The sequence below is a fragment of the Clytia hemisphaerica genome, unplaced genomic scaffold, assembly GCF_902728285.1.
Source record: "Clytia hemisphaerica strain Z4C2 unplaced genomic scaffold, Clytia hemisphaerica genome assembly, whole genome shotgun sequence".
Taxonomy (NCBI): domain Eukaryota; kingdom Metazoa; phylum Cnidaria; class Hydrozoa; order Leptothecata; family Clytiidae; genus Clytia; species Clytia hemisphaerica.
The window spans coordinates 2,638,640-2,762,998 of record NW_027103551.1 but is presented as its reverse complement, the minus strand read 5'-3'; the positions used below and the strand labels follow the sequence as shown (position 1 = coordinate 2,762,998).

The 124,359-nt window shown below is 34.9% G+C and overlaps 15 protein-coding genes across 15 annotated transcripts; 13 read left to right on the top strand and 2 right to left on the bottom strand.

The window, feature by feature from the left end:
- The first annotated feature begins 8,085 nt into the window (after positions 1 to 8,085).
- LOC136800278 (trafficking protein particle complex subunit 1-like) lies at positions 8,086 to 15,979 on the top strand. Its single transcript, XM_067056898.1, has 4 exons — positions 8,086 to 8,270; positions 12,667 to 12,737; positions 13,350 to 13,485; positions 14,940 to 15,979. The coding sequence occupies exons 1-4, from the start codon at positions 8,172 to 8,174 to the stop codon at positions 15,054 to 15,056; spliced, it is 423 nt and encodes a 140-aa protein (XP_066912999.1). The 5' UTR covers positions 8,086 to 8,171; the 3' UTR covers positions 15,057 to 15,979.
- A 6,498-nt stretch (positions 15,980 to 22,477) lies between these two features.
- Positions 22,478 to 31,283, bottom strand: LOC136800276 (nucleoside diphosphate kinase homolog 7-like). Its single transcript, XM_067056897.1, has 6 exons — positions 31,194 to 31,283; positions 30,732 to 30,784; positions 26,592 to 26,822; positions 25,453 to 25,557; positions 23,575 to 23,682; positions 22,478 to 22,726 (listed from the first exon to the last, which is right to left on the bottom strand). Exons 3-6 carry the CDS (start codon positions 26,706 to 26,708, stop codon positions 22,694 to 22,696), a joined length of 363 nt encoding a protein of 120 aa, XP_066912998.1. The 5' UTR covers positions 26,709 to 26,822; positions 30,732 to 30,784; positions 31,194 to 31,283; the 3' UTR covers positions 22,478 to 22,693.
- LOC136800113 (nucleoside diphosphate kinase homolog 7-like) lies at positions 30,032 to 117,334 on the bottom strand. Its single transcript, XM_067056724.1, has 10 exons — positions 117,209 to 117,334; positions 109,873 to 109,989; positions 109,367 to 109,471; positions 108,648 to 108,709; positions 107,953 to 108,063; positions 31,758 to 31,808; positions 31,467 to 31,555; positions 31,194 to 31,259; positions 30,732 to 30,784; positions 30,032 to 30,055 (listed from the first exon to the last, which is right to left on the bottom strand). Exons 1-10 carry the CDS (start codon positions 117,209 to 117,211, stop codon positions 30,032 to 30,034), a joined length of 681 nt encoding a protein of 226 aa, XP_066912825.1. The 5' UTR covers positions 117,212 to 117,334.
- On the top strand, positions 38,405 to 42,257 carry LOC136800268 (uncharacterized). Its single transcript, XM_067056888.1, has 6 exons — positions 38,405 to 39,310; positions 39,465 to 39,556; positions 39,929 to 40,076; positions 40,686 to 40,752; positions 40,911 to 41,182; positions 41,631 to 42,257. Exons 1-6 carry the CDS (start codon positions 38,750 to 38,752, stop codon positions 41,979 to 41,981), a joined length of 1,491 nt encoding a protein of 496 aa, XP_066912989.1. The 5' UTR covers positions 38,405 to 38,749; the 3' UTR covers positions 41,982 to 42,257.
- Positions 43,481 to 47,919, top strand: LOC136800271 (uncharacterized). The gene is made up of 6 exons (XM_067056892.1): positions 43,481 to 44,147; positions 44,906 to 44,994; positions 45,251 to 45,398; positions 45,879 to 45,945; positions 46,111 to 46,391; positions 46,953 to 47,919. The coding sequence occupies exons 1-6, from the start codon at positions 43,611 to 43,613 to the stop codon at positions 47,280 to 47,282; spliced, it is 1,452 nt and encodes a 483-aa protein (XP_066912993.1). The 5' UTR covers positions 43,481 to 43,610; the 3' UTR covers positions 47,283 to 47,919.
- Positions 49,277 to 54,977, top strand: LOC136800272 (uncharacterized). The gene is made up of 6 exons (XM_067056893.1): positions 49,277 to 50,468; positions 50,823 to 50,914; positions 51,945 to 52,095; positions 52,892 to 52,973; positions 53,431 to 53,693; positions 54,101 to 54,977. The coding sequence occupies exons 1-6, from the start codon at positions 49,950 to 49,952 to the stop codon at positions 54,425 to 54,427; spliced, it is 1,434 nt and encodes a 477-aa protein (XP_066912994.1). The 5' UTR covers positions 49,277 to 49,949; the 3' UTR covers positions 54,428 to 54,977.
- LOC136800269 (uncharacterized) lies at positions 55,430 to 61,625 on the top strand. The gene is made up of 6 exons (XM_067056889.1): positions 55,430 to 56,236; positions 56,723 to 56,814; positions 58,020 to 58,164; positions 58,605 to 58,671; positions 59,072 to 59,346; positions 61,225 to 61,625. The coding sequence occupies exons 1-6, from the start codon at positions 55,685 to 55,687 to the stop codon at positions 61,567 to 61,569; spliced, it is 1,476 nt and encodes a 491-aa protein (XP_066912990.1). The 5' UTR covers positions 55,430 to 55,684; the 3' UTR covers positions 61,570 to 61,625.
- LOC136800273 (uncharacterized) lies at positions 62,932 to 65,918 on the top strand. The gene is made up of 3 exons (XM_067056894.1): positions 62,932 to 63,496; positions 64,187 to 64,275; positions 65,318 to 65,918. The coding sequence occupies exons 1-3, from the start codon at positions 62,996 to 62,998 to the stop codon at positions 65,496 to 65,498; spliced, it is 771 nt and encodes a 256-aa protein (XP_066912995.1). The 5' UTR covers positions 62,932 to 62,995; the 3' UTR covers positions 65,499 to 65,918.
- On the top strand, positions 66,067 to 67,600 carry LOC136800274 (uncharacterized). Its single transcript, XM_067056895.1, has 3 exons — positions 66,067 to 66,236; positions 66,441 to 66,727; positions 67,230 to 67,600. The coding sequence occupies exons 2-3, from the start codon at positions 66,461 to 66,463 to the stop codon at positions 67,557 to 67,559; spliced, it is 597 nt and encodes a 198-aa protein (XP_066912996.1). The 5' UTR covers positions 66,067 to 66,236; positions 66,441 to 66,460; the 3' UTR covers positions 67,560 to 67,600.
- On the top strand, positions 68,306 to 76,203 carry LOC136800085 (uncharacterized). The gene is made up of 5 exons (XM_067056696.1): positions 68,306 to 68,926; positions 69,501 to 69,589; positions 69,977 to 70,124; positions 75,939 to 76,014; positions 76,166 to 76,203. Exons 1-5 carry the CDS (start codon positions 68,414 to 68,416, stop codon positions 76,201 to 76,203), a joined length of 864 nt encoding a protein of 287 aa, XP_066912797.1. The 5' UTR covers positions 68,306 to 68,413.
- On the top strand, positions 76,581 to 77,823 carry LOC136800275 (uncharacterized). Its single transcript, XM_067056896.1, has 2 exons — positions 76,581 to 76,854; positions 77,120 to 77,823. Exons 1-2 carry the CDS (start codon positions 76,597 to 76,599, stop codon positions 77,438 to 77,440), a joined length of 579 nt encoding a protein of 192 aa, XP_066912997.1. The 5' UTR covers positions 76,581 to 76,596; the 3' UTR covers positions 77,441 to 77,823.
- Positions 78,842 to 81,465, top strand: LOC136800084 (uncharacterized). The gene is made up of 4 exons (XM_067056695.1): positions 78,842 to 79,473; positions 79,960 to 80,048; positions 80,183 to 80,330; positions 81,352 to 81,465. The coding sequence occupies exons 1-4, from the start codon at positions 78,982 to 78,984 to the stop codon at positions 81,463 to 81,465; spliced, it is 843 nt and encodes a 280-aa protein (XP_066912796.1). The 5' UTR covers positions 78,842 to 78,981.
- On the top strand, positions 86,959 to 92,207 carry LOC136800270 (uncharacterized). Its single transcript, XM_067056891.1, has 6 exons — positions 86,959 to 87,730; positions 88,101 to 88,189; positions 88,966 to 89,113; positions 89,849 to 89,918; positions 90,955 to 91,247; positions 91,714 to 92,207. The coding sequence occupies exons 1-6, from the start codon at positions 87,185 to 87,187 to the stop codon at positions 92,035 to 92,037; spliced, it is 1,470 nt and encodes a 489-aa protein (XP_066912992.1). The 5' UTR covers positions 86,959 to 87,184; the 3' UTR covers positions 92,038 to 92,207.
- On the top strand, positions 96,596 to 100,576 carry LOC136800267 (uncharacterized). Its single transcript, XM_067056887.1, has 6 exons — positions 96,596 to 97,283; positions 97,778 to 97,937; positions 98,245 to 98,314; positions 98,491 to 98,664; positions 99,027 to 99,136; positions 99,988 to 100,576. Exons 1-6 carry the CDS (start codon positions 96,658 to 96,660, stop codon positions 100,384 to 100,386), a joined length of 1,539 nt encoding a protein of 512 aa, XP_066912988.1. The 5' UTR covers positions 96,596 to 96,657; the 3' UTR covers positions 100,387 to 100,576.
- Positions 101,142 to 107,638, top strand: LOC136800265 (uncharacterized). The gene is made up of 6 exons (XM_067056886.1): positions 101,142 to 102,110; positions 102,883 to 102,977; positions 103,335 to 103,479; positions 103,988 to 104,057; positions 104,649 to 104,929; positions 106,420 to 107,638. The coding sequence occupies exons 1-6, from the start codon at positions 101,568 to 101,570 to the stop codon at positions 107,467 to 107,469; spliced, it is 2,184 nt and encodes a 727-aa protein (XP_066912987.1). The 5' UTR covers positions 101,142 to 101,567; the 3' UTR covers positions 107,470 to 107,638.
- Positions 117,335 to 124,359: the final 7,025 nt, after the last annotated feature.

Here is a 124,359-nt window from a genome sequence, read left to right as displayed (position 1 = left end):
TTTTTGGGTACTTTTAGCGTGCGTTGTTTTTACAGATCATAGTGTTTCAAGATGGCGGCTCAAGCGATAAAGTCAGATGTGATATATAAGTCAGTGTTGTATCAAAGTATTTCCAGTGTAAATCTGTTGCAAGCTTCAATTTCTGTCATTTATTTTTTTAACTCGGCAAATCAAACACATGATTTTCATCAAGGGGATTCTTTTTCTACATCTTTTGAAGGTTTAAAGCCGTTTGCTCAAGTTTTTGTTTATGTTGAATTTTCTGATACTTTCTACAGTTCTATTGCTGCTTTTTGATAGTTTTTGCAATAAAAACATATTTTTCTTGTTTGCCTCTAGGGGGATTGATGGTGTTATAATGTTATTGGAATTTGATAAAGTTTACAAAAGTACAGCTACTGTATAAATTTGATAAAGACTGGATGCAATCGTTTTGGACTTGGACGTGTTTGTGACAAATGAAAATGATATAAAGGCGAATCTCAAAAAATTGTTTGGTTCCCGTCATTTCCACTTTAAAAAGTGGGAGTCGTTCGGTCGGTCGGTCGAAAATATTTTTCTGTTAAGAAGCAGCTACATCTTGTTGATAGGGAATCCGTGTGGACTGATCCGAATTTTAAAATTGAGAAACCGTGGATAAACTGGTGTTTTCGCTCGGTTTACTCTCCATAAGCATGCGGCTCTCTACTTCGATTTGAAAACTTGTAAACACAGAGTGGAAATCCAGCAAAGCAGCGGAAAAGCTTTCCGACCCTCCAACTCTACCTGCTGACCGTAAATCAGGGTCGGTCAGAATACGGGAACCAAATGATGACATCACATCTCCTATTATTAGAGTTTTGACAAAATTATGATAAATGGTCTTTGGAATTTGATCATTTATATTAATATTAATATATACAGTTCTTGTTGAAATTGATCAAACTATTTTTCACGCAGTTCCGGACGCAGATTGTGTTTTTCTAACATTTTCTAACCTTGGCGCACGTTTTGACTGAATGATGGAATGGAATGAATGGCGATAACAGTTTATAGATATCTCTTATCAGACTTGCAGAAAGCGGGCTGCCGTCAAGTTACACAACATGCACACTCTCGTCACAACTTGCACAGCCATAACAAACAGCTCAAGCTGGTCTTCATTTAAGATTGTTTTAAAGTTTAAAAACACTGCCAGTGCTTGGTACAGAAGAGAGGACTCCCAGTTGAAATTAATTGCTACACCGCTGCCCTGTTGAATTTATTTATTATGGTCGTGTGTTTATTCCGCCAAGGCGGTAAATAAATGGTCCAAATTCATAGACCAATCAAAAGCGAGTTTAAAGCAAAACGGGGGAAAAATGAGCTAGTTATGAATTTTAAGTTTTGCTTTCGATTATCATTTGCGACCAGCAAAGTCTTCAAGATGGTTGTGTGCATGTTGTGTAACTTGACGGTACTAAACTACAAAATTTATTTACGCAGACTGCTGACGTTTTGGCAATTTTCTTATTTATTTCTAGTATACAACACTTTGGTCAGATATGGATATTGTCTACATCCAACAGAAAAAATGTATCATAACTGACTGGAATGAAATTAGCAAAAAGTTTAATTACACTATGTTTCTCTTTTATTTTGTAGTAATAAACTATAGCTTAATTGTTTGATGTCATAGAAACAGTGCTACAATGCTAAAGAGAAGTATACTTTGAGCTTCTCGTGGGGAGGGGGGGGGTTGGAGGAGCTCTCAGGCTTGTTTTAAATAATTTTAAATCAAGTTATCAAATGTTTCACATTTTGTACATTATTCAACATTTTTAGTCTACTCTGTTTCAGTACATCTCTTACATCTGTTTAACCACTTATTAAAGCTATCTAGCTAAGCTCTATTGGCTGACCTTCCAGCCTCGGATGGTTTTTTTACTTTGTAAGAACCAAAAATCAATATAAGTCAAAACAAAATAGATAAAACAATAATGTACTCGGGAACATTTTTTACCCGCGACGGCCCGCTCAGAATCGGAAGAGACATCAACGGCACGAATGTCTTTCTGGCAAATAAGCCCGCTACGTGAAGCAAAGCCCATCCGGGGCAATAAAACTGTGTCAAGGTAGCTATTCCATATTATTAGATCAATACGTCTAATTTATACTTAATTATGTACATTTTTTAATGATGATATGCAGGCAAATAAATAAGTTTTTATTTGATAAGAAAGAAGCATAATAATAGTTACAACGTAATTATAAGAAAGAAGCATAATAATAGTTACAATGTAATTATATGACATAGATAAATTAACAACACTACCCTTTCTAATGCAAAGCATTTTCATACCAAAAGATCACCAGCCTATTTAAGAAGAAAGGCTGAAAAAAAAATCTGAAAATGGCGTTTTTTTAGCTGCACTGAAAAACACCTGAGATTTCTGGAGCGCCGGGAGGGTCCTTTTTTGACCTGCTCTATCTATTGCGCTCATAGTTAGAATTTGCAGATTTTGTTTGTTGGTGAAGAATCTGAATTTTAAAAATCAAAATTCTTAATGGTTGACAGACGATATCATACTCCAGGATGCAAGTGAAATTTTTCAATCCGCGGACCTAGACGGGAGTTCGGTTATTATCAGTCAGGGTTAGGGTTGGAGCTCGAGAGTCACAGTATAAGGCCGAAGGCCTTCTTAGGGGCATTCGTACCCTGTGACTTAACTTGGGATCCCGTAGGGATCCTTGTAGGTCCTTGCAGGTCCTTGTAGTCCCTGTAAATTACACGCTATAAGTATTTGTGAATGACAACTTCTTTGTATTTTGATTCCTCCTAGGGCATCATACTTTAATCGCATCTGAGACGTGGGAATTAACCAAGGTTGCTTGCATTTGGTGGTTCGAGCCGGGGTCAGAGACCTGTTTCACCGGTACAGGCAAATTTCAGAAAAATACTTAGAAAACAGTTAGAAACACTTGAAAAAGACAGAAAATCAGGATAGTAGATAGGAAAGTAGAAAATAGGGGGAAAATAAGAGACGATGCATCCTGGAGTATGATATCGTTTGCCAACCATTCTTAATTAGGTAAGTAAGTAAGTAACTATTTATTTACCATTTGAACACTTAGGATACATGAGATGGTATCCACAAAATAAAAAGGAAGGAGACCCCCTTATAGCCTGGACTAATCATAAAGATGCGGCCACCTAAGTGCAAATAACAATTGTAAAATACATAAATTATTTCAGTAGATTAATTTGAAAAATTTTTGTTTAGGTACGGTTTAAAGATAAGCTGTGGGTAGGGGGTGTGCTCAGTATTCCCCAAGACAGTGAGTAAAGGCAAGAGATTTGACAAAGCTAGAATCAGATGAGCTCAGAGTAATATTTGGATAAGATCGCTGAATACTATTCCATTGTATTATGCAGATTTTAGAAAAAGATTTGTTACCAAAAGTAATGGTATTGTAGGAAGGAACAAAAAGGAGCTTCAATCTTGCTCCTCTGGTACCTTGATTATCTTCACCTTCAGCTTCAAGCTGGACAAATTCAAAAAAATTAAGAAGATCTTGGGGTAATCTATAAGTCGTTCATCGAAAAAATACTCTGTTTGCGTTGCAAAGGGTGTTAAAAATGCATGCGGGCAGACGGGCGGTCAAAAACATTCCCGTTTTTTTTTAATCACGCCAGTAACTCAGGGGCGGGTGGTAACGCGAGCAAAACAATTTTTTCGATGGTCGTCAGAGCAATTGAGAAAAAGCTATACTTTAAAAGAACGAATTGTTCTTCCCAGATTTTTTTCCACATCTCCGCACCGGAAAATCAGTGGAAAATTTGATGCAGGCGGGTGACGCCAAAAAGAACAATTTTTCGATGACCGCCTAATAGAACAATTTGTTCAGGAATTTGTGAACAAATTAAATATTAAGAGATTTGACTAGGTCAAAGATTTTAAGAATTTTAAGATCAGAAAAGAGTGGAGAAGAAGGACATTGCATTGAAAGGAATTAAAGTCTTTCTTTTGAAGAATAAATATAGGTTTAGATGTGGTGTTTTCAGTGATAGGGTGGACAGGCCAAAATTTTCCCCTTAATTTTTAGAAACCAAACTAATTTTATTTGAAAGTCCTTACCTTTGTGAAAAAGATGAGGGGTCATTTATTAGGATTGGTTAAGTATTCCCAAAGTTATTCCATTTTCAAAACACAAAAAATCACCTTTTCAAAGAATCAACTCCTTACACCACGCCAGCAAGAAATAATTTTCGGAAGCACCAAAATCACGCCAAAAATGGCGGATGAAATCTAGTCTTCCGTGTGGCAGAGTGTGGGGAGTTTTGCCGGTACGGTCTGAAAATCGGCCCGATGACTGTTAAACTTTAGCTTATCGCTAATGAGCTGGAAATGATAGCTAAAAACAAATTTCACCACTAGAAAGCTGACATCCTCAGCTTTCAGATGGTGTATGCTGCTTACACTAAAAAATCCGCAATCTTGTTGAAAAATTGCAATTCCTCCTATTTTTTCAAAATTCCAGACAGCCTTTAGGTTTTCAAATAAAGCAGCATGTGATAGATTGTAGCCTAATCTTACCCTGGGTTTACTAAAAAAACTGCGATTGAAAAGATGAACCAGCTCAATAGCGACAGCCATTTGTTTCAATTTTCAATGTAGGTCGAGAATTTTCCGGTGCCGTAGTCAGCACTAAATCGTGTTTTCACCTTGACATCGAAAAACATGAATATCTTTGGAAAGAAAATAGATACCTGGATGCAGTTTTTTTTACTTGTTTCCCTGATAATACACCGTTTAGGAGTCTCGCCATTTCACGGTACTCCATTGCAGAGGCCCGGTAAAAATGGTAGGTAAAAATGCGCACTTTGGTACTGTGAAAGGTTAGAGGAATGTAAACATTGTGAATTTTTGTCTCTCCTTTAAAGAGAATGATTTAGATATTTGAACATGATATCAATATGATAATTTTATAAGTCTCTCCTGAAAATTTCACAAAAATTCATCAAGAGGAAAAGAAGTTATGATTAAAAGGAGTTCTTTACCTACCGTTTTTCTGCTATGTTTCCTTATGAGAACCAGATGTTTACCTACCGTTTTTTTACGGAGGAGAGTGAATTTTCCGTGATCGCTAAAATCTAAACAATGGAAAATTGGATTGGCGCGTGCGCAGTCGACACTCCTAAACGGTGTATTCCTGATTGATTTAAAAAAAAGAATGAACAGATTTGGATGATTCAAAGGTAAGTACTAATGCATTGAAGTTCATTTTTGTAAATTCTTCCTCGTTCCGCGCAAAAAATCCCGACGAGTGCGCACCCTATCTGTGAGGCCCCAGAGCTGACAACCATATTGGAGATGAGAGTGAAATAGAGCGAAGTAGATGTTAACTAGAGTTTTTGTTGGAACGTAGTGCCTGAGCTTAGATAAGATACCATTTCCTCGAGCAAGTTTGGCCGGTTAGTGTAAAACGCAGGTCACAGGTCACAGGTCACAGGTCGCAGGTCACAGGTCAACAAAGTGCAGACCGGAAGAAAAAAATAAGATCATATAACATCAATACATAGCGCATTAAATTACAAAAAAGTAATACATGCTATTTAGATATTATAAAATGACAATTGAATAGAATAACAGCCCATTTTGACATAGTGACACTTATTTACAAAAATAATGACAAAATCATAAAATATGATGCCTAGCAAGACAAAAGCACGAAAAATATATATTATACAAAATGTGATGTGGATGATGTGAATGGATATAAAATGGCACGAAACAGAAGCTTGCAAGGACCCTAAGAGAGTGGTTTTAGAAGGATGGAACTAATTAATTATTCAGTTATTATTTTAATGACTTAATGACAATTTTTGACAAAAATATTGACAGAATTACAAAATATCATGTCTTACAAGAGAAAAACACCAAAAATATTCAGCATGCCGAATGTGATGATAACAATATGGCTGGATATAAAATTACACCAATCAGAAGCTCGTGAGTTCTCTGAGAAGGTAGTTTTAGAGCGATCATATAACATTACAAACATTACAATATGTAATGGTTTCAAATATTTTCTGGTCTGCGTTATACACGGCGCAAACAGCGAAAGATCGATAAAAGCACATGGTTAAATTTTGATGTTTGAAATGGTTTTATATGGATGAAATTGCTTGAGAATTATGTTTTTGATAATTCTTTGTGTTTTCCAAACATTTTCCTCTGCAATGACATTGATTAGAGTTAACCTGTCATCACTGACCTGTGACCTGTGACCTGCGACCTGTGACCTGTGACCTGCGTTTTACACTAACCGAAGTTTGGCTGACAAAAAAGTGGTGTGAGCTTTTTCCAATTGAAATGCGAGCGAATCAATCAAAATACCAAGATATTTGATATGGGAGCTTTGAAAGATTTTCTTACCTTCGATTTTAAGAAAAAGGATGAAAGGAAGAGGTTTGCGACAATGTCTAAAGATTAAAAATTCTGTTTTCCCTGCATTAAAGGACATTTTATTCGCTTTCAACCATCATGTTTGGAGGGATCTCAAGTCACGATTGACTCTGTTGTATAATGGAGGTTATATTTGGATTGAAAAACAAAGGGATAATCCTAATTAAGAAAGTCCGTGCGATCGAAAAAAATATGCTTAATTAGGATAGAACTCCTGACTGAAAATATAACAATATTTTACCCAAAAATCAAAATCTTCATCGCACGTGAAACTCGCCACCATCTTTAATTTGTGTTTACGTTGATTTGGTCCATGGAATTTAGTGTTACCAAGAAGGCCTATCTACACCGTAGGTAAAAGAATAAAATAACAAAGGGCCTGTCTACACCACAACGTAAACAAACGCTGCTGGCTGAGCCTGGACTGGATGCTCTTATATCGGATGGCCAATAGTCACTTTCATTTTTTAATTTTATTTTTTTATCCACGGATCGCTGATAGTCACTTTTCCAGGGGTTAGGTAGGGTCAGGGTTGCTAGTAACGGCTTGTCACTGTGCCGGGTGCATACTCGGCGCCTTGGGCCCCGCAGGGTTGCTAGTAACGGCTCGAATTTCAGTCAGGTTTAAAAAAGGGGTACTGTTACCCATATTATAATAATATTACCCCCGTCTTTTGCCAGTTCGGTATAATATGTTATGAATTGCGTGGATTTGCTGTGCGGCGATGCGTATTTTTTTTCCGTCAGCGGTCTAAACCCAACTTCAGCGGTCGAAACCCAGCTTAGCGGTCGAAGCCCAACCTAACGGCCGAAACCCATTTTACCGGTCGAAACCCATGTTGGAAATGGAAGGGGGATTTTTTAGCGACCGAAACCCAACGCAGGTGAGTAAACAAACTCACAGTTGAATGATTCTTTTGTTTTGATAGCCCACGAACGAAACAAGATATCCTAGCGGTCGAAACCCAAGAATTTTCTCTTTTATTTGCTTGAAAAACTTTCGCGTATGGAACATTAAACTTGAGAGAAGTTTTGGGTTGATACCATGAGTTTGAGTTTGATTTTTTTACTTGAAAACTTGGATAATATATATTATTTAAAAGTAATTATCAATCTAATTATCACCTAGCCTATTTGTCAGAATATTCCTATAGATAAATCCCGACGAAAAAGCTTGAGATTGACTTCTTTCACTCGTGGGCTATCAAAACAAAAGAATCATTCAACTGTGAGTTTGTTTACTCACCTGCGTTGGGTTTCGGTCGCTAAAAAATCCCCCTTCCATTTCCAACATGGGTTTCGACCGGTAAAATGGGTTTCGGCCGTTAGGTTGGGCTTCGACCGCTAAGCTGGGTTTCGACCGCTGAAGTTGGGTTTAGACCGCTGACGGAAAAAAAATACGCTGCGGCGATGGCTCAACGGATAGAGCGCTGGCTTCCGAATGCGAATCTGAAGGTCTTTCTTTGGTGGTGGTTCGAATCCCACTCGGTGCGAAAATTAGACAGGTCGAAATTGATGGACAAATGATTGACAGGTATGAAAACTCAGTCAGAAATGAGAAACTAAGTCTCAGAAACTCAGACAGTCAGAAAAGAGATAAATAGGATAAGAGATAGGAAAGAAAAGAAAAGAAGGTGAGGTGACTTTTGGCCATCCGATATAACATTTTCCGCCTGGACTCTGCTGCTCTGACAGTCTCTGACATTCTTAATTTTTAACTCAAGAATCAAAGCTTGCACCAAGATGACAATCTACAACCTCTACATCTTTGATAGAAATGGAATTTGCCTATATTATCATGACTGGCAGCGAAAAAAATCTTCAAATTTACCCAGAGATGAGGTTTGTGGAAACAATTTATGTTTGCTTTCTTTTTTAGATTTCCCTCTTGTGACTTGTGTCAATCAAAAATGTGTGCAGTGTTTTTATTTTCGACTACAACTTTCCAAGCGTTTGTGGTATAGTAAAAAATATGGTATTGGGCTCTTCCAGTCCTCCATTACAGAACAGAGAGGGGGTGCTGGACGACGGCGGAATTCCGAGGCAAAATGTTTTTTTGAAATTCCTGGATTTCCAATACAAAATCAATATTTTGGTGGAAAAATCTGGAATTTCCAATACTTTTTTCAAAATTTTGACAAATTAGCCCTCAAATGAAAGACTAGGCTGGTCATTAAAATACAAAGCTAAATCAAAACAAAAATGGTAGAGTACAGTCTCCAGACGATGTCAATCGAACGGAATCGAACGAAAATTCCAATCGAATCAATCGAACGCAATCGAACGCAATCGATTGATGTTCGATTACGTTCGACTGCATTCGACGGGTGGTCGATTAAATTAGATTCCAATTTACCTCAATTCCTTTCAATTTCGAGCGCCTCTTATTAGGGAGGTTAAGTATCGCGATACGATAGATAAATCAACACAACGAACGGGCTTTGACACACAGCTTGCAGTAAACATGTGGGCCTGCATGATCTGCATTTTCTGGGTCAAGTTGAACATTTTATAAGAATTTTTGTCATTGGATTGGTCGTTAACTATTCAAACAAAAACTTTCATTATATTTTTCTAAAGAACGCGTTATCTCTATTGTTTTGAATAACCAATTATGTGAGCATCTTATAAAAACTTCAACGCAACTGCATTTTCTAGAATCCAGGCTAAAATGATTCATATCATCTCGTTTAACTATTCAAATGTTGAACGAGAATCAATGTTAATCAACAGAATCAATTAGACGAACCAGTCGAATGCATAAGCCAACCGAACGTAGTTGAATCAATCAAATCAATCGAATACATTAGTCAATCGAACGCAATCGAATCAGTCGAATCAATCGAATCCAGGCACTAATCGAACGCAATCGAATCAATCGAGAAAATCGCGGTAATATTCGATTGGCATTCGATTGCGTTCGGCAATCGAATTTCAATCATTCGATTGCGTTCGATTGCGTTCAATTGATTCGGCGTTCGATTCGTTCGATTGACATCGTCTGGCAGTCTGGGAAATCCTCTCAATTGCACGCTATCAAAGCGCGCCGTAAGCGCGCGCAATTGCACGCTTTATCAAAATGGCAGAATTTTTATAAACGCTTATCGAAATTGTTCTGAAACGGGCGGTAAGCGTTAAGCAAGCTTGCTAGGTGACGGCTTTTGCGGTAAGCAAGCGGAGCTGCGTAGTTGTATTTTTTAATGACCAGACAGGTCATTCATTTGAGGGCTATGCATGTTAGCCTCCACTGATGCAAGTTACCCCATCTCACGGTATGTGGAATAAGGACCCTTCCAGCGCTCTGGAAACGTCTCAAACAAAAAGTGCCCCTTTTTTTCGTTCTCCGGAGCTTCGGAAGATTCCAGAGCACTTACGGCGTTCTGGAGCACGATTTTCTGCAATTGGCAGTTACATCAATATGCCTTCTTACCTGTCCTTAAAAATATAAATAAAAGTAATCACGGAAAAGGACGCGAAAAAAAAGACATAAGTGTGAGAACAGAGTAATCAAACTCGTTAGAAAAAGTACCATTAGAAGTCATAAAAAATCAACCTGAATAAATGCAATCGGAATCCCAGAGAACTTCATAATTCCCCAAACAACATTACATTACTATGTCAAACTCCCATTACATAAATTTTACAATTACGTCAGAGTAGACTACGCTCGCCACCGAAGAGGTTTATTTGGAAAGGGTAATTACATTTTATTGTTCGCTTCTTTTTTAAAGATTGGCCGGGTTGGAAAAGTATGAATTAAGTAACGAATCGTCAAGTTGAAACGATAAATGTATCAAGGTCTGTTTTATTTACCCCCTGGTGACTTAACAAAAGAAACTTAACTCGATGTTACAATCCAATTATTGAAAGTTTGTCTCTGCCTTTTTATAATGAGCGAGACATACGTTCTCTGATTACGCAATTTTCATATTGACATTTTCGAGGCATTTTGTATAACTGATTGGTCTGCACCGAAACTCTGGAATGTTTCAGTGCACTTCCGGTGTTCAGGAGCAAGATATCCGCGATATAATTACGATAGCGCTCGCTGTGCTATTAATGTGAAAACTTACTTCACACTCGCATATTTTTAAAAGATCACCCAACTCATGGAAGTGAAACCTCATGTTTTTTATTTTTTTTCGATATTTCCACCAGTGATGCTTTCAAACATAAGTGACAAATTCAATTTCACTAATGGCTGAGCCATCATATCAATATTTATTGAAGGTTCCGGAGCGTCGGGAGGCTGGGAGGGTCCTGTGGAATTTCCAAGGGTTCAAATCAAAAAATTGAGTGGAATTCCCAAAGCACTATATGAAAAATTGACTGGATTTCTGAGTGCTTTTTTTATCTGAAAAATCATGTCGTCCACCCCCTATATCAATTTTTTTCTGGAAGAGCCCATTGTTGGAAAGATATTCAAAACAAATGGATTGTGCTTATACAGTATAACTCTCATTAGTAGAAATACCTCCATTTAAAGCATATTAAAGTTCACAATAATGACTTTCTTTTTATAATGGATTTTATAATGAATAAGAGCAATTCATTAAAATTAAAAGTCAGCGCTCAGTGGTTGTGACATAGGTAATTATGGTAATTTTCACAGTTTCTTGTTTCTACGTCATTTTTTAAACCTCTTAGTAGGAGAACGTGTTATTCTGTAAGGAATTATAATACATCATGGCGGATCAAAAGAGATTTAGAAAACAAAAGTTTCTTTGTTTTTCATTTTCGCATATGGGGAAGAATGAAATTTTCAGAAGATACTTTATTCGATATAAGGATTCCCATTTCTGTAAAATTGCGATTCCCCACGGCTGCAAAATGTAGCTATTGGTAATTCCTTTGTTCTTTTGCTATTTTCTTTTGTTCTATGTGACGTAAAGACGGTTCGCATATCAAAGTACTTAATAACTGACTCTAATTATAAAAGCCCTAAGAGAGCATCTACAATCATGGTCGAAATATATTGAGATTTTAGTGTATTTTATTAATGTTTTTTAGGATTTAAAGTTCGGACGAGAATTGCTATTTTAGCACTACCACTTTCTTTCATTGAATATTTCGATTTTAGAGGGGTTTGGTGGCTTCTAGGCTATATTCCAAGCCTTATTCGAACAAATTTAAGCTTTTAAATCCTGAGATCCTAAGGTCCTAAGTCTTAAGTCTCATTTTAAAACTCAGAGTTAAAAATCTACTTTCCAACTGTAGTTTCAGGCGCTTAAAAATCATTTTTGGTGTTTAAAATTTTTCCGGGAACTCCCCTTTGTCTCAAATATTTTGTCCATGATTGTAGTAACATAAAGGCCAGAATATGATCTTCAATTGGAATCAAAATTATAAAGTGCACCCACAAACATTAATTTGTCAGATGTAACAAAATCAATAAAGGCACTGTCATCAAATTGACAACCAAACAAAGGATTTTCTGTCAAGAACCTGTAAACATTCCAACAACTTCCATACCATATGATATGCCATGACAAGTCGTATGCCACGTCTACCATTATAAAATTTTTTAAAACAACACGCACAGTTTGAGGATTTGGCCTAAGTTGAAAAAGCCACCCGCAGCAGTGAAACAATAACACATTGTAGTAAATGTGACTGTCATTTTTTGTGCGTGAGTATTAGAATTTATTTGACATGGCATCTTCTTGAAGAAAATACTTCTGAATTGTGAATTTTTTTACTTTATGCTGTTATATACATGTTTTTTGATACTCTTTTGTGCTTATGTTAGGGGGGTCATTTTGCAATTTTTGGGAAAAGAATCACCCCATAGCATTTTAAAATGAGCCTGCTCCAGCCCCATTTTGCAGTACCCACCCCCTGCTTATTAATAGACTAAATGCCTGTCTTGATCAGTTATATAAAAGAAAAATTTAGCAATTTTTGTGCGTCAAGCTTCTTTTTACTAAGGATAAAGGAATGTTAGTCGTAATAATAAAGTAACATAATATAAGAATAAGCTCAAAAATGAAACTTCACCCCCTATAGCATTTTGTAATGACCCCCCCCCCACTTAATGATTTTTTTCCAGAATACCCACCCCCTGCTTATTCTACCTACTACAATTAAGTACAAAAGAGTAGGTATACAAAAATCCCTAAAACTGGCCAGGAGATGCTTAGATTTAAGAATTGCTAAAATTTTTGCCTCACCTGAGCCTCGCTATGCTTATAAAAAACATGTACGCTGTTTAATTTTTTAATTGTCCTCTCATTTTCAGGAGCAAAAATTGATGTATGGAATGATTTTTTCTTTGAAATCTTTCGTCACAAGAATGTCTCCTATGGATACGTATCTTTTCAATTGTTCAATATATATTTTATTTTTCCTTGAGAATAGCGTTTTTACTCCTTGGACTGGCTGGACAAAATGTTGGTTTGCCGTCATTCGACAGACCCTACGTCAAAAGCTGCCAACCCATTGTCATTTAAAAAAAAAAAAATTTTTCCTTCAACAGTCTCGTTCTATCTTAATTTTCTAAATCATGAATTTCCTTCAAGCTCTTTTGCTCTCATTTCAAAATCACACAAATGTAAGCTGAATCATCAAAATCGTCATTTTCTTCCCGACTGACTGACCCACCTTTAAAATCTAGGGTCGGGTGATGGCAAAACAACATTTTCTAAAGTCTAGCCTTGGTCAATTTAAAAAAAAAGGCTGTATGTGTGGTCCCAATATGCTGTTAAATTTTGTTCTTAATTCGCCTAGTATATAATTTTCTCAGCATTTTTTTTTCTTGTTTTCTGGTTCAGTTGTTAAACATTTTCTATTTGAAAGATGGAGTTCAGTCTTCATCAACAGAACAACTGTGTCGCTTCTTCACAAATTAGAAATTAGTTGAAATTAATTGTTCCGTCTCCTATCTTATTTACTTTAACTTTATCAATGAAAATTAAACGCCAGTAAGGATGCATTTGGTAGCTACCGAACAAGTACATACAAACTGAATTATTTAGAAGTACCGACTGGTTTGAAAATCGTTCTAAACACAGATTTGAATATTGGCAAAATTGATGATGTTTTACATGAGATATATAAGGTATATAATATGTTCAATTTCGTTCCCTGCGTATTTTATCGACCTTTTGACGCTTACTAAAAATGGCATGAAACTGCCAGTAGTAGAATAAAAAAGTGTCTTTTCTTTCTGACTGACATCGCTCTACTTATGTATCGAGCACTGTAAAAGACTGATGAATTACTTACTACTATCCAGGGGGGGGGGTTGGTACTAAAATCCAAGACATATATGAGTACTACAAGGTTTTTTGACGATTTTTGACATACCCCCACCTAATTTTTTAAAAGAGACGTACTAAAATTTATTTTGACATTTTAGCATAGTGACCACCTAAATTAATAAGGCTTATTTTGGAATTCGGTTCGAAGAATGCGGGTCTTTGGACTTTCAACAAAATGCCAACTCTGGTTATTTAAGCTGTCAATGAACCTGATCTATCTCTATCTATTCTAGATTAAGACTCAGAAACAGTCAAGACACTTTTGCTCTGCTCTACTTTAGTTATTGCAAAGATTGATTGGTTATTTTTCACCTCTAATTTACAGCTTGCTATTTCTTTTTTATCCAGTTATCCACGGTTCTTTACAAAAAACAAAGCATTCAACTTCGAAAAAAATTTTTATTCCATAATACATAAAAGCAGAACAATTAAATTGAAACATGGGTGTTTCACATCCCCAGAGGAACCTTTTTCCTCAGTTGAGATAAAATTTCCTATTGAAATGCTAATGGGGATTGAAATTCTATTGTTCCAAGGTTAAAAACCCAGTGGGGATATGGTTTTGGAGTGCAATTTTTAAAAATGGAATTTTGAGTGTGGATGAAATCAAAGTCAATTTCCCAGTGGGGCTGAAATTCAAGGGTATTTTACCACCGGGGACGTATTTAAGTCTTATATCGAGTTTTTATTTTTTCATTTTGCCTAAAATGCTCAGTCATTAGTTAAATTTCCTAAAATTTGGTGGTTTTTAGTACTCGTGTACTAAAATTTTTCTTAGATTTCTTGAAGACCCCACCTAATTTGGGATTTTAGTACACATGGTACTAAAATGCTTTTAGGCTTTTTTTGTAATACCACCACGTCACTAAAAGTCATGATGTCTGAAATTTTAGTACCGACCCCCCCCCCTGTACTATCCAGACTTTGACAGAATTTTTTTTTAATTTTTGCTCGAAATTTGTTTATACAATTTAAATTTATGTTGGGTTTGTATCTTAACCTAGGATTACCGTTAAAAGAATATTAGGATGATTTTCTTCAAAAGGTTAAGAATATACAGTATACATCATGAAATGAGAAAAAGCATGTACCTGTTTGGTTTTTAACAGGTTCATAACAGGGATAGAAGTAAATTTTATTGATTTGTTATCAGCAAAGGCATAATAAACATGTAATGTATATTCAATCCAACTATTGTTGAACTTCACGTCAAGTTAATCTTTTCAATATTTGTTTGCTTTTCATTTTTTAGATTTATGTTGACTACGTCGTAAAGAATCCATTAACTGAAATGGGCGAACCAATCGAAAGTGATCTTTTTGTCAGCAAGCTGAATAATTATGTGCAGAATCAATCAATTTATTTCTAAAGTGATGAAATAAATGCAAACTGATGAAGACGCTTACAGTTTCAGTGTAGTATTCGTGATATTCACGATGTCATGTTTTGTACGGAAGTATCCAAAATATCTCGGGCGTTTGCCACTTATTTTAAATTCAAACAATAAACCGTACTTACCTTTAACAATCCAAAAGTCCCCCTAACAATCAAATGCGCCAGAATCGTGAAAACTCGGATATTGCTGCGGTATAGCCACTTTTTTGCGATTTTGGCGCTTTTGATTGTTATGGGAGCGTTTGGATTTGGCAAGTACAGAAATTAGTGGCAAATGCCCAAGCTACTTCTGGTGCTCCCAATGAAGTATAAGCCCGAAAGGCTAGAATCGAATCTCCTTAGTAGGATTTGAGGCCTACCAAATCCTACCAAAGTTGCGCGGCCTAGCGCGGTCCGCCTGGTTTTTACACATATAACAGGTTGAAACTAAAATTCACACCTAAATTTCGAAAAAGATAATCACTCGAAAACAAAGGAATCGCTAGATTCAATCCGTCGTCAAAAATACGGCGCATGTTTCAAGGCTTCACTTTTTCTTGCCTGGGAAAGGTTAAAGATTGGATTCTATACTGCTTCCGTATAAAACATTTCGTTTACGTTAGAATATCAAGAATTTCTAAGGATGTTTAGAATGAACAGGGAAGCACCATTATGTGTGAAAGCACGACCGAATGATTTAAAGTGGATTGGATATATAATAGAATTGGAACTCGAATTGAACAAAAAGTTGTTTAACTGGACAATAGATGGAGACATCTTCTATAATGGGTATGCACAAAAAGTATTATTTGAACATTTTTAATTAAATGGTTTAAAAGGAAAATGACTTTTTTTTATGTAATACTATGTATTTTATTTAGTACACTATTCGAAACAAATTTGATACTTTATACCACAGGTCTCGCAATTTGGTTTAGTTTGAATCATATATTGAACTTTTTGCAAATATTGTATTGGAGGAAAGATAGAATGAAATTAATTAAGGGAGCTAATTTTAGTGGATTTGACAAAATTCACCAAAATTAAAAGAAATTGTGCGCCCCTAATTTTTGCCAACTCGCTCATTTTTAAACAACAGTTTATCCTACCATTCCACAAAATTAGTTCTACACAGATTAGATTTTTTTTTACGGTTTTTGCTCCTCTCTCTAAAGGTATATTCGCGTCATTGAAATAATGCAAAGCATTAGTTCACAATAGCAGTTTACCATCGAGTACTAAAAGTTTATGATAAAATATTCTATTTACAATCATGATCAAATTATTTGAGACAAAGAGGAACTCTTGGAAAATTTTAAACATCACAAATGATTTTAAGTGCTTTAAACTACGTTTGGAAAGTAGAGATTTAACTCTGAGTTTTAAAATGAGACTTAGGATCTCAGGATTCAAAAGCTCAAAATTGTTCCAAAAAGGCTGGGAATATAGCCTAGAAACCACTAAACTTCTCCAAAATCGAAATATCCGATAGAATAAAGTTGAATTACTAAAACCAGAGATCTTTCTCTAACTTTACATTCTGAAAAACGTTAAAATACACTAAAATCTCAATATATTTCGGCCATGGTTGTACATTATTAGAAATATGTTACACTTATAAGATAAAATTTAATTTTTTATTTTAGTTTTATATTTTGAAATATGATGATCATGGGTAAATGTCCATACAAGAATCTATTCAAATTTATGTTTCATTTTTGTGTCATATCCTTCAAAGCAATAACCAATATTTCAATTTTTCCATATACAGTTGACGCCCTCTAAATCGACGTTCTACTATTCGATAGGCTCCCTTATTCGATGAAATTTAAAGTCCCCGTCAACAAGAAACTCTGATAAACGACGCTCCCTTATTCAATGAAAATCCGATTCCCCTTGAAGATAGAATTAGAGAGCGTCAACTGTAATTTAACAAACAAGACAAAGCTTGTGACTGAAACCACTTAATATGGATGGTGTTCATTTGAATGTATTTTCAAAGCCACATAACCTCCGATTGCTCTTCAAATCTTAAGATGTATTAAGGGGTTGTTTATATGGAGGCGGGCTGCCCCAGCTAGGCGAGGTGGAATGGATTTTCGAACGTTAAGTCACAGTTTTTGACAAATCGAATGGCTAAAAATAGATGACGTGACGTTCGAAAATCTATCCCACCTCACCTAGCCGTGCCAACCCGCCTCCAATGAACAGCCATTCTTTCCCTTGCAGTTCTCTCTCCTCGGATTCATGATTTCAAGATGTGTTAGTCATGATTTTAGCCATACATAATAAGTCCGCCATTATCCTTTTCGCTTTCTCTTCTCTTCTTCTCTTGATCAAGGAAAGCGACTCTAGATTGGCCGCGCGTACGCATGGGTTTCAATAAGTAGCGATAGTAGGATGCCATTAGACCGACGAACAACATTGACATCAGTGTTCCGATGATTAAAATACAGACCAGAATAATGACAGTCGAGTTGACAATTTTTGTTGTGAAGATGTACGCGATGATGACAATGTTGACGAAAACATCAATCGCAGTCCATATGATGTATGGTAACAAGTAGTTTCTGTTTTCATAATTTACCTCAGGAAGTCGATTAAAACATTTGAGAATTAAAATTGAGGTAATGACACGTGCAATTTGTGACACGATAAAAAAGTTGTGAATTTGCTGACCGGAATGGTCTTGGAAATAAACGTCGATCTTTGCGTATAGGTGAATAAGGAGTAGAAGTGTGAGAGCATAAAGCATGGAAAAAATGCTGACCAGAATCGTGCTAATTCTGTTATTGTTTATCATCTTGAACGAAATCGTGGTTTTCGGTGTATATGGTTTTGATTGAATTTCGTGTCTCTACAAATAATAAATTTCTCTTGTCGGAGGTTACTTGCAATGAACGATTTTTCAAAAAAATGTAAATTTCTTTCACTTTAGAAGGGTTCTTGGTCTGAACCCCAGCTTTTAAAATCTTTTGAATTTCACTTTCTCAATGCCAATGAAAGTGACCTCAACGTTTTTATTTCCAGTTGTTTTCCTTATTGTATGTTTCCAATTTCCACTTTCCTTTCTTAATCTTTCTTCAAATCTAAATGAAAAACTTTTTGCAAAAGGAACGCCTCATTTAAAACCATGAAAACGAATCGTTGCTAAACATTGCAATTTTTAAAACCGGGGGTAAGAATAAACAATAGGTTAAATCGGTTAAATATAATCGCTAAAAATTTGACCTTGACCTTGACTAGTCCACGAGGTTTTGTATTTATAGTCGCCATGCAACGACCTTAATTAGGTAGATTTAAACTCGCAGTTCTTAATTGAGCTTACTGTGATAAGATTTTCTAAATCTTATTTGTGGATTTCGTAAAAATTACGAAATTACTATCTATTAGAGTTGGTCACCCAGTTAGGGTATGTTACATCTGTAACATGGACAACTAATAGCTTCAATCTCATACATGTTTACTCTTATCAGAGTCGGTCGTCCATTTTGCGATTTGTAGCTTCAAAATTATAAACTGCAAAAGGAAACTCTTTTTTCCCACCTACTCGTTAAAAACTTTTTATTGGCTCTAAGAGGCATCTCAAGCGTGTCTATGATAATCGGCATTCACGCTCTAAAATTAGCAATCTTTTTATTACGCCGAAAATATACTCTCATCACCTTTTTGAGATCATAGATCACGTCCAAAAAAGGTGAAATCACCACCCTCGCGAGCCAGGGCCGTTAAACGATTTTGCGACGTAAAAAGGCCAGTGAAGTAAAATTGACGAATAGTCAATGGCGTAGGATATCAAGAAACATATGTCATATATTTCTTGAGGATATTTACTCGAAAAATATTTTTTAAGAGGAAATTGAATTAAAATCCAGTTTGGCTAAAATTTATTGGTACAAGACAAGTTTAGAAAGTCATTCTGCACATCTTGAAAAACAAATTTCTTTCTCATGAAATACATATTTTGAATATGTACAGCTTAACCCCCCTGTAAATTCAAGTTTTTTGTTTGTCATAGCCATTAGAAACATCTACAAATATGTAAATGTGGTATCCAACAGTAACATGAATTGTTTTATTAGTTTTACGTTTTTCGTGCTCCTTAGATGCGGTATATTTACAGAGATTCGATCAACGTAAATACCAGTAAACTATACGAACAATGATTTAACACTGGCTTGTTTTTATTTTCGCTGACTTGATTCTTTGTTTATTTATGTCAATTTATTAAAGCACGTCAAATTTCACAGTTCCAGGACCCTTGTAAGACTTATTGGGGAAATCGGCAAAAAATCTACCCCGGATAGAAAAATACCCTGAAATTTCATCCCAATTTGAAAGATTGGGCATTTTCAGGGCTACACGTTGAGTTGACCAATGTTTTCATTTATCCCGCTTAAAAAAGTGCTAAGGTCATCAAAATTCTATCCACCAACTTTTTGGGGAGTAAAACACGTACTGATTAATCAAATTTTCGGTATTTTATTCATATTTTTTAACAATATGTCATTTGAGAGAAAGTCCTTGTTTTGAGCAAACGAAGTTTAGTTTGTTTTGCATATTTATACGTCACTAAATCAGTTTCTCCATGACGTCGGCAGTTTTGAATGAAATTGAGTGGTGACTATGCAAAATACAATTTATAAACAACACCTGGCATTAATGCCCCTACCAGGGTTTGCCCCTACAGCTAATCCTAATGCTGAATAGATCCCAAAATGAGGGACAGTTTTTTTGATTTTTTTCCTAAGAAAGTTTTTTCGAAAAATTAACAAGCGGGGGGGGGCGTTTATTTGGAACCTAAGAGTACTTTGAAAATTAATTTATATTTTGTACAAATATGAAAAATTCACTTTCGTCAGAGTCAAGGGCAAGAGCGTATGTGTTTAGACTATACAAGCATTTCCAGATTTGCTGGTCTTTGTAAATTCGTAAAAATTTGTAAAATTATCAAAACTGAAAAAAGTCTTGGAGTGTTTTACGCGACATTAGTACGATATTCATGCGGTTTTTCAGCAAAACAGCGAAAATTAGAACTCGCAAATTACGAATTTGACCATCTATCATAAAAAGACTTGTAAAATTCCTAGGAAAATGTAAGAAAAGTGTCTAAAATAGTGCAAAAATAAATAATTCCCCGCGAAATGCGATTTTACTGAATTTTTTTTTTCGACAACGAAAATCAAAAATTAGTTCACGCTTAAATTAGTTCCTGATAGAAAAAAAGAAAATTTTGGAAATGAAAATGAAGAAGAAAAATATCAACATCTTGTAGAATTTTGCCATGATAATAATTTTTTTATATTAAGTATAAAAAAAAATTCAAAAGATATCTACTGAGTCAAAAAATACAGCTCAAAACTGCTCTCTTGGTTGATTAAAAACATGCTTCTTTTTTTGTTTTTGATGATTTCTAAAGCCAATCTTTCGATTGAATCAAGATTGAATCAATTTTTTGAATCATTTTTTCGCAGTGATAATGTTTGGAAGATTAAGAAATGGAATTTCTTCTTCTTTTACTTTCCAGTTGTTTTTGAATTTTTTTCCACTCTTAAATATCTTTACAACAAGTACTCTTGTCTCCCGAATAGACGTCCCCCCGCTAATTGTTAAGAGAAAAAAATCCGTCCCCCGCTCTTATTAAGGCCCTTAAGGATTATAATGAGACAGACTTCAATAGAGATTCACAATTTCTTAAAAAAGGGCACACTTATGAAGCACTTATGGCTTACAACCCAGATTCTATTTTATCAAAAAGTAGTTTTCTGATAAGGCTATCCATCTATCATATGTAAAAATAGAGAAAAATATAGAGATCCTTTTAAAATCCTTATTTATAGGCCATTTCACAGTCGAAAGGGATCATGGGTAATCAGGAATGATTGCGCCCTGATAACGACACAAAAATCTTCAAAATTTTTCAAAACTTTCGACCAATAGTAAGTCGTTATTAGCGCGCAGTGGTCCTGATTACCCATTACGCTTTGCGACTGTGAAATGGCCTATACATCAATCGGGATGCTTTTCTTTTTTTCCTTTCCGTCTCCTACCACTGTGTTTCGACATAGTTTAAAGAGTGATACTCACGCCAAACAGTTCGTTCTTTAAGCTTTATAAGAATATCATTTATTAGATCAGTTTTTTAGACTTCAAAATTCACGTCGCATAAAAACTCAATTCTATTATGAGTTGAGGTGTAATTTTTTCCCCACAGAGGGAAAATGGATATATTTACTTCATTACTTATATTATCTCGTACTTTTTCAATCATTCAACCGAGGCGAGGTGCAAGCCTGTTGGCTATTTTGCTGAATATAGCGTACAATTGCATAGCTTTCCCAACTGAAGCTATGTGTAGTACATATAGTCTACCATTGATCAAATGCTAGTAGCTAGAAATTCGGCTATGTACTGATAAAACTAGATTAGCAGCAATTTAATTCATGATATGCACCACTGCAATGTCTTCTGACATTACGTCACAGAACCAATAGCTCATTGGTTGGATGTGACGTAAAATCAGTTAATACGTCACTTTCAACCAATCAGCTATTGGGTGGAACGGAAGACATTGCAATGGTGCATATCATGAATACACGAAAGAACCAATGGAGTTATCAGAAAGTTCTTATTGAAAAGTGAAAACTGTGACGGGATTAGAAAAGGAGATGAAAATAATATCACTGTTGCACCCTGGGTAGAACTATATAATCTTCCAATTAAGGCTTTTAAATAAAATGGGTCGTCGAAGAATATTTCAAAAAAAAAGAAGAAGGGAATTTGGAAACAAGATTGTTGTTAAACCACATTTTAAAAAAAGAAATAGAATATAATTTGGATTTGGATATTTTAAGAAATTAGAATATCATTTGAAACGATTGATTCTTATTTGAAGATTTAAAGATTATATTTACTGGGTCATTTTTTTTTCTGATAATTTTAATTGGTTGTGGTTGTGGTTTGAAAATTCTCTGACGGAAGCCATTTTACTGTAGACTGTTGTTTTTAAATCCCAAATTCGTAAATATTTCAAGATTTTCATTTTCGCATTCCTTGGCACTAAAATAAATATTTTGTAGATGAAATAAGATATCATATCAAATACTCGGCTTAATAAATCTAGATTATTCTACAAAAAAGCACGGACGAAGCTGCAACAACCATGGACAAAATATTTGATAAAAAGGGGATTTCCCTGCAAAAATTTTAACATCACAAATGGTTTTCAGGTGCTCTAAGTCACTTCTGTAATTTCGGGAGTTTTTTAAAATTTCAAAGGTGGAAATAGCAACCTTTTTACAAAAATACTGACAAAACATAACTAAACAAAATATTTCCTTCTTTGGATGGGATTTTTCATTCTAGGCTAAAGATCAAAGGGGAGGGGGTTCAAAACATCATTAATGAGACGTTTCCTTTCAGTTATGCCACAATTTAAAAATATATTTACAAACTAAAATAGGGAGAATCATTTTATACCAAAAAAAAAAATAATTAATACAATATTCACAAACAAACACAAATTAAATAAACATACTTGCTGATGATGTCTTCTGATGACATTTTTATTTTGATACTTTAATCCTTCACCGTGTGTATTTTACTGACCCCGTGATAACTCGTCATTGCTTCTTATGATGATAGGATTTGGAAGAAATATTCAACCTGAAAAATAAAAGTCAATTGATCTACTATACCCTGAAAATATTTTGGAATAAAGAGGTGGCAATTGACTTAGACTGGAGTCGTTTACAACCCATGTAATATAGTAATATAGTTGTTATATGATAATATGATAATTATTGCGGAGTAATATGAGGTTGAAAACTCCATTTTGCCCCCTCCATTATTTTTTGCTTATTTCATATTTTGTCCAAATTAGTGGTCTTGTATGCTTGACGACTACAAGTCACATATAGGGGAGATCAGATTTCTTTGGTAGTGAAACCCGGGGGGGGGGCAGCTGGGCAAAAAGACCGACGGGTATGTGCGGGTCCTAAGGGTACCTTTTCCAATATGTTTAAAATGCGCTGTAAGGGTCGGAAAAACTAGAGATGCACTGTAAGGGTAGAAATTTCAGAAAATTTTTGAAAAATCTAGATATTTTGACCAAAAATGCTAGAATTTTGACCATCTTTTGCACGAAAAGGATCGAAAATTTTGGGGAAAATGCACTCTAAGGGTATGATTTTCACTGATTTTTGCTGCACTGTAAGGGTGCAATTTTAAAAGCCAATTTTTGGTCCGCACATACCGTCAGTCCACAAACCCAGTGCCCCCTCCCCCCGGGTAGTGAAAGCACTTTAAGAAGGACAGCTCGTGATTCAAAATTTGGTTGAATGCAGCAAGCTGAAATTCTTGCAATCCAGAAAAGTTTAAAAACATTATAACCTTTAAAATAGCGAAAGCAACCAGACTTTCAAAGGTGAACTTTCAAAAGATTTATGACTCAAATCTCTAAAATATCTCAAATGAACAGATATTGGGGTTACTAAGGTAGATGTAATATTTACCTCCAAGAGAGCATCATCAGGGAGATCTGTGCAATGGATTGAATTCTTAATTTTATCAACACCAAATTTCGCTCTCAATGTGTGACTTCGAAGATAACGGGCTATTTCCTATAATGAAAGAAAAAAAAGAATCTGGTTGACAGGCCATGTCAGAAATTAAAGCCGTATGCTGGCGGTAGTTTTAAAAGAGCATCGATTTTTGCTTGGATTCGAAGAAAAAGAGTTGTGCGTGTCGACCTAGAAATTCGGCGTATGTAAAGTACTCTAAAAGTGTACAATATCCTAGTATGGTAGTCCAAAGGATTGACAAAAGTCTTAATTCAAAGGTTTTACTTTAACTTTTAATCGTCGCACGCCGGTTTAGCTGTTGCTGAACGCATTTTAAAGTCCTTTGGATGTTGGGAAGCTGGCTTAAAATACGATGAAGTCAAAATTAAAGGGAAAAATGATCTTCAAAGTTTGACTCTGTCCCTCCCAGGTCACGTATCTTTTAACCATATTTTGAAAAAGATTTTTAAATTGTTGCAAAAATGATCAGAAAGGGCGTTATTCAAACAAACTATACCATTTAGACCATTGCAATTAGATTTTTTTCTCGCTTCGCTCGCTTTACATTTGCCGTACTTGTTGATGATTAGGAAAACTTTGATGTCAAGATAAGAGGAGTGAAATTATAGACATGACACGAGATTCGTCGAAAAAAGGCAGCCCGTGGGTACTTAGGCAAGAGAAGGATACGGGCATGAGCCGTTCTTAAGGATGCCTTTTTAAAAATGGCAGTCCCTGTAAGGGTTGGAAAAATCAGAAAATCAAACTTCAGTCCCACTAAGAGTCGGTAAAAATAGGGAAAAAAATTCAACTTTTTACCCCCAGAAATATAGAAATTTAATCAAATTAGTCCCAATAAGGGAAGTAAACTTCACAAAATTTCGCTTGTTTCTTCTTCTCTCTAGTCTCCAAGGGCCAAAAGTCAAGCAGCTAGGCACCTTCGTCATAACTTTTCGAATTCAACAATGAATGACTTAGATTTACAGCAATATAATTATCGACATAGATGTTTATAAGTCCCTTTTTACGAAGAAAGATCTCTTGTTTTACCGCCTTTCGAATGTATTGTTAATGTTGCTGTTTAGTTGTTCCAACAAACTTGTCTTGTGATTCTTATGTTTTAAATGTTTTAAATTTGTTCTTTTCTAAAACAGATTTTGTTTGAAAGATTTTCTTTTGTTTTGTTTTGAAACGAATTCGAATGTCTCAAATCAAATAAGGTCGTTAATTACATTCGAAAACATAAAACAAAAGAATAGAGAGAAAAAAAGAAAAAAACATAAGAGGCGGGCTCGGGCACGTCTGGGCAGATATTATAATCTATCAATCAAAACAAACTTATCGAACAACTCAAAGTCTTTATAAAACGGCGCGAATCTGATTTAACACATTTGTGGAGCAAGAAGCAAAAGTCATCTTTTAAAAGAACAAAACATTGCTTGCGAAAACGAAAGTGACACACAAAAAACAAACAAAATGACATACAGACTACGGCTATTAATATATAGATACCTCAAAGGGGATTGATTTCGAATTCATCAAGATCAAATGACACCAAGAATTCTGTATCTGTGAACGCTCAAAAAAGCTCGAACCCAGCCAACCCTGCTCTTATTAAACAAAGAAACTGATTGGCGTATAGCTGTACCTTGGTAACACATGAAAAACCTTTATAAAGGTTTTAATATAGCTTTGGCAAGAAACATTCATATTTGAATACGGGATTCCGTATGCCAATCGAGTGTTTTCTTCCATAATGGCGGAAATAATGTAGCTAAACATAAAAACCTTAGCTAAAACCTAAAAAATCTCCATCTAGTAAAGACTTACAGGATCTGAGGGTCCAACAAAATCTCGAAACGTGGTAGCCACATCGTCTCCTTTTGTTATCTCCATAGCAACACATGCACCGTTACATAACTCTTCAACCATTGCCTGTAGAGATGGGAGAATATAATCCTTAGTAGTTACTTATCATTGTTGACGGTGACACTCTTGTTAACTCTTGGTCAAATTATATTGGGAATTCTTTGTTATTAAGCCGTTATTTCGAAATTTCAACTTCGGGCGATTTCAACCTTTCTACTTCATTTCATTGCCTATTTACGGTTTGGAAAAGTTTATAGACGCTATATATTATAAAGGCTTCGAAAAGTTTTTCTCGCGTTGGTGCAATGCAACATTCTGCATCCTCCCAACCTGAAACGCTTTCTAATGTCTCCACTCCTTTTTTCTTTCTACCAATAAAAGTGAAATCTCACTTTTGTGTCTTTTAGGTATTTCTCTCACTTTTTGTCCCATGAAACAAAAAAAGGAACCATGGGACACACACTTTTTTCTTGAGTTGGTGGGATGGAGCATGTTGCATTGCATTTTGCGAAGGGAGTTTTCTGCTAAGGCTTAGCAAAAAAATTTAGGACCCAAAAACTGACGTCACAGGCAAAACCCCTTACTCCTAAAATTTTACGAAATTTCAAAGTCAATAAAAACACAACCACTTAAAGGGACATAACAGTAGTAAAATGTAAACATTGCGCGAACCACGTGTCATTAAAGAGAACAATTAAAATCACGTGTCCAAAACAAGCTTGTAAAACAATTGAACAATCAAAATTAGCCATATTTGGTTTTATTTTTTATTTTGACATGTGACATTTGTTTTGATTTTGTATTCGCTGCATACAGTTTTTTTCCAAATTTTGCAAGTACTGTTATGTCCCTTTAAACAAATCGAAAACTATACGTGGTATAAGTGGTTTCGTATTTTATTTACATTGAAATTTTTAGGGTAAATAATTGTAATAATTACAATAAAAATTTAAAGAATAATTAAGAAATACACAAAAAAAATTGAAATATAATGATTGATATAAATATTAGTATTGCACTTATGTATAACCACCTAAGGTTTTGCGGTAGCCTGCAACTTTGCGACAATCAGACTACAAGATTGGCGAGAGTTTACTTACACTATATTCATTGACAACTCCTTTGTAGATCTCATAAAATTCTTCAGTGTTCGTCTTTTCCAAACGAAACATTTTGAAAGTGGAAATATTGAATCCTTCTTTCTCAATGGCGGTCATAATGGGTCCAATTTGACCAGCATTGACAGCGTGTGGTTTGATAATGGCCAGCGTGCAATCACGGAAAGTAGCGCTGACGTTAGGTGAGGATGGGCCGAAGAAAAGATTCAGCTCCTGGAGATAACAACAAAATGCATGTTTGATTTATAATTCAAAGAAAGCTGAGAAGGCTATGACGTGTTTATCGCTCCAAAAGGCGAGAAACCTATGGTGTAAAAATGCAATATCTGGCCTACTAACCCCTACAATGGGGTCGAGTCTATTAGGACGTCATTTAAATATGCGTTGTAAATTTCACATCATAAATATCTTTATGCTTATAAATATGGTAAAACTATTTTTACAAGAATTATGCTGTAGTGGGAGACACTAATAGTACTGAGAAGCAAGGAAACTTCATGAATGAGTACTTAACTTGATGTTTAGTAAACTAAAAGTTCAAAAATAAAAAGTAGGTGTTCGAAAATCGTGTAGGATTTGTGGATGGTGACGTTGTAAACAAAAAGAAAATTTTACAGTATAATTATAATAACTTTGAAGGTTTATTTCGATGTGAGGGAATGAGTAACAGAATGTTGTTCTGGAGTAGTGTAGTATTGAACTATTGGAAATATTGGGAAAATTTTGACGGTTGTTAGAAAACACGCACCTACCGAACTATACAATAATTTATTTAGTATATTTAGCATCAGTCTCAGTGTCCCGATGAGAATTCTTTTACCAATGAAATTAAGTAGAGGAGGGATGGGAAAACTGTTGTTCTATAAGTATATGGTACTTTACAGCCCTGAAAATACACCCAAACACCCTACCCGAACCCAGGATTTACTGGACGATTTTTCAATAAACCGATACATATTGATCATCTAAGGTAGTTTGCGAAAATTTCGTAGATGCAAAACAAGGAGGGGATGGAAATCTCTATTTTCTAATGATAATGGGTGGAGATTTCGAGTTCCATTATTGTTTGCAGCTGAAAAATAATGAGGGGTCAAAGTTTCAAAGTTATTTTAGTATTTCTTTTCAGGGGTGATGAAAATTCAGTGTTTTTCTTTAGCCTGCATGGTCGCCCGTTTGAATTGACTTTCCACCAATCCAAAAAGTGTGGTATTGATTCATTAATATGGAATATTATCTCTTTTGCCAAATAATCCACCGTGAAAAGTCTTTTGAGTGTAATGAAGTCAACGAGTTCACAAGTGAAAGAAAGGCATGGCCATATTGTTATCGGAAATGATAATGCTACATATTTTTAACACGCGCTTTTTATAAGGACAAGTAAATTAGGATTAGTCCTGTCAATTGTTTTAATTTTTTTCGAAAGTGTATTAGGCTTTATATTCTATTGTTATGGTCTTAAAAAAAGCATTAAGGCAGCCACTTTGGTAGTTCCAGCCTCAGATTGATCTAAATTTGGTCTTATTTTGGGTTTTGACCGAAATAATGTCTCGTGTTCTTATGAAAATCGAACTGTAGGACAAGAGAAAAGTTTAAAAGTTCTTTTTCTCTAAATCGGATTCATAATTTAATCAGATGCGGTAAAGTACGAACTGAAAATCCCTTCTCAGTAGGACTGATCCTAAAGTTTTTATTTCAACTTCAAGAGTATGTTGTTTTGGGATTTTCAATTCTCTTTGTTTTTCTTCTCACATTTTTATTGTTTATAACGTTTCTCCATTCTAAGGAGAGAGTACATTTGTGGAATTTTTGTATATGGCTTTCTTTTCGTACTGCTGTTAATATCGCTGTTAGGGTAATTTTTTAGCAGCGAAGGGGTCCATAATATTTAATTTTTCATATGGAACAAACAACTAAAAAACTTTCTGCAAAGTATTTGAAGAGCTAAATTTTGGAATATGCTCACGTATGTTTCAGTGGTTTTCACTAAGTTTGAATTTAAAGAATAAAGTGGCAAATGTAATTTCTCATTTTTCCGAATCGTAAAGAATGAGTTATCCGATCTTTGTTGTGCGCCACGGTGTTGTTAAAATTTAACGTTTTCCTTCCTCAAATCCGCACTCCATGGTGAGGAAATCACGTCTCACTTTACTGGCGATTTTTTTGGCAAAAACCCAACAGTGTGCCTGAACTAATCTGAGACTGTCGAGTTATTTAAAGTCCGTCTGAATTTCTCCTTGATTCTTTTCGAAAATTTTTAGGCTTAAAATTGCTCATAACTGCACTTATGTTCTTCATAATAAAGTGCAAGCCATTGCATTCTTATGAAAATCTTCTAATAAAAACCACGCAAGGCTATCCAGTGAGCAATTGTTCTTTCATCCATATACACGTTCGGATGTTCTTAACTTTTTATGTTTAAAAATGTTATTAACATGTTCTTATTTTGACCGTTTTTGAGTATTTTTGTCCATTCTCCTAAGAAATTTGGTGTTTTAGAGTCTTGAAATGTTCTTTTTAAACTTGTTCTTAGAATTTTGGCCATCGAAGCCTTATGTCTTATATAGTTTTTCTTCTTATGTCGAATCTATCCAAGAAAAATTCATGGAAAAGCGACACAGAAATAATCTAATCATGGATTGAAAAATCTTTAAAAAATTTTTCATGTCATCAAACCTCAAAATTATAAAAAAAGTCAATTTTTTAATATCTGGAAAAGAACAATCCTTGTTCGTGTGTTTTATCAAAAGATAAAACATGAAAATGCGGTCATAAAATCCAAGAGAATTATAATTTATTGGAATAGGAAAGTCAGTCTCCTTTCTCTTCAGAAAAAACTTTGAAATTCAAAATAAATTACGAAAATCTGTCACGTAAGGGGATGATGGAAGAACGATTTGTGGTAAGTATGAAATAATTTCGGATTGTAGCTCCCATACCACTCTGGGATATACCAGCCTCCTTGCCCCCCCACAAGATACTCGAAGGGTTAAGAACAATCTTTTACAATGGTGATAGAATCCAAGAAGCTAAAATTACCCATGGTAAAATCATATGGTTCTTATAACAAAAGGTACACTCTCTCTGGTAATTGGAACCTCTATAATTCGAACTTAAACTTTTGGTCCCCTCAGCATGAAAGTGGTCTAAATACTTTGGTGTGAATACTCTCTTTATTTCGAATTTTTCTCTAATTCCAAGAATATTTTTAGTCCCTTCAAAGTCGAATCAGAGAAAGTCAAATGTACTCAAAAACAAAAATTGACAACTCGAAGGTTGGTCAGATTTCAACCCGCTGATAAAAAAGGGACTAGACTTCTTTTCAACCTTTTCCCTGCAAACCCAACAACGTGATCCATTACAAGGCTTTAGACACTTAACGTCAAAATGATGTCCTTTGAACGTCCATGACGGCCTTTATAACGTTAAATGAATGTTGGAACGACATCCTGTATCAGGGGGAGAAAGATTATATAACACTTGAAGTAAAAAAACGCTTTTTGTAGACCACAATTTTTTAGGGAGCTTAACAAGATATTTTGATTCTGACGTGCCCTCATTTTTGATGTTTTTCGATTCATCATTTTCACTTTGTTTGAGATACGAAAGTTTGTTTTTTGTGATAAACTTCTTATCGATGACCAAAATCATGAGAGGTTGTCTTATAGTTAAAAATTTAAAGTAAAATTCATTGACATCGAGTTTTATGGGACTAACGCTATCTGCAATCACTGCCGGAATATATTAACATTTTTTGGTATTTTAAGGAGATTGTAATTTCAGTACTTCCCCTTTGTTCCATTGAATTTTAGAATTGGAAGGAGTCTGGTGGCTCCCTGGCATCTTTCTGACACCCATGTATAACGTTAGGTGAACGTTGCGTGTGCCCATTGGGTGAATTAGAAAGACAATCAATAAGCAGGTATCTTTTTTAATTTGAAGATAGACAGACGGATGAATAGAGAAGTGAATATATCTTCTTGAGTATTCAAATGACTCTTACCAAGGACCTCGAATAAGTTTAAACTTTTAAATTTCAATCTTTGGAATCCTCGAAAGGTTTTTGGATCAAGAATAACTAATGCCGTGGAAAGAATAAACTACACAAAGAAAAGGTTCACATACCCTTTCAGCAGATTCGTCAGAGTCAGATCCATGGCAGGCGTTTCGGGTGGCATCTAAAGATAGAAGTATAACATTATCTGAAACTTTTTAATTATATGTAGTACCTTATCAACCTTTTAACCCTTGCAAAGTTCCTTGCTCCATTAAATCCTTACCAAGCTTTTACTTATTTAACATTAAATTACACAAAATAGGTATCACAATAATATTGCCCTTTATTACTTTTCCCTTTTTAACTTTCGAAATTCCCGAGAAGAAAAAAACGTTCGATCGGAAAGTATTTGGCGCTTAACTTATATCTTTCACAAGTAGTTGAAAATGAAAAATAGCTATAAGGTAGGTGAAATTCAAACTCGAGTAGTTGACGGAAGGGGTATTGGGAAATGAAAGTCTAAAATGCTTTTTTTATTTTGGAACTCTTTGAATATGGAAGAAAAGATGAATTTCAACACGAGATCTTACCAGTTCCGAACAAAGCACGAAGTGAGTTTGGAGCCTCTTCCTTGGCTTTTTGTGTGTTGGTTGGGCCTGTTTATTTTGTGATAAACATAAAATTGATTGTGAAAATTAACAATAGGCCAGCTACTTAGGACACTACTTGGATAATCTCAATTTAGAGTTTAATCAATTTTAAGATTTAAATTTCAGAGAAAAGATATCGATAGAATTTATTTTGAAGGTCTTGCGATTGCTTTACGGGGTAATAAATTAGACTATAGGATAGCTAAATTTTACCAATCAACTGTCTCCATCGTTTCACGCAGTCCACTCCTACCAACTCCATGGCAACCACGGGTCCACTTGTCACAAACGACATCAATTTCCTGGAAAAAGGGAAAAGATTAGTAACTAGAAAGATGCCTCATAATGAATTACCAATAAGATCCTAATGTGTCAAAAGATCAGGAATATTTTGTATAGGAAGTCAACCAAGCCATATTTATAGTTTCGATGCCCAGAGTACATCCAGTTTTTAAGCTTTTACATAACAAGTTTCGCCACGAAAGGCGAAGTTAAAATACTTACTCGAAAAATGGTTTTCCTTCATGCTCAGCGTAAAACTTCATTGCAAACGATCTGTAAATTAGAAAAGGGAGTAAAATGGCTAAGATTTCTTGCTGATGCAAAAATACGTCAATGACTGTTAAGTAAAGTTCGAATTTTACTTTACTTATTTGAGTCATGCAACCAGTAAAAGACAGGCCAGTTACTCTATAGCGAGTGCTTCACCAAAAACCGGGATTTTTCATTCCGTTTCATTGGCAATATTCCGTTTCTTGGTGTTTCTTGGTGACTTACACAATACTGTTCAGAAAAAATCCGTGCAATCTAGTATAGGCTAGTAACTCTAATGTCGTTGGAAAGTCAAGACCGTGACCGTGTAATTAGCTATATCACTGAGTCATTGATACAAATGGAAGAGTTGTTAGAGCTGGAGTAAAATCATTAACAAAACTCAATATTCTACCTTATCGTTCTTTTTTACGCCTGTCTCTTTTACAATAAAGCTCAATTCAAATCCCTTACACCGGCCTTTATTACCAGCGACGAAAAGCCAATAAGGACCGGCGTAAAAAAGTCCGATGAGGTAACTGGAAAGCATAAAGTAAGGAATAATTGATTTTTCCAAGGGTCCTGAAGATTCACTTAAGAGACAAAATCAAAGCAACTGGTTGACACCGTTGCAATATGCGAAGGGGTTAAATTCATAATAGCATATTACAGTTATCCTATTCTATTTACTGTGGGGGAGGGGGTGGTGGTTCAAGTACGCTTCAATGATTAATCAGAACACCTGAAGATCTTATACTGACCATTTTCCGGAAAGAAAATATTTCGATATGTTTAGTAAATGAAATATCGGAGTTATTCTTGTGGCTGCTGTATATTAACACGATTACTAAACACAACCCCGAGCCGAACATAAAGGGAGGAGTTTATATCGCTTAAGGGGGAAGGACTAGCGAATAATCTCTAGGTCAGTTTATTGTTGGAATAACAATTCATAGGTTACAGGTTTTTCGTAATTTGTAATACAGTGGAGATTCCATAACTCGAACCCACACGGGGAACACAAATTTGTTCGAGTTATGGAAAATTGAGTTTTATAAAGTAAGGTTTATAAGGCATTGTTAACAGAAAGGACAAGGAAAGTTGTTCGAGTTGAGGAGACATTCGAGTTATAGAGGTTTCAAGTTAAAGAGTCTCACTGTTCTGTCAGGAAATATTTCAAATTTTGATTCTTCCGATTCTGTTGCTCTAGTTTTCTTTTTTGGGTCGGGTTTTTGTCGTCAAGTTTCTTTTTTGCCTTCGTGATCCTTTAAAGAAGCTTGTAGATACGATATCATAAATATCGATGTATGTAAAATCATTGACTTCAAAACCCCGAATGGGACTGGATACGGACTCCTGGATGGGAAATACAGCCACTTATTTCCAATCCAAAACACATGACCCGCGTGGTTTTCACACAAACGCCAGATTGAAAGTAAAATCCATCGCCAGATTTTGAAAAAAATGTCGCGCGAAAACAAAGATAATGCTAGATTCAATCTGTCGTTTAAAATGCAGCGCAAAGCAAGGTTTCACTTTTTCTTGTTTGAGAAAGGTTAAAGATTCATCTCTAGCCCCTTCAGGGCTTCAAACTTAATGGGTAAAATACTTAAACATAGGAAAGAAATATATGATCTCTTTAATAGGATTATCTCCTTAACTTTTGATAGAAATGAACCTCTGAGAATACGCAAATAATTTCAATATATACATGGTAGAAATTTTATAGAAATAAAGATTGAAAAACAAAAAAGATCGTTATATTAGCGATTAGTAAAAGATTAACATTAATCAACTTGAACTTGCAAAAAACTTCTTCATTTTTTCATCAGTATTTTCTTCATTTTTATTTCTTCAAAAAACTGTGATTTTTTGTAAATAAACTGCGGTAAAGAAAGTATAACTTTTCTTGGTAAAGATGTTCCTGAGATATAACATTTTGATAGTTTATTTTTTTGGTGTTTCTGATTGAAAGGAAAATGAAGATGAAAAGTTTTTTTGATATTTTAGAGCAGGATAAACTATTTTGATTGAGAGTTTATCCCCCGACATGAGATGATTTCTTTATCTTGAGAGTGTAATTCCCTGAAAAGTTTCCATACTGTATAAAAATGTCTCTTTTTGGTTTAGTTTCAAAACAATATCTGATATTATCATCTATAGATCAGGCTAAATCATTTTGAAAAACATAAGACGTCTAAAACTTCCAACAAGTTTCTATATCGTAATTCATTTAGTCTATTCGCCTATTTCAAAGAAAAATGATTGATCTTTGAACTGATTACAACATAACTTTCTCTCATCATCTGTAAAATAACAAAAACTCACTACACAACTTGTTGTAGTAGAGTACTTACATATAACAATCCAATAGTTCCCTTAACAATCCAACCCGCCAAAATCGCAAAAAAGTGGCTTTACCGCAGCAATATCCGAATTTTTGCCATTTTGGCGCCTTTGGATTGTCAAGATAACTACTGGATTGTTATAGGTAAGTACGGTATGCAGAAATACATCCAGAAAATATCCGTAGTCAGATCATTCGCGGAAACCGTGAAAATCTTGGACATTTAATTTAAGTATTTGACAGACATTGCGAATTCTATAGGTTACTTAGTCAGGAAGAAAAGACACCTTTTTTATTCTGCTACTGGCAGTTTCATGCTACTTTGGTGACAATCTTCAGGCAAGGTTACTAGGTAACTTAAGGTTACTTAGTAAGTAAAGAAAGTATACTGAGTGACAGTAATACAGTGTGTCCAGCAAAAACGTAACATGAAATAAAAACCAATGGGGTAAAGATTGATTTAAGTTCGTCCACTATCCCGGGGGGGGGGGTACTAGGGTTGGTGAATGAGGGGTATGTGCGGACGGGACCTCCGAAAACCGACCCTTAGAGAGATCAAATTTTAGTGAAAAAGTAACCTTAGAGAGACTTTTTCGAAAAATTTTCCCTGATTTTCAAAAATTTCCTACCCTTAGTGAGACTTTTTTGTAATTTTTTCTCTCAAAATCAAATTTTTTTTCTAAAAATCGTGATTATTACTTTGAAATTTCCTGATTTTTGTAACCCTTAGAGAGACTTTGAAAGGTGAAAAACCCGACCCTTACCGTCCGCACATACCCAGCACCTATTTTTGCCTAAGTACCCCCCCCCCCGGGTCCACTATACTCATGGGAGTGTAGTATGAAATGTATAAGTCGTCGCTTGTTACGCTTTGTATAGCACGAAGTAGATAGGGAAAAACACCTGTCATTATTCGTGACATATGTAACATTACTTGAATCATTTGTATAAGTAACGTATTTTTCGAATTGTTTTTCAGTCCACCATAGATTGTAAAATTGCCAAATGTTTCTTCTGAAATTTAATAAATTTTAATTATCTGATTTTCGTAATAAACTTGTGCCTTTTTACAATTAGCTTTGAAAGTGTTTGCAGAATCTTGCAGGAGAATGTTAGTTAATATTCTTCTGTAGATTAAGTTTTATTTTTCTTATTTACGATACGCTAGCTTAGTCATATATTGATGCGGTATGGTTGAGGTTTGAAAAATATCAGTTTATCGGAGAGTAGCTCGAATACAAATTAAGGATACGAAAAATCATCTTTACAGTTTCTTCAAAAGTACCAGTTGAATTTGTAAGAAAATGAATGTTAATTTTTTGGCACTTTGACCCTCAAATTGTTCTTATCCTGTCCTTATTTTTAAGAAAAAACTGAGATATGTATTTTCAAGGTTTTGTTTTTAAATAAGAGTGATAACGTTTGCTTACTCGTCACTTTTAACTCACAAGCTTTTTCACATTGGATTGACACGGATGTGGAGCAAGATTGGTCAGAAAAAGGAAAAGAAAAACATTTTTTGCATATATCAGCATAATATAACAATAGGCAGATACCGTCCTGATATGAAATATGTGTCTGATATGAAACGGTGACACTTAAACGCTTTTTTTTAAAATAAGAATACACTTTATAAGAATGTCCATGATGAAAATGGCCAAAAAATTAAGAATATGCTAAGAATATCACCATCGTGGAATTTTGCTACTCGAGCTAAGAATGCCACTTTTAGAGCATTTTCAATTATAAGTTGTCAATTACCCCCAAGTAAGGCTCACTCCTTTAACAAAAATATCATTTTATGCTTGAGACGTATGTACTAAATGTTAAATCTAGTCTGAATCAGGATCCTAACCTAAGAAAACTATAAGAATATTTTCGGATGATTTTTCCCAAAAAGTTAAGAATATCCATGATGAAATGGATTTACACCATTCTTATAAAAAAAGCGTGTATGTAAAAATAAAACCTTAAAGTTAAAAACATCTCAAGGCTAAATTTGAAAGATTGAAAATAATAAAATTTCATGCAAATGAATGTAAAAATATTGCACTTAATTTTTGAAGCTTTTTATGAAACAAGTGGAGCCGGTATTTAATACGAACTGATTGAAAAATGTTTTCAAAATTTCAGAAAATATTTCAATTCGATTCAGCAGGGAAGGGAACCCATAACAAAGTTGAATAGGCAGAGGGAAATCAGAAATAATTCATAAAAAGAACACATTCAGTTTGATAAAAAATTGGTCAATAAAATCGGAGTAAAAACATATAAAAAAGATTGTATATTGAAAAGATTTTTCAAGATTTTTTTTCTCAAATTATTGTATAGATTGATTAAATTATTTAAAACTAAAAAAAAAAGATATACTTTTTTTTTACAAAAAAATTGAGTACTGCAATTAATAAAAGGGGATACTTTTTGACTTATACTTCTTGAATTTTATGCAAAATTCGATGGAGTTTGATGTGAGGTTGAATGAGATCGAATTAGAAACCTTTCCGCTTAGTGGTTTTTTGTTTTGAAAAATCGAAGAAAAGTTTGCAAAGTATAAGTGATACTGTTATTAGGGGTGTAAAATTTCAAAGATTATGAAATATTTGAAAAAGGAAGGGTGTGAAAAAACCTTTTTTTTTGCGATGGAGGCAGGTAGCTTCTAGTCTAGCAAGCTAGACGACTAATTCAGACATATTAGAAATAAAGCAAAAAAGTAAATTTTAGTCGTCTAGAAACCTTTGTGCACTAACTCCAAACAAAAAAAAAAAGTCAATATCGCAATTAAAATTTTTTCCCGCTCAAAAAAAGTTCTTGAAAATAAAATGTGTGTGGATTTGTGTGTTAAAAATGTTTCATTTGAGTTGATTTTATTTTGAGAGTTTGTTGTTGCTTGATAAATTGTTTTCTCGCTACGCAAGTTTCTGCGTAGCTAGCCCCTGTATCTATAAGGCTGGAACACCGGATTCTTCCAGTCGTTTATACAAACTAAATCCCGTATCATTATTTGTGTTTATTATTAGTATTACATGCATTATAAACGACTCCAGTCTAGGTAGCTTCAAATTTGTCTAGATCCGAAGATCCCGATCAACTGAGAACGTCGGTAAACAAATACTTTTACCGTCTTCAATTTTACGGGTTAAAATTGCGGGTTATTTCAAATCGCTTCAGTCACGTCACAAAAGCGCAAATACATAAACTCGCTAATATCTTTAGACATTGGGAAGAGAAAAGGAAGGAAAATCCTGAATTTAGGCAAAACGAAAAACCCGATTGTGGCAAATTACTGATTTTAAGTCAAGAACAGAGCATTTACCCTGATTTGAGGTTGAGCACAAGTTTCCTGGTTCTTATAAAAACGTGCGTACAGAGCAGGTTTCTAATTAGGAAAAAATTTAAGACTAAGTTCAGACGTTACGGCTCCGGTATAGCATTTGTTACGGATAAAAAGTGTCTTACAGACTTCGGAACGTTTCGTGGCAACGAAATGGAGTAATTTCGTTCCGATGAAAAAAGTAGAGTGAAACCGCATTGATCTGTTTTGCTTTGTAACGTCTTCTTTTTTGGGACAAGGTGGAGTTTTTACAAGCTCTTATTTGATTTGGTTGGTCGTTAAGATGTAATAAAAAAATCTTATTACTTTTTCTAAAGAACGCGTCATCTCCATCACTTTAAATGACCAATTAGTGAAGTATCTTGTAAAAACTCCAGCACATCCCTCTTTTTTGACGTTTCCAATTTTGACGTTCATACAGTGTTTCGGAACCGTTTGGTTTCGGAACGATACAAAACCGAAACGTCTGAACATGGTCTAAAGTTTAAAGGCAGTGATTTCATTGTTGGTGATCTTAAGAGCGCGTGATTTGATGAGATTCAATTAGATTTGCAATATTCAATTTTCTGAGTGGATTAATAAATTTTGATGGGCAAATTTAGATTTCTTTTTAATAAAATCTTCTTTTTTTGGTGAAAAAAATGTTGTTTTGAAATATGCACAATAAAAGATCTCGTCTGAGAGGAAAGAAAAATGCTCATCGGGAATAAAAGAGCCATGGAGCTCGAGCCTTTTCTATCGAAATTAAAACCTATGGGAAACTTTTAATATTTAAGAAAGAGAGTTTTATAGAAATGTATAATCAAATTTAATGACTTGAAAAAGGGTGAATAACAACAAGAAATGAAAATTAGCGTACCAAAAATAAAATGTATCAAATTTTGAAATAAGAATATTTCCCATTAGTATTTTATACTAATTTGATGTCTTTTTCTTTTCAGGAAAAATAGAAGATTGATTTAATAAAGAAAATATCTAGCAGGATAAAAAAGAAATTGGGAAAAAAACTCGATAGTAAAAAATCTAAAGGGAAAAATAAAGATTTGGTTGAAAGTTCTTCTTAAAAAAAGGGTAAAAGAGTATTTTGTGGTTCGAGAATATAAAACGTTATTAAAAGTAAATTTTTCACATCTGGCATATTATTGGATATTTTCCAAAAAATAAATTGTGTACTGTGTACTAATTGAAAAAAACGGACGCGTGAGAATATTAAAATTTTCGCAATTCTGTTCCAATATCATTAAAACAGAAAGTGTTAACAAAAAATATGGTAAAGGTGTTAGAAACATGAAAACAATGGATAGCCGACAGACCATATACGCGTTATCTATCACCATCCTTTTGTTGGCAAACTATAGTATTGCACAACAAGATATTGGTATCTCAACTGGCATCATTTGGAAAGTGAAACCCTACTATTACAAAGAAGGCAATGAAACAAAAGGCATAATTGCTGAATCTTTTAAACTTATTAAAAGCGGTTGTAAAGTCAACAAAACAAAAAATGTCGAGAATTTAAATGAAACTGTCATGTTGGATTCGCTGAAACAATTTTACGACATTTTTCGTGATAACCAAGGTTATCCTTACGAGGAAGGTATACTTAAAGATGTGACGTCATTGTCAGCAAAATGGCTACCAGTCATTCAGGAATTTGACAAGAATTTCTATGACAATCGATCAATGACTGAGAAAACACTATTTACGGAACCCAAAACGGCAGTTGTTGTTAAACGCGATAAAATTTCATTGTTTTATAAATTGAGTTTGGGTATTTTACAGACCAAACATATTTTGGTACTTTCGTTCCTTAGTGCTATCATCTTCGCTATTTTGGTTTGGTTTGCAGTAAGTTTGAATTTTATTATTTTTAAAAGTTCGGATCTGTCCATTCCATTCATAAGTCTTATCGAAATCATACTTTCGTTTGCTGACCTGCAATCAAAACTGATTCTTTTAATGAACTTTCGTTTCATTTCAGAGTCTGTTTTTTTCTTCATAGGAGCGATGGAACAATCCAGAATTTGGGAAATCCTTCACATTTGGTTTTGGAACTGGTTTATGGTGGGCTTTTGTTACCATGACTACTGTTGGGTGAGTATAAAAGTAGCCAACATCTCGATCTACACGTTTTTCTTATAAGAAATAACTATATAAGAACATAAGGCTTCGATAGCCAAAATGTTAAGAACAAGTTAAGAACATTTCAAGGCTTTGCGGAATCTAAAGCACAGGGTTTCTTACTAAAATGGCCAAAAATACTCAGAAAATGGTTTAATGAGGCTTAAAACTCAAAAAGTTAAGAACATCCGAAGGCTTTTTGGTTGTTTCAACTTACAAGCTTTCATGCTAGTTTAAAGTTTTAGATTTAAAAAAGAGTTGCAAACTTTCACATTTAAGAAAAATTGTTCACACTGAAAAGGTTTAGTGAATTCTTCTTATAAATTGTTTACTATTTTTCCATAGATACGGTGACGTCGTACCACGATCATTTATTGGACGTTTTCTGACCATCATCTGGATGATCCTAGGACTGGCGGCAGCTTCATTAATGACGGCGGCAGTATCGGATGTCGTTCTTGGTGTTGACTATATTGACCTCTCTCAAGACAAGGTAAAGGGTTTTTACCATTAGGGAACACTAGAGTAACATTTGACTGAGACCTAAGAGCTACCATAAGTTGCTCTAATGTCGACACCTCTCATCTTCAGGGATAGGAAAAGTAGGAAGGTCTGAATCACTCAAGCAAAAAAAAAATTTCAATCAGGGAGTCCGACCTTTTTATTAATCCCAGCTTAGTTGGGTGTCGGAATTAGAAGAGAGATGGCAACATTAGACAAACTTACGGCAATCAAGATAAAACACAGGTTTCGTGAAGCTGAGCAGAATTAATCGAAAAGGGAAAGATTTAGCAAGCAATAATTCCAATTGTCTCGCTACAAACAAAACGGGAAAAAAACTTAGCAAAATACAATAGCAAATAGCTCCTCGGGATCTCGTTCAAAGATAGTACAGTGGAGTCTAACTCGAATAACTCGAGTAACTCGAATGTCTCCTTAACTCGAGCGAGTTTGTTGATCCCTTCAGATAACAATACCTTATACTCTAATCTCCTTAACTCAAAATGTCCCTAACTCGAATAAATTTGTGTTCCCCGTGCGTTCGATTGGAGACTCTATTGCAGTTTTCTGAAGCTTCCTTTGACGTATGTTCTTTCATCAGGTTGCAACAATTCGAGATTCATACGAAGCTAATGCCATTGTTCGCGACTACAACAGCACATTGTATTGTAAGAAAGTTTTTTTGACTTTATTTTACTAAGACCAGACCAGGCCAGGCCAGAAATCTCTACGCCTCTAGGCAGGACTTTTCTTGCATTATTTTAAAGTTACCAAATCAAATAAACGGCTAGCCTTAAAACTGATCTTTAAAACTCTAACACTTTAGTATGTGATTCGTACGACGAGGTAGTGGAAGCAGTATCGAATGGGGAAGCACAAGCAGGTGTTCTCCCAGCATTCATTGCAGGCTCCATGATGATGAAAATTTATTACGAATTACAATTGAGAGTACCATTTCAATTGGATTTGAAATCACCGGTCAAAATGTTGTACAATCCCAAACTATTTGCTGCGTACCCAGGTTATGTGGAGTGCGTGAATACTTACTTTAATATTGTTTTCGACATGCACATCAGAAAGTATAAAGTGTTCGTTCAGGTAAGTTGGAACTTAAATTTATCATCAAAACTTTTAATATTCTAAGGAAATATTTATGGGTTTTATAATTCACAGTTTGGCAAGAAAATATGATTTTGATTTTTCTATAAGGTGTATAAAATTACATGTTCTTTTTATGAGAACAAGTTATATAAGAACATAAAGCTTCAATGGCCATAATATTAATAGCAAGTTAAGAACATTTTAAGGCTTCACAGACTCTAAAACACCTGATTTCTTTGGAAAGCGAACAAAAATACTCAGAAAACAGTGAAAATAAGAACATGTTAAGAACAATTTTATGCTTAAAACTGAAAAAGTTGAGAACATCTGAAGGCAAAATTTTGGATGTGCTCATAAAAAAACGTGTACGAATCTAACATAACATCTCTTATTTCTGAGCGTAAGATATTCTAAAATCATTTTTTTTTTCTCACAAAACGTATAGGAAGAGACGCTTTACGTTGAGAGCATTGCTGATTTCTACAAGAAAACCAAATTCATCTCATACTCGACCATCGCCATCGGGGCTCTAATCGCGGCTGGATTGCTTTACGATCTGATCTATTGGTTTTGGGCAAGGCAAAAGAAAAAGCAAGAAAAACGGTCAGATTCCGTCATCATTCATAATCACACAAATTTCAATAACTTCAAAGAAAATCATTTCAAGAATAAAAATTTTGATAATGGCAATTGGAGGAATGACGAACTAAACAAAATGAGACAAGACATTATGGGGATAAAAGAAAACATTATGAAAATCAATACATTGGCTAAATACAAAAACCCGTGGTATTGAAGTTTTTTGATATTAGAGCGATAACACCTGATGCTGAAAATTTGTAAACGTAAAGATAGAAAGGGCGGACGGATGAATAATGGAGAGATGAGAGATGAAACGGGCGTTTCACATTGCAGCAAATATTACAGAGATAATAAAACAAAATATATTGTGTTGCATTATATTATCAGCCTATTGTTGTTGTTCTTACAATATGAAAAAGCTGGTTTCACTTACATTGCAAAGAAAAGAATTCGTAACATTAAAATGCTGAAAAATCTGATAATCTGATACGCTTTGATATAAGGTATACTCGTCAGTAGCGTTCTCAGGGGTGGGGGTCGGAAAATTAGTGTAAGAGAGCGCAATTTTGTTACGAAGTTGTCATAAAACTCTGCTCTCCTACAGAAATTTTCCGACACCCCTGAGAACGCTACTGCTCGTCTTGTATAAAATTCCCGTCCGAGAGTTACCCCCACCTTTGAGTTTTTTAGTTTTAGAAATTTGATTAGCTTGATAAGTAAGTTTTATTATATGAGAGATCTTTAAATTTCATTAAAATTGAATTAAAGATTTCAATGGCCAGAGGTTATAATAAAATCATTGGACTTCAAAACCCTTCATAAGAAAATTGAAACAGGTTACCGCGAATTTGGGTAACTCTTGGACGGGAACTTTATACACAATTAGTATCCCCTACATATCAGAGGGGATGCGTGCCGCCGAGCTGGGAAGCCACATGAAAAAAAAAAGATGAACACGTCAGCTGAACAATTATAAATCAAACCATATATTGAGAATAAATCAACGCGCCGACTGTATATAAATAGTTGCAACCATGATGTAAACGTTGCTGTATCAATTTTTATTAAAAAGCAAAACGAGAATTTTATACTATGTTTTATTATAAATTAAGCATTTTCATTGTTTATTTTTAAGCATTTTAATTAAGCACTTATTTATTGTATTTATCATTAAAAATTGTGTATAATTTCTAACATTTTATTTTGTGAGGGTTTTAGTAGAAATAAATGATAGCCTTTTGTTGAAGGTTAAGAAACATAAAAGGGGGTGGGGTTTTCACTGATATATAGCAGGCACACCCTTTTCAAAGCAGCCTATTGTACTAGACCATTATTTGAGGCTTCGTTAATACATCTTTCAAACCTAATAGATCTTAGAGTTTTTGATTTTTCTAAAGAGCGGTTGCATTGTTGGATTTTTTTCGGGAGTATCACAATAGAAATCTCTTAGGAATTCCTCGAGGGAATTCTATTGTAATACCCCCGAAACAATGCCATAATGCATCACTGTTTTAGAAAAATCAAAATCTCCGATAAGCTCTATTCAATAAAAGGATAAAATAACGTCAAATCTTTTCATCTGTGAGCACGAGAAAACAATAACTTCAGCTAAATTGATGTCCTTTCACCTTGATATACTTGACCAGTACCTTTTCACGCAGTATTTTCAAGGAATAAAATGATTTTACTATAAATTGCATTTATTTTTAAGTGAAAAACAAATTGAAAAAGTGGAAGATACATAATTACAATATCAACCAACAAACGAAAAGAATCTGAGTTTGAGACAAAATTTCACCGGCTACACAAACCCAACATAACAACTTGATTATAAAAAGACAAAATGAAAATCGTTGGTTTCTTGACGTTACTTATTGGTGTGGAAACTCAGTTGATATCATGGGATTTTGTTTATTGGGAAGCGCCACCCTTTATATATACAAATGAAAAAGGCGAGGTTGTTGGGTTAATCCCAGAAATGTATGGACACGTATCGAAAATCTGTTTAATAGACCCACCCTTTGTACCTAAAGTGAATCTCAAGAATTATACGCATTTCAATAAATTGTTATTCGATAAATCGATCAGTTGGAATTATACAGACCATCCGGAATTGAGACCAGCCAATGGTGGCAAAGTCACGTGGTTCCCTGTACTACAAATGATTGATGAAGATGATAAAGACACACATGAGACTTTGGTGGTGGGTAAACAGATTCAAAGAAGTGTATTTCAGTATGATGAAAATATAGCAGTTTTTGCATTAAGGGAGAAAATTTCGTTCACATATAAAGTGTATATGGGTTTCCAGAATAGTAAAATCTTATTCATAGTGGCTTTGCTTTATATATTGGCGCTGTCAATTCTCATATGTTTATTGGTAAGCTACTTTAATTATTCTAATAAAAATTGACCAAATTTTCAGATACCTTATTACTTCGAATAAACGCCCGGGGCGTTTATTAAATTTTTTTGATTTTAGGAGGGACGTTTATTCGAGGGGGCATTTAAAAGAAGGGGGCGTTTATTAAACTATTTTAGTGTAAAGTCGAATATTTAGAATAAATATACCCTTTGTTTTAGTTCTTTATCAGGATTTTAGTGCAAAATTTCTTTGATTCAACGACTAAAATTGCATTGAAAACTGCTCTGGTTACAAGAAATGACTAAAATCTCCCTTTTCAAACCCAATCAACACTGGTATTGAAGTATTAAAGTCACAAGTTACTAATAAACGCCCCTCCCCTAGAGGGAGCGGGGCGTTCATTCGAAGGGGGCGTTTATTTGAGGGGGCGTTTTTTAAATAATTTTCCTTTTAGGAGGGGCGTTTGTTCGAAGTAATACGGTAGTTAATAATAAGTCAACTTGTTGAAAGGGGGTTGGGCCAGAGAGTCCCAATCCCTTTCCCAACACTGGGGGATAAGACTACCAATACTGCTTCAGAAAGTCAAACGTAATAAGAATGTTTCAACCAAAGATTAACTTCCAAACAATAGATCTTAAAGTTCGCCCACTCTTTATAGCTCTTTTCATTCCGAAGTCACTTAATTTCTGAAACGTTTGCACAATCCAAAATATTTTTTCTACATTCCTAGTATAACCAATTTTGAAAAAAACTTTTTCTTTTTTTCTTCAAAGGAATCAGGTAAAATGAATGGTTACTTGAAAACTGGAAGAGGAATGTCCAAAAATATTTGGTTGCATTTTGTTTCTATGGTGACTGTAGGGTAAGCGATATTGATACTCCTACCATAAATTTGAAACTTCAAAATTTCAAAACCATATTAGACGTTAGAAATCAAACCAAGTATCTAAGCACTAGCCTTGGAATTAATTACCTGAATGGTAAACAATTCCATCACAAAGTGATTTTTGTCACCTGCCGCAGAAAATTAAAAAACCGACAAGGCCTCCCAATAACTAAGGTACCATTTTAAATCGTAAGACATTTTTAATTTGATAAACGTAAATGATCGATTTCAGGTACGGGGACATTCGGTTATGGACGATACCAGGACGTTTTTTGAACATTATATGGATGGTTAGCTCTCTGATTATTGCAGCCCTTCTCACTGGAACTATGCATGATTCTATACAAAAACTTCACTATCTAGATATCACAGGGAAAACGGTACATGTTTTTTGTTTTCATTGCTGCATTGAAAATAATTGGTCCAGCAATACATGTTTTTTTATAAGCAAGTGTCTGTCCCTATTTCAGGCTCGCATTATGCTGAGAATTTTAAAATTCTATTGTTCTCAAACAATAAAGCCATTGTTTGGGTACCAAAAACGGAGCCTACGTATGCTTATAAACATCATGCTTATAAAAAAACATGTACTAAAGTTTCATTATAATTATTGGTAGGCTTATTTTGCGTACCCCTGACCCTACAACCGTTCGATTTTCAAAAATTGTTCTTGGTTAATTATTTTCTTAGTATGTTTTCTGAGGGAGAAATACAGAAATGCCTGATTCGGAAGCCAACATACATATAGATTACACCAAAACAAAGGTGGACTTTTGAAATCAGAAATAAAAATTCGTTTAGAAGTGGTTGGATATCTGTTGGGGGTTATTTTAATTTTTGTGAAACCTTTCAATTGACAGGTGGCAGGTTTGAGAGGTTCTGTTGAAGCAATGGTGGCATCGTCAAACTGGAACATCACTCTAATAGGTAATTCATTTCTTTTTCCATAAGATCTATTCTTCCAACATCAGATCATTTTAAAAATTAACACCTCGGCTAAGTTTATAGCAAAAAGGAAAAACATTTAAAGTAGTGGGGGGGGTGTAGAAAGCGTTAAAAGTTCACTGACTTTCTTATCTTCGTGTTTCATAGATTACGGCAGCTATGAAGACATCTTAGACGCAGTAAGAAGCGGTGAAGTGGAGTTGGGGATAATGAATCAAGTATCCGCCAGTTATTACCAAAACAAAATGAACGAAGACTCATCCAATCCTAAACTTGCTATTGTTAACCAATTACAAATCTTTGTACCAATATACATGTTACTAAGTAATTTACCGAGGGAACCAGAACTTTATCAAACTTATTGTTATCTGAGGGAAGTCAAGGAAGGCTTAAGCGAAGCTACCAGAAAGAACGTACCATCAATTAAAGTAAGTGAATATTTTTTTTGAAAAGAGTGCTTTTGATAATATATGCACGATTGCAATGTCTTCAACGGACCCATTAAGCTGATTGGTTGAAAGTGACGTATTGACTGATTTTACGTCAATTACAACCAATCAGCTATTGGGTCCGTGATGTACAATCTTCATATAAAAAGTCCATATAAAAGCCGTTATTCAGCCTATTATAAATCCATCGTGAGATTTTCAGTACTTACTGCAAACAGAACGGGATGAGCTGGAGTTTTTACAAGATACTTCACTAATTGGTCATTTAAAGTGATAGAGGTGACGCGTTCTTTAGAAAAAGTAATAAGATTCTTTTATTACATCTTAACGACCAACCAAATCAAATAAGAGCTTGTAAAAACTCCAGCTTGTCCCAAACAGAACAGCGACAGTAAAAAATACAATCCTTCATCTGACTAAAAATCATCATAAAATGTGCTCATTCCCAAACATTACACCCCGATCTTTATGCATTAAATTTGAAAGAACGTCAATTTAATAGAGTCGTCAAAATTTATTTTCATATCTTTTATCACAAAGGTTGAGAAAGTGTATTACGCGCCGATGTCTGAACTATTCACAGATTTGAATGTGTATACCATATACGTTATAAAGGGCGCCGTTTTAATCATAATGGGCATATTTTTCGATATATGGTTTCTATGCCGACGTAAAGACAAGGGGTTGGCAAAATTGAAAGACAATAATAATACTAAAGAGCCAACTCTTGAAGACCAGAAAGAAGAGTTCAAAGAACTTATGACTGAAGTTGCTCAGATACAAAAAGAGATAGCAGCAATGTCAGAAGAAATGATTAAGGGGAGAAAGAAACGAACAGAGGACAAAAAGTTTATACTTCAGCAATCTTGATTGGACGGTTGCTGGTTGACATGATACTAAAGATGGGGATTATAGGGATCGAGGTCATTTTAACAGAGCGTCATTTTAACGTTCATACCATGACTTCATTGAGATGTTTTAGACGTTATTAAGATGTTATATGAAGATTATATCGAAGATGACAGTGTTGGTGATATATTGAAACGATAACTTACATCGATTCGTACGTTAAAAATATACCAATGCACTCTTACCGTAGGTTGGTCTAATGTCGACATCTCTTATGTAATTCCGTTACAATTCTTTAGAGTTGGGATAATAGTATGGTCGGAATCACTGATGAAATTAGTTTTACTTAGCTTAGTCATCAGAAAGGTAAAAATCGTTTGTCTATCAGTGATTCCAACCTTCCAATTATTCCTATCTCTAAACTAAAAAAGGAGTCGGGATTAGATGAAGGATGTCGATATTAGACCAGCTTACGGTATCAATCCTAACAACATAGGTCATTTCTCGGTCGAAAGGAATCATGGGTAATCAAGGATTGATACAGCAAAACCAAAAAGAAATAACATAATATTTTACTGATATAGTGTTCGTATCCCTTTCAGAAATTCTCTGAAAGTGAACCAATTCAACCTTTGGAAGGGCCCATATTAAGTTGTACTTCTACCTTATGGAATTTCTGTCAAAGCAGGAGGCAAGGATAGACACAGTAGGTAGTTTGTTTTTTTGGCAGGTAATAATATGGGCTAACTCTAAAAGTTTAGGGGAAAATTTGTCCCAACGGAAAGGTGCCCCCGTCAAAAATTAAAATTCTTTGTAAAATTGTATACTGTTGTTTATATTATAACATTTAACAAAACTGATAAAATTTTATAATATTTTAAGTTTAATTTAATTTTATAACCAATAATTAACAGATTTTTTGTATAGTAAAAGAATAAATGGTGGAATAAATTTGAAAATATAACAATCAACTAACCCAACTAACAACACTTATAATCTATATAATTAGCTACAGTGTGTCCCAAAAAAAGTGGACACATTTTTATATAAAGTAAAATCCTCAATCATCTTGGGAATTATATATCTATTGATTAAAAAGAGAATTGTAACCTTATTCCAATCATTCTAAACACAGTTAAGATGATGAGTTTTGAGAAAATTTACTTTATATAAAAATTTCTCCACTTTATCGGGGCACATTGTATACTTTTCATATATTTAATCTAGTCCAATGACTAGACTAAATTTGACGATGGAATGGGCAGTGCTTACTGTTAAATATCTAACAGTGACATTCGTGAAACAAAGACTTCACATTTAAGTCCTTTTTTTCGCTGAGTTTAGAGTTCGTTTAGAGTTCATCAGAATCTCTCTCATTTACTTACAAAATTGCTATCCTCGTGTTAATTACAACCGTTTAACAAGATCTAAGCCGAGGTAATTTTCGAAAACCCTGCCTTTCGCGATAATAAATTTTCACATTCGTTTTTCTTCCGTTAAATGGACCACACCTTTTTTAATCCATACAGGGGTTGGACGAATATTTCCAGGGAGTCTAAAGGAGTGTCTTTTCATTTTTCCAGGGGAAAAAAATTATTTTAAAATTTCCAGGGGGTATGAAAGACTGATTTTAGTAGGGGATAAAAGACCGAGTTTACGGCACCCAAACATTTCCATGAAATGATTTTTTGACTTGAAAGTTTCGTCCACCCCCTCGTATGGAAATTTAATAATATGGCCCAATACATGATTAGTTATATATAAGTGTAATAAGGTAGCCAGCATCAAAACATGCACAATAACTTATTAGAGATAACAGGACTGGAAGAGGTTAAGCATGAAAAGAAAATGGGTTAGTTGAAAATTCCTAATTTCAAAGTCTCCTAAGATTGTAGACATTTTTCCCAATGATTTTGAAAACTATTCTGAATGCACAATTCAAACCAATGAATTACTCATAAATTTCTGATAAATTCTGTCAACACTTTTATAAACTTTTATACATTTGAATGCTACTTATTCACTTATTTTTAGATACAAGTTCAAAATACAAAAATTATACTCCGTATGGGGAAGATAAATGATCAACCAGATGTTAAAACAGACCCAATGGGTGATCGATTGATTTAAAAACTCCTAACTGTGCAAAGTACTGGTAGACTTTGAATAAATAAATTTTATGGGTGAAATTTGATTGGATGCTGGTTAAAAATTGTTGATGAAGAAATCGGATAAATAACCGCACTGACTGTTTTGAAAGTTTTGATTTGATGATTCACGATATGTGATTGATGTTTGTGGTTTGAGTAAATTAACCAATGGGAAACCAGTGGTGGTTTATTTAATTCACCGTGAATGATTGATACACTTGGAGAACTTGAATCGATACTCTTCGGGACGGATATAGATTTTGAATATTGAACAAGTAATCATAACAGAAGACTATTAAATCATTGGTTATCGTATAGAGTTTAGAGCAAATCAAAATCAAAAAATTTAAAGAGAATTTTCCATTATTATTTATCATGACGATTCAAATAAATTTCACGTGAGAATTGTACGTGGTTCCTTGTTTGGGAGAAGTGACCTAAATCTTGCTAAAGACTTGCAATTAGCTTCGAATTAGCACAAGAGGACACTTGATAAAGTCAGAGAATACTGGGAGCTCTACAAACGAAATAAATAAAAATGGTTTGGTGTAATCGTATCATTGGAATATGCATTTCAATAGTATATTTCACAACGTTTACAAGCGCGGAAATGCGACTTGAAGGATATTTCTATGAAATAGAGCCATACATTTTTACTGACGAAAACGGTCAAATAGAGGGCTTGTTCAAACAATATTTTGATGAGCTGCTTCTCGGATCATGTGATCGGCAAAAAATTGTACGAAATCAGACAGCCTTAATTAATTACGACAATAATTTGGGTACAAATCGCGTTAATTGGACATCACATTATGACACTTTCATTAACGATCCATATGCTTGTTTTTTCCCTATAATGGACAACCTTGAGCCGCCCGCAACGCCCATGGGCGTCATCGAGGCTACAGAGACATTCTCATCTGAGGGTTTGGCAGTTATTATACGGCTGGATTATATAAGTTTCTTGTCCAAACTATTAAGAGCAATGTATAATATGCAGCTGTTGGCTTTTGTAGCTATATTGGCAGTTGTAGTTGGTGGGTTGTTCTGGATCATTGTAAGTGTAGTTGTTATTTACCTGTTTGATATTTCATTGTTTTCACCGCTTCTAGAATTAATTTTGAATTGCATTGATTTCCCACATCATATATCTGTTAGTCGGTCGGTCCTATTTTCCCTATTCATGATATGCACCATTGCAATGTCTTTCACGGAATCAACTGCTGATTGGTTTAAAGTGACGTATTGACTGATTTTACGTCATTTACAACCAATCAGCTGTTGGGACCGTCAAAAGACATTGCGATGGTGCATATCATGAATATTGCACACTAAGCAAACTTATCATGGCATCTTAAAAATGAACTGTTTTAGTATCACTGAATAATCCTGTATTAATTCATGTTTTCAGGAAAGGAATACCAACGACGGATTCTGTCAAAATTTCATACACGGCTCATTGAAAGGTGTTTGGTTGGCTTTCGTCACAATGACTTCAGTTGGGTAAGTCCATGGACTGCGTACTTACTCTCGGGTGCCTAATAAACGTACATGTACGTTTATTTCTTTTGTGTCAAATTTCCCGTCTGTACGCACCTTATTAGGAACTGTACGTTTATTTATTCTGAAGAATTTTCCCTCCTGTACGTTTATTCCCTCCTGTACGTTTATTTATTTTCACTCACTATCACCCAATTCATACTTCTAAAATTTGTTATTTTTTGTTCAAGTAAGATATGTTGAAAGGCCGTTAATTACATTCGAAAGTGTTGTGGGAGATTTCGAGTGTTACACGAGTAAATTCGAACGTTTTGCTTATTTAGTACTTGTCATTGATTTATAAGAGATATACCTATACTTAAGTCAGTCGTTTCGACCTGGATGTTCTACTTTTGAAAAATTGGTAGATTATTCCCTGTACGTTTATTTTAGTCTGTACGTTTATTTATTTTAGCTCTGATTTCTCGCCTGTACGTTTATTTCAGCATGTACGTTTATTAATTCCAACTTTATTCTCTCCCCTGTACGTTTATTTTGGTCTGTACGTTTATTAGGCACCCGAGAGTAATTCAATTGATAAAACATAGTAGTAGTGTGAGTTCCGGCAATAAAGGCCAGGGAAAACCAGTCCAACATTTCATTCAACATTTCAAGATATGTTTGATAGAAAACTAAAAACGTCAAATAAAATTCTCAAAAGTCTTTGATCCTGCCGCTAATGTTGGTTTAAATGTTTGATGGCGAACAGTCTTCATCCAACACGTTTTTTTCTTCATATTTGAAATTTTACATTGGTACAAACCGGTTCCATCCAACATTCGAAAAATGGCATGTTAAATGAAATGTTGGACCAGGTTACTCTGGCCTTCATTTAGTGAAACTAAAAGTTGGCCAAGAATGCTGTCAAATTCTTTAGTTCAACTTTGAAGACGAACTTCATGAGATGGAAATATAGATTAAAAAAAAGGACTGATAGTTGAGTCACCATTTAACAGCTCTTATAAAAAATGAGAATGTCTTTTCTTTATCAAAGATATGGTGATGTTACGACATTGAGGTTTGCAAGTCGTGTAATAGCAGTTGCGTGGATGATATTTGGATTATTGGTTGCTTCACTGACAGTTGCCATCATCTCTGACGAATTCTCTGGTGAATTCAGATTGTCTGTTTTACTCAATAAAAAGGTAATATTAATAACGTTGGTAAAGGCCAGGGCAAATCGGTCCAACATTTCATCCAATATTTGTAAAAAATTTTGCAAAAAACTAAAAATGTTAGCGTTCGCATGTTAAAAATCTTCGATCTTGCCGGAAATGTTGGATCAAATGTTTGATGGCGGACTAACTTCATCCAACACGTTTTTTTCTTCTTTTTCTTTTTATCTTACTTTTCTGTGACAATTTTACATTGGCACAAACCGGTCCAACATTTCATCAAGCATTCGAAAAGTGACATGTTGGATGAAATGTTGGACCGGTTTTGCCCAGTCTGAAATACTGCACTCTGTATTACATTCCATCTCCTTTGTTATGAGACTTTATTATAAGCTTAGAAGTCTAGAGGGTCTTTGTTTAATCAACGAAAATCACCAAAACTTTATCTTTAGACGAAATCAAAATAATTTATTCAGTGCCGAAACATGAAAGAAAGTAGACTGGAGCCTTTTATAATACATGAAATATAGTATGGGTGTTATATGATAATACGAAATTTGTTACGTGATTTGTATAAACAATTGATTGTATAGGCCACAATTTTGCCTCTATTTTTTTTTGCTTATTTGTAAGTCTGAAAGTAGTTTAGCATCTTTGACTAAAAAGAAAGGGAACATGGCCAGGTAGTTAGCACTATAGACTCTATCCGCGCAACATATTACGTTTTATAATATACAAACTATGTTATATCATAATAATATATTATAGGGACGATAGCATCGCCTAAGTTAACACTAAAATAATTCTAATAATTTCTTTATTGTAGATTGCCGTACTAAAAGGAATTGAGTCAAAAATGTTCATCGAAAAGTATGCTAACATGGCATCGACAGAGATCAAAGTATACGGTAAGTCAAAGATCACCCTTTAGTTCCATAGGCCTTTTCATATATTATTTTGACGACTGCCTCGTTTTGAAACCATTATTAAAGTGATTAAAACCTTTGAATTTGAAGTGTTGCTTTTTACAATAGAGTAAACTTATTAACTAACTTGCTCGTGATGTAATTTATGAATTGTCTTTTGAGATTCTTGAGCAGGCATTTCTTCATTTTTCAATATTTGGTATGTAACGTCAAACGAAACTTACTAGGCATCAATTAAGCTATAACATGGATGGTGTCTGATAAATTATTTTCAAGTGAAAATGTGCAGATAAATACCAATTAGATGGTTTGAAATCCTTTGCCTGTGAATTCCTTCTGTGACCCTGAGAAAACCCTTTTCACCTAGATACTGTAGTAAGCTATTAAGATCACAAAGTGTTTAAAACTGTCTTAAAGACGTTATTTCTTTCCACCATAGAGTATGAGACGTACAGAGAAGTATTAAACGCTGTGCGTAGTGGTGAAGTTTTCGCTGCCGTAATGAACTCAGACGTCGCAGCTTACAAACAAAAGGATTTCCATAACGGAGAAAACCCACTGGCTGTCACTTCAGTCATTCCAATCGAAATACCGGTCAAGATAATGGTTAATCCACATTTGTTGTTGCAAGTCAAATGCACCAATAATCTGCACAATGAAGCGGTCACACATTCACTCAGAAAATGGAGGAAAATGGTGCATGTAAGTTGCTTTTTCAGTTTTTTCTTTTATAAGATGATCATTGGGCAAAAAGGAAATGGAAATGTACGGCTGTTTATCTACCTTAAATCACTGACAAATAGGTTTTAGTAAAAGCAACCGAAAGCAAAGAGGAAATTTCATTTTATTTTGGAAACTTGATTAATATTGACGGGCAATCTAAGGTCGTTTGCATGGCGAGGTCATAATATGTGATGGGAAAAAAAAATACTAACCTCGAAATTAAAAACGAAAAGATCATTTGTATACTATTGACTATGGTAGAAATATTGTTGTAAGGAGTTTCCCCTGTAAAATACACAACAATCCTATTTTTACCATGGTTGGTATACTGCAAAAAAAAAGCTTGAGTAAACACGTAAAAAAACTTTTCAAAATTTAATCTTTAGATTGAGACGATCCACTACGATTCTATTGGCAACACATTAACATGCACAAGTGAAGGGTTCTGGATCCTAATGATATCTGGCGTTCTGGTGGCTATGGGATTGATCTTCGACCTCAGTCATCAACTAAATCTCATATATCTGAAAACCAGGAAACAAAAAATGAACATCACAGATGGAATATTGTCCCATACTAGTGCTATCTTTAACCCAGCTACCTTTGATGAGGAACTGAAGTTTGCCAGTAAAGAGTTGGCAGGAATTAAACAAAGCTTGGCAACATTATCAGAGACATTGATTAATCAAAGCAATCATGAATCTGGAATCTAAGGAGATACTTTGTGAATTCAATCTAGAAAATTTTAGCAAGTATATGAAAAACTGGGAAAAAATTTTGGATTAGCATTAAACGAACACTAATGGCTCCAATAGCTATGGTTTCACGTGGATAAGACTATAATTTTATGTCATACAATTTTATGAATATGAATTGCTGGAAAATCAGATGTCGTTCTGAAATCTGGACGGTACTACTAGTTGCCGGAATGAGCCAGAGTAAGCCGAGTCACCAAGAGCCAGTCAGAGCAAACAATCAGCCATTCAGATTCTTGGTATTTAAACCATATTGTTTATATTAAAAAAAATTAAATTGACTTTTTTTCGATGATAAAATATCTTAAGATTGACATTAACCTTACGTATTTACTTTAAATGTGTCACAAGTGTCACTGTATATACAGCATAGTAGATATAACATTATAATAATGTTACAAATTGATAATGTAAATAATAAAATTCAAATTTCGTAGAATTTTTTTCTGTTGTCAACGACCCGATGCCGAATAGTGGGCTATTCCAGAAATACACGACCTGCAATGAATTCAAAATATTTGAATTTTCGTTTGTGCTGGACTTCATTTTTAGAATAGCGGGGAAACAGGCCCGGCGGAACAATCGTAAAAGTGGGAATTCGCTAGGAATTTGATAAAAAAATCACATTTACTCAAAGTTGGGGAGGCTGACGTTTCCCCAGTCTTCCCGCTCCCACCAGGCCTGGGAAAGTTGATAAGGATTTCATTGACACGATAGAAGTGTAGAAATTAGTATTCTTGATAAAATGAGGAACTAGAAATGTAAAAAAAAAACATACATATTATATATATTCAAGACAGATTCAATTTTGATGTCAAAGCAACCAAAAATTGAAACCCCAACTGGTTAGAAAGATTATTAATTATTCAGTATTTATCTCATTATTTGAATACTGCATTGATCAGATGTCCCAAAAAACGGTTTTTTTAATTCCTTCCCTCAGTCGATTGAACTGTTTCAAAAACTGAGACACAAAAATGATAGTAAAAAGCAAAAAAGAGTTTTTAATATTTAGAATAACCCTTGACTACGAGCAATACCTAAAGGGAAAATATTTGAAATTTATTTTGCATCTTTTATATCCGAAGGATAAAAAAGAAGAAAGAAGGAAAACAGTGATACTGATTTCAAAATTTTCATCTCGAGGCCTGGAGATTTGACACCAACTTAAATTGAACGCAGTCAGAACGTAATTTTTGTTTGTAGAACCGCAGTATGTATACCCTTCTTTTCATTGCCATAATCTCAATCTGGGTGCAATGCTCATGTCAACAAAACCGCACATTCAATTACTGGGAATTGAAACCTTACATATATACGGACCAAAGGACTGGTAAATTGACAGGAATGTTTATCGAAGCAATCGAACAGCTTAAAATAGCGAATAAAGATACATGTGATCAATATTTTAATCGTTCTGAATATCTTTTCCAACATTATCGAAAATGGGATCAGACAATAATAGAAGCAAACGATATCACCAGACGTAATTGGACACAAAATTTATCCCCAAACGAGTTAGCAAATGTTCCTCTAATTGCTTACGAAAGAGAGAATGGAACTTTAGTGGACAGCTATGGTCCTTTTTTAAGAGAACCTGTATCTGTACTGGACGAACTTTTCTTCTCTGAAGGGATAGCGATGATAAGCTTGAAATATAATGTTGAATTTACAATCAAGTTTTTTCATGGGTTCTTCATTTTCGCGGGTATATTCATTTATGTGTTGCTATTGGTCCTGTTTGCATCGCTTCTTCTATTAGTAATCGTAAGTCAACATGTTTCAAATTTTACACGCTTTGTTTATTAGATCACCATTTCGCAGACTAAAATGCACTTACTATAGATTATCCCTTTTGGGAGAATCAGATAATCAGCTTCAAAAGAATTAACTCTCAGATTCTCTAACGTCTTTGAGGAAAATTGGGCTATTCCAAAAATAATCTGTATCCCCCTATGTTGAGGAAGTGTGACGTCCAGGGTGTTCCGAAAAATACAGAATCCAGGGCGTTAAGTAAAACGAGGTTGAAAATGTCTTTAAAATAAGGTTGAAAATCCAGGGTGGTCAGTAAAACGAGGTCAAAATTCCAGGGTGGGTCAAAAAATTAGAAAAAAAATCAAATGGTGTCATGAAAATTGAAAAAAAATCCATCCAAAAAAATCCTTCCTCAGGGGGTACAAATTATAAAAGTAGAAATATTTGTATGAAATACCACAGAAGAAACTCTCTGAGTTAATGACCAATTTTGCACAGGATTGTGTCACTGACGGAATACCGAAAGGAAAAATAACGAAAAGCATTGGATCAAACATTTGGTACATCTTTGTCACTTTAACTTCAGTTGGGTAAGATGCCTTAAAAAAACTTTTAGATCCGGGGGGGGGGATCTAGGCAAATGGATAGTACGGTGCCTTTTTTGGATTTCCAAAGTCCCGCTAAGGGTCGGAAAAATCAGAAAATCAAATTTCAGTCCCACTAAGGGTAGGAAAAATAGGAAAATTCCAACTTTTTACCCCAAGAAAGATCGAAATTTGGTCAAAATTGGTCAAATTTGTCCCGGTAAGGGTCGTAAAATTCACAAAATTTTCCTTTTTTTCCTCCTTTTTAGTGCCGGTAAGGGTCCGAGGATCGAAAGTCGGGCGACACCCCCCCCGTCAACTCGCAACCCTAGTACCCCCCCCGGGTTTTTTAGACTATTCTTTAGGTGAGTTATATATCTGGGCTATTTAAAGTATCAGCTCCATACTGGCGGGATTCCCGCTAAATTACATACCGTCATTCTTCTAATTTAATCCTCCGGAAAAAATAATTATTTTGAAGGGGTCGTACTAATAATAAGAGGAAATAAAATACCTTGGAAATTGACGTTGATTGTCGTACTAATAATTAGAGTAAAAGAGATATCAAATCGTATTAAATTAGGGGTTGAAAAATTAAAAACACACTTTTTGGTACTTTTTATTTATTTTTTCTTTCTTTTTCAAACTCTTATTTTGACCAACTTTTCTCTTTTCTTCAAAAGTTTCCAGTTCCTTGAGAACTTTCTCTCTCATTTGACTGTAAAGTTTTGCATTGACCGTTTTGAAAATGAAATCAGCTGGTATCTCCATACCTCCTTGTCTTTGAAGTGTCTTTGAAACAAAAAAAATTCGTTTATTTTTACTATTCGTACTATAATTAGAGGAAAATTTGACCTTTATCGTACTAAATTAGAGGAAAATCAGAAATTCGTGATCATGGACTCGTACTAATAATTAGAGTTAGATAAATTATTTCATTTTGCCAAAATAATTAATTCGTACTAATTAGAGGACGGATTAAATTAGAAGAATGACGGTAATATAACCTTGCCAAACCTGAAAGATCACTTTTGGAGATTGAGTACAATGCACGTACAATTAGAATAAACTTTCATTCTAAAATCTATTCCAAAAAAAGTTGAAAGTCCGTACTTTCATTCTATTTGTAAAAAACGACCATAAATCAATTAATGCGTGTAAAACAACCTGAAAACATAGATATCAAATTATACTTACTCTTGAAATCTTAGATATGGGGATATTGTACCCAAAATGATCTTGACAAAAATGCTTGGTGTAATCATAATGGTTTTTGGATTAATATTTGCATCTCTACTGACAGCTGTGGTAACGAATTTTGTGAACGATGCAAAATATGTACCATACCAAGTTGTTGTAAGTTCTTGACTTTTATAATCAACGCCGAAAATATTGACAATTTTGGGTATTTTAACGTATTTTAAAGCTCAGGCGAGAATTGTGATTTCAATATTTCCACTTTGTTTCGCTGTATTTTTTTCGATTTGGGAGGGGTTAAGTAACCTCCGCTATATTCTTAACCTTATTGACACATTTTTAAGGTTTTAGATCCTGTCTTAAGTCTCATGTTATAACTCAACTTTCCCACCGTACTTAGAAATCACTTGCGATTTTAAAATGTTGATGGCAATACCCTTTGGTGCCAAATATTATGGCGCTGATTGTGATGTTAGGTCCTGTTAAAATCTAAGCGAATTCTCATGTGGAATCTAGGTTTCAACAGATGTAACCTATTCAATGGACTGTCTTTAGAAGTATTTTCACTGGTTCGTTACAGACGCGGTTTCAAATTTTAGGCTGGTGCGATTAAGGGCGCCATGGCGGGCAGGATATTTCAAGAACAATTTCATAGCTACATAAAAGGTATTCCGATTTATGACTTTGTTGCTGGAATGAAAATATAGCTTGATTTAGACAAGAATCCATTTTCCTAAGTTTTCTGAGCTGAGCTAAATTTTAGGCTCTTTCCCCTAAATAATCTTAAAAATTAAATTCATTGAATTATCAGCAATTTGAATACAAATACAAACTACATGAATTTCACTTGCCCTGCTTTGCTTTATTAAAAGAAAACGCATATTTTCCGGTTCCAGGGTTTTTCTGAAGTAAGCGCAAACTACAATATTGGTCGGTCAGGTCACACTAATACTCTATTGTTTAGACGAAATCGAAAAGGGAGCCTTCAAAGTTATCCTTGATATGCATTCGCAAGATTTACAACCGGCTTCAATTTTCTTGTTCCTATTATGTCTTGATATTATAGAATACGACAATTTCAATGAGCTATACACGGCAATTCTCAATGAAGAAGTCACGTATGGACTACTGAATACTGACATCGCTGCATATCAACAACTACACTGGAACGATGGGGTACCTTCAAATCAGCAATTAGCTGTTGTTTTTGTGGTTCCCATGTCTGTTTCTGTTTCGGCTGCGTTGAATTTTGATTGGGATGAAGAGTATATGGATTGCACTATGCAACATTGGGAGAAAGCACAACGTTATGCCATTGAAAAATTCCGAAGAACACCTGAAGTAAGCATGCTATTTCATAAGAATATTTTTTTCATAAGGATTTAGTTTACACAAATATAAAACAATCCATGATATGCATCATTGCAATGTCTTCCACAGACCCATCGGCTGATTGGTTGAAAGTGACTGATTTTACATCACTTACAACCAATCAGCTATTGGGTCCGTGATTTAATGTCAGAAGCTACTGCAATGGTGCATATCATGAATACCAGCCTCATACTCAGTTTTAATTGGTGAAAAAATGCTGATTTTGAGCTCCTCTTCACCAATATGGGGATTCTATTAGTCAAACTTGAAAATTATAGTAAATCCAGGAGAGTTTGGTTGAACAAAAAATAAGCTCTAGTTTACTAGACGGCCCACTTTTCGCCCTGCCCATTCTAATTGTTAATGAAAGTGGGCATAATGGCTGTCTAAAGTCAATGCATGGCCCTCTTTTGACGTCAGCGGTGCAACTCTTACAATTAGAAAAGGCAGGGCGTAGAGTGGGCCGTCTAAACTAGAGCTAAGGATACTGTCTCCACAACTCAAACTTGAGGAAATTTTGATATATGGAGTAAAGTTTATAAGGCATTGTTAACTGAAGGTGCCATAAAACTTGTTTGAGTTATAGGGACTCCACGAGGCTCGGAAAACACGAGTTAAAAAAACACGAGTTACAAAAAACACGAGTTACGTTAAATGTGACGTCATCAATGGGAAATTATGACGTCAGAAGTAGATAACTTAACTCGTAAGATTAAGGTGCAACATAAATAGGACCAAGGATATACATTAGAATAAATATAAATATTATAAGACTAAATTAGTTAAAAACGAATAATAAGAGGCAAACAAATCAAGTATCACAAATCCACATCATAAGGATAGTGGCATAACCTTGCGGTCACGCCGGGCGCAAAACAAGGGGTTAACGAGAATGCAAAAGTCTGAAAAAAATAATCTCAAAATCGACGAATAATAAGAGAGATTGACTAAAAATTTCTCCTAGTAGATTCATGAATTTCAATCTCATTCATATCAATGTTCAATTTCCTAACAGTTCTCGATCCACGTAAGCATAGGATAGCTGATCGTAGCAAGCAATATGAGAGCTTAGTTCTCAACCAATTCAACATGATACCAAATTCAATGTCTTTTTTGTCTGAGAGCTTCTTTGCAAGGGTCGTGATGATCATTTCCGTTTCTCTTCCTTGTCCTCCGTACGGAGACATAACGAACGGGCTGAACGAACCATGCTCGACTGTGATGATTCGGTTGTTGTACTTCCGCTTTTTCTCTTGTTCGTTCGATCGGAATGTGTTTTGAGGTTTCTGGTTAAGGTGACTTTTTGCGAACGGATTTGTGATCCTTACGTCAAAGAATGCAAGTTGTCCCCTTTGCCAAAAACTTCTGGCTGACACGTCAAGTCGGGCTTCGTCTGTTTTGTTGGAGCTGTTTGGTAGTGATTCTCCAGTTAGAGGTTGTAGGTGAGGTTCGATGGAGACGTCAGTGTGTACTTGTGAAAGGAGGTTGGCCAAGAGGTTTCTCATCTCGTCATGGCGTTGGTGGATGAAACCTCCTTTCGGACACGAAAGGGCATGGTCGACATCGAATCGAAGGCCACATGCACAATTGATCGGAAGGTATTTCGGTGTCCATCTGTACCTTAAGCAAAGGGCATCAACAAATTCTCTTTTAAATTGACGAGTTAAATTATCTACTTGTGACGTCATAATTTCCCATTGATGACGTCACATTTAACGTAACTCGTGTTTTTTGTAAATCGTGTTTTTTTTGTAACTCGTGTTTTTTAACTCGTGTTTTTTAACTCGTGTTTTCCGAGCCTCGGACCCCACTGTATCACTTAAATCGTGTTCTTTTTTTACTGAAAAGGTGACGGTCAAATACGAAATCCCATTAGCAGACATTTTCCACGAGATCACGATGTTCTCTTTGTTACTTTATATATGTATTGGCAGCTTCATCGCTGGCCTTTTGTTCGACATTGTGAAATTGGGATGGAAATATTTTAGCTCTTGTAAGAAAAATACGAAAACGGAGGAAGTTGAAAAAGTGCACCAAGTGAAAGAAAAAGAAGATGTAGTACAAAACCTTTACGTTGGCGATGAAATGATCATTTCCAGAAGTGAATTTATGATTCTACAAACAGAGTTGATGAACTTGAACCGAATCGTACAGAATGCGTTAGAAAAATTGGGTGAAAGAGTCGACAGATAGGAGCGAAGGGAAAACTACTCGAAAAGCTGTACGTTAAATTTTGAATATTCATTTGACTTTTTTTGACTTTTTATCGAAAACATCCATCGCCCTCGGGCACAAAATATTATGCGCCCTAATAGTTTCGAAAACACCTACCGCCCATTAGTTTTGATTTTTTACAAACTATTTTTTTATTTTCATAGACTTTTTATTGACTTCGTTTGCTTTACTTAAAGTGTACGATAATTTTTTGAGTGATTTACCCCCCTCGGAAAGGAGAAGTTGAGTATGATGTGAGTTTACTTCTTACTCGAGTCAATTCGGATTACTTTTTAGTTTGTGAGTTTCTTCAAGAGTTAGTTTACAGTAGCGTAGACAAGGGGGGCGCAAAATTTGTGTAGGAGAGCAGATTTTTATGACACTCTAATTATCTATTCATAATATAAAAAGATAATTACTCTGTCATAAAAATCTGCTCTCCTACACAAATTTTGCGCCCCCCCCCTTGTTTACGCTACTGGTTTACCATTCAGAAATAAAAATAAGAAATCAGTATTCAGATCAACATGGAATAACTCGGCCTTTTTTACTGTCAATAGACAGAATTACTTTCATCTTTTTCGTAGAAGAATTTTCATTAATATCTGAAAACATTTAATTGATAAATATTTCAAAAATATTATTTTGTAGAGATATGATAAATAAATTCAAAATAGAGATTTTTATATTCAGATTTGTGGTTTCTTTATTTATTTCGAATTTCAATCAATAAGTAAACGTAATCAAAGCAGTATGATTTCTTCTAGTTTGAGAAAAATCTTTTTAATATTATATAAGGTACATTTTCTATAAACTCAAAAGTTAATATATGGATTTGTCAAGATTCGCTCTAGTTTAGAGTTAGTTCATGTAATGTTTCCAGCTCACCCAAATAGACACTTATATGCATGCGTAATTTATCATTCTTTTCAACCACATGCAGTTTTAATTCCCGTGATAAACAAAGACGAATAAATCTGTGTATGTTTGGTACAGTCACTTTCGGTCGGGGTTGTGGACGGCCAAAAATGATGTCATTCTTTGATAGTTAGGGTTAGGGTTGGAGTTTGTCGTTCTTTTTGTCGCTTTTTAATAGTTATTTGTCGTTCTTTTTAGATGGTCTGGAAACGTTAGATGAACAGTTTCAACCAAGGGAGAGAATCCGGGACCAAATCTTAATTTGAAAAGTAGTTTGAAAAAGAAAATAATCTCACTTAAAGTCTGTTCATGATAAAGTATGCTTCTTTTTTTTTGCGACAATGTGGAAAGCATTCTTAAGAGAATACCTAGGTGTAATGACAGTTACACGGTTTCCACATGAAGGTAAAAAGAAATTTGCACCATTATTATGAAAAAACTTTTAGAATAAACCCAATTTTCCGAGATAAAAAAAAAAGATTCAAAGATGTCTCCAATCTTGGTTACAATTTTGCTGTTGTCAACTATATCTAACCAGCAAAACCATGTCACTGCAGAAGAAATTGTCATAGAATATTTTGAGATGAAACCTTACATTTTCACCGATCCCAAAACCGGACATTTGACCGGAATGCTAATCCAAACTGATATTGAAATGAGAAGAGAAGGTGTATTAATATGTAATGTTTCAAGTCTACCATCATACAAGTATGTTAAATCGACTTTTGAGGAAGTACATCGGAAATGGGAAAACGCTTTTAATGCAACACCGAGTTCCGCACGGTATCTGTGTCCAATTGTCAAAAAATATGCATCAAACATGACAGAAACTCTACCAGTGTTCACTTCAGAAACGATCTCGGTCATAACTCTCAAATATTGGATGGAAGGCTCATGGAAGTTTTTCCAGACACTCTATGATTTGAACGTTTTGATAGTTTTTGGAGCTGTTGGACAATTTGCTTGGGCATTCGTTTTGTTAGCAACGGTAAAATCTGTTTTTTATTGTTGGAGATAAAAATTTTTGAAGAAAGTTTTCCGGCAAAAACACTTTACTTCCTATCAGTATCAACTGGGAAGTCTAGATTACTCTATTCACCGAGCAGATTCTGATACTTCACGCATAGCACGCATTTAATCTAAAGGCTATTATTTCGTAAGAGAATCTGCCTAGGTTAGGGCACCTCTTTGATCTTTACATCCAGATTTGGGATGAATTTTGAGCTTTTGAACACACTGATTGGCTAAAACAGAACAATCGCACCAAAATCAATTTTCAATCATACAAAAACAATTCACTAAAGCCCAGTCGTTTTCGCTTTTGTTTTTAAGCAAAAGAAAACGCAGTTTGCTATGTTTTGTCTGAACGACCAGATCAGATCGTCAAATTCGCCATATCCCTTTAGAGTAGAGCACGATATGTGCAGAATGGATGATCTGTTATGAGATAAGGTTACTCCATTTTTTCCTATCGGAAACACAACTTCCTATCAGTATCAAGTTGGAAGTCTAGATTACTCCATTTTTCCATCAGAGACAATTGAAACCAAATCGAGTCCTATTTTTTTATTTTTCTTCAACAAATAGGGTCAAATAGGTGTAATTCCGACTTTCAAAAACGACATAATAAACGTATAATAAGAATCATACACAATTGAGTAATTCTTTTATTTTACAGGAGATAACGAAGGACGTACCAAAGGGTAACGTTATTAGAACAATTGGCAAGCATATTTGGTTTGCAACTGTAACATCGAGTTCAGTAGGGTGAGTTGGACTTTCCTGGATTTGAAGCCATCCGTACATTTAAAAACTATGAGAATAGGAGGGCTATTCGAGAAGAAAATTGTACCCCCTATGTTGAGGAGGTCTTTTATGACCCCCCTGGATTTTTTCTTAATTTTTGGAACACTCTGGATTTTCGACCTCATTTTACTGATAACCCTGTTTTTTTACACTCGAAAAACCAGACCCCTCTATTCTTGATTTTCCAGACCACCCTGGACGTAATATTTTAAGGAGGTGTGACGTCCAGGGTGGTCTGGAAAATCAAGAATACAGGGGTCTGGTTTTTCGAGTGTAAAAAACCAGGGTACAGTGTGTATCCACTATTGAAAAGCTCAGTTTTATCTTTTTAATTCGCTTTAGTGATTGGGCTATTCCAGAAATAGTCTGTATCTCCTATTTTTCTGGAATAGCCCAATCACTAAAGCGAATTAAAAAGATGAAACTGAGCTTTTCAATAGTAGCAATTGCTAAATTCATTCTGTCAAACCTACAGTGTTTTTATTGTTGTCCAGAAAAACTCAGTTCGAATTCAAAGGTGAATCACGAGTTTCATAATAATATCGGCCCTTTTTACGCCGGCCCCTTTTACGCCGGTCCTAATTACGCCACAGTCTTATTTTGGGCTTATGCTAATTAGGTAGGGCCGTTAATAACGCCAAAATTTGTAAAAATGGCTACTTATGCTTCAAATTAGTAAATAATGTTTAAAATTTACATTAAATTGTCATGTTTCGGTAGTAAATTGTTGAAAATTCCATTCAAAATCACTGATTTTTGTGAGATCTTAGATATGGAGTAAAACAATGGATACTTTTTATCTTCGAATCATACCTAAAATCCTTTAGATTGAAAAATAATGATCGAAAATTAACGCCACTTTTAGGTAAAAACTGCAAAATCTTGGCCCTTTTAACGCAGGCCCTTATTACGCCACGTGCCCAAAAATAACGCCAATAAGGGACCTTAGAGTGTACGATTATCTTTCTTTTCGAAAAGTCCATTCTTAAATGATCGATTTTAGATACGGCGATGTTATACCAAAGAGATTGCTTTCAAAAGTTATTGTAATTATTTACATGATTTTTGGAATGATCGTAGCTGCAATTCTGTTTGGATTCATGGCAGAGTCATACAAAACAACGCGACATTATGAAGTCTATGATACTACGGTAAATGAGGGTAATAGTAATAGTAATAAATAAATAAATAAAACGTACTGTCGAATATTTTTAGATATTTTTTTTCCGATTTTTCTTGTCGAATATCTATTTATTATCGTCCACCTCTAAGCAAAACGCATTCGAATATTTTTAGATATCCGATAGCAAAATATATCTTCTGTAGCAGCGAGCATAAAGAAAATAGTTTTTTTGATCAAATAATTATGTAAATGTCACATAAATAAAACAGATAAAAGAAAGTTCTTTTTAACAAAAGAGAAAGGAAATTCGAACGTTTTGTAATTAAAGAGATAAAAACAATGAAATTTTTCAAATAAGATAGTAAAACGTTCGAAAATGTTATAAAAAGAGAGAAAGTTTGAATGACAAAATAATGGGACAAAAAGTAAAATACATTTCTGCTAATTGGTGAACGATAAACCATATATTCAACGTGAAAAATCGGATATCGAAATTATTCAGTCTCGCTTTAATGATATTCGACTCAGCTTCGCTTCGTCGAATATTATTAAGCTCGACTGAATAATTTTCGATATCTGATTTTTCTTGTCAAATATCTGCTTATTATTGAAGGCTGTTTTTTGCCTAAAGTTGTAAAAAAATAATGGAAATGTCAAAGAGAGTGTGAGATTTTGTTGCGATTTAAAACCTCTTGCATCTTTCATGTTTACACTTTATTATAGCATAAAGTTGGCGTTTTGAAAGGGTCTGGTATCGAGAGGGCTGCTAAAGAACAACTTCATATTAAACATGTTATTGGTAAGAATTGAGATAAACTGTTTGTGACTAAAGATGCTTTAATGTATTTTTATAGAAGAGCATTCCAGAACATTATTAAAATTTTGTGATATTTGAGTAGGCTTCTTCTCATCCTCCAACGAAAAAGTTTCTCATATAGGAAGTATATCTATAGAGGTCTGCGATTCAGACTAATGAATTGAAATTCTTTGGTGTAATTTTAAGGTTATAAAAACTACCAAGAAATGTACAAAGGTCTCCGTGAAGATAAAGTCCGAATGGCTTTGATGAACACAGACATTGCAGCTTATGAGCAACTCGAATGGAACAGAGGTCAAGTGGGATTTGTACATTTAGCCGTCGTGAAAACACTTCCTATAGAAGCTTCTATCATCATGCCAGGAATTGGAGGGTTAGGGGACAGGCCAAGTTCTGAAGCTGAAGTTTGTTTGGCCCAATACCGTAATACAGCTGTTGAAAACGCTGAGAAAATCTTTCGGCGCAAAATCCAGGTAAATGTCATCATCGCAAGTATTTGATAGTCTCTTAAGATAACCTAAGGCTTTTTTTCTCCCCTGTAACTTGAAATCTATCACGATTGGACGGCTACTAATTTCCCTCATGAATGAAGACTGGACTGTACAAGAAGAAAAGTCATTTAATAGATTTAAAATTTTGATGTACTATCCTCAAGTAAGTCGTGAGTGAAATTTACCAGCCCGAGGACGCTTATATACGCAAAATTAAGTTTTCTAAAGGCCAATATGGCATAAATAATAAGAAAATGAAGCCAAACAAGCATAGTTAAAAAAGTGGGCAGGAAATGCTATTCCTATCTCTCAAACCGGCGAAATCAAATTTCGACTTCATTGTTAGAAAATCGTACCATGAACTTGGCTTCCCTCTTTTTACCAAAAGCCCCACTGTATTATTGATCTCTTTAAGCTCCCAACCCATCACCTGCCGTCATAAAACTTACAGACTTTAATTTTATTCTCTCTACTATGTTTCTAGGTGACAGAAGTTTACTCAGAATCGCTTTACCATTTATTCAGCAATGTCAGTGTATTTTCGATAATGCTCATCTTGGTAATGATCATGATCGCCATAGGGCTTTCTTATGATGTCTACAATTATCTTTGTGGTCAGTATAAAACACGAAAATTCAATTTGACTGATGGTAGAGAAGAGGAAGAAAGTGAAAATGAGGAATTGATTGTTATACGAAAGAAACAATGGGTTGAACTACAAAATGAGATAACAAGCTTGAAAAATGTTGTGGCAACAAAAATTGACAGGGACAATTTGTTGGATAGGAAAAAACGCAGAACATCTTTATTTTGAGATTTTAGATTTATTTTCATAGACAAGAAAAATTCAGAATTTGTCGCTATTTTTTAAATGTGTCGTTCTTTTCGTCTTTAGTTATATCCCTCAAAAATAAAACTGTTTAATTATATAGCTTGTTACTTTGAAGAAGAGACGGTAAAGGACTCAAGCGTTTAAATAGGGGGCATCAAACAATCCTTGTGTAACTGATTGAGCTATATCCACGGCGACTGGAATATTATTTCCCCATTCTACAATTAAAAAACAACTTTTTGTAAGAATAAACTACATAAGAACATAATGCTTCGATGGTAAAAATATCAAGAACAACTGAAAAAACATCTTAGGGCTAAAACAATAAATTTCTTAGAAAATAGCAAAAATTCTTATAAAATGTTGAAAATAAGAACATCTAAGAACATTTTAAGGCTTAAAACTCGAAAAGCTAAGAGCATCAAAAGAACATACTTAAAAAAACGATTACTCTTAAAAAATGATATATAATGATATTTCTGAGTTTAGGTCACATAGTGAGAGATCCTCTAATTACGGTTTGTGAGAGGAGGGAAAACTTTAATCTTCGTTTTCAAAATTTCATTTTATAATTACGAAAATACAATGAAAATCGTGAACAAATTAAACCCAGCAGGTTCCTGGTTTAAGAAATTGGATTTTAGCGAAATCTGAATGTAATTTACGTACAGATTTTTTGAAAAGATTTGTTTTAATTAGTTTTTCCTCTTGGAACAAATTAGGGAAAAGAAGACTTGAAAAAAGTCAACTAAAGTATCTAGGGACATTTTTTACTTTAGTTAAACAATCTAGATGGAAGTTTGGAAAAGGAGACAAACTTATATGGTGGTATAAATATGTCGATAATTTTATTCAGAGGATTCCTATATTACGTGCTCTTAACCCTATCCCATCTCATACAACAAACTACACCTTCAGTACTTAACGTAGAATATTACGAGATGAAACCATACATTTACACTAATCCAAAAACAGGACATCTAACTGGAATGGTTGTCGACACATTCGCAGAAGTTAATAACTTAGCGGTCGATTACTGTAACGTAAGCAGGCGTTATAAATTCATTAAAACCAGTTATAAGGAAGTTCACGCAAAATGGAAGTTGGCAACTCACCCGATTACTCAGATATTGTCACCGTTAAACCGATTTTTATTCCCGATCGTAAGAGAACATATTGGAAAGGGACTTAAAACTCCGTTATATCCATCCGAAAGTATATCGGTGATTACAAAGAAATACTGGGTTGACGGATCTTTGAAATTCTTCGTGTCTTTAGTTGATTTACGAGTTTTGTTTTCGGCCATTTTTGTATTCGTTTTTCTATTGGCTTGCATCTTGTTTATAACGGTAAGTTTCACATCAAGTGTCAGCTCTAGTTTAGATGGCCAACTTACTTACACGGCTATTCTATTTGTTAGAGTAGGTAAAGGGCGGGCAAGAAGTTGGCATTTAAAATCATGGTTTTAAAAAGAAATAATTGAAAAATTACCTCATCACGATAAATTGAACCTTGTAATTTTCAGGATTTTCAGGACATTAAAGAAAACAGAAAGAAAAACCAAAATCTAACAGCGCAAAGGTCAAGGGATCTAGAAGGAAATTATCTCGGTTGTAGGTTGCGCGCATTCAAAATATAGTTTTTGTTATGAGGGATGCGAATCAGATTCGAAAACAATTCTGCTTATCAATTTCTTTGCTTATAAATTTTTTTGTAGTGATCCTTTTCATTTAAGTTTTGTGGACAAAATTGAATAAAATAAGATTTTATGAAACATGTCCAATAAAATGATTCCCACATTGAAAAAATCGCTTAGCAATAAACGGATGTGATTTTTAAGGCCGATATTGGCAGCCTAGTAGGTATAGAACACCAACGATTGAACATTTATCTATTTTTTCATATTTGTTTTCATTTTTTTAGGAATTCAGGAAAGAAGTTGCGAGAGGAAGAGTCAGCGCATTCTTTGGATCTAAAGTTTGGCTTCTCTTTGTGACCATGACATCAGTAGGGTAAGCTCTAGTCCAGAAGATCATTTTCTACCTATTTTTATTTCTATTGGGTTAAGTTGCACTCATTTTCGCAACTATTGTGCTCCCCGTCAGCACCTTAGACTGACTACCCTATTGCCCTCACATGACATGGGTTAACCCGGGTAAAAGTTCGTTCACATGTTGAAAGAACCACTGCGAGTGAGAATTGAACCTCAGTCGCTACACTGGCTAAGGTGCCACTATACCACAGCGCCTTTAACCTTACCTTCCTTAGAATTTAATTAAAAAATTGATCATCAATAGTTAACGCAAAATTTGTAGTACTTAAACTTTTGTAAAAATTTTTAACAATCAACTCTAGCACTGTATTTTCAAAATCCAAACACGTATCAATTGCTATTATAGATATGGTGATATTGTTCCGAAACGAATGATTTCGAAGATTATTGAAATGCTGTTCATGGTTTTTGGATTGATCATTGCTTCCATTCTTGTTGGTTTCATATCAGAAGCATATCAAACTACACGACAGTTCAAAATATATGATTCAATGGTAAGTGAAATTAAGAACATTTTAAAAACATTATTAGGCTTGTAGCTACCCGAGGCTTTACTAGATTTCTACTTTTTTCAATGCTCATCAAACCATTAAAGAATTAAAGCCGAGTTTGGAAAGAAAATTTTAGAATACGCGTTTTTTTATTATAAAGAACACGTTTATAAGGAACTTGAGGCTCAAAATGGTCCGAAAAACAAGGAATTGTTAAGGATCTGCTCATGCTGAGAATAACAAAATAAGTCAAGTCACAGAGAGTTAAACTTGAATTTGCATACATTTACAAAGCCTAAACACAAAGATAACAAAATGTTGACGAAACTATGTTAAATAAACTTAAAACCAACTTATTTGACGTCACTTAATCAAGACGCTTTCTTGGAACAGAAAATTTTTCCAACAACATCTTCACCAAAATATCAAATGTTGAAGAAAAAACCTTAATTTTTCTTCTAAACCTGACGACATGGCATCCAATCAAAAGAAATCCAGTGCTGAATTGGTCATATGCACACTAACGGACTGCATCGACGACAAAGATCAAGATTGTTTGGTTTGTCTGAAATGTAGACGCTTGGTCCATTTTCGCTGTACACAGTTACCACCATACCAAATTCAACTTTTCCTAGACAAGCACAAAAGCACGCACTACAAGTATGTTTGTCCCAACTGCGTGACTGTAACACCCAAAGTTCTTGAACTTGTTCCTGCAAAACCACGGACCCTACCATCATCTGTTAAAAGGGAAAACGAGACACTCCGCCGAGAACTTAATGCTTGCAAAGGATTGTTAAAACAGAATGAGATTGACCGAAAGAAAATAAATGAACAACAACATGAACTGGAAAGTTTAAAGAGTAAACTCAGTACCGATCCTGGCCTTCACACTTTCGAATTTGTCGAACAGAAGTTGGAGACCAAGATAGAAAGCAAAATCGAATCCCTCAAGGAAATGCTTGAGGAGACAATTAAAAAAGAATGTAAGTTTCTGTCACAGACCTATGCCAATGTTACTGGCTCAAAGGAGTCCCCGGATTCAAAAGCCCTGAAAGAAGTGATCAGGGACGCAATACGCGAAGAAGAAACCGAAGAATACAGTAAACAAAAACGCGCCTCAAATGTTATCGTACATGGCGTTGTTGAGCAAAGTATTAATGATGACAAAACCTGGGCTTCAAACTTGATTAAGGATACCCACTCACGCAGTCTTATCAAACGTGTAGCAAGATTGGGTAAGGAGGAAGAAGGAAAGAAACGTCCATTGTTAGTCTCTCTTAACGATGAGTCTGATAAATGGAATTTACTTGGCAATCTTACAGCACTGAAGGATAACGCGACGTACAAAGGTATTAGCGTTACTGAGGATCTCACCCCTGATGAAAGAAAACAATTCAAGGTACTCTCAACAGAAGCCAAAACAAGAAACTCACAAGAGAAATCAGAAACCTATATCTATCGTGTGAGAGGCAACTCAAAAAACGGCTTTTACCTGAAGAAGATCAAAGTCGCAAACCACCAATAAAAACAAGAGAAACGCATAAACAAGTATCAAAAAACAAAACGAGAACCAATCAAACACAATTTCGGAAATAAAAATTATGTATACAAATGCCGACCAGCTGACAACAATGAAAAAACTACAACTAGAAGAACTCATAACAAAAGAATATCCACATTTTATTGCAATCTGTGAAGTCAAACCAAAGAACGGTGAAAGATGGAAAATTCACGAATATCTAATTGATGGATACACAGTCGTAAACCACACCAATACTGAGAACAATACAGGACGTGGTATCGTCATCCTAGGACATACCAGTGTAGACCACCTTACAGTTGACATTGAATGTCCTGTAGCACTGGAGGAGGCGTGCATCGTTGAAGTACGTCTGGCTGGAAAAGATATGCTTTGCTTTGCATGCGTCTACCGCAGTCCAACGAATCAATCAAACTCTGGAGAAAATAATGCCAATCTTAACCAGCTCTTACGAATTATATCAGAAGATAAGAGATACACGCATCGTTGCATCATTGGCGACTTCAATTTTCCAACTATAAATTGGAAGAACTGGACAAGCCCACATGTAGAGGAAAGTAAAGAAGAGCAATTCCTGGAAGCATTACGTGATTCATTCCTTTTCCAACATACGAATGAACCTACCAGATGTCGAGGTACTGACGAGCCTTCACTGATTGACCTCATCTTAACAGATGAAAGAGATCAGGTTCAAGATCTAAATTTCCTAAGCCCTTTAGGAAAAAGTGATCATAGCGTTCTCTCTTTTAGCTTTAAATGTTATATGGAACTTAAAGCACCAACCGAAAGATACACCTACCACTTGGCAGACTTTAAGTCGATGAAAAGTCATCTGCAAAGAATCAACTGGACGAGAGAATTCATAGATACCTCACATGGGTCGATCGAGGAGCTCTGGTCAAAATTCAAAACAAAACTTCTTCAACTCAGAGATCAATTTGTCCCAAGAAAAGAGTTAGGAGCGCCTCACTGGAAAAAGAAAGGGAAAATTCCAATTAATGCTGAACTACGTAATGACATCAAAGAAAAGAGGCGACTTCACAGGATCTGGTTAAAATCAAAATCATCACCCACAAACAGACGTCAAGCAAGAATCCGATATGTAATCGCGAGGAACCGTGTCAATCGAAAGATGGCACTTGCAAAAAGAGAATACGATCTAGCCATCGGTGAAAACTCAAAGAGAAACCCAAAAGCGTTCTGGTCACATGTCAGAGGCAAACTTAAATCAAAAAGTGGAGTTTCCCCTCTTCTTGAAACGCCAGATGACAAGACATCCCTAAAGCACGAGGACCAAGAAAAGGCCAACATCCTGCAGAAACAATTTTGCAGTGTCTTTACTAAAGAACCGGAAGGTGATCTACCTGATTTTGACAACAGAACAGATAAAATACTTCAACCACTAAACATTACGAAGGAAATGATAACAGAACAAATCAGGAAGCTCAATGCGAATAAATCAATTGGTCCAGATGAGATTCATGCCTCAATGCTTATTGAACTTCGTGACCATATTGCAGAACCACTATCAATCATAATGAATAAAACTCTCGAGGAAGGAAACTTACCTAGTGACTGGAAACTAGCATATGTGACACCAATCTATAAAAACAAAGGAGCACACAACCTTGCTATTAACTATCGCCCCGTAAGTCTAACTTCAGTAGTCTGTAAGTTGATGGAAACAATGATACGAAAACATATCATGGAACACCTTATCAGCGAGGAGCTTCTATCGAACAAGCAATACGGTTTCATCAACAAAAGGTCAACAGTCACACAGCTTATCTCCTTTATAGATATGTGTTGCGAATCAACTGCAAAAAGTGAAGTGGTCGACTGCATATACTTCGACTTTGCCAAGGCATTTGACACGGTACCCCATCGAAGACTTATGATGAAACTAGAACGCTACGGGATAAACGAATTAATTCTGAACTGGATCAAATCTTTTCTATCGAACCGCAAGCAATTAGTGAGTGTTAATGGTGCAAAATCATCTTTAGATCCAGTGATAAGTGGCATTCCTCAAGGAAGCGTGCTCGGTCCTCTGCTTTTTGTTATTTATATTAATGACCTACCAGAACATGTTCTATCAAGCATTTTCTTGTTTGCAGACGACACGAAGATTATAAAGGAAATCAATTCCATTCTTGACTCCTTAACCTTTACCACGCCGAAGCCGTAAATTTACGTTCTAATATATAGCCGAAGCCGTAAATATACGTTTTTCATGGGGTGTTAAGAAAAGCCACCCTACCGCCTTAAAGACGCCTTTAAATCCCGGGAAATGTCTTATATGACGGAGAGAAAATGTAAACAAACTATTTTCAATAGTTTGAAACCACCTACTTTCGATTTTAACTGTCAAAACAAACTGGAAAATCAGGCAAAATATTCTTTTGGAAATTATGAGCTCATTGACTGCTGTAACTAACTTTTTATGTTTATTTAGTGGAAAATGGTTTGTTTTATTGGTTGGAAATGTTATGTATTGCTTGTTTGTAGTTTAGTCAGTGTTTGAGGTAAGTTTCTGCCTCCTTATTCTTTAGTATGACGGTACATTAAGGGTGAGGACTGGAGGCTTGTCGGCCGTCATCGACCGTCACCGAAACCCAAGTTAAGGCTTCTGATAAGGCTGCAAAGAGTTTCAAAGTGTATATAATATGTTATTTCTATTGCTTTCATGCTGGTTGATGATAGGAAAGTCATTTTTAGCTGTTTTTAGTGATATTTCCCATAAAAATTACCTCAAGGGGCCTCTGCCTTACGTGCCTCTGATTTACGTGGAAATTTTCTCGAAAACCAAGGTTTTCTAAAAATGAATTCTGCCTTTTCTAGTAAAGGTATGATTGTGATTTTTTGGCTAGCAGTTGTAGTTATAATGGTGGAAACAATGAGCCAAAAAATTATGGTATCGCAAATGTTCTCCCCACTTTTTTTTTAACCGAAACGTAAAATTTTGAAAAATATGACAAATTGCGTTTTGAATTTTTTTCAACTCTAAGGCAGAAGACTACTGTGTCACCATTGATAGAGGAAAATCCTTTATTTTAACATTTTTGGAAAGCAGGATAGTTGGGCTTTCCAGATTGGGCTTATTTTTTTTAATCGGTTTAGTAGATCAAAAGTTATGACGGAAAGCGTAAAACTGTCATTTTTCCCAAAACGACAAGGCGTGCACGGGGTGAAGTTCCCAGAGAGAAGGCGTGGTAAAGGTTAATCGTACAACATGACATTGAAGCACTTGAAAGATGGTCCCATGAGTGGCTGTTGAAATTCCACCCCGACAAATGCCACGTTTTAACGATAGGTAAATTCGAGAACATAAAGCATGCACACCCGTATCAACTAAATGGAGAGCAACTTGAACATGTCTTCACAGAAAAAGATCTCGGTGTAGACTCAGATCTTTCATTTGAAGAACATATCGCTAAGCAAGTAAACAAAGCTAATTCTATGTTGGGATTGCTCAAAAGAGGATTTCAAGACCCTAGTCCTCACGTATTCCAGACACTTTATACCACCTTTGTACGACCACATTTAGAGTATGCCCAATCAGTATGGCAACCAAGATTACGTCGATCTATCAACCTGATCGAGAGTGTCCAAAGACGTGCGACAAAACTAGTAAAACCAATCTCATGGTTACCATATGCAGAAAGACTAAGACGCTTGGCGCTACCATCCCTTGAGTTTCGAAGACTTTTCTGTGACATGGTCCAGGTGTATAAGCATATCCACATCTATGATAGTAAAACAACACCAAAAAAGTTTATCAAAAGGACGCGACCATGTAGAAAGCATATACACGAGCTTCAGATGAATTTCCCGGACGATGGAGTACGTGGTGCACAAAGCAAGTCCTTCTTTTATAGAACTATCTCAACATGGAAGGCGCTTCCAAAATACGTGGCAGAAGCATCATCGATAAAATCGTTCAAGAATAATTTAAACAAAGCATGGGCAAACCATGAACTACGATATTTATTGTAAATAAACAAAGACCAGTTCTAGAGGCCCACGGCGTGCCTGAACTTTGTATTCGTTGTAATAATAATAATAATAAACGTCTCTTTTAGCATTTTAGTCCATTGTTATACTTAAAGTCACATACTTAGCAAATCCAATCTTGGCAGCTTAGTAAATAAGGAACTGGATAAGGAACTTTGAGGCTGAAATTCTCTCAAGAAATAAGGAACTTCATGCTCGGAGCCAAGTTAAGGTTCCTTGTAAAAAAAACGTGTATTTGCTTTACATTTCACTTTATTTAGCTCAAAGTTGGAGTTTTGAAATATTCGGAACTTGAAGTGATTGCTATCAAACAGCTGAAGATGAAGAGTGTCATAGGTAAAATGATAATTATTTTTTTGAAGCTTTAGGGCCTGGAAGTGTGTTGCTAACTACTTTCCACACACTTGTTGTTTTATTAGAGCAATTTAAAATATGAAGATGTGAAGAATGAATTGAATTCCTTTATCTTACATTCGTTATTTAAAAGGAACCTCTAAAAACCCGAAGGGGAAGTACTTTTGCTGAAAAGTGTGCCATGGTTAGGTAGGAAATCCTACCTAGGCCACGTGATATTACAATAGAATTTCAGCGCTTGACCAATCAGAAGCTTCGCGGGTTTTCAAAAACAATAGCAGCAATAATTTTTGCGATATTCACTTTTTTTTGCTTGGAAGAGCTTAAAGCCCGACATCTAGCCCTACGGGCTTTGTAAATCTATGACTTGAACGGCCGTCAATAATGCGAATCGGGGGTGGGCGGATTTCTATAGCAAGATGTTTTCAGTCTCGACATACTTATTGAAAAATTGTAGCCTGGAAGCCACGCAAGGTCTGAAAATATAAACTGGATGGCACGATTAATTGAAGCTAATGAAGTCCTTAATTTATCATTATTTCAGCGTACAATTCATACGAAGAAATGTACAAAGATCTACGCGAAGACAAAATCCGAATGGCTTTGATGAACACAGACATTGCAGCTTATGAGCAACTTGAATGGAACAGAGGTCGACAAAGATACGAAAAATTAGCTGTCGTTAAAACTCTACCCATACAAGCTTCTATAATAATGCCTTTCATGGGACTCATGCTTCTTACACCGAACGACCTCTGCTTGGGTAGATATAAAACAGAAGCAGAAAATGTGGCAATGAAGAAACATCGCAGGAAAATAACGGTAAGCCTTCTTTATTGAACTTTAAGATAAACAACTCAAGATAAATCTTAGATTATAAAATATTAGTCGGGAAAGTTCCGGTCAAGAATTTTTTTCCCGAACAAAAGTTTTACATTCCCGTGTTTTGCGTTTTAAGCTTGTAACTATATATTCGAGTATATCTGCAAGTTATTTATAAAAATATCCTTCCTACCTATTCGATCCGTTGCCTGTTGAGCAGACAGATTGCTGCCTTGTAGGCTTGAAATTTTTACTCTTTTTTTAGGTCACACCAGTTTATAAGGAGCCTTTGGGGGTATTGCTTACCGAAGCAAGCATCTTCAGTCTATTGTTAATGATAGCCGGTGTTATGATAGGCGCTGGATTATTATTCGATATCGCCAGATACTTAAATAGCCGATATCGAAAACAATCAAAGAGTGAAAATGGCAAAGAGGTTTTCGAGGATGATAATGGCGAGCCGGAGGAGTCTAACAAAGATATGGTTTTAGTTCCCAAAAAACAATTAGCTGAATTTCGAGATGAGATTTCAAGCTTGAAACATTCCTTAGCAAATTTAGCTGACAGATTAGACAACCAAAAATGACAGCTATTTCAGGCTGAGGATTGTTCTAAAATCATTTTTTGTCTCGTTATCCCAAAAAGGATACAACTCAAAAGGATCGATCTTGAATACAGTCTCCACGCGTTCAAAACCGGAATGATTATTTGGATTTGGAAGACTTTTCGAAAATTTCGTTTTAGGACTTTGAGAAGATCTACTACAATTTTATTATATCTTACATTATAATACGCATTTCACAAAAGTCTACTCACAGCAGAAGTAATTTATCAATTCCAATTCTTTTAATCCAGACCCCCATCTTAATTTCAGGCATTTGCAGCAACCTAACAGAGTTTCGGAGACCAGGCAAAAGCGAAAAAAGACATGGTTTAGTAGAAATATGGCCCGAAAACCGTGAAATAATGACAGAGTACTTTGTTTAAGAGGCCATAGACCTTTTCATTAACATTAACATTACTTGTCTCGTTTTGAAATTATTGAGATGGTGATATACTCCTAGCGGATTTTATTACAACTACTTTCTGTTCACAAAAAAATCATTTAATGTCTCAAGGGATATGATCACCATGAAAATTGTTTGAATACAAAGCAAGTGATGTTCGTAACGTAATTTATGAAAAGGTCTATTAGCAAATACATGTTTTTTATAAGAACAATAAACTACATAAGAACATAAGACTTCGATGGCCCAAATGTTAAGAACAAGTTAAAAACATTTTAAGGCTTTGCCGACGTTAAAACACTCGATTTCTTAAAACAATGAGCAAAAATGCTCAAAAAATGGTGGAAATAAGAGCATGTTAAGAACATTTTAAGGCTTAAAACTCAAAAAGTTAAGAACATCTGAAGGCTTCAAAAATGTTGGATGTTCTCATAAAAAAAACGTGTAATGCGCTAAAAGTATTTTTGCGGATAGCTCACATGGTGACATTGAATACGGTTCAAAAGGAGGAAGAAAAGATTCAATCAAAGTTTAAAAAATTTTCACTTTTTTTAGGAAAGAATTCATTTTATTATTATGAATATATAGAATATGGAATAGAAATTAGCGGCTAGAGAAAATGAATCCCGACCTCGGTTCCTGATTGAATATTAAAATGTCTGAATGCAATTAAATACGTACATTCATAAAAAATAGAATTCCTTCAGTTCACAAATTCATTTTTTACTAAGTTTTGTTCTGCCAAGCGACATATTCAGAAAGATATTCGTAAGTTTAGATATTGTTACACTTGTTGACAGCTATGAGTTATAGATTTTTCTGTGAGGTCGAATCTTGTATTGAGGAACATTTTGAGTGAAATATTAGCTGGTGAAGATGGTTTTATGGAGCTTAAACTTTTTTTAAGTCCGTTACAAAGCTATCAAGCTGATTGAAGCTATTTACCGTTTGGTATTTTAAATCCGAGATATATTCACGAAGATAACACCACACATACTTTTAAAAACATTGTTCAACTTTTTCACAGGAACAAATTTTTAGAAAAAGACACATTGCAAAGTCAATTGAACTACATTTAAAACATATAACTTCACAGATTGAAAGACGAAGAACAGCAGCGATGCCGATCCATCATTATGTAATCTTATTCCTATCCTACCTCGTACGAAAAAGCACAACACAAACTGTCGTTGAATATTACGAGATGAAACCATATATTTACACTGATACAAAAACAGGGCACCTTACCGGAATGCTTATAGATACATTCACAGAAATGAATAACTTAGCGGTCGATTATTGCAATACAAGCGGAAAAGAAACCTTCATTAAAACAAGTTATGAGGAAATTCACGACAAATGGAAACTAGCTACAAGCGAGCAAGCCCAAACAAACTCATCGTTAAACCGATACTTATTCCCGATCGTCAGAGTACATATCGCTAATGGGACTGACAGCACAATTTACGCATCTGAAACAATTTCAGTTATTATAAAGAAATTTTGGGTAGAGGGATCATTGAAATTTTTCGTGTCTTTGTTCGACTTACAAGTTTTGTTTTCAGTCATTATCGTGTTCGTTTTTCTGTTGGCTTGTATCTTGTTTATAACGGTAAGTTATTTTTGAATTATTTCCCTCCAAATAAACGCTTTTTTTCAAAAAAAAAATAAAAACAATATACTTTAAGGGCATAAAGTTTCGCGGGCATAAGGTTTCGCGAAGTCAGAGGGTCGCGAAATTTAGCGAATTTAAGTTCCGCGAATTGTGGTTTTAGCCGAAATTTCACAGATAGAACTTTTGCGAATTCATATCAAATTTACCTTTTTTGGTAAAATAAACTCATAAAACACGCCAAAAATTTAGGAAACAGTGCAAAACTGAGTAGGAAAGTTTATTTTTCGCGAAAAAAAACTTTTGCGTTTTTCAGGTTTAATCTCTTACCTGGCAGAAACTTTCGCAAAAAAGGATCAAAATCGCGAAAAAACTAAAAAATGAGCCTGTGTATGGTTATAAATGTTATGCTTATAGAAAAAAACACATGTAAATTGAAAAGGAGCTCACATTCGTTGTCATAATGGTTTTTTTTTCTTCTTTTAGGAGCTCAGAAAAGAAGTTGCGAGAGGAAGAGTCAGCTCATTATTTGGCTCTCAAGTTTGGCTTCTCTTTGTGACCATGACATCAGTAGGGTAAGATGATTTTCAAAAAAGAACTTCACTTCAAAATCCTTGAAAACCACTCTTTAAGGACAGAATCTGAATTTTCTATCCATCTATTTAAGCCCTGGCCATTGAAGTATTGATCTTTTTCTGCTTTGTTTTAGATATGGTGATATTGTTCCGAGACGAATGATTTCGAAGATTATTGAAATGCTGTTCATGGTTTTTGGATTGATCATTGCTGCCATTCTTGTTGGTTTCATATCAGAAGCATATCAAACTACAAGCCGAATCGAATTATATGCTACTGAGGTAGTTTTTAAACGAAAATGACCAGGTTCAACCAAGATCAAAATTTCCGAAACCTAGCGATGAATTTTATTTTCAATCTGGCATTTGTGTGAAAACCACGCGCATCACGTGTTTTAGATTGAAAGTCAGTTGCTTCATAATTCCCATCCAAGAGTTTCATTTTATAGCCCCTTGAAGGCTTGAAAGCCCGGGGGGGTACTAGGGTTTGCGAGCTGACGGGGTGCCGCCCGACTTTCGACCCTTGGACACTTACCGGAACTAAAAAGGAGAAAACAAAGGACAGTTTTGTGAATTTTACGACCCTTATTGGGACAAATTTGACCAAATTTCGATCTTTCCGGGGGTAAAAAGATGAAATTTTCCTATTTCTCCGCCCCATCCATAGTGGGACTGAAATTTGATTTTCTGATTTTTCCGACCCTTAGCGGGACTTTGGAAGTCCAAAAAAGGTACCCTTAAGTGCGGCACATACCGTACCCTCCATTTGCCTAAGTATCCCCCCGGGCTTGAAACTCAATGAATTCAACAATAATAAGCGACCCTCTGCGAAAAAAAATTCGTAATTTCTGTTTAGAGAAATTTTGATATACTTTAATCGTAGAAATTTTAGCGAGACTAATTTTAGCGTATATTAGCGAGTCAGGAAAATCTTGATTTTGTTTGGACTTATTTTAGCGAATCACGATTTCAAAAAATTTGACATGGATAAATTTTAGCGAATACTCGCTTTACATTATTGACTGAATTCGTTTTCTAGCATTTCTTTGCACTGAAACCCTCCCTATTGATAAAAATGTATCAAGGCAATATAACCAGAAATTTCGCGCGGATAAACTTTAGCGATCTGTCGATTCGGCGTGTTTTAGCGAGATTTATTTTAGCGAAAATAGGGAAAACTCGCTAAAACGCTAAAATTAGTCTCGCTAAAATTTCTACGATTAAAGTAATCAAATCTGATAAATAAAAGCAAATTTGATCGACACACGTAGCCTGATTAAGAATTTACTTAACTTTTGTTTAGGCTCAAGTTGGAGTTTTGAAATATTCGGAACTTGAAAAAATAGCTACCGATCAACTAAAGATGAAGAACGTTATAGGTGGGTTTACATTCACACATTATTGTGATGAGAACTAAAAAAATAGTTTCTCAGGCTGTAAAACCAAATAAAAGATACCTTAATTTTATATAGCAGAAGCTTCGATGTTCTAATTTTTTTGACAGCTTTAGCCTGAAATTGTCCTTACTTATTCTTATGGGACAAAATTGACATATTTTAGTCTTATTAAGACGTTATTTCTACGTTAATTCTCGCCTCGCTGTTCATAAAAAAACTGTTCCAAATCTGATATGCGATTCAACAAATCTCTATACCAAACTGGTAGAGCGGTTTATCAGTCAAGAATTAGTCCAGGGAAAGTGTGCATCAATTGTGCGTTTTTGACTAGAAAGCATGAAATTTGGTACAGTGGTACCTTAGGGGGTAAGAAACATTCTAAGCCTCTGACCCATTTCTGGAACACCTGTTTGTGTATTTTACAGACCGGAATGCCTCCCAGGCATACAAAAAATATTTTTATCTCCAAACCATGGCATATCATATACCGTTGGAAAGGTATTTTTACACTGATTCTAAAAAACATCACAACATTTATCTGAAAATGGACTAGGTCCGAGTTATGGGCCAGGAGCCATTCTGGTCTGTAAAATACTCCCATGGCCTATAACTAGGTCCCAGTTTTTGTATGCCCGGGAGCCGTTCTGGTCTGTAAATTACTCCTATGGCTTATTTCACGGACCCAGTCCATTTTGAGATAAATATCATGATGATTTTTAGAATCAGTGTGAAAAAACCTTTTCAACGGTATATGATATGACATGTTTTGGAACAAAAATAAATTTTATTTTCGGGCATACAGACTGGTCTGTAAATAGCTTCCGTAGCCCATAACTCGGACCCAGTCCATTTGCAGATATATGTTGTGATGTTTTTTAGAATAAGTGTGAGAAAAACTTTCCAACGATATATCATATGACATGCTTTGAAGATAAAAAAATTTTTCTTGCCTGGGAGGCATTTTGGTCTGTAAAATACACAAACAGGTGTTCCAGAAGTGGGTCAGAGGATTAAAATGTTTCTTACCCCCTAAGGTACCACTGTACCAAATGTCATGCTTTCTAGTCAAAAATGCACAATTGTATTCATTTTTAGCACACTTTCCCTGGACTAAATAGAGATAGATCTATTTAAAAACGAGTCTGCTAAATTGCGTGGGTTGCGTGGGTGCGTGGGTCAATATTTTTGCGTGGGTTAATATTTTTGCGTGGGTCATTTTTTTGCGTGGGTGCGTGGGTCAAAATATTTCTTGCGTGGGTCAAATTTTTTGCGTGGGTAATTTTTTTTTTGCGTGGGTCAAATTTTTTGCGTGGGTCATTTTTTTTGCGTGGGTCGTTATTTTTTGCGTGGGTCAAAGTTTTTGAGTGGGTCACTATTTTTTTGGTGATTTTTTAGCTAACTCGATTTTTTTACCAAATTAAAACTTTCGAGTTAGCTAAGACGTTTTTTTGTCAAATTAAAATTTTCAAGTTATCTTATACAGAAATGTGTTGTGTATATATCTACGAAAACTAAACAAAAGCACGCAGTTTTTATGTAGTAACACCTTGTGGTTTATTTTACATAGCTGCACTTATTTACTATAACATTATACAGAATCAACACACACCCGTCTAATTTTTGTAGACACACTTTAGGATCACACTTTTGAATTTTAGCATGCTATATTTCAGGATTCCAGTGTCATGGAAATAAACACTATAACTTTAATTTTTTCCTCCCTTTCTATTGCTTTGAAAAAAAGTACAGCGTCTTTATTTCGTCCAATTTTTTAAATTGGCCTTTAAATACTTAAATCAAAGAAATTACAAGTGGGGTGGACGAAATAATTGACAACGATTAAATTGTTTAGTAATCGGTCGCCTTGTAATGAATATAACTTTTGTAGAAAAATTTTCAGATTTTGTTGCCATTTGCTTTGTTCTTTAACACTCAAAGGAAACCCAAAAGATTACACGTTTTTAGAAAATGCATGTTTTTAAGTCTCCAAAGCCTTAGAATGTTCTTAGAATGTTCTTAAATTTTTGGGCCTCGAAGCCTTATGTTCTTATATAGTTTGTTCTTATAAAAAAAACGTGTAAAGCGTGCTATAAGAAGCTTTAAAGCTTCTAAAAAGATTCTATAAAGCTTCCTCTTATAAAAAGACAGCTACAGCTATGCAAAATAAACAAAATAAACCAAAACGTGTTATGTAAAACACATCCAACATTTTGGATGTGACCAGTTCGAATTTCAAGGGAAGACATATCTTCGAATTACAGAGAGAATTTTGACCCACGCAAAAATTTTGACCCACGCCAAAAATAATGACCCACGCAAAAAATAATGACCCACGCAAAAAATATGACCCACGCAAAAAATATGACCCACGCAAAAAATAATGACCCACGCAAAATTTTGACCCAAGCAAAAAATTTGATCCACGCAAAAAAATATGACCCACGCAAAAAATTTGACCCACGCAAAATTTTTGACCCACGCAAAAAATATTTTGACCCACGCACCCACGCAAAAAAATTACCCACGCAAAAATATCGACCCACGCACCCACGCACCCACGCAACCCACGCAATTTAGCAGACTCTTTAAAAACCTGACTGAAGACTGAAGCGGCACGAAACTCTCAAGTATCGAATAAATAAATTTATTCCTATTCTTGACTGGTAAAATCGTTATATATGTATATCATATATGGTGAAGATCAGAGATCTGAACTCAAGGAGAGCAAGTGTTGAAAATACTAAATAAAATAAAGATGAAACATAAAAAGGGACTAATATTTTTATAATTATTCGTTGTTTGTTTGTTTTTTTGTTGTTTTTTTATGGACATATTATATTTCAGCCTACAACACTTACGAAGAAATGTATAAAGATCTAAGAGAAGATAAAATAGGTTTGGCTTTGATGAATACAGATATTGCAGCTTATGAGCAACTCGAATGGAATAAAGGTCGACCAAGATATGAGAGAATCGCCGTTTTGAAAACACTACCCATACAAGCGTCAATAAAGATGCCGTTCATGGGCGACATGGTTCTCACAAATAACGACCTCTGCTTGGGCAGATTTCAAACCGCTGCAATCGATATCGCAACTAGGAAACACCGCCGGAAAATAATGGTAAGGTTTTGTTTAGATAAGGAATCTTCTACTAATGGTTGTTACTGAAAAAGTAATTTCTTAATCTTCAAGATGATTTTGAGCAACAGGACTTCATTTTAGCCTTGAGATCAAAATAATTTTTTATATACTGATTGCGAAATGAATAGCATGGTTTGTGCTATGAGTTTGAATTTCCCACCTCCAAATGTCATTTGATAACATCCAATCAAACTTTGGTATTCTTTCACTGGTCACACTTCTTAGGAAAAAGACGCAACTTTTCAGACTTTTTCATCTTGATAAGTAAATACGAAATTTTCAACTGTTTTTTCTCGAGTCAAGAGACTGAACCCGTCCTCAGATTACAAAAATTTAAGACGGATCTCCTGTCTAACTTTTCATAATCATATCATAAGTCGTAAAATGGTCAAATCACAAAATCATTCGAGTGTTTCTATCTAGGTTACACCGGTTTATATGGAGCCTTTGGAGACATTGCTGAGCGAAGCCAGCGTATTTCGATTAATGCTAATGATGGCCGGTGGTATGATAGGCGCTGGCATTTTATTCGATATCGCCAGATACTTTTATGGTCAATATCGAAAACAATCGAAGAGTGAAAATGGAAAAGAAATATTCCAAAATGATGATTTGAATGAACCAAACGAGGAGATGGTATTAGTTCCCAAAAGACAACTGGTTGAATTTCACAATGAAATATCTAGTCTGAAACGTGTTTTAGCACATGTGACAGAAAGATTAGACAACAAAAAATGATGGAGATGTTTTTTTTTTTGGTTTCATACGCTTGGCTGATTGACAACGACGAATCAGATTTAAGATTCTGAAATTTCGTTTTAGGAATAAAATCATCAGTGCCATAGGAAGCATTTTGATAATGGAGGGGGTGGCTGAAGTTAAGTGCAAATTTAAAAATTAGAAAAATTAGACCTCTTCATTGCTGAAAAATACACCAAGTATTAATGAATATTCTTGATTGTTTTGAATGTTTAAGAAACCATCTTTGAAAATATATTTCGGTGCCCGGTTGCTACGCCACTGATCATTGTTAGATTAAAGAAAGTTATTGTAATTGGGCAATTCCATTTTATGACCATGCAGGGGGGTGGACGAACATTTTCAGGGGGTAATCCGAGAAGAATTTCCAGGGGGTCTAAAGAAGTGTTTTTTTTTTCATTTTCCAGGAGGTAAAAAGTTATTCTTGAATTTCCAGGGGGTGAACGACTGAGTTTAGTTCGTCCATTCTCACTTTAAGACATGAAAAGAATTTTTTCCAAGGGTTCTTTTGCAAATTTTGCCATTTTCCAGGGGGTATCTACTTTTCCAAGAAATTTGTTTGCACTTGAAAGCCCATTAACCGTTGTAAATACGTTCAAGAATATTTACTTTTTCTGTAATAATAGCTTTTTTGTATGTGCAAAAGGTTTAACTTCAAATAATTATTACCAGGAAGTCTACATCTTTCGGTATATTAAATTTTATCTCGGTTCCGTATCCCTGGTCTACCTTTTTAGATGATAGTCGGAAAAAAGTGATCGAAAGTTTGAGGGGTAGACCAGACCTTTTATAACTATAACTATGACTATAATAATGCACCTGTTTATAATACTGAACGTGCATGCTAGCTTTACATCGCAAACAAATCTCATCGATTTTCTCTGATTATAATTTTCCTTGTCCCGACTTTCTACCCTCTACACATTTCTGCTTTATATCTACTCAAATTGTGAGAAAGAAAAAAGAAGTGCCGTCCCAGAATTTTTTTTCCATTAAAAGTATTTTTTGCAAAGACTGGTCTGTATGGCCTGCTTGTGTACCATTGACCATTGATCATATGACTTGATTGGAAGGGAAGGAAAAGAAAAATTATAAATTAAAAAGGAAACAGATTTCGATTCTGAACCCCATACCGAGATTTTCCTGATTTAAAATGATTGCACGGTGTGTACACGTCTTTTATAAGAATATGAAAAAACCTTCGAGTGTTCTTAACTTTTTGAGTTTTAAGCCTAAAAACTCCTTAAAATATTCTTTTAATTTCGCCATTTTGTGAGTAACAACTTCCAAAGAAATCGGGTGTTTTAGAGTCCATATAAAGCCTAAAAATGTTCTTAACTTGTTCTTTATATTTTACCCATCGAAGCTGTTTTACCCATGTTCTTATATGGTTCGTTCTTATAAAAAACGTGTAGAAGTGAAAGCAAACTATCCATCTCATTTGATATTCTTAGAACGAAAAGAAAACATTTTGAAAATTTTGATCAAAAACTCAAAAAGTGAATGTGCTACATTTTCACTTTTATATGGATATATTCTCGTTGAAAAAAAAGGAAACGTTTTTAAATGGGTGAATTTTACCAATTTTATCCCACGTAATCTTAAATTAATTTTTCTAAAAGGGAATTAGTCAAAGTCTCATCATCAAAACTAAGAATACGGGGGAAAGAATATGGATAATTTGTTCTCAAGATTTTCCCAAAGTCTGAGAAATACAATAAGGTTCAATTTTATAGCAGACATTTTCAATCTACAACTAATTCTCTTGTTATAATAGTTCTGTTAATTCAAAATTTCAACAAAATAAAATAAATTAAAAAACGAGAAAACATTGAAAATGAAATACGAGATGAAGTTTCTAGTCTTTGTATTATTTCTGGTGATCCTGCTACCAAAAGTTAAATCAGATTCAAACACTACAGCAACAAGATCAACAACAACTGAGAATTCGTTCGAAACAATGGAGTTGAAATACTGGGAGCTGAAACCATACATTTACCGCAAAAATGAAACTTTAACAGGAATGATAGTGGAATACTATCAAAACCTAAAATCACAAGCACAACTCTGTTCTCATGAGCCGGGTTATCGAGCTATCGATTTTGCTCAGTTTACAGACTCCTATGAGCAAGATATCATTAAAATGCAATTAGCAGATAATGTAACGACTGGCTTTTATTTTGGGCCAGTTTTTGAGACTTGGAGTACCACCGGCGTTGGTAAAGTAGATGTCGAGTTTGTTTCCGACTCAATCAGTTTAGTATCTAAAATGGAAGACTTTCATTTTTACGCTAAATTCTTGAGTGCATTGTATAAACTGCTACCGTTCATGTATTTAATGTTGTTGGCTGTTTGTTTTGTGGGTATGTTATTCTGGCTTCTGGTAAGTACAGTTCTAAAGTCTCTCCTGACGAAACTTGGTCATTAAGTGTGGTATCCCTTGATCAGTGTTTCCCTACACCAGTGTCAATCCCTGGGCAGGTTTGAACAAGGACTTGAATTCCCCTACTCTATTCTATGTGGCTTTCCTTCTGGTAGAAGAGAGCTGAAAGGGTAGCCTTTGCATTGCCACGACAGAGGTTCCCGAGATCAAAATCTAGTCCAACCTTCTAATAGGTTCTGTAAAAGCTGGAGCTACAAAAGTCATTATCATAAAATATCAAACCAAACTTCAAAATCAAACTTGTTGCTGTCATTTGAAGCCCCAAGTTTAAAATGGCAATGACTAAACGCCTTCCCTTATATTTTTGAAGGAGGTAGCACGCAAGAAAAAGATTAAATACATTTCACCAACGCTTGGTTCATCTGTATGGAACAGTGTTGTCACTCTCACCACAGTGGGGTATGTATTTCACCTGTTCAAACTAAAAAAAATACCCTGCATAGTTCCCATCTTTTGGAATTCATTCCAAACCGTCAGCACATATACGTAGTCCCTAAGTTCCCATCTTTCTAAACTTATTCCTAACAATCACCACGTCATCTTGTCTCAGACTGACTTAAGATTGGCTCAACTTTAGTATTTTTCAACAACGGGATCCGCCGTCTTCTCAATACACAAAGACAAATATTTTCTAATTCTAAGCAAATTAAACTAAATAAACTTCTTAGCTAAACAAGGGTTCGAGTTTGGACACCTGGATTTTGGACCGACATAGGTCATTCAGTAGCGAAGACAGGAGGGGCGCAAAATTTGTGTAGGACAGCAGATTTTATGACACTGTAATTATCTATTCGTAATTATAAAAATCTGCTCTCCTACACAAATTTTGCGCCCCTCCTATCTATGCTGCTGTCATTATTCGGATTGAGATACCTCAAACATTTAGAGTCACTCTAGATATCTCTCTCTCTTTTTTAACCAATTACCCCCCCCGGAAATAAGACCTAGTGAATGTAACATGGGCCCCGGCAAGCCATTTGGAGTGGGGAGAAAAAATACACTAAAAAAACACCCTAAACGTTATTTAATTGGAGAGAAATCATGATTTGATTTGATTTAAAGTTGTTCTGCAAAAGAAGAGGTGTGGGGGGGGGTGTCGCACTTCCTCCTCACAAGGTTACAGATGACATTTCTAAGGTAATTTGTCTAACAAAATGAACCATTCCTACTACTAGCTATGGTGATATCATTCCCAGTATGATTATAACGAAGATGATGTACGTTCCATGGGCCATGTTTGGTATAGTATTAGTATGTACCTTCACTGGTTATGTGTCATTAACGGTTGGTGGGACTCCTGATCATGTTCTGCTTGAAAAAAAAGTATGTTAATTAACAGACCTTTTTATTATTATACACATCTCCACTTTTTGTTGTCTAATCTTTCTGTCACATGTGCTAAAACACGTTTCAGACTAGATATTTCATTGTGAAATTCAACCAGTTGTCTTTTGGGAACTAATACCATCTCCTCGTTTGGTTCATTCAAATCATCATTTTTGAAAGGTTCTTCTGAGTATAATTGAGTAGAAGGTGTAGAGCTCAATATAAGATAAGAAAATTTCCATAAATTTCTAATTTGATAAGATTAATGTTCACTCAGGCGGGGGGGGGGGGTCAGTATTAAAATTTCAGACATCGTGAAGGTTGACAATTATTTAGGAATAAAAGCAACTTATAGCAAAAAATAACATTTCCAGGACGTAACATTTTTCGAAAAATGAAAATTTCAAACTTTTATTTTTTGAAATCCAAAATTTCAAACTGGCATAAAAGCTTGCAACTTGAGTGTATAACAATAGTTTTGGTACCATTAGAAAGGTATTTTTTACTCTTCCTAAAAGCATCCTGTTTATGCTTCTTTAAATCAAGTGGTCAGGAGTTATAGCCTAAAATCTGCAACTAGGAATATTAGCAAATTCAGAACGTGTATACACGTCAAAAGGGTTTGAAATGTTAAATTATAACCCCTTTATATTCAAGGGTCACATCAAATTCTTCTAGTCTATCGTAAGAATTTTCAGACTGTAGGACTCGATTTTATCTTTTATCATCAAGGTTGGAGCTTTGAAAGGTTCCACAGAGGCTAACATAGCAGTTGAGATGTTGCAAGTTAAATTAGTGGAAGGTAAAAGATATATTGCTGTACATCATGCACGTTTCTTTTTCATGAAAACATCCAAAAAATTTTAAGCCTTCGGGTGTTCTTAACTTTTTGGGTTTTAAGCCTAAAATGTTCTTAAAGTGTTCTTATTTTCACGATTTTGTGAGCATTTTTGTCCATTTTCCTAAGAAATCTGGTGTTTTAAAGCCCGCGAAGCCTGTTGATCACAAAAATGAGAAGATAATCTGGTGTTTTAAAGCCCGCGAAGCCTGTTGATCACAAAAATGAGAAGATAATCTGTGAGTTCAGGCAGAGGAATGTAAAGAGATGGAAAAACAGCTTCTTGAAAACAATGGAAAAACGGCTCATCATATGCCAGGTCTCTTGTCCTTAAGGGAGTTTATGTCAAGTAAATAGGTTTCTTTTGTTGTCGCTATAAAAAATCTGCATAATTACCGTGTTGTGACAAAATTCTTTTGTTTCAAGCCTGATTATGCGCAAACTTTTAGGTCTTATATTTTGGGTACACCTCTTCTATACGAAAAGGTACCTATATCTACTTGCTCAGAATTTCCTAGCGATTCTACTAATATAACAGCATCATGACCGCACCATAATATGGAAAGCTAGAGCTCGAGAAAATTATAACTTCATCTTAATTTTACTCGACTTCTGACAGTTTTACAAGAACCAATTTAATATCATTGCGTTAAGAATTTCTTTTGTTATACTTTGGTAAAAATATTGCTCCTTATTCTTAAAAATTGAACTAGTAATCGGCAAAAAAGGAAAAACAAATTTTCATTTTTATCGTCAAATCATGTAAAAAACGTCCGATCGTCCGATTTGTATGGCGAACCGTCTTTCTGGACTTTCATTTAATGACCTAATCAACGTTTTTACAATAGATTTTTCAATAGAAGTGATCGTTGAACTTTGAGCAATCAGAAAAGCAGTTTTTCCATCTCTTCACATTCCTCTGGTTCAGGTGAAAGTTTTTTGATTGACTTGATGATTTCATATGATTTCCAAAACTTTATTGCCCTATCTATTTAACCAGAATACGACACTCTTGAGGACCTCTATAAAGGGATTCGTGCACACGAGGTTGATCACGGTATAATAAACTCTGATATCGTCATGTACGAACAAACAACATGGAATGATGGATATTCGTTGAACAACCAACTCGTCATCATCAAAACATTACCTATTGAATCCAAAGTTCACGTGACCAAAAAAGGAGGATGGGGATTGGATGAGGAGAATGATGAATTCTTCAAGTGTTTGAACAGACATGTTAAAAACGAAGTCTTGAGGAATGTATACAACAAATATAGGAGACCAATCAAGGTAGTTTAATTGATTAAAATAATTAAAATTAAACTTTGCACCTTTTAACCCTATAATCAAGACGGTCGCCTTTCTACCTAAATTCGTCCAAGGTAAAAAACGGAAGAAAGTTGACAGTGGCGATACCTATGGTCAAGAGTTTTTTTTTGTTTTTGATAAGCTGTCGAATAAAAATAAACTCCGGGAAATTCTAGATTCTATGCCGGCGAACTCTTAGCAAGCCCGGTGTATTGATTAGTGAGAATGAGGCGTCGAATCCAATTTCAAGACCGGCAAATTGTGTGGCAAATTGTATGGCAAATTCGACGTTCACCGGGCCTAAAAAAGATATGGTCAGGTGGTTTAACAAGCTCGGTTGCTGAGCTCTAGGGAAAAAGTTTTAAGCAAACTCGCACTTGAGACTTGGTTAATGGTTGAGAAGGGAGTCTTAATCATTTTTCTTGTCCTTTTAAATGTTTTTCTTTAGATAACCAACTTGTACTATCCCGACTTAATAAAGGAGATGGTCAACCCAGATATCGGTTCATATCAAATCTTATTCATCGTAGCTTTTGGTCTCGTTATCTTAGGATTCTTATACGATTTCGTAGATTATACATACCACAAATTTGTTAAAAGAAAAGTGGATTTCATCTCGAGGCGAATGCAAGACGAACTGGCAATTGGCAGTGTGAGAGTTAGTGGGAGAGAATTCAATCAATTGAAAAAAGACATTCTAAAGCTGAAAAACTTTATGGATGATGTTGCAGATATTTCCAAACAAAACACGGTCCCTTCATCAGAATTTTGAGAATTTTTAACGAATTGGATTTGGCGAGACTACTGTAAACTTAAAGAACGATATACATCTAAAATGCATCGAGGTTTGCCAAACTTCAAGTATTCACATTCAAAATAACTCTAAATGTTTCTGATGCAATGTCAGCCGGGACAAAACGTACGTAGGTCTTTTAGACCACGTTTACGATTCAGAGCTCGCCCAGAACAAGGTCAATAAGAACATAAAGCTTCAAGAACATTCTATGATTCTACAGGATCTAAAATATGTAAATGCTTAATGTGTTTGTTTTGTAAAAAAACTTCTCGCTTGTACTTCTAAAACGAGTTATCAAAGATTTAACGTATCTCCAAACATTATAGTGAGGTCAGGTAGCACATAAAAACGTAAGAATACTTCAGATGGTGATTAAAGCATGAAATTTGGCACAGATGATCCTTAGAGGGTCTAAAACTTAATTTTAAACAGTAACACCAAATTTTGCCACCTGGCCACCTGCCAGATGACGTCATCAGGTGGCTGGGAAAAAAATTATTTTTTTAAAAATATTCAAAATCTGATGGTTTCAGCGGAAAGAGCATGAAATGCTAACGAAAATTAAGGTATAAAACATGCCTTCAAAATCTTTCTATCAAAAGTTATGGAGATTGAAAGTCTTTTGATGACGTCATCATAAGCCTTTCCAGGCAAAACTTAAAAACCTCGTAATTTTGGTACAAATTGACCAAATTTCATGTTTTATACATGAATTCATATCAAAATTCATTGCTTTTTCCGATTCCGATGTTCAAATTGAATTAAAAGCTTTAAATCCTACAGAATACTAAAACTTAGATTTTGAGCTTTACAAGGCAAATCAACGCAGCGTTCTCCCTTCAGGAGCGCAGTGTACAACCAACTAATTTTTTTGGATGTTTTAAGCCTTCCTATGTTGTTTAGACCCAAGCATCAGATGGAACTTCAAATTTTGACATGGATTCATGTATAAAACACTAAATTTGGTCAACTAGTTCCGTTATTACGGGATTTTAGGTTTTGCCTGGAAAGGCTTACGATGACGTCATCACAAAGCTTTAAACCTTCATAACTTTTGATAGGAAGATTTTGAAGGCATGTTTTATACCTCGATTTTCATCAGCATTTCATGCTCTTTCCGCTGATACCATCAGATTTTAAATATTTTCAAAAAAATAAATTTTTGCTAAGCCACCTGATGACGTCATTTGGCAGGTGGCCAGGTTGAAAAATTTGGTGTTACTGTTTAAAATGAAGTTTTAGACCCTCTAAGGATCATCTGTGCCAAATTTCATGCTTTAATCACCACCTGAAGTATTTTTGTGCTAACAGACCTCACTATTATGCTTACACAGCAATTTAAATAATAATAAGAACAACTTTCTCTCCCTTTCAGCGCTGCGAGAGCACAAATCTTTGAAATTGAGACTTTTTAGCTTATTTTGCTTTGTCAGCATTGGGGTGAGCCTACTTTCAATGTCATATAAAGAATATTTTTAGCCCCACACAGTTTTAGAAAAACATACAAAAGTTTCAAAAATTTTAAGAATCTTATAAAAAATTTAATCTTTGTTAAATGTGAGCTTTAAGTGATCGCCCATTCGGAAGATATCAATTTGCTAAAAGGAAAGGAGCCCTGGTCGCATGAAACTCTCACTTGCTCGTTATTTCCTTGAGATAAGTGTGTTGTATGTCTTTAATTTATTCGGAATACAATCATTATGATAATTATACTGTTTGAATTTGTAATTCATTTTCAAGCAATTTATTTCAAATCAGCCAAAATTTATAAATTTTGAAAAATATATTTAAAACAAAAACTACGAAAGAGATTTTTTTTCACAAATAGGATGATGAAATAATAACTGTGTCTAGAAACTCCCAGCTTTCAGTCTAAAGTATAGTCTAGGTTGACAAAATCCTGTTAAAATCATTTAAAGATTTGAAATTCAAGGTTTTCTTTCAAACGTATTTTCTTCATTAAAACTTTTCAACTTCATATTTTCTTTTTCTTTATCCAAGTAAAGTAAACCAATAAATAATCTCACCAAAAACAGTTTTGAGGTCTCCTTGGTTTTACTTGAATCTTTGAAACTTCATGATCTAGATATCTAAAATTTCAAATCCCATGGTTATGCTTTGAAAAACTGTGACCTTTAAATTTTTATTTATCAAATCGTATCTTGTCACTATCAGCTGACACACAACATTCTATGCCAAAAAAAAAACGTGGGTGCTGCTGTGTGGAATTAGATGGACGTTGGCTTGATGCTTTGCGACAGCTGGGTAACGAAACGTACAGTCAGCCAGTAACGTGGCGTCTTAGGGAGGAGGGGTTGCATCCGATTGCTTCTGTTTCAAGCTTTTACAGTGTCTCCATAACTCGAACTCGCAAGGGGAACAAATTTCGAGTTATGGCGTAAAGTTTACAAAGCATTAACCTGTTCGAGAAAAAGAAACATTTGAGTTGTAGAGGTTCGAGTTCGAGACTCTAATTGCTAATTTTCAAGCTTTTGCAGAGACGTTATGTCCACCCAACACTTTCCCTAAAGATAGAAGCTACAATTTGTATCGGCTTCGAGATTTTATAAATTACACCACCTTTCATCAGATGACTGCAATTCAGTAAAAAATATTTTTACTTGGCATCTAGCCCAAGAAAAGTATATTAAAGCATGGAATATATAAACGGAAGGAAGCCTCACATCGACCCTAGTTTAAGGAAATCAGAATAAAATTCACATTCGTTAGTTTCGTTAGTATCGTTAAAACTTGGAGACAGGTGGAAAACTTTAGTAATTAAACACTATGGCAAAAGAATATATATTAATGAAAGTTCAAATCTCTTAAATCGCATGCAAGCTAAAAAAAGTTTTAAATAAAGACCCTTTTTGTTGATAATTATTAATGAGCGGATAAGAAAGGATTGGAAATAAATTCTAATCAAGCTTTATTAATTTGTCTGGTGGATTTGGGAGGGTCGCCCTTCATTCAAAATAAAAATATTCACTCCGATCTGGCTTTTAATCCACTTCTTGGATTCAAATAAAAGTTACTATAGATAGAATACTTAAGGAAAAATATTTCAAGGTAAAGTACACACCGGACTGGTGAACAAAGTTACTTTACCAACTTCCTAAAGTCTTATGGATGTTACGGACATTGGATATGAATTTAGCGTAAGAGCAGGGGGGTAATGCTTTTGCCAATAGCGGCTAAAACCTCAAGTCATTATTTAGGCAATTTTCATTTCTTCACTCCGCAATTAAGCTACCATGAGAACCGAAGCCACAATTTGACATCAGCTAAAGCAGTTCAGACATTTTTATAATGGTTTTATTAGCTAGACTAGAAGAGGATGATATGAGAGAAAGCAAGGGAATAAAAATGAGAAAAATCGTGCTAGGAAGAGATTTTATTTACATTTAAACTCAGTTGTATAGGAAACCAACCGGGAATCGACGAAATCTGTTTCAAGAAGAAACTCAGCACCTTTTCCTATCTTTTTCCTTATCGAATAGGACCTCCAAAAAACAAAAATATTTTGCTACAGGGAAAAACGACGAAGAAAAAAGAAGATTTATTTTTAAACCCGATCAAAATGATGAGTTCATTGATCATTGGGTGTAGTTGTGTTCATATGTTAAAGAAAGAGTAGATATAGGGTACAAATGGAGGCATTATATTACAGTTGAATTTCCATAACTCGGACACGCACGGGGAACACAGATTTGTTCGAGTTATGGAGTAAAGGTTTATTGTTAACTGAAGGGACGAGAAGACATGTTCGAGTTAAGGAAACATTCCAGTTATGGAGGTTCGAGTTAAAGAGACTCTACTTTAGCTTGTTTGAGAAAAAAGTCATTCCAACAGACAGTATAATCTCCTCATTCCATTTTCTTAACGTCCAAAATGATAGCGCGATACAAAGAGGAATTAATAATTTTAGGTAGCGGTGAATGACTCATCTTTTAAGTCACCATTTTTATTGTGGATCTTGGATGACATATAATTTTCAATTTGTTAGGGTGCACTTTTCGCATTCAAGTGGCACGTTACCGTCGGCCGTCAAGGTTTGCGTCCCGATTTAGTAAGACGAGTTTATAAAATATAAATATCGTCTAAAACTTGCAATGAGCAATCAACGTGTCAGTGATTCTTGACAGTTCACAGTAAGCACTTGTTCATATAGATAAATATAGCTTGAAGCTGAATGAAAAATTTAGGGCAATAGAAGGAAGAAAAGAAAAGAAAAACAATTTGTAACCTTTAAATTGAAGCCTGATTGATTGAGCCTATTTTCATCAATACCGACTATTCGACCCATGAAGCAATGCAACAATATGGTAAAGCTTTATTTGTGTAAACTTTTTCTTTTTTCTTGAATTTATAATTACTTTTAGTATCTATGTATCTTCGGATTCGACAAGAGGTATTTGAGAAAAATGAGCTAACCCAAAATCAAGAAAGCAAATTTTAACATCACCTTATTCGTTAGTGACATATTGAAGACCAAATCACGTGATACATTCCCAAGAAAAGAAGATAGAAACTCACAACACCTAAATTTGTACGTTTTTACTTCATTTCAGGAACAAAACTAATATAACCTACACAATGAAGACCACCATTTTGTTGTTAATGCTTTTTCTAATCAAAAAGACATTACAAGAAGACAAACAGAACCAGTCGATTCCTAATGGACAATCAATTTATGAATCAACCATACCATGGCCTGCTTACTTTTGGGAAATCAAACCATATATTTTCACAAACGAAAAAGGACGTTTAGCTGGCATGATTGTAGATTACTTCGAGGAACAAAGACGAGTTGGCATGTCATGTTTCAACAATGTTTCAAATTCATATTTAATTAAATATTCGAATAAATTACCGGACAGAGAATCTATTTTGCAGTTTTACAACAACCAGTCTGTGGAAGGTTATTTTTTACCGATTTTTGGTAATAATAGTGAATATGATAGTAATAGTGAAATATATGCACCAATAAGTGCAACATCAGTATCCCTGGTAGCAAAACAAGTTGAAGTTGAACTATCCAATAAATTGGTTAAGGCTGTCATTGATTCTGCATTGTTGGGAATCGTGGTTGTTTTGATTTCCATCACGTTTTCATTTGTTTATGCATTGATTGATCAGATTGGGAAAGAGAAAACGAAAACATTTATGGAAGAACTTTATTTGGCGATCTCTTTCTGTGTGACTACCATGAGCACTGTAGGGTAAGTCTGCTGATCTCTAACTTCCTAACTAGATCGGGCTTTTCCAGTTTTAGAGCTGAATAGTTCGCCATTTTGTTTTCCATTCTAGTCGTTAACAGCGCGATTCGAATGTTTTGAAAATTAAGAACAAGTAAAGAACATTGTAAGGCTGTGTGGACTCTAAAACACCTGATTTCTAAGAAAATTGCTAAAAGTGCTAGAAAATTTGTGAAAATAAGAACATGTTAGTCTTAAAACTTAAAAAGTAAAGAATATCCGGAGGGCTCCAAAATTTTGGATGCTCTTATCAAAAAACGTGTACCACACGGGCGATTTAGTGAATTCTTTTTGTAATTAATACGTACTTTTAAGCGAAGGAGAGCTCAGTACTGGTACACTTGTACTAGTCTCGTTTGTGCTAAAAAAAATAACTGACAACAACCCAGGCAAGACCAAAAAATATTTTCTCTTCTGTATACTGAGTACAAATTCTTTTTATTTGTTTAACACTGTAGCTATGGTGATATGGTACCGTCCAATCAGATTTCACGTTTGATAATTGTTCAATGGATGGTGTTTGGATTAATTATCTCTTCACTGATCACAGGATCGATCACGAAATTCGTGTACACCGATCACGATTATTTACCACCGTATCGTGATAAAAATATCCAGGTAAAGAATTTCTCATCTTTTAATTAGTTGGCAAGTTGGCGAGGTTCAGTACGTACATTGTGAAGTGCATAAAATTATCGTTAGGTTATTGCTATGAGACTTAAAGACTTTTGTAATTTTTGTATCAAAATTCATATTTCAAGAAAACCTGAATCTTAGAATCTTCGAACTACAAGCCTTTACTGCATGCAAGTCAAAAAAGTAGTGAAACATTACATTAGAACAGCTTCAGTTTCAGCCAAAATTTACTGTTTCTTTTTTTAAAAATGCATTTAATTTTAAAATTTAATACTTCTCTGTCCAACAGATTGCAGTTCTGAACAATTCAGCGGAGTACAAAATAGCAACTAAAGATTTCTTCGCTGATAAAGTTACAAGTAAGGCATCATTCAAGACTTTTTCCCATTCTTTTTTTTTCAAAACTGCAAATTCATTCAGCTCTCAGAGCCCAAGAGATACCATTTGTCGATATAGCCGAATCTAGCCCGGTATCATTACACACAGACTCGCCACATTCTCATTCATGAACTTTTCAAACATTTGCTTTTTATAGATTATTCAACGTACGAGGAAATATTTGACGCTATTAGAGAAGGGAAGTCAAAATACGCCATAGTAAACAGCGACATTGCAGCATATGCACAGGACACGTGGAATATCGGGAAAAGTCCAGCCGAAAGATTAGTTGTGATTTTCACAAAACCTATCATGATACCCATTCAAATAGGTATTGTACTTTTAATTGTTGTTAAATACTTATTGCTAATTGTTAATACTGTATTGCTTATTAATGTTAACTGTTTCAAACTTTTTCCTCAAACCATGTTACTATTAACTTTTTCTTCAAATATTTAATAATAGACAGTCAACTACCGTATTACTTCGAATAAACGCCCCCGTCGAATAAGCACCTCCCCCTTAAAAAAAATTAATGTACGCCCGGGCGTTTATTCGAAGTAAGACGGTATTATGTAATAGCATGAAACTACTGTCTTGGGAAACCGTTACGTAACTTCATAGAAAAGTTTTAGAATAATGTCGGTATTATCCCCTTGACGGGATAAAACTGATCCGTCTTTTTAACTCTAGGTTACAGAAGTTCAAAATATTCGATGAGCGATAAGTTAGCAGTCTGTGTTGATTATTATGACGGCCAAGCTAAAGAATATGCTTATGCAAGATATCGCAAGAGAGTCAAGGTAATATTTTACTATTTAATTATCACCAACAGTACTAGCGATCCTCTGGATAAATTTACCGTACCGTTTTTCCACCGATGAGCGCCGCCCTCTAAAGACTTTGGATGGATCCCTAGTAAAACCCTAGTAAAATAATTAGAAGGAAGACATAGCTATTTCTGACATTTAGTTAAAGTGACCTTTTCTTTTTTAGCACAAACTGTAGGCAGACAGGGTTATATTAGCCCGTTATAATTATCGTATTATAATATAACACCCAAAATTAAATCGAAAATTCGAATAATAGCCGTTCAACATATCATAAAACACCCATATTACTATATTACACGCATTGCAACGCTCAACACTTAGTGTTTTGAGCACTCTGGTGACAATAACAGTCTATACTCGCTTACCCGAGCCGCACTGACGAGTCCTGGGAAGGACGAAACACGTGCCTGTGGATAGATGTATTACACAGATTATAAACGAATCCAGCCTATAGCATTCATAAAAAGTAAGACTAGGTAGAACCTCGTCTACAAACCAAATAACAAAAACATAATGAGCTTTGCCAGAAAAAAAAGACGTATACCCCCTTGATGAGGTCTATTTCTGCTCCAACAGGGTAAGGTTTTATATGTACTGGAATTCCATAGGGAGATACAAAAATCAGTCAAAAATAACTGGAATTCCATGCGGGTAACTTTTTGAATCCTACTAAAATTCAGAATTCCAGAGGGGTTTAAACCTGAATTTGCCTGGAATTCCGGGGGGTTACAGCATCTTCAGCCACAGAGGGATGGACCTCCTCAACAGGGGGTATACGGTTTTTTTCTCTGAAATAGCCCAATATGTATCTTCTTTTTCAGACGACAGAACTTTATATCCCCACAATGGCTGAATTCATTTTATGTTACGACATCCCAAGAGCAATGCTGATCGCATGTTGTACTTTGATATCACTGGGAATATTATTCGATTTGACACGTTACTATCTGAAGCGACAAAGACAGAAACGATCTGATAAAATAGAAATTAATGAAACTGTTGACCCCGATGATGATGAGGATGGAGTTGTGGAGAATTATTTTGTAGATGTACCCAAAGCTGATTGGTCAAATTTAAAGAACGAAATTGATGCACTAAATAAAACGATTTCGACGATGTTACATCAACAGAATAAAGGTGTTGTAGAGGAGACAACGACGAATGCGACACAGTTTGCCATACGAAATGTTGCATTTAGTCTATCGGAAAACAATTCGTAGTCTGTAACTTATTTGTAGGTTAAACTAATTGTTCGAGTTTATCACTTGCCAATAGACCTTATCGGAGTTTTTTGATTTTTTCTAAAACAGCGATGCATTGTGGGATTGTTTCGGGGGTATTACAATAGAATTCCCTCGAGGAATTCCTAAGAGATTTCTATTGTAATACCCCCGAAACAATCCCACAATGCATCGCAAAATCTATTGTTTTTTGTGTACTTCTTCGTCGACGACTTATAAAAACCGGACTTCTATACTTGTTCAATTAGAGGAGGAGAAGATTTTCAGAGAAATTTGATTGTCTTTATTTGTAACGTTTTTATAAAATTTGTAGAGATTTTGGAATTCTTTCAATGTTTTCCCAGAAGCTCTTGGCCTTAATCGACTTTATTATGATAATTATTAAAAAGTAGTAATAATGTGAGACGATTCATTGTGACCAGATTAGACCTTTTTTTGTAGGATTTTGTGTATAATTTTAGTATTCTTCATAAATCTTCATAAATCAAAATATTTGAGAAAATTTCCTTTTGACCTGAGGTTGACTTTCAATTAAATCAAAATAATTTTTCAAATCTTCTCAGTTTGAGCATAAAAATCTCTGAATATTGAATCAGTTCATAATTAAAATCCATACATGAATTGCTATGGTAACTAAATTCAAAATGGTGTATATAGTTGTGTGACTGAAAGAGAGAAAAATAATCTGAATGAAGTCAATGCTTTCATTCAGCAAAATTACAAATCAAAAAGTTGTTTTCATTGAAAAGTCAAAAATTTGAAAAGTTACAAGCTGTCACAGGGAGACATAAGAACACTTGGGCAGTCGATAGAAAAAGCGTGAAATCTTTTTAAGGGTCGAGGGTCTATGGTACTATCATCAAAAATAAACTTTTTTATTTTGCTGGTTGGAGTGTACCATGTGATTAAGTGAGTTTTTTATGATTGCTGTAGCATTGTACTGGTGTGATAAAGATGTTTTAAAACAAAGGAATTTGAGCATAAAGTCTAAAAAGTGAAATCTTGGCATTAATTTGTACACACACACCTGTTCAAAAATATTAGACTTCGCTGATATCTAAATTCAGGAAAGATTTCATACATCCATAGCCCATTGGATAATCACAAACGAGAAAAGAACCATCAAAAGTGAAAATTATTTCGAATGCAGATAATAAGAAATGAAGATCTCACAACACCAGAAATGGATGTCGATCGTCCTTATCTTTGTCTTCCAAACAACATCAAACGATGCATTCGACCTACACTACTACCAACTCAAACCGTACTTATACAAAGAGGGCAACCGTTGGAAAGGTATTATGGTGGAAATATTTGAAGGTGTAAACCGGTTGAACCCAGAATGTCCATTCAAAATGACGCATAATAAAAGCCCATCAAGCAGTTCTATAACATCCATATTCAACTTCACAAAAGAATATAAGAATCGAACTGAATTTATACGTCAGAATCGTATATATTTACGTAATGGAGCGCACCAGAACGAGACTACAGTCTGGTTCCCAGTCTTAGGAGGAGACTTAATGACCAAACATACACCGTATAGTGATTACGATGTGATAGAGGATTTTATAGTTCCAGTGGTGTTGAAAGAATCTTTGGACATTATTGGAAGGACATACACGACTATAAGGAGACTGAGGGTGCCGGTCATTATTGGTGCCTTGCTGGTCATTGTAGCAGCTCTCATTCTGAGAATGTTGGTGAGTATTTTTGGTAATACTTAACACGAGATTTATTAAAAGTCTTAACTAGTTTTTTCCTTTGCACATTTTTTATAAGAACAAACCATAAAACATAAGGCTTCGATTGCCAAAATATCAAGAACAAGTTAAGGAATTCTTTGGAAATGACACAAAAATAAAAAACAATTTAAGAACATAAAGTTATTTTTCCTTTTCATTTTTGGTAAAATAAAAATTGTACTGTGTAGTCTCCGTAAATCGAACCTGCACTGGGAACACAAATTTATTCGAGTTAAGGAAATTTCGAAAAGCATTGTTAACTGGAAGAGACGAGAAGAGACTTTTTCGAGTTTTAAGGAGAAATTCGAGTTTCTAATTAAAAACTCTTCACTTTATAAATAAATTCTCGTTATTCCAATTGAGGGATACACACAATTTTGAGTCTAAATGTTCTTATTAGCGTTTGAAAGAATTACTGTAATTATAAAGCCTTATGATTTAGATGTTCTTAAGCTTCTCAGGCTAGCGATGTTCTTACAATGTTCTTATTTTGTCCCAAAATTTCAGCATAAATGTTCTTATAAACTGGGTTCAAATAAACAAACTTTAGAAATGTTAATAAATTTTTTTCTCTCCTTGTTCTTAGATTTTCTAGTAGCTTCCAGATGAAAGTTTTTTTTTCTTTCCAATCATTTGAAATGACTCTAGTAGTCACATAAAACATATTGGTTCGTGAAGAATGAACGCAAATTCGTTAGTGTAAATTATTTCCTTGGAATTTTCTCTTCAGGATTGGGGAAGCAATGCACAATATGATGATCATTTGTTCGTCAAAGGGTTTGGAACAGCCCTATGGATGGGAGCTGTATCATTATTTGGGGTTGGGTAAGATTTTGGTGGATTTTGGGAAAGTTTGTCTAGGCTGAGGTAGCCCCTTTTCGTAAATGCAAAATATTTAATCTCAGGTATCTAATAAACATCTCCTCACTTAGCATGTTTCTTATTGAGACTCAGCTTTGATAAAATATCGCCAGTTTCTCCAAAGCAAATATACCATGTTTATATGAAAATGATTTTAATTTCTACACCTCCATCCATCACCCACCTATGAGTAGAATCGGAAGTCTTAAAATTATGACGTAGTTAACTTTATCCATTTTGGAATTGTCTCCAAGTATTAGAATACTAAACAATCTTCAAAATAGATAAATTTTCTTGACTATTTCCACCAATCCGTCTTAGTTATGGAGATGTAACACCAAAGACAGCCCTGGCAAAGACGGTGGGAACGATATTTCTATTGTGTGGTATGATTTACAGTGCAATCTTTGTAGCAGTAGCTATCGATATTTTCACAACCAATGATGTTCTTGAAACACATGATACGGTATATCTTTATAGACCCTCTGTTAAAAAAACTTTACAAATTAATGTACTAGTATTGAATGATTGGAATGTACAGCATTTAAAAGATCTGCTTTTTTATGATAAAGAGAGGAGACATTACCTCTATACTGACAGAACAGAAGACTTTCTTAAAGTTGTGATCGCGTCTCTTTCTTTTATTTAAATTGCTGTGTAAGCATAATGTTTGGAGATACGTTAAATCTTTGATAACTCGTTTTAGAAGTACAAGCGAGAAGTTTTTTTACAAAACAAACTTTCAAGGTTCTTTCGTATATCGCCTTGTATTGTAATTTGTCCGCCACCCTAAAACACATCTCAGTTCTTTTCTTCAAGTTTTAAACATGAAACGAGCACTTTAAAATTACGTTACAGTAAAAAACAACATTCCAATACTGTGTATTATATTAATGCCATTGACACGATATGGAAACTTACGGTAACAAAACAATGAAATTTTTTTAATTAATTTTCTCCTCTTGTATTTATAGGCTGCTGTTTTGAAGAACTCATTCGAAGAGGAACTGATCAAGAGGGATTTCAGTCAGCTCAAAATACATAGTAATTAATTCTCTCTTTAGACTATTCGCTTTAACTATTCACTCTTGCTGCCAAGTCTGCGTAATTAGACTAACTCCCTTTAGAGTCGGTTTAATCTAGTAGAAATAGGAGGGCACACTTAAAGAGAATAGACTTTTGAATCTACTTTTGATAATTTTCTATTCCAGACTCTAAGAGCAATTTTAAAAAAATCATCAAAATTTTAAATAGCAAAAACTCCGGTGTGACTTGGATAAGAAAAAGAACATATAACTAATCAACTTGACATTAACCCTTAGACGACGAAAGACGTATATATACGTTTTGAAAAGGTCATTGTATCGATACACAGTCTTTTTGTCATAACTCCTGACCACTTGAGATTCAGAGAAAAAAAATCCGCTATTTTTTGTAGCTGAGAGAACTGGAGAGAAGGAGCTTTCCAACGATACCAAAGTTGATACCTGAATCATTTGTCCTGGTCAAGAAATGGCCTTTGAAAGAATAAATTTCCAGAAAAAATGATGAATTTTTTGTCCTTTTTCAAAAAAGTTAGCGCCTTTAAAAGGTTAAGAAATGCATATTCATTTAGCGTGATTTACCTACATTTAGCATACGAATCATACGAAGAAATATTACATGCTGTTCGAATAAAAGAAACAGACGTTGCTGTGTTCCCTGGATATGTAGCAGGCTACCTCCAAGATACATGGAACGATGGTCAAGAATGGCAGCAGAGGGTGACAGTCCCTTCCTTAGTGAAAGGAGTCAGCATCCCTGTAAAAATAATATCTTACGGCGCTGAACGTTGGAATTATAATTTTGAGTGTGATGTTCAACACATGTTTAAAGCTCAAGAATTTGCTACTCACAAATATAGAAAGAAAATTAAGGTGAGAGGAAAAGAGCCCACATTCAGTAATTCTAATAATGGTTACTGTGTATAGCGTGAACTTTAAGCTTGTGTTTCATTCAAAAGATATTCAAGATCTTACACTAGGTATCTCTTTAAATTGAACAAGCAACATGCTGAATGGACCTACCTAATGATTAACATCAGATGAAAATAAGAAAAAAGTGACAATAATTGTACAAAAATTCAGAATGGAAAAATAAAGCTTGTGTGTTGAATAATGTAAAATGGTAAAAAGGAATGTCCCCAAATACGAAAATCACTTAAACCATTCAGACCCAAAAAACCTTTTAAGCTGTTTTTGGCCCAAATTTGCCCAAATATATTTTTTTTCGAAAATCGGGCTCCGTCACATTTTAGGCAATGCCATTTTGCATCATTGTGCAAAAAATCAGAAAAAAATAATGAGTCAACTTTGAGAAAAGCTATATTTTCTTATTTGGTTAAAGGGAATTTCCCCCAAAATACAAAAATCCGTTTTTAAGGCGAATAAGAATTTTCCGGGAAAAACCACTTCAGCCATTCTTTAGAGAATCTTGCCCTCCATCTTTGTACAAAAAATCAGAAAAAGTAATGACAGAATTTTGCACAAAGTCCCAAAAAACCCTATTTTTTAGGCAGTTTTTGGCCCAAATTTGCCCAAATATATTTTTTTTCGAAAATCGGGCTCAGACACATTTTAGGCATTGCCATTTTACATCATTGTGCAAAAAATCAGAAAAAAATAACGAGTCAACATTGAGAAAAGCTATATTTTCTTATTTGGTTAAAGGGAATTTCCCCCAAAATACGAAAATCCGTTTTTTAAGGCGAATAAGAATTTTCCGGGAAAAACCACTTCAGCCATTCTTTAGAGAATCTTGCCCTCCATCTCTGTACAAAAAATCAGAAAAAAGTAATGACAGGATTTTGCACAAAGTCCAAAAAACCCTATTTTTAGGTAGTTTTTGGCCCAAATTTGCCCAAATAAATTTTTTCTCAAAAATCGGGCTCCGTCACGTTCTGGGCATTGCCATTTTGCATCATTGTGCAAAAAATCAGAAAAAACTAATGAGCCAATCCTGAGAAAAGCTGGTAACAGACGGACGGACGAACGAACGGTCATGGGTTAATTTATAGAACCTCCACCGGGGCACCCGGCGGTAGGTCCAAAAAGAATAAAACCCTAACCGTGTCAAATGTTATCATTTTGAACGGTGCGAGGAATAGGGCCGTCCGTGTAACAAAACCTAACAAACTTTTACCTGTTTTACCTTAACTTAAAATTGTAAAGACAAAAAAAAGCTATCACTATCTTTGTAAATGGTCAAATCAAAGTTTTCACTTTTGACTGAGAAATTAGACTTTACAGCAAATCGGCTATCATTCAAAAGAAACTTTATTATATTTTGAAACGAAAATGCCTTCTTTTACACTTAGCCAGGACGCCCATTCCATTAAGAAAGATTTCAACATTGTTTTCATTTTCAGATATTCAAAAACATGGACGACGAACTTGAAACGTTATTAACCAAGAGAATCTATTTGCGTGGAATCTACTTCATAATTGCTATCCTGTTCACGATGGGATTGCTGTACGATATGTTTTGTTGGTATCGGAACAAGATGAGACCAAGGTCGCCAGAGCTGGAGGTGGTCAATGTAATCGAGAAAACTCGTCGAATAGAAGTAGATAAGGAAGATTGGATCTCACTACAAATTGAAGTTCGCTTAATTGGTGAATTAGTTCAGGAAATTTTACAGAGTCAACAGCCAGTTGAAGCTGAGGAAGTAAATGAATTAGGGGATCATATTGAAACACAGACCATGCCAGCGTTATCTAGGATGGGTAGCCGGAATGTTAGTTTCCGCGAATCTGAGGCCGTCAAACGTACTGGGAGTTTCCCGAAATCCTCACCCAGGAGACCGATCGTGAAACGAAGTACCACTAGTTATGAGAGTTACGGACGTGTCACAAATCAGGTACGTGCCAACCGTACTAAGAGTTGGAAAATACCGAATCGTGTACCCAGACCGACCGTATCTCGAATAAAACGTTACGAAACATTTCATAGAATCCCGAACAGCAATAAAAACGCAGCGAAAACTTTTACAACAAGTCAGCAACCGATTACAGCCATAAAACGTAATCAGACCTTTATGGTCCCTAACGGCCGCTCAAAAGACAAGAAGAAAATGACTAAATTAAAGAGAGGCGAAAGCTTCCCAGCTAGATATCATCAAGCGGTGCCAGAACACTTAAGCGCTTATACAGCAAACGGTATCCTACCTTTAAAAAATGGATACCCAAATGGTACTTACACGCGACAAAGACAAACTCTGGATATAAACGGGACTGCACCCCGAATAACGTATCCAGCTCAAATTAAACAGAGACCTTCGTTAGATGACTTGGCATTTGGTCATCTTGCAAACGGAGGCCGACACGATCAAATAGGAGATATTTCTATTGATTATGCTAATATAAATCCTACATTCCAACCTGAACACCAAGGAGAAATTGTCATTACTGAATGCTAGATCATAAGCTATGCACGTAGTAGTAAAGCATGTCTTATAATATTTTTATTTTGTACTTTGTAAAATTATTGAAGTTTTAAGAAAGCGTTACCTGTTCAATTCAACAATTTTATTGTTATCAAGAGATGAAAGGGAAAAACAGTCAGCACCTTTTTTTGTCAGATAACTTTAAATGAACGATGAACTGACTAACTACTTGACTGGATCCAGGCTTCCTATATTATAGGTCGTGAGTCCATTTTTAAGGTTGACTAGTCCACCATCTTGTTTTCCATTCTGGTCCGTCAACGGCGCGATTCGAAATATTGTTCAAGAATCTGTCGCAAAACCAAAAAAAGACAAGGCAGACTAGTCGAGTTTAAAACTGGACATATGGGAAATCTGTAGGCAGTTAGCCTATCAACTGCGTAAACGAATATGATATCTATGCATGAATCTCAGACATTCGCAAACGACCAAACCAAAATTAAATAAGAAAAATACCTGGGTACATTGACCTTCTTAATTTGATTGATAACAAAGTCTTCTTGCTGGATACGTTCCAAGATTTGTCCAGTATGTTTCACAGCGTCTGGCTTGATCATTGCATAGGTCCTGGGAGAAATGACACGCCGATACATAACGCTGAATCAATTAAGTGTCTAGTCAATTCTTACAAGGAACTTCTTTAAGCTACCAATTCAACTGTTGTCTTTAAAACCAGTAAAAAATTGAAGGAAAATTCCAAAATAAAAGCTTCTCTATGGCATGTGAAATTCAGGGCCTAGCAAGAGCATTCAGAAATATCGATTTTCTGCTTGCAAAAACGAGCTATATGTAAAGTTGACTGTTTTTTATCATATAATATATAGTTTATATAGGTAATAGTTAGTTTAAAACGCTTAAATTCGCAAAATGAATGACATTAAGACAAAAGATATTTTTATATAAAAACTAAGAAATTGTTTGCTCTAAAAGACTTTTTAAGAATTTCCTTAATAAGACTAAGATAGGTTTAAAGAGGCGAGTCAGTTACTTAACAAACAGAAATCGTTCTCTTAGCTGATACAGCTCTTTGCATATTTCATAGCTATGCTTTTGCTTATCTTCTAACGAAAGAGATCTACGAATCAGACTAAGAAATTTTTCTGAGATAAGAATTTTAGCCAAAAAGAAAAGATGTTTATCTATTGGCTTACTTAGCGGTGGCAGTTTCAAGCTTGTTTCGTGTGAACTTGTCAGCATAATCTGCGATTTTGAGCTAAAAAGATTGAGAGATAGAATGTAGTTATGATAGGTCTTGTAAAAAATTAGGGACACCTTGGCAAAAAGAATAATGAATAAGACGTGGCAAGTTTCAGAAAACCAATAAAACACTATTCAAACTCCCAAGTTATTTTCATCGAGTTAAAAAATCAATTCACGAAAATACCGAGTTGTGACGTCATTTTTTGCACATTGTGACGCCATTTCGTACCATTTTTCCGTGTTTTTAATAAATCTTAGATTTATTTCTCGTTTTTCGACTCCGATTCATACTCGATCCTGAATAGCGTCATAACTCAGTTTTTTCGCAACTCGGTTTTTCAACTCGGTAAAATTAACTCCGAGCCTCCTAATCAAAGAATATAATTAAAAAATTGGCAACAACTTTACTAAAAGAGGCCTTTGGTGTTCAAACAAAAGAAATCCTTTAACCTAGCTACAGTTAACGCTCTCTAATTCGATTTTCAGGAGAATCGGAATAGGGGAGAGCGTATCAAATTGCAGAGCGTCGTTTATTAGAGTTCCTTGTTGATGATGATTCAAATTATCAAATAATGGAATGTATCGGATAGTAGAAGGTCGAATTAGAGAGCATCGACTGTTTTTGAAAACGCTCTGGGGAATTAGTCAATAAAACGTGAAGATAAATTACCTGTCTAGCATGAACATTGATGATGGCACCAATGTAAACATCCTTCAATGAAATGTTCTCGTATTTTGATCGCTTTAAAAACACTCGGCGATTTTTTATATCGAACTAAGAAATGAAACAGAGATTACAATTACAAGCAATTTTAAATAGCAGGGAGAACACGCTTGTCCGATTTCTAGTCAGGGTCAGTGTCCATTACTTGATGAATTGTGCACGACATGCATTCAAGGACATAGGTTCTGAGGAGGGGGTTGTTCTTACATCTCTTATACACACAATAACTTGGCAAGCTACCAGATGAAACAATCATGTGTCTTAAACTGTTAGATTTAGAGCTGTGTGTCGTTAATCTCAGAATCATGATAAGCTCAAAATACCGTATTACTTCGAATAAACACCCCGGGCGTTCACTAAAATTTTTAGGAGAGGCGTTTATTAGAGGGGGCGTTTAAAAGAATGGGGGGTTTATTCGAAGTAATACGGTAAGTAAGGTTATTAAAACCTACCATTTCGATGGTGGAATCTTTAGTGTAAAACAAGAATTGATATCTTCGGTTAATTGCAGCATGTGAATCATACCATTCAGCAATGAATGCATATCTGGTGTCATCTCCGTTAGAAGCCTGTAAAGTGAAAATTCCAAAATTAATGAAATAAACAAAATATTGACAACAGAAAAGCCATGCCGACTGTCAAATGACACAACTCCGGTATATTTTGCATGGCTTGAGGCCAAATTGGACTACACTTAGTGATTCAAAGGACAGAAAATTCTTGCAAGTAACAGATTGTCAGAAATGACTTCATCAACTTTTTAAGATTTTAAACATCTTCAGCATAAAAGTCTCAGACTTCAACACAGACTTTAACATTTGGAAAAAACCCTTTATTTGTTAACCTTTTAATACAGTTCTAAACTTTCCTATAGGTTCCTTTCATGATAAGGAACATTCCCTGGAAGTTTCTTCTTGATCACAACATATCATATCAATCTGGACCAATAGTTATTCCCACCTGGTGGAATAACAATGCAGCCCTTGAGCAGTAGTGGTACCCTTTTGTTGAACATCTTTTACAATTAGTGTAGTGTAGTTTGATTTTGTATCTTATTTTGATGAACCTATCTGGAAGACTGAGACTGGAGACTGAGACTGCCTGAGATTTTTACTTTCAGACTTGCCATTCAGCAGTCCCCAAACACTACGCTTCCAGGGCATCCAGTTAAAAGAATACCCTTGTAGTGCACTCTAATATTAAAGTACACCCTTAAAGTGCGTTTTGAGGTGCCAAAAAACCTACCCTTAAGAGCAGCACATACCGTAGTAAATTTCACAAAAGATTTTGGTCTGCAAAATACCAATATAGCAGCCATGTTACTAGATCAAAACGATGAGTCTAATTTCTTAAATCATATCATTATCTGTCATTGTACAGAATTTCAAGTGGATAACACTCAAATCATGAGATTTAATCGGTTGAATAAATATTAGAGCGTGATTTCCCTACTGATGATAACTGGGAATTTCCCCCAAAATCTGAAATTTGGAATTTTTTTCAGCAAATTGCGCTCCATCAGTTTTAGATTTAGGATACTGTCATTTTGCATTGCTGTGCAAAAAATTAGAAACAATTAAACGGCTGGTAACAGACGAATGAACAGACGAACAAAGGTTACTTTAAAGGACATTTTTAAGGATAGGTCCAAAAGCTGTGTAACCAAATTAGGATGTTGGCCTAAAGTCAGAATTAATAGGATACTCATGGATTTAACCCTTCAAGCATCTTGGGCTTGAGGCCCCCTTTATAATCTCAAGACTGACAGGTGCTATGGCCTTGAGATTTTGACCAGTTGGTAGATATGGGTATATAGTTAGCAAATTTTTGGTCAAGCTACCTGTCTGATTGATATTTCACAGACCAGAATGTAACTGCCTAAAATCACCAAAAATGACTAAAAATCTTGTTCTTGTTCAATCTGATTAAAATTGTTTTGCTAGTTAGTCAAATAAAAATGACAAGCAATGGAAAAAACTTAGTCTCATGAGTATTTGGTATTTTGCAGAGAGGTCTGTAAACATCTGGACCTCCTACCAAACCTTAGGAATACTGAATCTTTTTACTCAAAATTTTCATTAATGGTAGATATTGACCATCAATAGCAGTGTACAAAGTTTCAATTTGGTCACGTACATTGTTGGTATTTTTAAAGACCAGTCGATTTTTTACCTAAAATTTTCACTTTCTGCATAACGACTGGTCTGATTTTGCTTAAATTTTGGCTGCACTTGTATTTATCAATACCTAACACTTGTCAAAAGAGTCAAAAGTAAAAAGTATTTTCCTTCATTAACTTGTTAATTGCAAAATGGAGAGTATCTTAAGCCAGAAACAATTTTAGAGCGGAGTAAACAGATATAAATAGCCTAATTTGGCCATCCTTGTCTAGTTAGGCCATGTTCCTATGGGAGAAAAATCATCGCTTACTTTGGATTTACAAAAAATAGTGCAAAAAGATGACTGGGTGTATTGTGTTGAAACAATGGAATTATAACAAGTCTGTTTTTTCAACCCATCCAAAGCTTGTCTTCAAATTTGACAAGGATCTTTTTGCATTCATAAAACCTACATTTTATCAAAAATTCTTCCTCTGTGTTGTGTTGTGTGTTAATTGAAATATTCAATAATCTCAAATAAATTTCATTGCAGTAGCTACTGTAGCTTATTCATGATATGCCTTGATTACACAATGCACTCTTCAACCATTGGCTATGGATGGATTATTCTTCAAACGGTAGGTTTCGAAGTCAAAGACACCCCCTTTGATAGAGTAATCCATTGTCAAATCATAAGACCTTTTACTGTTAGTCGAAACAAGGCCTGTCAACCATTTGGCATTTTTTCAGCGCCAAGAAAACTCAAATCAAGATGCAAATAAGTTTTATTGACAATGAAATCAAAGTCACAATTGCACAATTTTGTCCTAGATGGTCAATGTCTACAACTAGTGAGAATTTCAATTCAAAAGCTCCAACTAGTTCCTTAGTTCCAGCAGAAGATCAACCAGTATTTTATAGAGTCAGTCTGCAAAGTACCAAATACTCATAGGCATATTCATACTCATAATTTGGTTAAAAATTTGTGTACTGGTCCCTTTACTAAAACTCCCCTCCCAAAAAGTTCTTTTCTTATCTCTTTTTGTGGAAGGCGGGACAGTGGATGGGCGTAGTATAATTCTAGTTACGGTAAGAAGCAGGAAAAAGGATGGTTGTGGCATAATTCCAATTTGGGTACGAAGTGGGACAGTGGATGGGTGTGGCATAATTCCAATTTGGGTACGAAGTGGGACAGTGGATGGGTGTGGCATAATTCCAATTAGGGTACAAAGTGGGACAGTGGGCGGGTGTGGCATAATTCTAGTTTGGGTACGAAGAGTAACAGTGGATGGGTGTGGCATGATTCCAATCTGGGTATGAAGCAGGACAGTGGACGGGTGTGCCATAATTCCAATTTGGGTACAAAGCGAACAGTCGAAAATCTTCATCTTGGGTGCGACACGGGACAGTTGGAAGTGATGGAGAATTTTTTGGTCTGTAAAATTGGGTATGAAGCGGGGCAGTCGCTTTCACTGTCCAGGTTTATACCCATGTACCACACTAACCCAACCTGATCCTATTTTTCATTTTTGAAAGTAATTGCTTCATGGAACAAAAAGATAAAGTCAAATCTTGTAGCGTCATTAAAAAAAAATTGTCAACATCGATTTTGAATTTTGCAATTTTATCCTGCGCAAACGAGCGTCAGTGTTCCTCAAAATCTCTCTGCTGATCCATTTTTCCTTCAGGAATTGTGGATTTAACGAATATGTTGGTTTGGATCACAAGATTCTTGCCAGAGCTATAGTTAAAGCTATAATATAATGTTACTTCGTAACACAACAGCATGGATTGATGGAAAGGATGAGGTTTGAAAATTGGCTTTCTACTCACAATTTTCGAAAACCCAGGCTTACCAAACATCCTGCATGTACTTTTAACAGAACAGTTTTTTGATTAAAGCCCATTTACCTTTAAAGTTGGTAATGGAGACATTCTTTTAGAGATATGAATTTAATGGAAGGTCAGAATCACTGATAGACTCCTCAACTGATTGCTAAGAAAAGAAAATAAGTTTCAATCAGTGATTCCGACCTTCCTATCATTCTTATCTCTAAAGAAGGGTGACGAAATTAGAAGAGGGATGTGGACATTTAACTTTTGAAGCCTTATCAATCGTTGAGCATATATACAATTTGTGGCATAATTGTGGTTCAATCCCCCGGGGGGGGGGGGGGGGATTAAACTTAAAAGGAAATAGAGCTTACTCAAATTTAAAAGAACAAAACTTCAAAATTTGGAAAAGGCTATCTTGTCATCTGATATTCATGATATTCATGACGTAATGTTTTCTACGGAAATAGATAGATTTTTTTCTTCAATAATTAGAGAACTTAAGGTTCTCATAACAAATGAAAGAATACACTCAAAACTCCACAACCCCCACTTGAAAATTTCCACCCCCAACTGTATAGGGCTTGTATAGGGTTACCCCCACCTAAATGTTTTCATCAACTCAACCCCCACCTGATTCAAAAAATTTGAAAATCGTCAACCCCCTCCCCCCTGGATTCTGTGGGTGCCCACTATGTCTAGCTAAAGGGTCATTGTATAAAATAAGATTTAAAGCAGTAAAACTGAGAAATGTGTCAATTTTTAAAACAAGTACTTTTTAGAACGATCCGTCCTGTTTAGGACATGTTTTTTAATTGTTTCGTTTTTAGGGGTCTTGGGAAATCATCATTCATTTCTAATATAATGAATGAACTAAAATTATGCCCTGATGATGGTTGCGTGGAAAAGATAAACTTTAAAAATTTAAAAGAATTTTTTCTAAAGCTTAAATCTGTCATGACTTATGCTTCAACAAAGTGCGGTCCAAAAATGAGCCAATACTTAGCATTTTAGTAGGAGCAAATACTTAGCATTTGGATTTAGAGGCTTGTATCTCTCTCAATTTTTCTGCTATGACTCTAATACTTTGCACATGCCTTTTTATACCTTATAAGATCAATATACCAACATAAGCAATCACTAAAAATGGTTGTATGGTCCCATTATGAGCATGTTTTTAGCATTGGGTGTGGCTTTTTTTTAATCCACCAGCACAGTTAAGATAAACACAAAAGAACTATGATATTCATATTATGCATACTTGAGGCATTCAAAAAGATAGAAAGACCAAATTTGGCCGATATAAAGCATTCCAGGGTCCTTTTATGAGCAAAAATTTAGCATTGACTGGACTTAGAGTTCTTGAAGGCCATGTCTTTATGCTAAAATTTGAAAACCCGAAGGTTATTGTTATTTCATAGCTCATTTAGGCGCTATTTGATGCTTGGATCATCCACGAAGCTTAAAAAGTCTTTTCTGTGATCTTTGTCATAGTTAAATGGACCAAAAACGAGCAGTATTTTAGCATTTTAACGGAAAATGTTAAATATTTGCTCGATTCTGGACCCTAAAAAAGTTTTGAACATCAAATAAGTTATCATTAATGTTTGATACACAATTGAACAGAACTTCATGAGGTTAATTTATGTTCCTAGGTCTCGAAATAAGCTGAATTTAGCAAAAATTAGACTAGCAGGTGTTAAGTTAATTTTAGTAAGTGAAGCAGAAGAAATTGCAGTATTTCCAGTGGAAAATGCTAAATTTAGCTCCAAACGGGCCCTTTAACAGCTCAAATGTTTTATTGGTGTTAATAACTTGATTATTAAACTACTTCAAAGGAAGTTATGAAGGTTTTACACCCACTCCAGCCTTTTAATTAGGTGTTTAGAAACATACTAGTAATTCTGCTGCAGTATTTTTAGTGGAAAGATGCTAAATTTAGCTCCAAACGGGCCCTTTAACAGCTCAAGTGTTATATTGGTGTTAACAACTTGATTATTCAACTATTTCAAAAGAAGTTATGGAAGTCTTATACCCAATCAAGCCTTTTACTTTGGTGTTTTGGCACTTATTGTCAATGGGGAAATAGGTGCTAAAAAAGTGCTCTAAAAAGGGCCCCACAATAGGAAAATGTGGGCCTTTTAACAATAGGCTGCTTTAGTTGCCATCCCTCTATGAGAATCATTGGTCAGATAGACAACTTCCTGGGTTTTTAGCTCTGATTTAGATCATTTTCCGGAACACATACAAATGCTAAAATTTGCTCCTAACTGGCCCCTACAACAGCTAGAATTTTTGGAAAAGAACTTTTTGGGGTCCTATCATCACTACTAACATCCTGTGAAAATTTCGGACCTCCAAGTTACCCCAATCAAAATTTAGCTTTTTTGAAAATGCCAAAAACGAAACAATTAAAAAACATGTCCTTAATACAGCATTCGAAAATAGTTTTGAAGGTTTAGGGGGGGGGTTTAGTTCCAAAATATTTTCAATGGGAACGGGGGGATACAAAATATTTTTGGGTAACTTAAGAGATAACTCGGGAGGTCAAATTTCATGGTTTTACATTTGAAAATTTGAAATTATATATATTCTTATTTCGTAGTAGACGGTACCCGGCATCGCACGCCGGTTAATAAGCTGTAGCTGAACGCACTAAAAGTCCTTTGGATGTTGAAGCTGGCTTTAAAAAACGATCAAATGAATAAAAAGATATCTTCAAAGTTTGACTCTAACCTTCTCTCGGAGATCTTTTTCTCGCTTCGCTCGCATTAAATACGCCGTCCAGTTTTCGAACAATTTGAGAAAATGTCATGGTAAAGAGGAGTGAAATGTAGGAAAAAAATTCTTTAAAAAGCGGGAAAGCCACAAAGAATAGTGCTTCCGATCTGTCAACCAAAACAAACTTATCGAGAACAAAACACTTTGCGAAATCTTTTGCAAATGGCGCGAACAGGCGCGAATCCAATAGAACAAATTTGTGGAGCAAGAGACTAAAAGTCATAATTCTAAAACACAAACAAAGTGAAAACGAAGGTGGTGACACACAGACACACAAAGCACCGCTATTAATATATAGATTATTATTAATTTTGTATTCAGGAAATATTATTGTGATAGCCTCGCCATTTCAGTTCCTATAGGTCTTAACATTGTGTAAAAATTGGTTCAGGGGGGGACTAAGGAGAATGTTTGTTTAGGGATCCCCCTTTTACAATTTCATATATGTCAGCATAGTCTACCCTTTTTTAAAAGAGCTGAAATACAGTGCTTTTAGCAAACAAAGTGGTTGAAAATTTTTCCAGGTTAGGGTTGTGGGTGCAAAATTTTATATTTTTTTGAATTACCCTCCACTCCCCCCCCCCCTTAGTAGATACTTTCTGACCACTCCATACTAATGTTAATGAAAAAATCCCCCATCCATGTAGCAGTGATTCATGCCAGGATGGCGCTTCTGACGGCTATTTATACTGTACAAACTGCAGACCAGACTGTATTAAGAGAAAATCACAAAAGAGTGCTTGTTTCGAGCTCCAACCCTCTAACCCTAACTGATAATAAACCAATTCCTAGCCAATCTGATACGTAACCACACCCAAACCACACCCATACCCAACCCTACCAGGTCGCCTGCAGGTCCTGACACTATTCCCGCATACTGGATCTGAAAAATAGATACATGTCTTTTGTCTTTATGAAGAAGCCTTCACCTTTTTGATGGCTCAAACCTTTATTTTGACTTTCTGGTCTTTTTCTCTGTCTGTGGGTGGGAGTGGCCAGTAGAATCTTAGATAAAGAGGCAGTATACTTTTATCAGAAAAATAACTTCATTTGAATAATAAAAAGAGAAACTTACCATTTCGTTCGGAAAAAGGATAGCTAAATGATCTGGTTTAGTGAGGCAGTGATGGAGTTTTGTATTGATAGTTGCCAGGGCTCAAATAAAATGTGAACTTCGCGGTCAAAAATTTGTTTATTTTTCTACTTTTACGGAACCGAATTGAGAAATCTAATTCAATTCAACCACGGGTTATAACGTTCAATAAATTCGTCACCGTGAATTTATTTGTTTATCATAGTTCTAAAAATGGTAGGCTTTAGACACGATGAAATGATCAGTACATCTTGATTCAAGCTTCTGTTCATCAAGATAGATAAGAAGAGATATAGGCAGGTAAACTTATATCTTTATGTGTATTTTATGTGTATGTTTTTTTAATAGATAAGTGGAAGACAAGCCCAGATAACTTTTTTGAAGAATCTCATAGAATTTTCTGTCCACCTATCTTAGTCCGGGAGCCAAACCCAAAAAATGGCATTTTGATTTTTGGAATCCTCAACTATCCTAGTTTTGGAAATGGTCGGTCCCCAAAGCTAACTCCTGGTCAATTTTTCATACTGGGCCCGAGTTTAGGGGGTACTTTTTACCCTTTGTAAGGATTTGTTAAGGAAAATGCCATTCCAGGGATGATATAATTTGCTGCTGTATCTAGTCAATCAGTTGACCAATTGCTTTGAAACTTTGCAAAAAGTTTCAAGGTAGGCTGATGATTATTTTCGGCAACAATTTTTTGTGAAAAATTATTTTTATAGGTTTGCCTGGGGGAAAAAAGGGAAAATTTGGGTATTTTAACTAAATTTTGACCCTTTTTATAAGTCTGGGACCTACCCAAACAACTTTTAATGAGACACAAACTAGGTGTTATGATAGACCTTGATGCAACACTGCAAAAAATCATTTCTTAAAGAAAGTCACACATCTTATAGGAAGAAAGTTAAACTCCTAATAAGGAATTAAGTCTTAATACAAGAAAACGCCATTTCAATGTTTTTCATTTTCTTAGAATTTTCAAAAGTCGAAATACTGAATTCTTCGCTCAAGAAAAATAATCTTACTGTAAAGATTTTGTCAATATTTTTCTTATGTTAAGAAAATTACAATATTAATTTTCTTAAATTTTCTTAAAAAGGGCGAAAATCAATAGCAAGCGTATTTTTTAACAATAGGCTTTTACTCCTATTAACATATTTCTTTTATCTTTCGAATAAACATTTGAAAAAATGTTTCTCTGGAAATTGACGAAAAGATAGTACCAAAATGCTATGAGAAGATATAGGTTTGTTGAGTGTAAAATTTTAATTTTCAAAAAAGCACGCGGTGCGAGAAGACGTGTCTTCAAAAACTTAAAAGATAAGTATTTTTCTTTCATTGTTACTTTATCGTTTATTTATTGCTTTTTTGCCTGTAAAGCTATAACATACCACAGTTATAAGCTGATACATGTAAAGCAAATCTTTATGCAAATTTTATTGAAGGAAATGGAAAGGAATAAGTAAGACAGCGTATTCAGGAAAATTCATGGATGTGGTCTACTCTCAAGTACTTTAAACGGTGCTGTTTGTAGTACCAGCCATAACGATTTTCGCTTAGCTGTATGAAGGTAAAAATGGGAAAGAATGAGACAGCGTATCCAGGAAAATTCATGAATGTGGTCTACTCTCAAGTACTTTAACCAGTGCTGTTTGTAGTACCAGCCATAACGATTTTCGCTTAGCTGTATGAAGGTAAAAATGGGAAAGAATGAGTCAGCGTATTCAGGAAAATTCATGGATGTGGTCTACTCTCAAGTACTTTAAACGGTGCTGTTTGTAGTACCAGCCATAACGATTTTCGCTTAGCTGTATGAAGGTAAAATGGGAAAGAATGAGACAGCGTATCCAGGAAAATTCATGGATGTGGTCTACTCTCAAGTACTTTAAACGGTGCTGTTTGTAGTACCAGCCATAACGATTTTCGCTTAGCTGTATGAAGGTAAAAATGGGAAAGAATGAGTCAGCGTATTCAGGAAAATTCATGGATGTGGTCTACTCTCAAGTACTTTAACCAGTGCTGTTTGTAGTACCAGCCATAACGATTTTCGCTTAGCTGTATGAAGGTAAAAATGGGAAAGAATGAGTCAGCGTATTCAGGAAAATTCATGGATGTGGTCTACTCTCAAGTACTTTAACCAGTGCTGTTTGTAGTAGTACCAGCCATAACGATTTTCGCTTAGCTGTATGAAGGTAAAAATAGGAAAGAATGAGACAGCGTATTCAGGAAAATTCATGGATATGGTCTACTCTCAAGTACTTTTAAAACGGTGCTGTTTTTAGTACCAGCCATAACGATTTTCGCTTAGCTGTATGAAGGTAAAAATGGGAAAGAACGAGTCAGTGGTATTTAGTAAAATTCATGGATGTGGTCTACTTTCAAGTGCTTTAACCAGTGCTGTTTTTAGTACCAGCCATAAATATTTTATAAGCTCAGCTGTATGATAGAGTGAAAAGTGAGTGACTATCCATGAAAATCTATTTATGTTGTGTATAAAATTCCAGGTCTTCCAGCTACTTTATCTGGTGCTCTAACAATTTATAAAAATATTTCTTATAGTATTCATTGCCTTTAGTGTCATACTTTTTTTTCTTATAGTAATATTTTCCTTTTTCTTATAAATAGTAGCGTATTCTATTACCGATAATTTATGTGAACTTTTTCTTGATTTAAGAAAATTAAAGAAGATATTTTCTCATCACAAGAAAATATTTATTTATAGAGTTAAGTAAAAAATACTTGACATAAGAAAAATTTTCTTAATGGTATAAGAAAAATTATCTTAAAAGAATTTTAAGAAAATTTTTCTTACCTATCGGAATAGAAAATATTTCTCATCTTAAGTAAGTTTTTACTTAACTCGTTATTTTTTTTCTTCTAACAAGAAATGATTTTTTGTAGTGAATACATCAGAAAAATTTCAAACAGACAGTATTTAGTATTATTTCAGGGCTGCAGGGGGTATAATTGCCCATTTTTATGGGTTTTTACCTTATTTGAGCAATTTTCACCACTAATCTTGGTTAAAACGTTATCAAAAATAGTTTTAACTTGATTTTCGTGTAGTATATCCTGAAAGATTCCAATGCTGACTTAAAACTAACAAAACCAGGGTGCAAATGGACAAACCAGGGGATAAAAATGCCCATTTTAGGCGATTTTTATCGTTTTTGGACCTATTTCACCCATAAAGCGGTTTTATGGTGTACCAATTTTATTTCTGACCACTGAAACAAGGATAATTTTGTAGTAGGAGCAATGGGAAAGTTATTTGGGGTTTTCATTGTCTGTAATCAGGGTCACTGTGGGCAAATCAGGGGGTAAATACACCACTTCTTGGTAGTTGTTGCCTGAATTTGGATGTTTTTATTGTATCGTAGCCTCAAATTTATATACTTTGAGATTGAAACCAGTTATATACCCTTCAGTCATTTCTTAATACTTTTGTTGACAACTACACAAAATAATGACGGATTTAAAACTTAAGTTATGCCCAAATGATAACATTTATTTGACGTAATTTTGTCAATTTTTGCTTTGAGATTCCACTATATTGCTATTCAGAGCTTCCCAAAATGGTCCCAGCTACTTGTAGAATTATTATCTTGAGACTAGCTACTAATAAAAGGTCAGTAAAACTGCAAAAATGATCAGTCAAATTATGAGTATGTAGTACATTATGAGTATGCAGAGGACCGTTAGTTTTGTTTTCACAAAACGATTAGAAAATCTTTCATCAAAGCAGGCCTTAACAATGACACAGCACTTTTATTTCTACCCAAGTTAACAATATTTTACAAATTATTAGGCTCCAAATAACTATTCTACTTAAAAACCAGTACAGGGACCATTTTTGGAAGCTCTGAATAGCAATATAGTGGAATTTCAAAGCAAAAACTGACAAAATTACGTCAAAAACTGACAAAATTACGTCAAAAAATGTTATAATTTGGCCATAACTTAAGTTAAATCCGTCATTATTTTGTGTACGTTGTCAACAAAAGTACTAAGAAATGACTGAAGGGTATATAACTGGTTTCCATCTCAAATTTCATAAATTTGAGGCTACCATACAATAAAAACATCCAAATTCAGGCAATAACTACCAAGAAGTGGTGTATTTACCCCCTGATTTGCCCACAGTGACCCTGATTACAGACAATGAAAACCACAAATAACTTTCCCATTGCTCCTACTACAAAATTACCCTTGTTTCAGTGGTCAGAAATAAAATTGGTACACCATAAAACCGCTTTATGGGTGAAATGGGTGAAATAGGTCCAAAAACGATAAAAATCGCCTAAAAATGGGCATTTTTACCCCCTGGTTTGTTTGTCCATTTGCACCCTGGTTTTGTTAGTTTTAAGTCAGTATTGGAATCTTTCAGGATATATTACACGAAAATCAAGTTAAAACTATTTTTGATAACGTTTTAACCAAGATTAGTGGTGAAAATTGCTCAAATAAGGTAAAAACCCATAAAAATTTGGCAATTTTACCCCCTACAGCCCTGAAATAATACTAAATACTGTCTGTTTGAAATTTTTCTGATGTATTGCATCAAAGTCTATCATAACACCTAGTTTGTGTCTCGTTAAAAGTTGTTTGGGTAGGTCCCAGACTTAAAAAGGGTCAAAATTTAGTTAGAATACCCAAATTTTCCCTTTTTTTCCCCAGGCAAACCTATAAAAATAATTTTTCACAAAATTTTTTTGCCGAAAATAATCATCAGCCTACCTTGAAACTTTTTGCAAAGTTTCAAAGCAATTGGTCAACTGATTGACTAGATACAGCAAAATATCATCCCTGGAATTGCATTTTCCTTAACAAAATCCTTACAAAGGGTAAAAAGTACCCCCTAAACTCGGGCCCAGTATGAAAAATTGACCAGGAGTTAGCTTTGGGGACCGACCATTTCTAAAACTAGGATAGTCGAGGATTCCAAAAATGTATAGTTTATCCTGTAGAATCTTGGGTTAAGCAAAAGTGCTTATTTAAAGGAGATATAGGATTTGGCTCCCGGACTATCTTAATAAGCCCAAAAAAAACATACCCACCCTGCTGCTGGGCCTGCTCTGCCCTCTAACATTTTTGGTTTGGGGTCATGTTAAGGCCATAATTACTAAACATTCTTTTGGCCCAAACATTGATATTCAGGCCAAATTCGGACCTCAGATTTTTGGATTTCCACCTTCGAAAACTTGGTCCAAACATGCCCGATCTTGGGTCATGTTCAGGACTTTTTTTCAAGTATAAAATCACTAGCTAGCTACTTGCCTAGGGAAAAGTTCGAGTAATACCGTGGTTCGTCTATCCTCCTTATCAGTTCAGGAGATTGGCAGTTAGTCACACTAGCGTCCCGCCAAAATGCGTATCAAAGATTAATGCTGCGAAAGCGCTATATCGTTTACTTGACTCTCAAGCAAATAAATAAGGCGCAAAACTTCTAAAGGGATTCATGAAAAAATAACCCAGCACTTTTTAATGAAATTAACATTTTCAAATACTTTGAGAAATTGCCTATAACTTGAGCCATAGATGAATAAATTTGAGCCAAGCCAACCTTGAAAACTAATTTGAAGATCAACTTCCCAAGAAAAAGATCTACGGGGGAGGCGGAACCCACCTAGATCCGCGCATCACCGGATAGGCTGTTTCCCGGAAATTTTGCAGGACCTCAAATAATGACCCATTTACATATGCGGAATTATTTTTACTTTAGCGTATAAACCAGGCCTTAAAAATCGAAGTGCTGTCTCGGGAATTGAACGACAAATTTTGGTTGGTAGTTTTATTTTGTTTCAAACTTTCAAGTTTTAATTAATTGTCTTGCGAACTTGATTCAGGTAACTCTCATCCTTGTTGTGCAAATAAAGACAAAAAGACAACCTCCAACTGTGAAAAGTAGTGTAGCGCACAATAACAAACAATCAAACAATAACAAACAAGAGCCTGGTCATTTTTTAGATATGATTCGTCTGTTGAAGGAAGAAATTCTGGAAACACTGGGACAGAAAATCCAAGACATTCAATTTCAAGTACAAAACCTACAACAGACTCATCAATTACCTCAACAACAGACTCACCAAATACCTCCACAACAGACTCACCAAATACCTCCACAACAGACTCATCTGATACCCCCACAAGGACTACCGCTCAGACCACCATTCCAAATCCCTCAACACTACCATTCAATCCAATGCAAACACTCCAGTAGTGAATAGCTTTGCATTTTTTAACATACAAGGGCTTTGTCCACAAACAGTACCCAGCAAAGTTCCCTTTATTAAAGATAATGTTTGTAATGAAAACCAACTTTTTGTTGGATTGTCAAATACTTGGTTATATAACCATAAAGACGCAGAACTTAAAGTAGAAGGTTTCACTCCCTTCCGATGTGATTCAACAAGAAAGAAGAAATCTAGAGGCAGATTTACTGGTGGAGTTTGTTTTTATGTCAGGGATGATATTGCAGCTTCATGCGAAAAAATCTATTCTCACTCCTCGCCCAGTGTACAACTTCTTTGCCTATACTCAAGCATCGAAAATCTGGCTATCCTGGTAGTCTACCGACAACCTGACGACAAAGCAAATGGTAATCCTTCAACCGCAAATGATTTTATCATTCCTATCAATGGTGTAAAAAATGCACTTTCAAAGTTAGAAACCGTACCAAATATCATTTTTGGAGGTGATTTCAACCTTCCAAAAGCAACTTGGCCTGAGGGCCTTCCAAAATCAGGATGTACTATCAACGACCGTCTTATTCTAAAACTCTTTGAATCAGTTTTTGCAACGAATTCTTCATGTCACAATATATCGATTTGCCAACACACAAGGACGGAAATACATTAGACCTTGTTTTCACTAACAACGAACAAATAATACAACAGCTACACAACAGTACCTGTATTGCAAAGCACATCACACCACGAAATTGTACTAGTATCAACAACTCTGAAAGTTCAAAACTCCTTTCTGGACGACGATCAACAAGAGCCACGCACAAAATTCAACACACTAAATTATTTTGCTGATGACATTGATTGGGAAACTATTAAAGATGATCTCAAATATGTCAACTGGCCAAGTGAGTTCGATACTGAAGACCCAGATGTTATTTTGGAAACCTT

What these genes read in the sequence shown, in the direction of transcription:
- LOC136800269 (XM_067056889.1), top strand. Translation starts at nt 55,685, where the DNA reads ATGTATACCCTTCTTTTCATTGCCATAATCTCAATCTGGGTGCAATGC. An exon ending in ATTTCATAGCTACATAAAAG is followed by an intron (nt 58,672 to 59,071) that starts GTATTCCGATTT and finishes TTGATATTATAG; the next exon opens with AATACGACAATTTCAATGAG. An exon ending in AATTCCGAAGAACACCTGAA is followed by an intron (nt 59,347 to 61,224) that starts GTAAGCATGCTA and finishes TTTACTGAAAAG; the next exon opens with GTGACGGTCAAATACGAAAT.
- LOC136800267 (XM_067056887.1), top strand. Translation starts at nt 96,658, where the DNA reads ATGAAGACCACCATTTTGTTGTTAATGCTTTTTCTAATCAAAAAGACA. An exon ending in CTTCGCTGATAAAGTTACAA is followed by an intron (nt 98,315 to 98,490) that starts GTAAGGCATCAT and finishes TGCTTTTTATAG; the next exon opens with ATTATTCAACGTACGAGGAA. An exon ending in GATATCGCAAGAGAGTCAAG is followed by an intron (nt 99,137 to 99,987) that starts GTAATATTTTAC and finishes CTTCTTTTTCAG; the next exon opens with ACGACAGAACTTTATATCCC.
- LOC136800268 (XM_067056888.1), top strand. Translation starts at nt 38,750, where the DNA reads ATGAAAACAATGGATAGCCGACAGACCATATACGCGTTATCTATCACC. An exon ending in GTTACCATGACTACTGTTGG is followed by an intron (nt 39,557 to 39,928) that starts GTGAGTATAAAA and finishes ATTTTTCCATAG; the next exon opens with ATACGGTGACGTCGTACCAC. An exon ending in TTGACCTCTCTCAAGACAAG is followed by an intron (nt 40,077 to 40,685) that starts GTAAAGGGTTTT and finishes TTCTTTCATCAG; the next exon opens with GTTGCAACAATTCGAGATTC.
- LOC136800273 (XM_067056894.1), top strand. Translation starts at nt 62,996, where the DNA reads ATGTCTCCAATCTTGGTTACAATTTTGCTGTTGTCAACTATATCTAAC. An exon ending in CATTCGTTTTGTTAGCAACG is followed by an intron (nt 63,497 to 64,186) that starts GTAAAATCTGTT and finishes TTTATTTTACAG; the next exon opens with GAGATAACGAAGGACGTACC. An exon ending in GTAACATCGAGTTCAGTAGG is followed by an intron (nt 64,276 to 65,317) that starts GTGAGTTGGACT and finishes GATCGATTTTAG; the next exon opens with ATACGGCGATGTTATACCAA.
- LOC136800270 (XM_067056891.1), top strand. Translation starts at nt 87,185, where the DNA reads ATGAAATACGAGATGAAGTTTCTAGTCTTTGTATTATTTCTGGTGATC. An exon ending in ATGTTCTGCTTGAAAAAAAA is followed by an intron (nt 89,114 to 89,848) that starts GTATGTTAATTA and finishes TTTATCATCAAG; the next exon opens with GTTGGAGCTTTGAAAGGTTC. An exon ending in AATATAGGAGACCAATCAAG is followed by an intron (nt 91,248 to 91,713) that starts GTAGTTTAATTG and finishes GTTTTTCTTTAG; the next exon opens with ATAACCAACTTGTACTATCC.
- LOC136800272 (XM_067056893.1), top strand. Translation starts at nt 49,950, where the DNA reads ATGGTTTGGTGTAATCGTATCATTGGAATATGCATTTCAATAGTATAT. An exon ending in GACAGAGATCAAAGTATACG is followed by an intron (nt 52,974 to 53,430) that starts GTAAGTCAAAGA and finishes TTTCCACCATAG; the next exon opens with AGTATGAGACGTACAGAGAA. An exon ending in AATGGAGGAAAATGGTGCAT is followed by an intron (nt 53,694 to 54,100) that starts GTAAGTTGCTTT and finishes TTTAATCTTTAG; the next exon opens with ATTGAGACGATCCACTACGA.
- LOC136800265 (XM_067056886.1), top strand. Translation starts at nt 101,568, where the DNA reads ATGAAGATCTCACAACACCAGAAATGGATGTCGATCGTCCTTATCTTT. An exon ending in CTCTCATTCTGAGAATGTTG is followed by an intron (nt 102,111 to 102,882) that starts GTGAGTATTTTT and finishes TTTTCTCTTCAG; the next exon opens with GATTGGGGAAGCAATGCACA. An exon ending in GTATCATTATTTGGGGTTGG is followed by an intron (nt 102,978 to 103,334) that starts GTAAGATTTTGG and finishes AATCCGTCTTAG; the next exon opens with TTATGGAGATGTAACACCAA.
- LOC136800084 (XM_067056695.1), top strand. Translation starts at nt 78,982, where the DNA reads ATGCCGATCCATCATTATGTAATCTTATTCCTATCCTACCTCGTACGA. An exon ending in GTGACCATGACATCAGTAGG is followed by an intron (nt 80,049 to 80,182) that starts GTAAGATGATTT and finishes GCTTTGTTTTAG; the next exon opens with ATATGGTGATATTGTTCCGA. An exon ending in TCGAATTATATGCTACTGAG is followed by an intron (nt 80,331 to 81,351) that starts GTAGTTTTTAAA and finishes ACTTTTGTTTAG; the next exon opens with GCTCAAGTTGGAGTTTTGAA.
- LOC136800085 (XM_067056696.1), top strand. Translation starts at nt 68,414, where the DNA reads ATGTCGATAATTTTATTCAGAGGATTCCTATATTACGTGCTCTTAACC. An exon ending in GTGACCATGACATCAGTAGG is followed by an intron (nt 69,590 to 69,976) that starts GTAAGCTCTAGT and finishes TTGCTATTATAG; the next exon opens with ATATGGTGATATTGTTCCGA. An exon ending in TCAAAATATATGATTCAATG is followed by an intron (nt 70,125 to 75,938) that starts GTAAGTGAAATT and finishes CACTTTATTTAG; the next exon opens with CTCAAAGTTGGAGTTTTGAA.
- LOC136800275 (XM_067056896.1), top strand. Translation starts at nt 76,597, where the DNA reads ATGTACAAAGATCTACGCGAAGACAAAATCCGAATGGCTTTGATGAAC. An exon ending in AACATCGCAGGAAAATAACG is followed by an intron (nt 76,855 to 77,119) that starts GTAAGCCTTCTT and finishes CTCTTTTTTTAG; the next exon opens with GTCACACCAGTTTATAAGGA.
- LOC136800274 (XM_067056895.1), top strand. Translation starts at nt 66,461, where the DNA reads ATGTACAAAGGTCTCCGTGAAGATAAAGTCCGAATGGCTTTGATGAAC. An exon ending in TCTTTCGGCGCAAAATCCAG is followed by an intron (nt 66,728 to 67,229) that starts GTAAATGTCATC and finishes CTATGTTTCTAG; the next exon opens with GTGACAGAAGTTTACTCAGA.
- LOC136800271 (XM_067056892.1), top strand. Translation starts at nt 43,611, where the DNA reads ATGAAAATCGTTGGTTTCTTGACGTTACTTATTGGTGTGGAAACTCAG. An exon ending in CAATTCTCATATGTTTATTG is followed by an intron (nt 44,148 to 44,905) that starts GTAAGCTACTTT and finishes TTTTCTTCAAAG; the next exon opens with GAATCAGGTAAAATGAATGG. An exon ending in CTGGAACATCACTCTAATAG is followed by an intron (nt 45,946 to 46,110) that starts GTAATTCATTTC and finishes CGTGTTTCATAG; the next exon opens with ATTACGGCAGCTATGAAGAC.
- LOC136800113 (XM_067056724.1), bottom strand. An exon ending in GAAGGAAAACCATTTTTCGA is followed by an intron (nt 31,556 to 31,757) that starts GTAAGTATTTTA and finishes CCCTTTTTCCAG; the next exon opens with GAAATTGATGTCGTTTGTGA. An exon ending in ACGATGGAGACAGTTGATTG is followed by an intron (nt 31,260 to 31,466) that starts GTAAAATTTAGC and finishes CAAAATAAACAG; the next exon opens with GCCCAACCAACACACAAAAA.
- LOC136800276 (XM_067056897.1), bottom strand. Translation starts at nt 26,708, where the DNA reads ATGACCGCCATTGAGAAAGAAGGATTCAATATTTCCACTTTCAAAATG. An exon ending in TTGTTGGACCCTCAGATCCT is followed by an intron (nt 23,683 to 25,452) that starts GTAAGTCTTTAC and finishes CTTTCATTATAG; the next exon opens with GAAATAGCCCGTTATCTTCG. An exon ending in CTGATGATGCTCTCTTGGAG is followed by an intron (nt 22,727 to 23,574) that starts GTAAATATTACA and finishes TTTATTTTTCAG; the next exon opens with GTTGAATATTTCTTCCAAAT.
- LOC136800278 (XM_067056898.1), top strand. Translation starts at nt 8,172, where the DNA reads ATGACAATCTACAACCTCTACATCTTTGATAGAAATGGAATTTGCCTA. An exon ending in CAAATTTACCCAGAGATGAG is followed by an intron (nt 8,271 to 12,666) that starts GTTTGTGGAAAC and finishes TCTCATTTTCAG; the next exon opens with GAGCAAAAATTGATGTATGG. An exon ending in TTTTACATGAGATATATAAG is followed by an intron (nt 13,486 to 14,939) that starts GTATATAATATG and finishes TTCATTTTTTAG; the next exon opens with ATTTATGTTGACTACGTCGT.